Raw genomic sequence first — 144,179 nt, 5'->3', positions numbered from 1 at the left:
AGCTGAAGGAAGCTCTGCCTTCTTTAGCATATGGTTTTCAGTGTCACCTGGGTTATCTCCAACTTAATCAGACAGAAGGAGGAAGGCATAGAAGAGTGGATGTTGGGGGGTTTTAATAGGTAAAGCTTACAATTGGCATACCTTGCTTCTGCTTAAATTCCATTGGCTAAATCTCAATCACATGGCCACGTATAATTGCAAGAGATGCTGCGAAATGTAGTCTTCTTGTGTATTTAAGAAGAGGAAATAGATTCTGATGAACAGTCTCTGCCACACCACATACAGCAGGGGTCCCCAAACCCTGGGCCATGGACCGGTACCTGTCCGTGGCCTGTTAGGAACTGGGCTGCACAGCAGGAGGGGAGCAGCGGGCGAGCGGCGAGCAAGCGAAGCTTCATCTGCCGCTCCCCATCCATCCCCATAGCTCGCATTACCGCCTGGACCATATCCCCCCCCCAAAACCCTGCCGTCCGTGGAAAAATTGTCCTCCACAAAACCAGTCCCTGGTGCCAACCCCAAAAAGGTTGGGGACCATTGATGTACAGCACAGCAGATATAAGTTGAGCAGTCTAGATTCCTTCCAGACATTAATTTTAAGATATTGGAGTAAAAAGGTCTTTGCTAGTCTCTGAAGCCAAATTGGAAAAAAAAAAAAAAAGAATGAGAAACAAAAATGAAAACTCTATTTTTGTTGGAATGAAAACACCTATAATCATGAACCGCAAAAATAAGATGGGATGTCATGTGCTGTGAACATCGGATTGAAGTGACGTGGATGCCAATAGAGGATAAATGCCTTTCCAGATCTTGGGGAGATCTGGCAGAGCAGAAAACTCTCCAAAGTAGGTAGTCTACTCTGAGGGCAAATGCAACAGCCCTTTACTTGGAACAGTAAGATCTGGGTGCATGTTTGGCTGCAGGAGCCTCCTGAACCTTCTTGGCAGAGAAGGTAGGAATGAGTGAGAAAACCCACAGTCCATCTTTGTAAATGTGCAGTGTGTGGAGGAAAACGTGGCGGGTGTTAAGCAACTTACTGGCAGCCATTTTTTTTTTTGGTGAGCTGAAATCAAAGAAAAGTTAAACCACCACTTGGTCACTTGCTGTCTGTCACACACAAAACACATCCACAAAACCCAGCCCCCCCCCATCTTCTCCCACAAGACCATGAGTCATAAAGGACTTTACTGGGAATCAGGGGATTTTCTGCTAACCCAGACATTGCCCTGGCCCCTCCTCCACACTATTCCTTTCAAATATCTGGTCTAAGGAGAGTTCTGCTCACTCAAGGGTGACTAATAATGAAAAAGGAACCAGGAGATTGGTACAAAAATATCACAAAATGGGGGACAAAAAGGCAAACTAAGCCTACATAGTATGAGCATTTTGATGTGGAGCTGATGCAAGTCATGAATAAATATTTGTCTAAGAACTCAAATAACTTAATAAAAAGTCTTTTGTGAATTAAAAGGTCAATGCAGAGGTGTAAGGAATCAAGAAAGGCAGCAGAAGGAGATTAAAATTGAGCTGGCTGTGTCTAGGTCACAAAGTGGAAAAGAAAACTAAAATCAAAACAGAAATTATGGCTACCTTGCGAATAGTAGTAACTGATGACATAGTATCATCATACTGTTAGCTAACGTAGTAGTGAACACTGATGACAACAGGATGTGGATGGCAGCCTTGAGACAATTGAGCAAAATGAAATGGAAAATTTTAAAAGTGCTTAGAGAAAAATTGTAGATATGGAAGACAGGCAAAGGAAAAGCAACATAAGCATAAATGGTTTCTTCTTGAAGAAAAAAAGTAAAAAAATTAGAAAATTTTCAAAGATGTAATTTTTAAATCTTTCCTGATATTAAAGAAGATTTGCATCTAAAGAGTGACAGGAGGGACTTCCCTGGTGTCACAGTGGTTAAGAATCTGCCTGCCAATGCAGGGGACCCTGGTTCGATCCCTGGTCCAGGAGGATCCCACATGCCTTGGAGCAAATAAGCCCATGTACCACAACTCCTGAGCCTGTGCTCTAGAGCCTGTGAGCCACAACTACTGAGCCCACGTGCCACAACTGCTGAAGCCCATGTGCCTAGAGCCTGTGCTCCGCAACAAAGAGAAGCCCCCGCTCACCGCAACTAAAGAAAGCCCACGAGCAGCAACGAAGACCTAATGCAGCCAAGAATAAATAAATTAATTAATTAATTTAAAAAAAAGTGACAGGACACAGTGTGTCTTAAGGGGAAAAAAAAAAAGATTAGTACAGAACCATAGTCTAGTAAAATTGCCTGAATTAAAAGATAAAGGAAAAGAATCCTACGGGCACCCAGGTAAAAATGATTGAATTACCTATAATAATAAAATAAAAAAATATAAGTTGGCTTCAGACTTATCCCTATTGAACATTAGAAGACAGTGAAGGAATGCTTACAAATTTTTCAGCAAAAGACAATATGACCCAATAACTTTTACCTAGCTAAATTGCCTTTCAATTATACTGGCAACAGGCAAATATTTCCAAATATGCAAGAACTCAGGCGTATAGTTCTCATGAACACTTTTTTTGAAGAAACTACTAGAAGATGAACTTAAACCAAAAAAAATGATGGGGGAAGCCTGTGGCAAAAATAAATGTAAAACTGGATAAAGGTGAAAACAATTATGGAAATTACCATTAAAGACAAAACATAAATGTAGCCAAACATGATAATGGAGAAATACTAAAATAACCAACAAAAGTTAGGGAAGTGAGATTGTGTATATAAGTTAGCTTTCTTATTTTTCATAGTAGAGGTCAAAAAATATTTTTAAGGGTGGCAATTAAAGTTTAAAAGGTATAAATATATTTAAATGTATAAAGTTAACCACTAAAAGACCTAGAAGAACTAAGATGAACAGCATACCCTACAAAATTGAGATGGAGGGGAGGGGAAGTTAGAAGTAAGGGTATATTCATTTAGTTTATTACTGTTATTGAAGAGTAAATAGATACTAGCTAAATAAATAGAGAATTACATACAATATATAAAATTATCCTTACAAAGACTTTCATTAGAATTAAAAAGAGACTATACACCTTTGAAAGTAACAGAAGGAAACACCATACTAAACAAAGCAGAAATTCAAAGTTTTAAACGTTGTAACACTTATAGTAAACATATCTACCATAATAATACACAGGAAAAGTGATTCTCATATTGAATTGACAAAGCAAAACCCAATTAAATACTAACTATATGATACTTATCTAAATGGAATGACTCAGAAAAATCAAAAGCAAAAAATAGGCAAAGACATATAAGACAAATGAAAATAAAAGGAAAGCAGACATCTGAAAATTACTATTAGACAAGTATTAGACAAGGTTGAATTCAAGGAAAAATGAGACAAAGAAGGGCAGAGTACAATACATAATGAAAGTCTAAGAGCAGTGAATATCTATGCATGAAGTAACGTGTCATCAAAACTTATAAAAAACAAAATGTAGAGGAATGCGAAGAGAATCAGAAACACATGCAGGGTAGGAGTTTTAAATTTAGCTCCATTATTCCATGACAAATAAGTAATTGTAGAGGACTTAACCAAATTAATAAGGTATATCATTAAACTCAGGTTTTAAATCTTCCTTATTAATACCTAATCCATAAGGTAGATTGGTTCTATATTCTGAAATTAGAGAATATGTCTTCTTTACAAGGGCCCTTGGAATAATCACAAAAACTGATTGTATATTTAGAGTACGGAGGAAGCACTGATACCAAAAAAGATGCTAGATTGTCTCTTGCCAACTTGGCATCACCCTCATCCCTTGGAGAAAAAAGGGACTACATTTCTCAGAATCACCTGCCCTGGAAGTGTTCTGGGGTCGACTTGGCCAAGTGAGACTCTCATGAGATTTAGGAGACCGAAGGGAAGCAGAGATCATTTGTCTCTGGATATAGTGCAATCAGACATAGGGACAAATGAGAGATTCATCATGGCTACTTATTGATAGCTTGAGAACCACCACTTTGTTGCTGCAGGGTGGAAGCTTTCTCAGAGCTTCTTGAGAATTTCAACAGCTTCCAAGTAAGAATTCGAGGAGCCCTCACTTCCATGCTTCAGACTTGGATCTTCAGTGTCTGCTTCCTGGACCTTCCAACCGCAACTTTTACTGCTGACCTGCACTACTAGCTTTCCCCAAATTTAAATAAGCCCAGATTTCTATATTAATTCAAATAATTCAAATTAATCTTTAGTCAAATTTATCAATCTTTTGTATAATGGATAGTTGTTGGCCTACCCAAAGTTAGTTTTTGCTTCATCCAGTAATAGGCCCTAATTTTCATTTGGAGTCCACTCTTACCCCCTTGCAGTATTACTGCAATAATAATTCATGTAATCTAAATAATTCAAATAATGCCATATTAAAACAAGCCCAGATTTCTAAAGTAATACTTCTAGGATACTTAAGTGGCTCTGTTTTTCTGAGTGAACCCAGATTGATAAACAAAAAAGAAAATTAAAGCCAGTTTCTCATGTGAATATAGAAGTAAAAATTCTAAATAAAATACTAGCAAATAGAATTATTAATATTTGCACATGTTATACCTGGAAAACCTAAGAAGAACACTGCAAAACTATTAAAAAGTAAAAGCACTTAGTAACATAGCTGGGTATAAAATTAATATACAAATATTAATAGTTTTCCTTTATTCAAACAACAACCAGATTGAAAATATAGAGCAGAGGTCAGCAAACTTTCTTCTGTAAAAGGCCAGGTAGTAAATATTTTTGGCTTTGCAGGCCATATGGTCTCTGTTATGACTACTCAGTTCTGCCACTGTAGTGCAAAAGCAGCCGCAGACAACATGCAAGTGAATGGGTATGGCTATTTAAACTTTGTTATAAAACTTTATTTGCAGAATCAGCCAGTGGCTGGATCTAGCCTACAGGCCATAGTTTGCCTATCCCTGATATAGAACAAAGGGAAAAAAAGGCCACATTTAAAATCATCCAAAAAGGGCTATTAAAAAAACAAGAATAAACTTAATAAGAAATATGCAGTATTTATATGAGGAAAACTGAGGGACATAGCAGAAGATTGTAACATATGGAAAGACACATCTTGGTATTGGATAGAATGACTCAATAATACAAAGATGTCAAATCACCCTACATTAACATATAGGTTCAGTGCAACTTTTGATACATAAAATCAATTTAAATAAACAATACCTTTACTATTTAATGTTGTTTTAGGAAAAACTAGACACAGCAAAAAGTAATATGAAAAAAGAGGTCTCTGCCAAAAAGCAAAACCAAAAGTACAAAGACACTGGAAAAAGAAAATCAGATTGGCTGAGTGCCAACTGGCACCAGCAAGATAGAATTGAAAGGCAACATCTAGGTCCTTACAGACCCATAGAAATGGAATGCATTTTCACGCACTCGGAGGAAAAACAGTTCTGTTAGGTTTATCATCAAACACTGATCAGGTACTTAAAAGGTCATGTGAGACACTAAATCACTGCCCAAATTAAAACGACGGAATAGAACCAGAAACATCAGCCTAAGATGGATGGTCTTGGAAGAGGAGACACTGTAAGTTCAGCCTAGGAAGGTAAAAATAATAATAGCTCAATAGCACTTTTTAAGCACTTGTTGCAGGCCCTCGGTGGTTTAGATATAACTCAATACCTCATAATAACTCTATGCAGTAGCTACTGTTATTATACACTGGGTGGGAATATAGTGGGAGTGAGTAAAATAGTTAAAGGAAAGACATATATACATATACACATATATATGTCAAGTTCAACGTGAGGGCTTGAGAACTTCTTGGGTACTGCTGACTTGTTCCTTCTCCCTCTGATTTGGCTCTAGATAACGTAGGTATTAGATCATGAAGTTGCCTATCTCTACTGTTCATATATGAAGGAGGTATAGAGTAGAGAAAGGCAGGATCTCAGTCCCCCAGGCCCCCTGCAAGCAGCTGGGTGCAGGGTCATTTAGGCAGCCTGCTGTAGAGTTGGATCTCTGGTTCAGAGGAGGACATGCAACCAAAGGCAACAGCTGAACCCTGGCAGCAGCTGAGGTCTGATGCCTGTCTCAATCCAGTCTCTGTTGTGGGGAAAGCAGGTGCTAGGGAATGCCGTGATTGGCATGTCCAGGTCTGATTATTTCCAGCAAGCTTCAGGCTTCTAAGCCATGCATACTGCAAGAGTGGGGAGGGGTGGATCCCAAATGAAAATTGTGGCCTATTACTGGATGAAGCAAAAATTAATGTTGGGTAGGCTAGCAAAAACTATCCATTATGCAAAAGATTGACAAACTTGCCTAAGTAAATATTAGCAAGTTTTACATGGAAAAATGTAAGCAAAGCTGAAACATAAATGACAAATGGGAATACTAAATTCTAAAGTATATGGCTGATGAACAAGTAATTTCATTAATATATAAAGAGTGCCTGAAAATCAACAAGATAAACCTGTCCTCCTTCTGCTAAAACCCCCCAGTCACTCCCCAACTCACTCAGAGTCAGAGTCAAAGTCCTTACAGTAAACTGCAAGCCTACATGATCTGATAAAGCCTTCCATATCCACCGTATTTACAACAGAAACCCTCCCACCCCACACTGCCTACCTTTCTTACCCTGCTTTATTTCTCTCCATGGTTCTTATCATCATCAGACTGTGTGGCTAAGTCTTTGTCTGTTGTCTGCCTCCTCCCACTAGATGTCACTGCTGTGTCCTCAGTGCCTAGAACTGTGCTTGGCACACAATAGGAACTCAATGAATATTTATTGACTGAAAGGATGTGAACGAACAGTTCATAGAAACAGAAATGCAGATGAATTTTACTTTTAACTGTGTATATAGAGCTGTTTCATTGTTTCTGATGGTGCCATGGATTTCCACTGGATGGATGTGCTGGAGTTTATTTAACTGGTCCCCTACTGAGGAACATTTCCGTTGTTTCCAACAGTGTGCTATTACAGATACTGCTGCATTTGTTGAAACAAGTGGATATTCAAATGCAAAAAACCTGAACCTTTACCGCTACCTCACCATCATCAGAAATTAACTTGAAATGAATTACAGACCAAAATGTCAAACCTAAAACTGTGAAACTTCCAGAGGAAAACATAGGAGAAAATCGTTGTGACTTTGGCTTAGGCAAAAAAATTTATATATGACACCAAAAGCACAAGCCATAGAAGAGCCAAATGATAAGGTGGACTTGGTCAAAATTAAAAATTTCAGCTCTTCAAAAGACACTGTTAAAAGAATGAAAAGACAAGGCACAGAAAATATTTGCAGAGCACATATCTGACAAAGGCCTTCTATCCAGAATACGTAGAGGACTCTCAAAAGTGTGTAGTAAGAAAACAAACAGCCCTCTCCAGGCAGCCTAGTACCTTCAGGGACTGAAGCTTGTTTTCTCCCAGAGACCTGCTGCAAACAGTTATGTCGTTCATTCATGCAACAAGCATTTGTTGAGTATCTACTCTGGGCCAGACTTTATTCAAGCACAGGGGATACAGCAGTACACAAAACGATCATAGAGCACTCATTCTTGTGGGAAGAGATGGGCAAAAACAAAGGAACGGATTGGTACAGTATAATTGTAATGTACTTACACTTAAGTCTTCCAGATAATTACATCTTCAGTTAACATTTTCCATTGCCACTGAGAAGACAGGAGCCTCAGTAACGATATGCTACAATGATACCAGGCTGTAGACTTCCATAGGCATCTGACGTCAATCTTTCCTCTGTCCTCGTGTATTAGAGGTATTTGATAATACACACCCCTTGAGTCTAGTCCTCAGAACCACTGTCTGCCAAGCAAATTTCAAGCACCTCGAATTTAGGGTACAACACATGAATCTGCTTTAGTGTGTTTAAAAAAGTATGTGTAAAATGGCCCACGCACATCCGTATTTTGCCAGATTTCTTCCACACACCACAATCAAGGATGCATATCAGCTCACAGGATTTGGGGCTTAAATCCTTAATTTGGAACTCTCTAATATAGCCTTGCATGTTCTTGAGTTAGACAATGCCATCTTCTAGATCGCTCTCTAAAAGCTCAAGGTCCATTCAGTTGGAGCCTCTTTTACTCACCTTGAGCCCAACCGATGTGTCATTCGTGGAAGTTGAAGCATCTTATTATTTGTCCTACTGCTCGTCAGGAGCCAGGAGATCCCCAAGGGAAATCTGCTACCCCAGGGGAAAAATAGCTGGTAACGGCCTCTGTTTTTCTGTAGGCACTGGCACATGATACTTGAGTGCTTAAAGTCTGTAGTTCCAACAGCACCCAGCTAGCACTTTAGAAAGGTTAGAATTTATTCCAATCATTACTAACATTACACACACACATCCTGAGTCTGGGTATCCAAGAGCGGGCGTATCCCCCTTCCTGCTGACTTCCACTGCCCCCTCGGGAGCGTCCAGTCTAATGGACACGCAGCAATTACCTGAGAAGGCTCCACACTTCAATTAAGACACATGGGCCCAACCCATGGAGTCCCTGCAACGGGCAATATTTTGATCATCCCAGGTTGGGAGTGGGATGCAAAAAGAAGATTTTGATGATCTCTGGTAGTCAATGAATACCTACCCCGTCCATGGAGCCAGGGTAGGTCTATGATATATAGGACCACTTCATTGGACTTGTGCATCTGTCCGTGCAGGGAACCCTCACATTGAACTGGTATGTCTCTGCGATGCAGGGGAACTAGGGAACTACCTGATGCTAAAATAGCATCTGCTCTCATCACATCTGTCCCCTTATCCTCCTCTATATTTCTTTATAATGTGTCTTACCACCCACCAGGTTGTTTGATAGTTTGTTCATTTATTTACAAATATCTCCCCTCACTCGGAGCTCAGTTCCTTAGGAGCAGGGACTTTTATCTGCTCACTGATGTCCCTCCATTATTTAGCACAGTGCCTGGCACATAGTAAATGCTCAGTAAATATTCTTGAAGGAAGAAAGGATGGAAGGAAGGGAGAGAGAGAGAGAGAAGGAGGGAGGGATGGAGAGAAGGAGGAAGGAGGGGATCCTTTTCACTATGAGGGCACTCTCACCTTTTTACTTCTGACTGACCAGGCTTGGTGGACCAAAGGCCAGAATTTGTCCCACGGAGTTGCCAAATCCCTGCTGAAGCCCCCTGCCTCCCACTTCCTCTGAAGCTCCTCCCCTTTGGTGCTGGGCAGCTGCAAGGCATTGCTGCTTCCATTGTGCAGATGAGGAAAACATGTCACGTTGTAAAAGAGGACCTCACTCCCTGAGGTTTCTGCAGGTGACTACCCAGTGGCCGTGAAGGCAAGAATGCCCATCTTTCTAGAAAACTCTCTTTCCCATGCTGCATTTCTTCCCTTATTAACTCTCCAATGCTGTGAGTTGGTGCTGCCCCCACTGTGAGCTCTCAGAAGATGTTGACTGACTAGCTAAATTATGCTATTGATGTGGCTTAATTAATACTAATGGCCTATCATGAGAATTACAGATATGTACCCGTGTCTGGGAAGTGTCAGTGACAAGGGAATTAAGGTGTCAGTTCTCATAAAACACGAGCAAAAAACTCCTCAGGGTAATTGGAGACAGTTACCTTCTCTCCAAGCAAAAATGCCCTTGAATTACATTGGCACATGTTTGCAAATCTTGACTCTCTATATAGTCTTCTTAGGTTTGGAATGAGCATGGTAATATTAAAATTCCACATTCCACACCACCATGCAATTCTCCGTGAAAGGACAGCAAGAAGGATGTGGATCCAGGTGGCATAAGGGCCTGTGTTCAGGAGTGTGTTGAGTAGCACTGTGGAACGGTGGGCAGTGCAACCAAGCGTCCGTGGGTAATATATATCCAGGCGGATGAATGTATAGATTAGCATCCTGGGGTTAATTTCACTCTGCAGGTAATTAACATGTCCTTATTTTGGAAATAAATGCTTCTGCAGTTAAAATAAATGTATTTAATTAGTAGAGACATTTAGTTCTGAAGTGGGAAGTGAATGTACTAATGGAATAAATGGTTGTGTAAACATTTTATATTCCAAACCCAAGTTAAATGCACCTTCTTCAAGCCATGTATGTGAGAGGTGGATCTTACGTTATGAGAACTCATCCCCGTGAGGCTTCACGGCACATGCCTCGTGCCAAGTTGAAGGCCAAGATTGCCCAATCTGTCTGAGCCTCCGTTCCGAGTCAGTGACATCGTTCTGGTCTGGTTGAGGGTTGAGTCATCTCATGCAGTCAAGGTCATGGTGCTCTCTCCAGAACTGACCTCTCTTCCCAACTGCCTGCTGGGCATGTGCACTCAGCTGGCTGCTGAGACCTCCTGTTGCCCCCAAGCCCCTCCAACCACACAAACACCACCCTGCGGCTCTTCTTCCATTCACCATTTCTGTTCCTGGCTCTTTGTAAAGCTTGAGTCACCTCTGACTGGACTCTTGCCTCCCACAATCAAATCAAACCCATCTTCCACAATTCACCATCATCTCCTTGACATCCTGACCTGCTCTCCACCTCTCAGTATTGCCCCAGCTCTGCTAAGTCTGTCTCCTAAACATCTCCTCAACCATCATCTGTCCGCTTTTCCCCATGTCCTTAACCATCATGGTCTCCCTTCTTTGTCCCTCTGTGCCTAAATCTTGCCTTCATCTGGTCTGTTCTCCACATGGCCACCAGAGTGTCTGTTTACAGACCCAAAGCTGGTCATGCCACAGCCCTGCCTAAACTCGTAGACCACTCTCCCCCTCGCATCAGAATGAAGCCCCACCTTATAGTTGAGCCTAATTTCTCACACCTGCCCTGCATGTATCTCCAGATAAACTGAGCTCCCCATTGTAGCCTGTGGAAATTTCTTCAGCGTCAGTGCCTTTGCTCCTGCTATTGCTTTGTCCTAGGATGATGAGCTCCTTGGGCCTCTAACCTTGATTTACGAGAGGGGCTGTAGGTGAGCGTGGCCACGGATCCCACAAAGGATCACTCTTCCCTACCCTATTCATTCAACCACACGAGCAGCGTTCAGCCTCTGGGGACCCCTCCTGTGGATGGAGCTATGAGTCCGGGGAGGGGTGTGCTCTTCTCTTCCTGAAGCTCTCCTAGGGCTTGGCTTATAAGTCGTGCTGCTTTTCTTCTATACCTGCTCTCAGACTTCAGAGTTCCTAAGGGCACCCCAGGGTGAATATCCCTCCATTAGGTCTACTTCCCGAGTTTGCTTTGGGCTAAAGGTTTCCCCCCCAAGCCCAGATTCTGGCCTGGTGGTGACAGGAGAACGAGGCAGCTCTGCCCATCCCCGCCCCATCAGCACAGGAACATTGGTTTCCTCTGGTGCTCCCAGGAGAACCCATGAGCTCTGCCTCCTCGTTTTCTGTGTGATGGCAATACCTTGAGCCTCCCTGCTGGGGATCCCACGTCACATGCATACAAGCCATCTGCACGCATGCAGCTGCATGCGTGCACATGGCTTCATGCACACACAGCCACTCCTTGGCTCTGGACCTGGGCTGGAGACAGCTGGGACCCACTGAGGAGCAGACCACAGGAAGGTTCCGCGGAGGAATTATCATGCACCTTGCGATCACAGCTCAGGTGGGCAAGCAGAGGGCAGAAGTCTTTGAGATACAGCAGAGTCAGAGACTTGCGTTGCTGGAGAGCGCCTGCCTCCGGGTCAGGGACAAGGCCCAACAAGGATCCCTGGATCCAGTGGAATTCATTTATTTTATAAATATTTATGGAGCACCAACTACATAGCAGGCACTATTCAATCTAGGCAATGAGGGCGAAACTGTGAAGGAGACAGACACAATCTTCCATGTCACTGATGTTCTTGTGGAAATAAGAAACATTCAAGTCAATTGCCAAGTCCGGTCAGTCTACCTCATCATAGCTCTGAGGTCCACTCGCGCTGCCCCCTTCTGCTGCTGGTCCTTTGGTTCAGGCTCTCATCATCCTCATTCATTCATTCATTCATTCATTCATTCATCATGTCAACAAATACTTATTTGGGACCTCCAGGGTGCCAGCAGTGTGCAAAACAGACCAGTCATGTTTCCTGGAATTTAGAGTCTAGTCGGGGGAGACAGACATCAGCACATGACGTCATGAACAGTGTAGATGTTCTCAGCTAACAGTCTGTCCGGGGAACCTCGAAGACTGGAAGGAGAAGGAGAGCAAGGTTAGTACTTCCAGGTCTCTTGATGGCCAGGAAAGGCTTACCATGAGCTGAGTCTTGACAGATGAGGAGATATCCTCTAGGTGGACAGAAAAGTGGACCCTCTAGGCTCAGGGAGCAAGAGGGGCAAAGGCACAGGGACAGGACACAGTCTGGGGTATTCAGGGAACTGCCAGTACTTCAGTGTGTCTGAAAGATCAAGGTGGCTGATGGATACGACCGCAGCCACGAAACAGACTGAGCCAGAACTCCGCTGGTTGCCCTGGCGGGATTTCTGGAAGGGATTGCTGAATAAGGCCAGCAAGGTGCAGAAAAGCGTACACAATACGAGCTCGGTTTTGTACAACAATGACCAACCGGCCCAAATGTAGTTATCTGAGTGTGTGTGTGCAAGTGTGTCTGTGTGCACGTGCGTCTGTGTGCACATGCGCATATATCTGAATGTGATTATGTGAGCATGTAGAAAAATATGGAAAGATCAAGTGCAGGTTGACATGTGTTACAGAGGATGAGACAGAAGTGAGTGGAGGTGAAAGCAGAGGGAGGAGAGTAATGCAGAAAGGGAAAAAAATTATTCAGTGAGTGAATAATGCCGTGGATTTACCTATGGAGGAGTGAATGACTGAACCACAGATTGTAATGGCAGGATTGATATGAGTCTGGCTTCCTGAACATGAGTCCAGCCTGGGGTGGGAGTGGGCTGGTATCAGTAGTCTAGCCATGAACCTGAAGGTCCTCGCCAGAGTCCAGGGACCTGGGGTGTGGGATAAGCTCAGGCTCTTTCCAGAAGCCAGAGGAAAGCCAAGGCTCATGAACACTTATTGATAATCAACAGGAGTCAGTATTGTGTAACAGCTGACACATGTTTGCACTGGAATCATTTTGGGTGAGAGTTCTATCTTTGCCCCCTTACAAGCTGGGTGACCTTGGGGAAGGTACTCAACACCTCAGTGCGTACCTGCATTGATTCATTTATAGAATGGAGATAAAAATAGCACCTCCCTGGTGGGTTGTTGTGATGATTGAAGGAGTAAATGTATGTACATCGTTTGGGATGGCGCCTGGCATACAGTAACCACTCCATAAATGTTAGCTAATAACAATGGCAGTAATAACCATTTCAGAGTTGAGAGTGCCAATTCTGAAGAATAATTAGAACTTTACTTCATAATTAGACTCAGAAGAAGGGAAAGGAAAATCGTGTTTGCCCAATGCCTACCACATGCCAGGTAGTAATACTTTTCCTCATAGAACTTTCATGACAGTTCTCTCGGTATTATGTCCACTACACAGGTGTGGGCACTGAGGCTCAGCGAGGGGAAGTAACTGAGCTGAGGTCACACAGCCAGCAAGTGGCAGTGCTGCCATTGAATGCCAGGTTATCTGATTCCAAGGTCATCTATTGATTGACTTCATCCTTACATAAATGGTGCCCCACATTCTTGAGGCCAGCTCCTTTAAGTCAGGATAGACCTGCACAGCGATAAGGAAACTTGAGCTGGGGAATGAACGGCCAATGGGGAGAGGGTGCCTTCCTGAGGGATTGACTATGTCCTCTACTACCCTCTTTGGGGTCCTGGACTCAAATTAAAGCTAGAGCTGCTTTCTCCACAAAAATCCACCCAGGCATAGGCACACAGCATTGTGTGGACTGTTTCAGGGATCTGTAGGTCTCTTGAAGCCTGTCCACGAACCAAGTTAAAAAAATTGCTGCTCGGAGGGGAAAGGAAAACCTCGTGGCTTTAGCGGCCTTCCACCCCCTTGCCTTGCTGCTTTCTTCTTTCTATTCACCCGCCAGCACCCAGTATTTCAGAGAGCGAGACTATAGTGATCTAACCCCCTGTAGTTTATGGGTGTAGAAACCGAGGCCCAGAGTGGGGCAATTCCTCGGTGATGAGGAATTGAGAGGAGTGATGATCGCCAGCCTCCATGGACCCCTGCCTGGTGCCCAGCAAACTCTGTACCTGCACAGGCTCGCTTAATCTTCATTAGACTCTGGGTTCCAATCCAACTCTGCCAGTTTACTACCTCTGTGGGCAAATAATGAATCTCCACAAGCCTTGATCTTTTTCAACTGTAATCTGGGAATAAGTCCCAGGGCTGCTGTGAGGATTGAGAAACTATGCATGTTCCTGGGGCAGGTGGCGCCCTACAGATGTGATGTCCTGCTCTGTTCCCCTAGGACTGGTCCCTTGTCATGGGATGTTGTGTGGCCACCGACAGAGTGAACACATCCTGGCCCACAGTAGAGGGGGCTCCGAGCATCCGATCTGGGGGCAACAACACGGATGCACACGTTTCTGGACACCCGCAGTTTGCAGGAGCTTGGGCAAGGTGCATGCAGGACAGCAAGGCCCTGCCTTCCAGAGCTATATCCTGACAGAGGAACAGAGAGCGGTAGTAATGTAGGGGGCTTAGAGGGCACAGGCTGTAGAAAGACTCAGGGAAAGAGCTATGAGACCCCAAAGGATGGAGCTGGGCAGTGAAGGCCAGAGAGCTTTGAAAATCAGGTGTCAACCAATCTCCATGTGGAGCAGAATGCATCATGGGAAAATCCCAGCAGAGTCAACAGTTCTGTGCTCCAGCCAGTAAAGCCGATGGCAAGCCTGACTGTCCTGGAGATGCTGTCCTTCCACGGGCCCAGCCTTCACTGAGCCATACAGGCGACTTCCAGTGCCCCACCATCCACTTTCTACTCCCGAGTTGCGTAGTGGCTGATTAGCCCCCTGCCTCAGGGCCCAGCCAGGGGAATGAGCTCAGAGTAAGCAGAGTATGGGATTGTGGCCCAGCTGGGGTCTTTTCTGAGCAATCTAGAGGTCTAGCAATCACTAGAGGCCTCTGTGCGCCTAGTGGTGCCATGAGGAATGCGCTGGTGGGAGTAAGGGTGAGGGTAGCTCCATCTTTCCCACTGCTAGGCACTGTGGAGGCGAGAACACTAAGAGCTAAGGAGTTGAGATCAGCTCACAGTGGGGGCAGAGCCTCCCCCGGCCACCAGCCCTAACACTGGGGCCCCCCATGCAGGCCTCGGCCAGGGCTCGCCGTGTTACCCCAGCGGGGCTGCCAGATCAGTCCCCCTCGTCCTCCCCTCTCGCGTCCAGGGCTGTAGTGAAAACTCTCTGGGAAACTAAGCTCCCAGCTAGAGGAGGTCATTTTAAAATAACCTGCAGAAGTTCTTTGAAGACATCGCTGTCGTGGCAGATAAAGGAAACTCGGGGGCTACAGTGTGCTTAGATTTTTAAAAAGCATCTGACAGTGTTCGGCATCTGGGATGAATGGGCGACATGGAGGGTAATGGGAGAGGCCGGTAGATGGTGTGAGGGCTGAATTAAAAATAGCACTTGGCCCTTTTGTGTGTCTTTGAAGGGTCTCTCCTACGAAATGCCATTGGCTACACCCAGTTTCTCTCAAGCCAGACTCCTTCATGAGCCCATTTATTTCTTGCCAACAGACCTTCAGCCCCCTCAGCCCGGCTGCAGGGCTGGCTCCGTAACCCTGACCTTGGAAAGGGTATACCCGGGCACAATATTTTGGACTCCCAGCTAGGATTCCCCCCGCCACGCAGGGCTCATGTTTCTATGTTGCCCTTTGCCTTAGCTATTGAATACAGTAACCCCAACAGGGATGCAATATGATGTCAAGCCTGGTTTCCAATAAACTGTTTCTTCCCCAGTGCGCTCCCAGGATCTAAATAACACCTGCTAACCGATGCTCACTACGGCAGCAAGTCTCGAGGGCCAGGATGGAATGGGGGGGCATTGGAAAGACCCCCATGTCATTGCACTTTGTCCTCCAGCCTCCCCCATTTGAGCAGTGTTGCTGTAGAGTGGGCAGGAGAGCGGCGTTCGCGTTGTGGTCTATCACCTGTTAGCCGTGTGGCCTCCCTTCTGTAGGCCTGGTTTCCTGATCTGTGGAGCGATGACTTCTGCGGTTCCTTTCACTCCAATTCTCTGTGATTCCCTACTGGTGTTTCTTTCTGGATCTACCCGCCTAAGAATCACCTGAGGGGAGAAAGACACAGATCCCTGGGTCCCTTGTCAGGCTACTGACTCAGACTCTCAGGGGGCGGGGCTTGGGGCCCTACACGCCTAACAAACTGCCCAAGGATTCGTGAGCTTTGCAGAACCTGAGAGCCACTCGGCCCTCGTGTCAGTAATGTGGTGGCTTTCAACCTTTCTAACAAGGCAGTCTTTTCAACATGTTGTGAACCCTCGTCTCCCGGTGAGCTGCCCAGCACGCCCCTTGTGTAATGTAGGTGTGCACCCATAACAAGATTGCTAGCTACAGTGTGCCCTGTTGCTGTATTGCCTGTGGAAAGGGCCCTGGCCTCCCCGGATGGGTGCTGCGGGTTAACAGAGCGCCTACCCATTGGGCCATGCCTTTATTCCCCTCATGCTTCCATCTTTTTTTTTTTAATTGCAGTATAGTTGATTTACAATGTTGTGTTAATTTCTGCTGTACAGCAAAGTGATTCAGTTAGACATATATGTACATTCTTTTTCATATTCTTTTCCATTACGGTTTATCACAGGATATTGAATAGAGTTCCCTGTGCTATACAGTAGGACCTTTTTGTCCTGTGTCCATCTTTAAAGGCCAACTGTGACCTTTGGTTTCCATGTAGACTTCTACCCATCCTGCATGGAGAAGGGACTTTTGTGAAAGGCCTGGGCTGGCAATGAGGTTCTTAGAGAGCCATGGAGAGGGGAGCAGGCAGGAGAGAGAATCACCAATGAAGGCTGAGGGTTCCTTGGGGGTGAGGGCTCTTCTAATTCACTTCTTTTCTCTGGTGCCTTGCACAGTACTTGGCGCAAGGTAGGTGCTCGCAAAGCGTCCGTTGAATGAGTGACCGCAGACCCCTTGCAGCAAGCACTGGTCTACAACATATGGTATTAGGTACCTAAATGCTCCCATGCGTTACTGCCTGAAATGGAGTGTGTATTCGCTCCAACAAAGGAGTTAATGAAAAGAGCCAGCTACCAGTTTCAGATGGTGAAGGTCCAGTGTCCCCCCACTATCCCACAGTCCCAGACCAGTGTTGGCGTCTGGCTCAGTGGTGTGCTTCTCCGTGGACTGGTGTTGTCCAGAGACAACCTTGATTCTCGGACTTGCTGGAGGCAAGTTCTACCAGAAGCCATTTGAGCCTGAGATGGTCCTTTGGGCCACTACTCGGAATTGAGGCAATTGTAGGCCAGTGTCCTTGGAGGGGGGGCAACCAGGGCACACACCTCTCCTCAGAGCTTCCTCTGCACGCCCCCCATGTCCGGCAGGGGTCTATGCATACAACTCCCATTAGCTCAACGGGCTCCTCCGAGAATCTGCTGCTAATAATCAAAATCATAACAATATCTCTGTGACAAGTGACATTTATTGAATGAGTTCATTAAGAACCAGGCACTGAGCTGAGCATTTTCACAAAGATAGTGTTATACGTGATCTTTTAAAATCCTTATCACGGGACTTCCCTGGTGGCACGGTGGTTAAGAATCCGCCTGCCAATACAGGGGACACGGGTTCGAGCCCTGGTCCAGGAAGATCCCACATGCCGCGGAGCAACAAAGCCCATGTGCCACAACTACTGAGCCTGCGCTCTAGATCCCGCGAGCCACAACTACTGAGCCCATGCGCCACAACTACTGAAGCCCGCGTGCCTAGAGCCTGTGCTCCGCAACAAGAGAAGCCACCACAATGAGAAGCCCGCGCACCGCAACGAAGAGCAGCCCCCGCTTGCCGCAACTAGAGAAAAGCCCGTGCGCAGCAACGAACACCCAACGCAGCCAAAAATAAAGACCTCCTAAAAAAAATCCTTATCACAACACTATGAGGTAAGTATGATTATGACCCTCATTTTACAGATGAGGAAACAGAAGCCCAAGAAGGTCAAGTAACTTGCTTAAGGTCACAAAGCTATTAAGTAAAAGAGCCAGGAGTGAGACCCACGTTGATCTGACTTGAAGCTGCGGTCTGAAACTCCACACCATACAAGGCATGCCATGAAGAGACTGGACACACACCCACACAACACAAACACATGAGGGTGCATAAATGCCTCTCATACCTCCAACTCTCACACACAGAGGTACATCTACAACTCGCTCAAGTATATAGTCACATAGAGGTAAATACGCAACCCACACAAATATGTACTCACACACACACTAAATGTACATAAGCACCCTCTCACCCGTAGCCTCTCTCACACGTACATACAAATACAGTGCCCTGATTTAAAAACACACACTTAAATATACAGCCCATTCAACTATACTCTCACAAACACACATCTGTATACATCTCAGTTGTCAGTACACACACACATATACAGATCCATATACAGTCCACACAAACACACACTCACACGGACATGTACACCCCCTCACCCATATGCCCACACATAGATACATAAAAATCACACTTATACATACACCCTTCACCCCTGCACTCTCACACATGAAATTAAAACCCATCACATGTATATGCACAAATACACATACTCCACTTAGGCCATATACTTTTAAACACACATATACATAATCCCTCATCCATACATTCAAACACTTTCATTCATACAGATACAATTGTCCTACACATCCACACAGACACAGACACATACACAGTTCCAAAGAAATCCTCTCACCCTATCACCAAAGTATACACAGGCATATATACCCCTTCACATATGTACTCAAACATACACATACAGACGCTGTCTCCACTATAAACTCACTATTCACACACTTACTTCTACCCCTACCCATAAATACACACGCACACTTGTGTAGATATATGTATAAACATAGATGCATACATGCATACGTACATATATCCCACCCATACACTCGCAAACATTCACAGTTATGTACAGAACTCCCTCATCCATACATTTACACATAAGATATAATCATGTGCCCCTTAATCCACACACTCACATCCACAGACTTAAATATATATGGAATCTAAAAAAAAAGGTTCTGAAGAACTTAGGGGCAGGACAGGAATAAAGATGCAGATGTAGAGAATGGACTTGAGGATGTGGGGAGAGGGAAGGGTAAGCTGGGACAAAGTGAGAGAGTGGCATGGACATATATACACTACCAGATGTAAAATAGATAGCTAGTGGGAAGCAGCCGCATAGCACAGGGAGATCAGCTCGGTGCTTTGTGACCACCTAGAGGGGTGGGATAGGGAGGGTGGGAGGGAGGGAGATGCAAGAGGGAAGAGATATGGGGATATATGTATACGTATAGCTGATTCACTTTGTCATACAGCAGAAACTAACACAACAATGTAAAGCAATTATACTCCAATAAAGATGTTAAAAAAAACCAACCAAAACACAGACTTAAATATACGCACCTCACCCAGCTCTTCCGAAACACATACATAAATGCCCCTTGACATATACTCACACAGTGACACGTACACAAACACTCTCCACAGCCACACACTTTAACATACACACACACACACACACACACACACACACGTACATAAGTATGTCAGCTGGAACACACACACACACAAACACACAGACACACACGTACACACACCCCTTCCTCCATATACTAACACACAGATACATATAGATCCCACTTGCACATATACCTATACTCCTCCTCCATACATTTATGCACACACACATATATATACACACCTCTCACACATGTACATTTGCACTCACTCTCACACACGTACATATAACCCTATCTCTGCCATGTCTCCCTCAGGCATGTATGTATATACATCTCACACCTACAAGCTCACACCTGCACACACATATATTTCCATCCTGTCATGCTTCAGCTCACATACACAGACCCATAAATGTACAGCTTCAACTATAACCTCACAGCACACGCTGCACATACTCTTACTACACCGTCACCTGTACACTCACACATATACATGTGTAAATATAAACCTCCTACCCCATACCCTGAGACACAAAGACATATGTATATCCTGGCCTCATCCATGCCTTTCACACACACAAATACACACCTGCCTCTTGCAAAAACTCACATATATACACAGGTACCTATACTCACCCTTCACAAACACACTCAGGCACACTCGTTCATATGTACCCACGCCTCACCCACAAATTACACACAAACAGAAATACATATACAACCATTCACCCATTCCCTCCACACACACACACTCTCTGTACTCAGACACTCCCAGACGTGGACGTGTACATTCCACCCACCGCCCCGCCGTATACACATACATGTCGTCCACGCTCTCCCATACACTCTCATGCACAGATTTATGTGTGTGTATGTGTGTGTGTATAAATATATGTATATATATCTCTCCATCACAAGTATAAACATATCCATCACCTACACACTTACACACCTGCACACAACCACTATATATACATGTACACCACCCTCACCCAATCTCCCGCAGACATATTCAAATATAGCCCATTGCCCATACCTTCCCACACAGAGACCTATACATGCACACTCCTGTAATGCATACCTTTACAAATATACACTCCTTCTCCAGGTGTCCAGACACTCACACACGTGCGTACCACTCCCTCGTTCACACAGTGACATGTCCACACTCCTATACACTCTCAGCTGTGCATCTATGCATCCACACTTATCTACAATACAACCGCCCCACCCATGCACTCACACCCACATGCGCACGTGCACCTCCCAGACACATTCACACCTGCCAACTCAGTACAGACACCCCTCCCCCTCCCACATACTCACAGACAAGTCCAGATGTATTTCCTTCACCCGTACAGTGACACACGCGTCCATACAGCCCCTGAGGACTCCTTACACCACCACGTGTGTACTTACGAACCCCGTCACTCAGATACTCAAACACACATCCTGTGTATCGATCCTCCACATACACACTCATATACACACATACACGTGCTCTCCTTCACCCGTACGTCACCCTGCACATACACGTACACCTCCTAACCCACACACGTAGCCGCCCTGCATTTGTGTTGGCACCAACACTGCCCATATCCAGTTCCTCGCCTAATCTTCCATACACACACGTTCACACGTATACACGCCTCACTCACACAGGCATACATGTAGAGACCCCTCACTCATACACTTACACGCAGACACACGTAGGCACATATACACCTCTCACCCATTCTCTCTCTCTCTCCTTCCCTCTCTCTCTTTCACACACGTGTGCGCGTGCGCGCACACACACACTCTCAGATACATAGTTACATATACACTCCCTCACCCATTCTCTCACGCATACATGGGTTCCTACACACTGTTCACACATACAGGTACCCAATGGGTGCCCTCCTCACCCGTTCTGTCTCACACATACACGTGCACGTGTACACCATCATCACCCATACACTCACACGCAGCCAAGTTCATACACTCCGTCATCCATTTTCTCGCGTGCACGCGGGTACCTATACACAACACACACACACACCCTCACCCATTCTCTCTCCCACGCACACGCGTACCTATACACCATCATCACCCATACACTCGCACACATATGCCCTTTTTCATACATTCGAGTTCTTGCTGCGCGTCAGGTGTTTCCAGGCCCTTTGAAAGCCACCCATGTCGTCCTCGGTGTTTGTGGGCCTCAAGCGAAGCGCCCTCTGTCCCTTCCTCCTCCCGGGAGGCATGTGCGGCCTTTCGCCTGGCATCCTGAGCTGTGAGGGGCTGCAGGCATGGGGGCCCGCCTTCTGCTGTCACCGCCTCTTCCCTCCCTCCCTCTCCCTTCAACTCAGCCTCAAGATGCTGACAGAGAGCGAGTGACACTTCCTGTTCTGTTTCTACGTTTAATTACAACTAACTGGGGACCAGAGTGAAACATTTTAGCAATTTAATCTTAGTGTAAAATCGTGTACTTTCACTTCATTACCTAAAAGGGAAATCAAATGGCTTATCAAAGGTTGAGCTTGCCATTTGCATACGGGTCTGGGATTCATGAAGCAGGATTTCTAACAGTTATAAACTCCCCTCGACTGTCTCTGGGGACCACCGGCTCGATTATGCTGACTGCAGCGTTGTAAAATGACATTTGGATGTGGAGTCGGGTGGGTGCCCTGCCTGCTGGCCGGGATCCTGAAGCCGGCGGCATCACTTCTCTCTTGAGTCACAGAGAAGCATGCAGAGGCTCCAGCTGTGTATTACGTATCTGTGGTGGCAGAACAAAATCATCCCAAAACTTACTGGCTTAACACAATGAACAATCTTTATCTCATGGTTTGTGTGGGTCAGAAATCAGGGTGAAGCTTAGCTGGGGGCCTCTAGCTTGAAGCCTTGTAAGAAGTTGCAGTCGTGATGGCTACAGTCATCTCCAGGTGGGGGGACCCTCTTCCCAGTTCACTCACATGGCCCTCTCTGAATGGCTGTGTCCTGGCAGGGCAGCTGCCTCCCCCAGGATGAGCGAGCCAAGAGAGAGTGAGAGAGTATGAGTACATGAGAAAAAGAAACCAAGGTGGAAGCTGGAGTCTTTCAACGATCTAATCTTAGAAATGACACACCATCACTTCCGCCATATTCTGTTCTGCTAGAAGTGAGTCACTGAGTCCAGCCCAAATTTAGGATGAGGATATTATCCAAGGGCATGAATACCAGGAGGTGGGACCACTGGGAGACATCTAAGAGGCCACCTTCGATACCCCTTACTGCCATTTGCAAGGAGGCCTTGGAAGAGAAAGTATCATCAAAGATGGAGGAGTAGTTGACACCCTTTTCAGATCTTCCTTCAAACTCTCTCCTTCTTTTCTTCTTTCTAGGACTTCTCACCTCCTGAAGACCCTCACAGGGTATCTCATCAATTTATGGTGGGAACAAATGAATCACTTTTAAAATTTTGATCTCATGAGAAACTCAGTTGTGCAGGTAGTGTCTGGCCATTCAGCCATGGAAATTGAGAGAAGGACTCAGTGTCTCAATATGAGAAAGCGTGCAGCAGTCCTTAAAAATGAACCAAAGTCCCAGGAGAATGGAGGAATGAGGATGGGAGCACCATCAAGGCTGACCGAGAGCCACTGTTGGAGTTTAAGGAGAAAGGGGAGAGAGAAGCGGGGCGAGTAGTGACCACAAAGAGTGCGTTTGGGGTGGAAGGGTGGAAAGAGGACTTGGGATATTGTGTTGCATATGCTGTGGGATGAATTTTTCTCCTTGCTCCCCCCTACCCTTTCCAGTCTTCTCCAGGGTCATTTAGGAAAGTCCTGCCTTACCCCTCAAAGTGTTCCAGAGTTGAGTATGTGATCCCTTTGCAGAGACACTGGGCTGAGGTTGGCCTCAGAGTAACCCAGTTTCCTTCTAGTTACAGGTTGCTCTGCTTTCATGGTGTGCCTTGAGGACCAGATCTTGGTCATCACTCTACCCCCGTGGTTTGGCCCAGTCTTGGCAAATCTAGAGTAGGTATCATAGAGTGGAGAATGTCTGGGGGGTCAAGCCACTCACTTATATCCACATCTTTCTATGGAGCATATAGCAGGTGCCAGAAACTGTGCAAGGCCAGGTAGAGGGGAAGCAAATCACGCGAAATAACTCTTGTCCCCTAGGGATGTGTAAGACGGTGGGCAGAGGAGCTAAGACATGTGCCGAAATAACAAGGACACAACATAATATAGTGCATACAAGAAGGGTTAGGAAATGGTGTGAAGGTTGAGCCAGAGGCAGCTTCACTTGTGGCTGTTAGTGGAGACGGTGTGAGATTTCCTGGAGGCTGCACTTGGGGATGTCAAGGAAGTGGGATTCAAGGTCAGTGGAGAGAGACAGACCCAAGCATAAGTATTGTGAGAAGCTGGGGTCCTCCGTGTGGCTCAGGCTTGGGGTCCACACTCAACATGGTGGGGGGCCGGGAGCAGTGACAGCATCACGTTGAACCTCGATCCAGAAAGCTTTGGAAGCCGCACGGAGGCGCTTAGGGAGTCTTCAGAGGAATTCGAACAGGAGAGCGCACCGTGCTTTGGCCCAGAAGACGTCTGGCAATTGTCTGTCGAGTGGGATGGCTAGGGCTTTGGTCATGATCTGGGCGAGCGGGGCTAGGCTTCTGGATCAGGGCGGTGGTCAGGGGCGTGGAGAGGAAGGACCGGATGGGAGAACCAAAGCAGCTGCTGACTCTCTGGGGCCTGATGACGGGTTGGACAGGTGAATTCAGGAGGAAGGAGAAGGCATGTCTGGCAGGCTTCAAGCCCGGATCACTGGGGAAGGGTGACATTAGACAAGCATGGGGAGGACCGGAGCAGAGCTAATCAGAAGGCCAGGGGGCCGGCCAGCTTCGTGAGGATGGTGCCGAGGATGCTGCCGGCTGATCTAGCAAATGCAGAACCAGATGTCCAGTTAAATTTGCATTTCAGATAAACATTAAATAAATTTCTAGGATGCTCAAGTATAAACCGTACAATAGTTGACATAAACGTAACTGTGGGACATACGTATACTCAAAATGTATTCTTTGTTCATCTGAATTTCAAATTCAGCTGGGCCTCCTGCCTTTTTTCCTGCAACCCTAGCTGAGTAGCTCTGTCACCTGGGAGTCAGGCTTGGCTCCCTGACATGTCTCTTCCTGGGGAGGCGGCAGAATAGCAGTGGTTAACTGCGTGGGCCCTGGTGTTAGACCAGCTGAGTTCAAATCCGGCGTCTACCACTTATTAGTTGTGTGACCTTGGGAAAGTGACTCAACCTCCCTGAAAACTCATCTAGGAAGTGGGGAGAATGACTCCTGTGTTGACCACCTACCCGGGCGATTGTGTGGGCCAGATGAGGCAGCAGCATGAGGTAGCGCTTTGAAAACCACGGGGCACCTCGAGGCACCGTAATGATCCCTGTGTGGCTTGGCTATGGATTGGAGAAGTAGGCTGAAGAAGATGAATACATGGGCCTCATTAAGAAACCTGCTGGCTGGTCTGGGATTTGGGGCTCTAATTAATTCTAAATATCAAATACTGAGCTGCAGCTTTTTCTTTCTTCTTTCTGGACGCTGGGGGAGGGCAGGAGAGGGGAGCAGACCAGCACTGTCCACAAGCTCCCACCTCTGGGATTTCATAATGTCCGACGGAGAAATAGTCTCCAAATAGCTTGCACTTCATTTCCCTGAAGCCGTCACACAGCCGAGACCAGAGCTCCAGGTCCTCCCAGATACCTGTGTCATTGTCACGCTGCCATTCCCCAAACCCATTTCTGCTCCACAGCTGCTGAACGCTGGCTGGGGGAGGAGCATGGAGCCTGAGTTCTGCGTGCATCTCTCCAAAGGGGCAAGGCCTCTCATGCACGCAGGGCTGTCATAGAACACAGAGGCGAGACAGGCACCCAAATCGATCACAGCCTGGCATTTGAATAGAATTCTAGGGAAAGGCATATTTATCAGAAAAAAAAGAGGGGGTGGCAGGTATCGGCACAGAAAGTGTGTGTATAATCGTGATTTTCCTCAAAAGCTTGAGAAACAAGTCAGGGTGATGTGAAAGACAGAGTGAAGGCAAACAATGGCAATTCACATCCCTTTTATTGCTTGAGATATGCAGTGGCCATGGCAAAACCAACTACAAAGCAGTGCCACAAAGCACAGAACTCCACAGCCTGTGTAGGCAGATGCAAAGATTCCCTGAATCAAAATGCTAGGAACTTAAACGTGCCCAAACGTGGGTGGGTGGCTGTGTGTGTATGTGGAGGGAGGGGCCATTTGTTTCTTGCAATAAATTCAGGAGGGAATTTTTCTTCTTTTGGCAATGCAATGGCTGTTCCTGCTCTTTGGATTAACCTTGGGGTCTGGTATGGGCTGAACTGTGACCAACCCCCAAATTCCTGTGTTGAAGTCCTAATCCCCAGTAGCTCAAATCGTGACTATTTGGAAATAGGGCCTCTAAAGAGGTAATTAAGATAAAGCAAGGTCAAGGAGCGAGGCCTCAAAAGAAACCAAACCTGCCACCACCCTGATCCTGGACTTCCAGCCTCCAGAACTGAGAGAAGATAAATGTCTCTTGTTTAAGCCACCCAGTCTGTGGGACTTTGCTCCGGCAGCCCTAGCAGCAGGGAGTCAGGGCCATCTCTGCTGGGCTCTTTCTAGTAGGGTCAGTTTACCACATGGTTATTCAGGGCTTACAGGGATTTACTGCTCAATCCTTTGCAGCATCTTAAATCATTGGATAAATGCAGGGCATCTTCTTGGAACCATAATTGTATTTAGAAATTTCAAGGGAAATCGTTTAAATTTAAACATCCACGGGTGTATTTTGGAGCAGAATACCAAAATTTCACATGAATATTTAAGACGTGGCGAGTTACCTTAAACAAACTGGCTGCTTGCTCCTTGAAAGGCATTACGATTTAAATCATAGAAAGGCTTGTAAGCCAGTGTTAGGTGATGAAGACCTAATGAAAGGTTTTGATCAGGGACTCTGACCTCGGTGGTTAGTGTTCTGCAATATTCTGGGTAGATACTTGATTCTTAGACAAGATTTAATCAAGACACCAGCAATTTAAAACCCCCATCTGCTAGCTGAGATCAGGAATGCTAAGGTAGGGGATGAGGGTGGGAGAGGAAGTGGGCAGAATGTTTGGGGGTTTACTTGTTTGCTTGGATTTCTTGTTGGTAGCTTATGATGGTTAATTTTATATGTCAACTTGACTGGGCTAAGGGATTCTCAGTTAGCTAGTGAAACATGATTTCTGGGTGTGTCCATGAGGGTGTCTCTTCTGGAAGGCATTAGTATTTGAATCAGTAGACTTGAGAAAAGAAGCTCACCCTCAACAGTGCAGGAGGGCATCATCCAATCCCTTGAGGACCTGAATAGAACAAAAAGGTGGCAGAAGAGTGAATTCAGTCTCTTTGATTGAGCTAAGACATCCATCGTTTCCTGCCACTGGACGTAGGTGCTTCCGGTTCTCAGGCTTTTGGACTCAGAGCAGGACTTACTCCATCAGCTCCCTGATTCCCAAGCCCTTTGCACTCAGACTGAATGACACCACCAGCTTTCCTGGTTCTCCAGCTTGCAGACACAGATCGTGGGACTTTTTGGACTCTATAACAGTGTGACCCAACTCCTATTTATATATATGTGTGTGTGTGTATATATATATATATATACACACACACACATATATATGTGTGTATATATATATGTGCATGTGTGTATATATGTGTGTGTGTGTATATATATATATATATATATATATATATATATATATATATACACACACACATATATATATTCTATTGGTTCTGTTTCTCCAGAGAACTCTAATACAGTGCCCATGGTTGTAGAAGATGGTAAGTTACAGCAGAGATTGTGGCAAAGATGGACTGGATACTCACCAATCCTGCTTTCTCGCCTGGCCACACAGGAAGACTACATTTCCCAGCCACCTTTGTGGTTACATTGGGGCATGTGACCAGGTTCTGGCCAATAGAATGTGGGCAGAAGTGACAGTGTGCCATTTCTAAGCCTGGCCACAAAATCTTCTACACGCTGCCCGTGTTCTTTCTTCTCCTTCTTTAGAGACAGTGGAAGTTCTCTGTTGGAGACTGCAGCATCACTAGATGGAAGTAACCTGGATCCCTGGATCATCATGTGGAAAAGCACCACCAATGAGAACTGCCCAATCCACATTAGATCTTGATGTGAATGAGGAATACATCTTTATTGTGTTAAACAACTGAGATTCAGGGGTTGTATGTCACAGCAGCTAGTGCTACCTGCTTTGACCAATACAGGAACAGAGAGCTTTGATGATTCATTGAATAATTATTGAATGTCCATTATATTCCCCATACCGTGCTAAGTTCTAGGAATGAGCAAATCAGACATGGTCCCCGCACTCTGAACTTCCAGTTCCACAATTGCACAGATATAAATAAAGTTGCAACTGTGGTAAGTGATAAAGCAAAAAGGTACATGGCGTGGGGAGAATATATAATAAGGGGATTTGATCTATTCTGTGGGGGAGGGGATTAAGGATGGCAGTGGCAGCTCTGCTGTCTGAAGGATATGTAGGCGTTAGCTAGGTAAGGAAGGGGGAAGAGCTTTCCAGGCAGAAGGAGCAAACAGCATGCGTGTCAAACCGAAAGGAGGCCAGAGAGGTTGATTCCTTGGTAATTTTTAGCTAGAGTAACCTGCTCATTAGTCAGAAACTTGCTCATCTGCTTCCTTTAATAGCATCCCTTCCTCATCATTAGGACCAAGCTGCAGGAATGTCTTCACTCACGTTTCTTTTCTTTCTTTCTTTTTTTTTATTGGAGTATGGTTGCCTTACAATGCTGTGTTAGCTTCCACTGCACAAAAAATTAATCAGCCATACACATACAGATATCCCCTCCCTTTCACATTTCTTATATACCAGAGATTCTAAGACAGGGGGAAACACAAACATGGTGAGAGGGAACTTTCTGGAGGTATCCCTTGGCATAATTAGGGTTCCTTTCTAATGATAAACAGGAACTTCTCATTTGGAGCTATTGTAGTTTATCACATCAGAACCCAAGATTATTGACACTAAAAGCCTCAACAATGTGTCACAATCTGCTTGGGGACCCCTTAATCCATGGGATATTGACACCATTGACTATAATGACTTCTTCGGAGGGGAAGTAAAATAACTGCATGATATTGCTGCAACACAATAAAAATGGAAGTTGTAAACTTGACAGTGTGAAATAGTTTATTTTCTTTTTTATACAACAGATGTTGTTTGACCTAGAAGAAGGAATAATATAGAAATTGTGATCAGTCTGAAGGAAAAGAAGTCTAAAAATAAAATGCAAATAGCAGCTGTTCGAATTGTCTTCCTAATATATCAGAGTTGACAGCTCTTACTTTTTCATTTGAGTTGGGATTTGCAAGGAGGCATTTGGATGGGAAGATTGTTTCAGGAGGGCATCCACCGTGTGTGGCATGTGGCCCTTTCTGGCACCGAGAGGCCTCATAGTCTCAGGACATCTCTGAAGTTCCGGCATTAAACCCTGGAACCAAAAACAATCTCAGATCCATGAATCAGGGGCTCTCAAGAGCCCACATCCTTTGCCATGGCATGCGCTGGCTTTCTTTTGCCTCTTTTCCTTCCTGACCACCGATTTTGATGACACACTGACATGTAGATTTCCATTTTTGCACACGGCCCCTATTCTCTACCACAACCTTATTTCTTCTTCAGTAGAGAATCTCAGAAAAAACTGTGAAGAGGCAGAAAATGTAATTATAAAACCGTTCAAAGAATTGAGAGCAGAATATGGCACTGGAGTGACTGATATTAACTAGTGGAAAGCCACGATAATTTGCGAACTACGGAGAAACCTTCCAATTCATGGTTTTGTGCAATTGAACCTTGCCATCGTCTATTGACAAATAACAGCTATTTGTTTACTCACACAATGAAGAAGTCTTGCCTTGCCTTTGTCTCCTCTAGCTGAATCTACTTTAGGCACATCAACCTTGGGCTCTGGCTTGCTCTCATTCCTGAGATTATCTTGATTGGAACTATCAACATGGAACAGCATGGTATGATTCTGGGTCCTGTTGCTCAGGCTACAGGAGCTAGCTATTCCTTGAGGACACAGTTCATGACACTCTCAAGTTCCTGGCAGCTAGGTTCCACTCCACAATGGTTAGCCAGACCATGGCTTCCCTGGCTCCAACAATGGTCTGTTCCCTTGAGTCCTGCTGCTAGCCTTCACCTCCTTGGACCTCTTGGTAGTAGAAATCTCTTGACCAATATCTGAACTTGCTTTTCCTTCTAAACACTTCTCCCGTTGTCTCACTTCAGCCCTGTGGAATGGAGATACCCAGCCCTGTTTCTTTTCCTTCACCCTACATGTCTTGCTGAATATAGCTCCTAAAATCCCTCTTGAGTCTGTCTGCTTTTCCTCCATTCCCCACTATCTCTACTTCAGTTCAGGCCCCCATCATCTCTTACTTGGACTATTTCAACAATCTTCCCATGTGGGTAGAGTATTTCCTCCTTTAATCCATCCTCCACTCTTTCTGGAAACCAGAGGGATCTGTCTAGAATGAAAATCCAACCAGCTACTTCCTTGATTGAAACCTTTCAATAGCTTTCCATTACTGCAATGATAATTAAAACTTTTAACATGGTTTCACGATCAGGCTCCTGCCTGTTTCTCCAGCCTCGTCTCCTGTTTCTTCCCCATCAGTCAGACTAGACCTGGCTCTCTAACCAGACTAAGATTCGTTAGGTCCCCAAAACATGTCCTGTTCCTACTCATCTCCAGGCCTTTGACCATGTACTTCCCTTTGCCTGCAAAACCCTTTCCCCTTCATCTGGGATAGTGCTACTCCTTTCTCTGATCTCATCCTAGGTGCCACTTCACCCATCCTCTCTTGACACTAAATGCTTTCTCTAAGTGTTGGCATAGCACCTTGCCTGTCTCCACACTGATCATAATGAAATTTAATTGGGTTATATGTGTCTCTTCCTGCTACCTTGTGATCTCTTTGAAGTGCAAGGCCACATCTTCTTCCATGCTGTATTTGCGGTCCTTTACATGATCTCTGCCCACAAGGAGATCACAAAGTCACTTGCCACTTTGGGCACAGCAAATGTTTGTAACATAAATGGAGAAATGACAAATGAGGAAGAAGTTCCAGGTGTGAAAATTGGATGCCCCACTCCTCCCCTGTCCAGTGCCCTGGTGCTTCTTTTTCCTTTCTGTAGATGATAACGTGGGTCCACAGGCAAGCCCTGTGTTGCAGAAATTGGGAGGTCTGGTTGCCTTGCTGTTGGCTAAAGGTGTGGGGATCCTTTTAGAAGTTTATCCATTTAGGTTTATATTTCCACTAGGAAGTCATGACAAACAGCCTGTGCTCTGAAGTAGTTGACACTGAAGAAGACCAGCAAGCCATTTTTTAGATGCCAGGGCAGCTGAAATTCAGATTGCTGCAGAACAGATATCATCCATTTTTATTTTTATACAAATGTGCTGAACTCCATCCCTTTCCCTGAGCTGCCCTGTCACAGGGGGACTCATGATACTCACTGGCCATTTCTTTGTCTCTGGCCTTGCTGTTCCCAGAGGGAGGCACGTCCTTTGGATTGATGGCACAATTGCTGCAAAGGGTACTATATTCAAGTAATATCAGGAGGATTTTGTATTCTGTGGCTGTGTTAAACCAGAGGGATGCAGCTTTGGTCTGAGATGGAAGGAAACTTTGGTGATTGCTAAGCAAACCGCAAGTAATTCTGCAGCCTCCTGCTAGGATCGAGGGTCGGGATTAGAACAGAGCCAGAGGGCAGCTCCGTTTGTTAGGCCCTCACCACCTTGAGGCCACAAGTATTTCCTGAATATCTGTTATGTGTCATCATGTCCAGAGGTGATGTCTCTGGTCCACTTCCTGTTCTCAGGAAGCCCCTCAGTCTTTACAGTATGCCTTTTAAACCCATCTCTCTCTCTCTTTCTCTCTCTCTCTCTCCCCAAAAGGAAGGCTTATTTTCTCTTCTCTATGCCTGTAGAGAGCTGGCAACCAGAAGACTCTTCTGAGCACTCTACAATTTGGGACGATCACAATAGCTACCTAGGGTAGCTGGAACCCAGTAAAGTTGATGAGAAGGTGGCACTGCCAGGTGCCTGGGAACCTGTGAAGGAAATGGCAGCATACTGACCCTTTCCACGCCTGCTGGAGATCACATGCTCCCTCTCTGCGCCCATAGCCGGGGATCATGGCTGCAGGTGGGGTCCCCCTAAGGGCCCTGCATGGGCTTCTTAGCAGAAGCTTCCAACTGCTCTTGCCCAGGTGAAAGTGCTTGCTGGCTTGTGCCTGTGTCTGTGAGTGGGAGGGAATCCTAGCAATTCTGAATCCAGGGAGAATTCTTCTTCTTAAAGAGGTTCCCCTCAAATTGTATAAGGTTTATGCCAAACAAAACCTAGATCCACTCTTTTTTTTTTTAACATTTTTATTGGAGTATAATTGCTTTACAATGGTGTGTTAGTTTCTGCTTTATAACAAAGTGAATCAGTTATACATATACATATATCCCCATATCTCCTCCCCCTTTCGTCTCCCTCCCACCTTCCCTATCCCACTCTTCTAGCGGGTCACAAAGCACCGAGCTGATCTCCCTGTGCTATGCTACTGCTTCCCACTAGCTACCTATTTTACATTTGGTAGTGTACATATGTCCATGCCACTCTCTCACTTTGTCTCAGCTTACCCTTCCCCCTCCCCGTGTCCTCAAGTCCATTCTCTATGGAGAACAGTATGGATGTTCTTTAAAAAACTAAAAATAGAACTACCATACGACCCAGCAATCCCACTACTGGCATATACCCTGAGAAAACCATAATTCAAAAAGAGTCAGGTACCACAATGTTCACTGCAGCTCTATTTACAATAGCCAGGACATGGAAGCGACCTAAGTGTCCATTGGCAGATGAATGGATAAAGAAGATGTGGCACATATATACAATGGAATATTACTCAGCCATAAAAAGAAACGAAATTGAGTTATCTGTAGTGAGGTGGATGGACCTAGAGTCTGTCCTGCAGAGTGAAGTAAGTCAGAAAGAGAAAAACAAATACCGTATGCTAACACATATATATGGAATCTTAAAAAAAAAAATGGTCATGAAGAACCTAGGGGCAAGATGGGAATGAAGACGTAGATCCACTCTTGGCAGGATGATTTGACTGTCTTCTTCTGCTTCCATTTGTACTATATTTCATCTGATTTATTCTTACCAATGCTCTGTATTTTTAACGTTTTAGCCTCTTAAGTGGAGATACAAGACCAGCCTGTATCAAAAAAGGAAGCTGAGTTTCCTGTTCATTCATTCCTGCACTCATTCATTCACAAATATTTGGTAAGCCCCTTCTGTGTATCAGGCACTGGCATAGAGGTGAAACGAGAGTCAAGGTCCCTACCCTCAAGGGTCTTGCATTTTTGTGGGGGAAATAGATAATCAATAGTCATACTAATAAATGTAAAATTGCAGTGATGACAAATGCTCCAAGTGAAAGTTCCAGACCCTCAACAAAAAAGTGAAAGTTCCAGACCCTATAAGTAAGGGGTTTGTTCTGACCCAAGGATCAGGAAAGACTCTCTGAGGAAGTACTCTCTAGGCAGCCAGAGATACTAGGCCTGCCCTCGAGGACAATTGCAGGGAGTCAGAGGTCAGTTTTACACACAACACCACTGCCCTTGGCAAACCAGGGGAATGGCTACATAACAATTGCGTGGGGCAGCTTACAGCTGGCGTCAGCTTTGTCTTATGTATACTTTCCCCATTTGACGTTACTTCTGATAACAGCTTGAGCCAAACATTTGGGAGTATTTATTCCCTGTGATAAAGTGAGCATCTATGCTGCCTACTTTCATCCTCAACTAGTAACAACCCTCCTAAATTTCCTTGATTCTAATTTAGCAAGCTTTCAACTTGACCTCTCCATGGAGGCCACAAGACATAGTGGAAAGAAAATATTCTTTTAAATTAGACAGGTCTGGCTTCAGACTGTGGTTCTGCGACTTCTAAGTGTGATCTTGAGCAAGTTTCTTAACTTCTCTGATCCTCAGTTTCCTCATATGTTTTTTAAGTGTACAATTCAATGACTTTTAGTAAATTTACTGTGTTGTACAACCATCTCTATAACTCAGTTTTAGAACATTTTCATCATACTTTCCTCATCTATTAAAGAAGAATAATACCCATATTAAAAGGTTTTTATAAGGATGAAATGAGATCTTTATAAAAATAGATATTTCTGTGCTTGTAACATAGAAAATGTTCAAAAATGGTATGAAAGGTGACTTCAGCAAAATGCCAGAATAAGGAAACCTAAAATTATGCCCCTCCCTCCAGAAAAAGAATGAAAAAAATGGCAAAGACTATCAGAATCAACTTTGGAAATCTGGAAGTTAAATAATGTTTTCATCAACCCAGGAGGACACTTATTTTAAAAATGCACAACTGAATCTCAGTAAGAACAGCAAGCTTTATGGTGTTTTCATTTACCCTAGTCCCATCCACCACTACCCACTGCAGAGGTAACCTTGATATTCACAGCCCATGTTCCTGATTCTGGAGGGAGCAGAAGACATTTCAAGCAAAGAATTGTTATTTCATCTGTCTGGTGGTTCCCTGGAAGACCTAGTCAAAAGCTTTCTCTTTATTTCACCTGACTCAGAAGTCACCCAGTGCTAAAGTTGCTACCCTGGGGCATATGTCAAAAATATTTACAGGCAAATGTTTTAGACTCTGCTGCTTGAGGCAATGGATAACAATTGGGGCAAACACTAGACTAACCAAAAAGGTTTGGAGGAAAGGCTGGGGGATGAGATGTCTATAAGGGCTGTATAAAGCTCCAAAAATTTAGATCATCCAGTTTTAGGAAAAGGAAGAAAAATGAATGAAGAAAAATGAACAGGGCCTCAGAGACCTGTGGGGCACCATCAAGTCTACCAACATCTGCATAATGGGAGTCCCAGAAGGAGAGGAGAGAGACAGAGGAGCAAAAAGAACATCTAAAGAACTAATGACTGAAAAATTGTCCAATTTTTGGAAAAACATTAATCTGTACATCCAAGAAGCTCAGTGAATTCTGAGTAGGATAAACTAAAAGAGATACACACCTGGACACTTCATAATCAAATTGTTGAAAGACAAAGACAAAGATAAAATCTTGAAAGCAGCAAGAGGGAAGTGACTCATCACATACAAGGGAGCCTCGATAAAATTCATAGCTGATTTCTCATCAGAAACTATATATGGTGGCCAGAAGGTAGTGGGATGAAATATTCAAGGTGCAGAAAGAAGAAAATCTTTCAACCAAGAATTCTATATCCAAGAAAACATTGTTGAAAGAAATTTAAGAAGACCTAAATAAATGGAAAGACCGCTCATGATGATGGATTAGAAGACTTAATATGGTTAAAATGGCAATACTCCCCATATTGATGTACAGATTCAATGCAATCCCTATTAAACTTGCATCTATTGCAGAAGTGGACACGCTGATCCTAAAATTAGTATGGAAATGTAAGGGAACTTCAATAGCCAAAACAATATGTAAAAGAAGAACAAAGTTGGAAGACTCACAGTTACTGATTTCAAAACTTACTACAAAGTGTCAGTAATCAAGACAGTGTGGTAGTAGCATGAAGATAGACATAAAAATCAATGGAAGAGAATTGGGAGTCCAGAAATAAACTTGTGCATTTATGGTCAATTGATATTTGAGAAGGGTGGCAAGAAAATACAATGGTGGAAAATAGTCTTTTAAACAAATGGGACAATTGGATATCCAGCTGGGAAAAGAATGAATGTGTACCTGTACTTCACACCATATGCCAATGTTAACTCAAAATTGATCAAAGACGTAAGTGTAAAAGCTAAGTTTATATAACTGCAAGAAGAAGATATAGACATAAGTGTGACCTTGCCTAGGCAATGATTTCTTAGATATGACACCAAAAGCAGAAGCAACCAAATAAAAAATAGTTAAGCTTCATCAAAAACAAAACTTTTGTATATCAAAGTACACTATGAAGAAAATGAAAAGATAACCCACAGAATGGAAGAAAATATTTGCCAACCATATTTTTATAAGTGATTTGTATCCAAAGTAGAATTCAGTAATAAAAAGACAAATAAAATTAATAAATGGGCATATGAGTCTTCTTCAAAGAAGATATACAAATGACCAAGAAATACATGAAAAGATGCTCAACATCATTAGGGAAATACAAATCAAACCCACAATGAGATACCACTTAACACTTACTAGGAAAGCTATAATTTTTTTTAAAAAAGGAAAATGCAAGCATTGGCAAGGATGTGTAGAAACTGGAACCCTCATACGCCACTGATGGCAATGTAAAATGGTGCAGCTGCTGTGGAAATCAGTTTGGCAGTCCCTCAAAAAGTTAAACATAGGGTTACCATATGACCCAGCAATTCCACACGTAGGTATATATCCAAGAGAAATGCAAACATATGTCTACACAAAACTTGTATGCAAATATTCATATTAGCATTATTCATAAGAGCCTGACTACTCAAATGTTCACAGTGGAATATTATTCAGCCATAAAAAGCGTTAAGTACTGACACAGCTACAACATGGATGAACCTAGAAAATATTATACTAAGTGATAGGAGCCAGTCACAAAAGTCCATATATTGTATCATTTCCATTTCCATTAAATATCCACAATAAGCAAATCCATAGAGACAGAAGGTAGATTAGTGGTTGCCAGGGGATGGAGGTGTAGGGAGGGGGGTAAGAAATGACTGGGAACAGGTAAGGGGTTTTTTGAAGAGGGGTAATGGAAATGCCCTGGAATTAGATTGTGGTGATGGTTGTACAACATTGTGAACATACAAAAAAACTGAACTGTGCATTTTTAAATGGTGAATGTTTATGAATTTTATAGACTATATTTTTAATTTAAATTTTAGGTTCATGGCAAAATTGAGCAAGTGAGGTACAGAGATTTCCCATATACTCCCTACCCCCCACCTCCCAACACACACAACCTCCTCCAGTATCAGCATCCTGCACCAGAGTGGTATATTTGTTACAACTGATGAACCTACACTGACACATCATAATCACTCAGAGTCTATAGTTTACAGCAGGGTTCACTCCTGGTGTTGTACATTCTATGGGTTTCAACAAATGTGTAATGACATGTACCCACCATTGACGTATCATACAGAATGGTTTTACCACCCTAAAAATCTGTGCTCTGCCCATTCATCCCTCCCTCTCCTCCAATCCTGACAATAACTGATCCTTTTACTGTCTCCGTTGTTTTGCCTTTTCCAGAATGTTATATAGTTGAAACCATACAGTATGTAGCCTTTTCAGATTGGCTTCTTTCACTTAGTAAGTCAAGGGAATTTTGTCTCAATAAGAAGTTGCCCAAAAAGGGGTGGAAAAAATCATAGTAAAGTCATGGTGTTGGTGGTAGTTATTATTAATAAAACTACTAGAAGTAATTTTTTCACTCAACATGTATTGACTAACTACAATATGCATGGAATAATTTATGCAAATATAAATAAGGCAAGATAGCTCAAGGCACTTAGAGTTTAGTAGGGGAGAGAGACACATACACAGAAAATTAAAACATCAGTTAGTCATTCAGCAAATATTTCTTAGATGGCTCCTAAGGGCCAAGCCATGTACAATGTGGCAAGTGTGATGGGGATGTCATAGTGGTCTTGTGAGCCCAGTGTAGGGGGAGAAGCACAGCACCCTGGTCACACTCACCCAGTGGTGGGGTCAGTGAACATGACACTCTGGGAGGGTTAGGGACATACTGGATGGAGCATGTCTGAAACAGGGGATCCAGGATGGAGAGGGTGCATGAGGTCATGAGCTAACAAAGAAGATGGAAGTATCTGAGGATATTTAACCCAGAAAAGAGGAGGCTTGGTGAGAACTAGTTGCTTTTCACTAAGTATCCGATCCTCAGTGGGGAGGGTGAGCTGGGAGCAGTCCCAAGGGGTCAGGCCCACAGGGCCAAGGTGAGGCACTGGGAACGGGTGTGACGTGCGGTCCTGGTGGATGGAGCTCAAGGGTAACGATCGGATGGGCTGTACTATAAGGAGAGGGTCAACGTCAAAGCAGAAAACGAGTCTAAAACAGGGCAACAACAGCTTCAGGGCTAAGACGGGAACAGAAGTTGAAGAACAAAGCCAAACAGGGATCAAACACAGGGGAGATGAGAACAAGGGTTTCTGAGTGGGGACAGCAAAGTGACTAAGCCTGTATGGTCTGAGGACAAATTGCCTGCATTTGAATTTTGGCTTGGCCACTTGCTAGTTTAATGACTTTGAGCAAGTTACTTAACTCCTCTGTACCTCAGTTTCTCCATCTGGGGATAGCAATAGTACCTACTATTGTATTGTAAAGATTAAATAAATTAATATACATAGAGCATTTAATACCTGGCAATATGTGTTAGCTGTTATTATAGCTAATGTTTTACATACTTCTAAGTTCTGTTTGTGTTAGTAAGCTGAGGTCATTTGAAGAGACTAAGACAAAATATCAGCTCCCTTTTCAGCCTGGAGGGCTACTGGACTTGTTTTGTGACAATCCCCAAGGATGCCATTTTGAGTATGTAGCTTGAAGGAGAGCTTCCATCCCCTTGCCACTCTTACCAGCAGGCATTGTGAGCCTATGCCATCGTCGAGAACTCCCCAGACACCTGGAGTGAAAGAGCTGTGCATAAGAGGGACACACAGCTTGGAGAACTGAACTCAAGGAGAGCCTGGGGGCTGCCATTTAACCACAAATTTCTTCCCTCCTCTCCTATAGCAGTTCTACCAATAGAGATTCCTTTGGAAGTCCAAGCCCCTCCCTGAATGTAAATCCATTTCACCAAGTCCTTCTGGAATCTGAAGATTACCAATGAAATTGGAGTTGCAACGGGGGCCACAATGACTGGGCAGGAGGGTCTGTAACCGTGGTTGACCCAGAGGAATACTTCTCAACCATGGCTGCACACTAGAAACACCTGGAGAGTTTGTACCATATGAATGGCTGGGTCTCACCTCCACAGATTCAGAATTAACTGTTGGTGAGGATTCTGGCCATAGGTATGTTTAAAAAGCTCCCCGGTCGATTCAACTGTGTAGCCAGGGTTGAGAACCACTGAGCTAAAGATGATGGCAAAGCAAGAGCAAGTGATCTAGACTAAGTAGACAACCTGGGAACTTCCGTAGTCTCCATTTCTTTCAATTCACCACTCATCATATGGCACACATAACACTCTCCAGAGCAGTGACCCAACCAGCCTGGATGCATGGGCAGACAGACACCACCAAGCTTTAGACACACGTGAGCCTCTGACAATAGACTGGCTGTGGAAGTATGGGTTTTCCATGGGCAATATCTGCAACAGAGAGCAGGAGCCCTGCTGGGTGCTTCCATGGAGATAGTGGTTTGCAGGATTAGCTATTTGAGTGCGTAAATAATAAATTTGTAATGTTAATTTGCAAAACGCTTTGTTTTGGTGAATTCATTTATTTTGGGTGATCTGCCTTAAGAATGTCTGAATGTGTTTACAACAGAGAAGACTAGAACCAGAGCCTATTTTCATTTATTAGGCATATGATTGTTTTGGATGGTCAAACGAAGTTTGATTACCTGATATAGCATAATGTGGCCATAATCTGACTGCCACAATCTCCACAAATGGTGATGTGATATATATGTGTAACCATCAGCTACCAATCTTGTAAACATGAGCAAACGGACAACAGCAGAATTCTGGCCTTGGATCTACAAAAACATAAAGCAGACCAACTTTCTAAGCCAAGAAAAAAACAACACATGACTTGCCAAGATTCACAAAATTGACACTCTGTGCCGTCTATAAAACTATGCTAAAGATTTGGCCTGCAGGCAACAAAATCTGAGATGATAGAAGGTCCATCTGAAAATTGCCACTGGCAGCTCTTGAAAAAAAATGTTTGCAATATGGCTGAGGGTGCCTTGCCAATTTACCACAAATTTCCCAGTCTAAGGAGGCAGATGAACCAATGAAAGTCCCCTCAACCATCTCAGTAAGAGCTCAGCTTGTCAAGATTCAGAATTGCTCAGGGCCAGGCCACTTCTGTGATGGAATTATCCTTGAGCTTGGCTGTTGTGCACAGCAATTTATAATGTGAGGAGCTGAGATAGTGCTTAATCTTGGAGAAGATGTGTAGTGTGGGTATATAGGGCCATGACCTGGCTTCTGTTTCTGGATCTGCCCACCTGTGTCTCCATATGTGAATTTGGAAGTCAGCCTTCTTCCATCCAGCAACCTTTAAGAAGTGCCTACTAAGTGCAAGGTGTTGGAGGTTCAAAGGTGAGTGTAATATGGTTGTCGCCTTTGAGGGGCTCATAGTCTAGCAGTAAGTATAGGCATATAGATCAACGTAACAGAATAGAGTCTAGAACTTGACACCACCCCCATATACTGTTCTCCACCATTAATGTTTTACCTTGTGGAGAATGTCATATAAATGGATGATACCTTTAAGATTCATCCACAATGCCTTTAAGATTCATCCAAGTTGGCAATTATATCAGCAGTTGATTCCTTTCTGTTGCTGAGTAGTATTCCACTGTATGGATGTACCACAATTTATTTGGTTTTTCACCTGCTGCGGGACATTTGGATTGGTTCCAATTTGTGACTATTATAAATAAAGCTGCTTTAAGGATTGATATACAGGGTTTTGTATGGACTTAAGTTTTAATTTCTCTTGGAAAAATGCCCAAGAGTGCTATAGGTGGGTCATATGGTTAGTACATATTTGACTTTAGTTTAAAAAGCTGCCAAACGGTTTTTCAGAGTGACTGTACCATTTTGAATTCCCTCCAACAATGTGGAAGAGTTCCAGTTGCTCAGCATGCTTGCCATACTTCATTTGTCAGTATTTTTTATTTTAGATATCCTGATAGGTGTGTAGTGATATCTCGTTGTGGTTTTAATATGCATTTCTCTGGTGACTAGTGATGCTGAACATCTTTCCATGTGCATATTTGTCATCTATACATCCTCTTTGGTAAAATGCCTGTTCAGGTCTTTTACCCATTTTCTAATTGAACTGCTTGTTTTCTTATTGTTGAGTTTCTTCCTATGTTCTCAGTATAAGTCCTTTATCAGGTACGTGGTTTGAAAATTATTTTCTCCAGTCTTTAGATTGTCTTTTCATTTTCCTACAGTGTCTTTTGCATAGCAAAAGCTTTCATTTTTGATGAAGTCCAATTCATCAATTTTTCCTTTATGGTGTCATGCCCAAGAACTCATTGCCTAACTGCAGGTTACAGAATTTTTTTCCTATGTTTTCTTCTAAACGTCTTATAGTATTATGTTTTACACTTAGATTGATGCCCCATTTAATTTTTTATAAAGTGTGGGTTAGGGAGAAAGAGATTTTTAGACTTTGGGTGGGGTGGGGGAAGGTTGTTTGTTTTCTTTCGCTTGCCTATACATGTCCAAATTTTCCAATACCATTTGTTGAAAAGACTATCTTTCCTCTGTCAAAAATCAATTGAACACATTTGTGAGGGTCATTTTCTGGACTCTCTTCAGGTCCATTGATCTATGTGTCTATCCCTCTGCCAGTACCACACTGTCTTGATTATTACTGTAGCTGTGTAGTAAGTTGTAAAAGGGTTAGTTGAGTCCTCCAACTTTATCCTTTCAAAATTGTTCTGGCTATTCTAGTTCTGTTTCCTTTTCATGTAAATTCTAGAATCAGCTTGTCTATATCTACAAAAAGTCCTGCTGAGATATTTATTGGAATTGCATTAAATCTGTAAAATAATTTTGGGAGAATTGACATTGTTAGTGTGCAAAGTCTTCCAATCCATGAATACAGTTTGTCTCTCCATCTATTTTGTCTTTTATTTTTGCTATCAGTGTTTTATAATTTTCAGCATATTATCCTGTACATGTTTTGTCAGATTTATACCTAAGTACTTCATTTTTTAAGCTATTATAAATGGTATATTTTAAAAATTTGGGTTCCTAAAATGTTCACTGCTGGTATGTAGAAATGTGGCAGATTTTTGTGTGTTGACCTTGTATCCTGTACCTTTGACAAACTCACTTACTAGTTCTAGGAGTTTTTTTGGTAGATCCCTTGGAATTTTCTACATTAAGCAATCATGTCATCTGCAAATAGGGACAATTTTAAACCTTCTTTTTCAATCTGCACACCTTATAGTTCCTTTTTTCTTTATTGCACTAAGGCTTTCAGTATGATGTTGGATCGGAGTGGTGAAAGCAGACATTCTTGCCTTATTCCCAATCTTAAGAGGAAAGCGTTCAGTCTTCCACCACTGTGTGATGTTAACTGTAAGTGTTTTTGTAGGTGCCCTTTATCAGTTGAGGAAGTTTTTATCACAAATGTATATTGGATTTTGTCAAGTGGTTCTTTTGCCCCTACTGAAAGAATCATGTGGTTTTTTTCTTTCGGTTGTTAATATTGTGGATTTTATCCAGTGATTATTGAATATTGAACCAACCTTGCAATTCCAGGATAAATCCCACTTTGTTGCAACATTATTATTTTTACATATTGCTGAATTTGATTTGCTAATACTTTGTTGAGAAATTTTGCATTCATGAATAATATTGGTCTGTACTTTTCTTATAATTACTTTTAGCCTCATACAATGAGTTGGGAAGTATTCCCTTCTCTTCTAATTTTGGGAAGAGATTATATAAAATGGGTTTTATATCTTCTATAAGTATTTGGTACAATTCACCAATGAATCCTTCTAGGAGTACTGATTTCTCTGGGGGAAATTTTTAAAATACAGATTCAATTTCTTTCATAGATATAGGGCTATTTTGATTATGTATTTCACATTTGATGAGTTTTGGTAGATTGTGATTTTCAAGGAGTCAGTCCATTTCATCTAAGTTGTTGAATATATGTAAATAGAGTTGTTCATACGATTCTTTAATTTTACTTTTATTGTTTACAGGTCTGTAGGGATAGCCATAATTTTATTCCTGATACTGATAATATGTCTTCTCTCTTTTTCTTTGTACATCTTATTGGGTGTTATCAATTTTATTGATCTTTTCAGTAAACTTTGGGTTTTGTTCATTTTCTCTGTTAGTTTTCAATTTCAGTGATTTCTGTTCTTGACTTTACTATGTCCTTTCTTTCGTTTGATTTTTTTTTTTTTTTTTTTGGTATCTTAAAGTGGAAGCTTAGATTATTGATCTGAGAACTTTCTTCTTTTCTATAATAAGTGGTTAGTGCTATAAATTTTTCTCTGTGCATTCTTTTAGCAGCATCCCACAGATTTTGATATGTTACATTTTCATTCAGTTAAATATATATTTCTACTTAACTGAGACTTCCTCTTTGACTGGATTATTTAAAACCCTATTATTTTATTTCCAAGAGTTTGAGGGTTTTCCAGACATCTTTGTTATTGATCTCTCACTTAGTTCCCCATCCCTTGGAACCAAAGAAGTTTCACCTCTGAGAGTTTTAGGTGCCTGTGGGCCCTGCTCCAGTGACTGTAATTTGCCACCTAGATGCAAACACAGCAGATAAGTTGTGGAGCTGGGATTTAAAACCAGTCATTTCTGACTCCAAAACTTGAAATCATCCTTGACTCCTTTTCTTTCAATATACCTCATAGCCAGTCAGCAAACCCTATGAGCTCTACTTTCAAAATATATCCAGAATCTGAACACTTCTCACCACCTTCATTGATACCACTCTGTTCCAAGCTGCTATCACCTCTGGCTTGCCTTATTGCAAATAGCCTCCTGACTGGACCCCCTGCTTCTGTTCTTACCCCAGTCCCCTTCCAAATGGTCTCAGTAGAGCAGGCAGAAAGAAACTTTGAAAATATATCCTGTTTCTTCTATCACTGAAACTTTCCACTAGCTCCCCATCTCACTCAGAGTCAGTTAAAATCCTTACGGGGATCTATAAGGCCTTCCATGCTCTGGTCCCTTGCTGTCTTTCTGACTTCATCTGCTACCACTCTTCCCCTCACTCTCTCCACTTCTGCTGACCCTCAAATAAGCTGGCCCTGTCCCTGCCTCAGGGCCTTAGCAAGTGCTTTTTCCTCTGCCTAGAATCCTCCTTCTTCAGGTTTCTCTTCCGCTCCTTCATGGTTTTACTCAAATGTTACCTTCTTAGGGAGGACGTCCCTGCCCATCCTGTTTAAAATTATACTCCTCCCCTGTCCCTTTATTTTCCCTCTCTGCATTATTCTTCCCAGTAGCACTTTTCACCAACTAACATACTGTGTCATGACTTATTTACCACATTTACTGTCTGCCCAAACCCTCACTGGAAAATAAACTCCCATGCGGGCAAGGATCTTCATTTTGATCATCACTCTATTTGAAGCACCTATCAAAATGCCTGGCATTTAGTAGATGCTTGAAAAATATTTGTTGAATAATGGATGAATAAGTGAATGAATGAATTCTTTTTACTACTCCTTGATGCTTCAGCAAAAATAATAATTGTCCCTAATAAAAGCTACTATTGGGACTTCCCTGGTGGTCCAGTGGTTAGACTCCGTGCTTCCACTGCAGGGGGTGCAGGTTCAATCCTTGGTTGGGGAACTAAGATCCCGCATGCCGCGTGGGGTGTGGCCAAAAAAAAAAAAGCTAGTATTTATTGAGGGTCTGCCACTCAGGTGCTGTGTGTGCTTCATCTTATTTAATCATCCAAATAATCCTGTAAGATAGGCTGTATTATCTACATTTTACAGAGGAATAAGACTGCTATTAGAGAGAATACAAGGCAAGACAGAGGTTAATAACAGCGACCATTTGTTGAACATGTTACTAAGTACCAGCTATTATCCCAAGAGCTTGCCATGCTCTATCTCATTTAATCCTCCTAAAACTCTGTAAAATGGGTGTTATTATTTTTCTCATTTTGGCAATGAGAAAACGGAACCATAGTGATTTTAAATGAGATGCCCAAGGTTACACCACTGCCTAAAAGTGGCCTTGGAGTTCAAACCCAGGCATTGGACTTCAGGGCCCAGGCTCTGCTCTTCTATGCCCTAGTGTGATCTCAGGAAATGGGAATCAAAGGTAATGACTCCCAGGTTTCTGGCTGGAGCAGTTGGGGAGATGTTGACGCCATTTAGTGAGGTGGACAAGGCTGGGATAGGAATACATTTGGAGAAAGAAAGAAAATCAAGTTTAGCTTGGCCCATACAAAGATGTTTATGAGATGTTCGTGATGATGTTTATGAGACATCCAAGGGGAGATATAAAGAGAGCAGTTGACTATGCAAGTTTGCAGCTCAGGGAAGAGGTCTAGACTGGAGACATCAATTTGGAAACCATGTGCATGGAGTTGGTATTTAAAGCCATAGGAATGGATGTGATCCTGGCCCCTTCTGTGTCTGTGGTATGCACGCATATATTGGAGCCAAAGGCTGCCTGGGGAAAGAGAGAATCCATGCCAAATGTATGAATGAACCTGCCCTTTGAGATGAGCACAAGCCCAGCTTGCATGTGACCCACTGGCTACCACCATGCTGAGTTGGAGATGGATCCTCTTTCTGTCAACATTGAAAAGCACCTCCCCTTCTTTCCAGCCATCTCTCAGGACCTGTAGTCTGAATTATCCGCATTACAGTTCCTGTCAAAAACCCAGAGGAAGCCATTGATATTCAAGAGTGCTAGTTTTAGGGAATTCCTCCAAAATTTCAAAGCTGTATCCCTATATCATACCAGAGCTCCAGGAAGCTACAGACCTGGTCTCTATCACTCTGTCCCCCAGTGGAATTGCCTTTACAGAACTATAGCTTAACATTATACATTTGGATTTTCCTGAGGGTCCACATAATAGATACCATATGTGGAATATCAGTACATTTCTTGGGTAAAAGTCCTGTTAAATATACCATCCATTATGTGGTGCAAGTTTCCTTAAGCAAAGACCTAGGGAACAATTTTTCTTAAAGTTCTGAAATGAGAAACAGGTTGTCTTTCTTGACAGACTAGTGTACTTGCTTTTGTGAGCTGCTGAAGGTCCTCTAGGCCATCACCCCTCCGTCTTTGCCTTATCTTCCAGGAACCTCAGAGTCAATTTGTTGCTCATTTTCAACAGTTTCTCTTCATCTAGGTCAGGAGTCACAAACTGGGGCCCAAATGTTGCCTATAGATGAATAACATTCAGCTAGCTTTGTATTTAAAAATAACCACATGGCTTTTGGGATGAATATATCTAGATGTAGAATATATATACATTTAAGATATCTCTCAATTGTCTTAAATCTGTCCTGACTTGCACATTTATGCTACTTGCCTGGTCCCTGTGGAGTTTGCAACCTCTGACCCAGATCTTCCCATGTAATCATTTTTCCTCCCCTCAATTCCTTATTAATATTTGGACCTTCTATTTTTTACTCTTGTTTAAAGAATTTTGGTTTCATTGTATTGCCACTCAAATATTGTATTTAGGCTGCCTAAAATCCTTCTAGAGAAGTAGGTTACCAAAGGGGAAAGGTCAGGGGAGGGATAAATTGGGATTTGGGGATTAACAAATATACACTACTATATATAAAATAGATAACTAATAAGGACCTACTGTATAGCACAGGGAACTCTACTCAATACTCTGTAATAACCTATATGGGAAAAGAATCTGAAAAAGAATAGATATATGTATATGTAAAACTGAATCACTTTGCTGTACAGCAGAAACTAACACTACACTGTAAATCAACTATACTCCAATATAAAATAAAAGTTTTATAAATTACATGGAAGGAGAGGTGTCAAAAGAGACAGAAAATATGAAAGAATGGTTAAGAAACGTTTAAGATAGAGTAAAAATTCCAATATACATCTAATGAGAGTTACAGAAGAAGAGGACAAAGAGAACTGGTTAGAAGCAGGATTTTAAAGCAAATGAGACTGTACCTTACTAATGTAAAATGTTAATAATAGGGGAAATTGGGTGTGGGGTATATGTACTACCTTCTATCTTTACACTATCTTTGTGCTTCTGTAAACCTAAAATTGTTTTAAAATAAAAAGTTGATTAACATAAAAAAATAAAATAAAATAAAAATTTTAAAAGACCCCAAAACACTGCTTATACCTCCACATGCATTTGTATTTCCAAGGCTAATTATTTAAGAGTGGTTTCTTTCATCACACTACCCCATGAAATTGTGTCGGAATTCACATTAAAGCTCAGCCAACAAGCACTTTCAGAGCTCACAGAGTTCAAGTTGGCCAGAGATCAGATGGAAATGTTGGGGCCCGATTCCTTGGAAGGATGACAGGAAGGTGAGGTGGAGGTGATTTAGAGGAAAGGGCATTATTCTTAATACCCTTCATAACCCTATTATGAAGCTGGAGGGTGAAGATTAAGACTTATTAGCTATAGTAAGACCCTGTGCCTTCTGGAAAATGGTCAATTGGTGAAAATACTGATAGGTCCCATGTCACGGTGGGCCATCTCACTTTTGTCCCCTGGACTTTTTGCAGCTGTTTTCAGTGCTAAGCTGGGTATCCAGGTTGGACCATCTGACCCTCTTTTCCTCTATGGACATTTTTCTACCTTGTCTTAAAGGGCAAGAACACAGAAGGCTGCCGTCAAAATTAGTGAACTTTGTGAAGTGGGAAGTAAATAGCCTGTGGATTAGGAGGCTAAAAGAAGGATTTAGAATGATTTGTGAGTCATTGATCTGTCCTCTTTCCAGTTAGCGAGGATCAATCAGTGATTTCTTTACAACACGTGTCCCACCCACTTCATACGTGCTTTCGAGGTGGTCGGGTCCGAACAGCTCAGTGTTGGTAGGGACGTTGGAGGCTATGGGGTCTAACTTGCACCTAATGTCTGAATACCTGGCAGTTTTCATCCAGCTTCTGTTTGCATGCCTCAAATGATAGAGAATTCACTACCTCGTGAAGCGTGGATTCCATTGTTGAACTTCTCTAAATGTTGAGTGTCTCTTCTGTGAAATTAAGATCTGTGTGATATAATGGAAAGAGCACTGGCTATGGTAGAGGACAGAACTGAAGTCAAGATTCTGTCTCCCCTCACTTGACTCTTGGCAAGTCCCTTTATCTCCCCAAGTCTCAGTTCTACTGATTTTAAAAGGAGGATAATGGTACTGACTTCATGGGATTGTCCTGAGGATTAAAGGAGACCATGTAAGTGTATGTCCGTTGTGTGGCATGGGAAAGGAGTTCAATGATGCTTGGTTCAAAATGCTTTACGTGTAGTTTGAGCTCTTTCTCTGGGAGCCTAGTGACGACATATAATCCCTTCTCCTTGTGATGTCCCCACTAAAATGAATGAACACACTGACGGTGCCCATCTGGAACCATCGCCTCACTAGCTGAAACCCTTTCCATCCTGAAAGGCTTTCCCATGCTGTGAGTTCAGACCCTTCCTTTCTCTGATTGACCTTCTCTGGACTTGATCTGCTTTGACGGAGCAACCCTAAGAGTGGGGGGCCTAGCCAGGGTCCCCACATGTCATCCAGAAAAGCCTACCCACTAGCCAGTGTCTGTCAGCTCTAGCCCCAGAGGTAGCTTATGAGACAACGCCTCTACAGAGCCCTTCTTTCCTTGCTGAAAAGCTCTTCACTTGTATTATGGCCTGATGGCAAAGAAGATGGCCTGCATCCTCAAGGGATAGACCACTTGCCAGCCTATCTTTAATTTTAGTACTTCAGTTATCCCCTAGTGCCTCTTTATGGTCACCATCGCTTTCTGCTAATTTCTTGATTATTCTGCCGAGGCAGTAGTAGAGACAATCTTCTTCTGAGTTCCCAATTTTCATATCTTTAACTGTAATTAGCCTTTATCAGACTCCAGATACTTCTCATCAGAATCCAGTCTTTAAATCGCAGACTGATTGGAAAATGAGGGGCAGAGTTCTAAGCAGCCCTGATCTGGAGGCCCTGTGGAAATGAACGGTTTGCCAGTGATAAACCTGGCTGATTTTGTGCCAGTCTCTCCTTACAAAGGGAACGAGTTTGGTGGAAATATCTGAGACTAGGTGTTGGGCCACTTTCCTCTGTCCTTGGCTGGGTGGGTAACCTTAGGTAGAAAAGTCTTCCCTGCGCAAAATGCCTTACCTGTTTTTTGGTTTTCTTTAACATGTTGATAAAAGGCAGAGTTTTATTTATTTATTTTTAACATCTTTATTGGAGTATAATTGCTTCACAATACTGTATTAGTTTCTGTTGTACAACAAAGTGAATCAGCTATATGTATACATATATCCCCATATCTCCTCCCTCTTGCGCCTCCCTCCCACCCTCCCTAACCCACCCCTCTAGTTGGTCACAAAGCACCGAGCTGATCTCCCTGTGCTATGCGGCTGCTTCCCACTAGCTATCTATTTTACATTTGGTAGTGTATATATGTCAAGGCTACTCTCTCACTCCGTCCCTGCTTACCCTTCCCCCTCCCTGTGTCCGCAAGTCCATTGTCTACGTCTGCGTTTTTATTCCTGTCCTGCCCCTAGGTTCTTCAGAACCATTTATTTTTCTTTTAGATTCCATATATATGTGTTAGCATACGGTATTTGTTTTTTCTCTTTCTGACTTACTTCACTCTGTATGACAGACTCTAGGTCCATCCACCTCATTACAAATAACTCAATTTCGTTTCTTTTTATGGCTGAGTAATATTCCATTGTATATATGTGCCACATCTTCTTTATCCATTCATCTGTCGATGGACACTTAGGTTGCTTCCATGTCCTGGCTGTTGTAAATAGAGCTGCAGTGAACATTGTGGTACATGACTCTTTTTGAATTATGGTTTTCTCAGGGTATATGCCCAGTAGTGGGATTGCTGGGTCGTATGGTAGTTCTACTTTTAGTTTTTTAAGGAACCTCCATACTGTTCTCCATAGAGGCTGTATCAATTTACATTCCCACCAACAGTGCAAGAGGGTTCCCTTTTCTCCACACCCTCTCCAGCATTTATTGTTTGTAGATTTTTGATGATGGCCATTCTGACTGGTGTGAGGTGATACCTCATTTATAGTTTTGACTTGCATTTCTCTAATGATTAGTGATGTTGAGCATCCTTTCATGTGTTTGTTGGCAATCTGTATATCTTCTTTGGAGAAATGTCTATTTAGGTCTTCTGCCCATTTTTGGATTGGGTTGTTTGTTTTTTTGATATGGAGCTGCATGAGCTGCTTGTATATTTTGGAGATCAATCCTTTGTCTGGTGCTTCATTTGCAAATATTTTCTCCCATTGTGAGGGTTGTCTTTTCGTCTTGTTTATGGTTTCCTTTGCTGTGCAAAAGCTTTTACGTTTCATTAGGTCCCATTTGTTTAGTTTTGTTTTTACTTCCATTTCTCTAGGAGGTGGGTCAGAAAGGACCTTGCTGTGATTTATGTTAAAGAGTGTTCTGCCTATGTTTCCCTCTAAGAGTTTTTATAATGTCTGGCCTTACATTTAGGTCTTTAATCCATTTTGAGTTTATTTTTGTGTGTGGTGTTAGGAAGGGTTCTAATTTCATTCTTTTACATGTAGCTGTCCAGTTTTCCCAGGACCACTTATTGAAGAGACTGTCTTTTCTCCACTGTATATTCTTGCCTCCTTTATCAAAGATAAGGTGACCATGTGTGTGTGGGTTTATCTCTGGGCTTTCTATCCTGTTCCATTGATCTATATTTCTGTTTTTGTGCCAGTACCATACTGTCTTGATTACTGTAGCTTTGTAGTATAGTCTGAAGTCCGGGAGCCTGATTCCTCCAGCTCCATTTTTCTTTCTCAAGATTGCTTTGGCTATTCGGGGTCTTTTGTGTTTCCATACAAATTGTGAAATTTTTTGTTCTAGTTCTGTGAAAAATGTCATTGGTAGTTTGATAGGGATTGCATGGAATCTGTAGATTGCTTTGGGGAGTATAGTCATTCTCATATTGTTGATTCTTCCAATCCAAGAACATGGTATATCTCTCCATCTGTTTGTATCATCTTTAATTTCTTTTATCAGTGTCTTATAGTTTTCTGCATACAGGTCTTTTGTCTCCTTAGGTAGGTTTATTCCTAGGTATTTTATTCTTTTTGTTGCAGTGGTAAATGGGAGTGTGTCCTTAATTTCTCTTTCAGATTTTTCATCATTAGTGTATAGGCATGCAAGAGATTTCTGTGCATTGATTTTGTATCCTGCTACTTTACCAAATTCATTGATTAGCTCTAGTAGTTTTCTGGTAGCATCCTTAGGATTCTCTATGTATAGTATCATGTCATCTGCAAACAGTGACAGTTTTACTTCTTCTTTTCTGATTTGGATTCCTCTTATTTCTTTTTCTTCTCTGATTGCTGTAGCTAAAACTATGTTGAATAATAGTGGTGAGAGTGGGCAACCTTGTCTTGTTCCTGATCTTAGAGGAAATGGTTTCAGTTTTTCACCACTGAGAATGATGTTGGCTGTGGATTTGTCGTATATGGCCTTTATTATGTTGAGGTAGGTTCCCTTGATGCCCACTTTCTGGAGAGTTTTTATCATAAATGGGTGTTGAATTTTGTCAAAAGCTTTTTCTGCATCTATTGAGATGATCATATGGTTTTTATCCTTCAGTTTGCTAATATGGTGTATCACATTGATTGATTTGCATATATTGAAGAATCCTTGCATTCCTGGGATCAGGTGTGTGATCCTTTTAATGTGCTGTTGGATTCTGTTTGCTAGTATTCTGTTGAGGATTTTTGCATCTATGTTCATCAGTGATATTGGCCTGTAGTTTTCTTTTTTTGTGACATCTTTGTCTGGTTTTGTATCTTGAAGATCTCCTCTCTTACCTGTTTTAAGATTTTCTGTGAAGAGAAAAATAAATTCATTGATGGAGAAATGCTTTGTAAAGCACAAGTTCTGAATTTGTGCCAGCCTTGCATTACCATTAGTAATTATCTTCTAGCATCTGATGGGCTGGCTGTGAGTGTAACTAGAATCTTTGTGCATATATATGGGCCACCAGCCATGACACTGAGGCCTCAGCTTGTCTGGATCTACCAGTGCTGCTGTGGGTCTAGGGTTCCAGGCATGGACTCCTTGGTGAGGGCTTACCCATTCAGCCTTCACCTTACCAAGCCTGCCTCACCAGTGTGTTTGAGATCTAATTTTTCCTATCCATACCGTTGTTAACTTGCCACTGGCCCTACACAGGGTACAGCCCCTCCTACTGTATCCAGAGCCTGAGCTCCAGGTGTCCCCCTCCCACTGTTGGGACCCCATTTCTCTGACTGCTCCATCGATGGTCAGCACCTTCTCTCTGATTTCTTCATGTCCTGGCCCATCCTGCATCTAACACGCGTCTCCAAGTTTGTGATACATCTGGACACACCCAGAAATAACGTTTAACCAGATATCTGGGCCCCCCCGTGGCCCAGTCAAGTTGACACTTAAAATTAGCCATCCCAAGTCCACCCCTTGTTAACTTGGCATCCATCCACATCTTTGTAAACCATACTTAATCTCCAAATGAACAAAATAACAAGGTGGTAATTCTGCCTTCCATGACGCGACTATCCTGCACACAACTGAACATGCATTAAGTCCTTCCCCAGAAGAGGAGGTAAAGTCCTTGAGTGATGTTTACTCTTCTTCACATACTGTAACTGAAATACTATGATGGATAATTACAACAGGGGTAACCTGTGCAATGTCAGAGCTTCCACATGACATCCATATATCATGCAGTGCCTTATGCTCTACCAAGGGTTTTCACTCAAGTGTGAAAAAACATCTAGACCCCTTCAGAACTAGCCAGAATGCCAACTTCTAGAGAAGGCTTTTAGAAATGCAAATGTCAAGTTCTCCTTGCCTTTTGATAAGCTGGACAGATCCTATTAGAAGGTTCCCATGGGAACCAACAGATGCCGTGCTGAAGATTTTGCAAATCAGAAGCACAATGCCCCCAGGGATGTTTGTTATGCCTACCTCAAATCAGACCAATAACAAATGGAATGTATTTCAATGACCAACTCAGGGTGTCTGGGTTTCGGGAGGGCTGGTGGGGGATGGGTGTGCCAACAAATGGACTACAATGTGCAAGTCTGTGATACCTTTTTATTTTCTAACTTTTTGTTTCAATATTATCTGCGACAGGTCTTGCTGTTGTCATGTTTTGTTTTGCCTCAATCCTAGCTATTGTAAAATTCTTGGAGGTCAAAAAAGTGCAGGATAATAAAACCTTAGGGAAAAAATGAGCCACTGGCTTAGAGAGTGAGTATATGAAGGGCATTCTAGGGTCTTAGGTACTTGAATTCACACAAATTGGCCTTTAACACAGGTTTTATGGTGGTGGAGGCATCATCTTCCACATAGGTTCCCACTGGAAATGTGGTTTGTTTCCTAGTCCAGAGTCTGGTTTGAGGCAGATTATGGGTCTGGGATGTCCATGCCTCAGTTGACAAGATTGAGGCTTGTGTCAAGCTGTCAAGCTGCCATGGCAGAGCCTTGAGCTTGCAGAGCTGGTAAATCAGTTATATAATAGCGATCCCTTTGCCTCTACCCAGAGATTTGTAAACCCCAGTGGCATCTTCAGATCTCCAGGTAATTTTCAGCATTCTTGGATCCTGGAAAGTAATGTGTGTTACATATTCTTCCCCAGAACCCATTATTTATGCAAAGCGCAATTCTTGGTACATCAGAGAGAACATTATCACACAATGAGATTTATCTGTGGCCCTTTCATGGTTGGTAACACATAAAATTTCTCCTTGGACTTCCCTGGTGGTGCAGTGGTTGAGAATCTGCCTGCCAATGCAGGAGACATGGGTTTGAGTCCTGGTCCGGGAAGATCCCACATGCCGCGGAGCAACTAAGCCCGTGAGCCACAACTACTGAGCCTGCGCGTCTGGAGCCTGTGCTCCGCAACAAGAGAGGCCGTGATAGTGAGAGGCCCGCGCACCGCGATGAAGAGTGGCCCCCACTTGCCGCAACTAGAGAAAGCCCTCGCACAGAAACGAAGACCCAACACAGCCAAAACGAAATAAGTAAATAAATAAATAAATAAAATTAAAAAAAAAGAAAGATATCCACAACTACTGAGCCTGCATGCCACAGCTACTGAAGGCCCTGTACCTAGAACCCGTGCTCTGCAACAAGAGAAGCCACCGCAATGAAGAGCCCGCGCACCGCAACGCAGAGCAGCCCCCACTCGCTGCAACTAGAGAAAGCCCGAGTGCAGCAACGAAGACCCAACGAAGCCAAAAATAAATAAATAAATAAATAAATAAATAAATAAAACTTTTTTAAAGAAAAAAATAAATAAATAAAATAAAATTTCTCCTTTAGCCCAGATTTAAACTCTACCTTAATTTAAACATTATTGAAAACATTACAAAAATAAATCAGTTCAATTTTTAAAGTTCCTGTATGGTATTTTGAGAACAGCCAAATTCTCCTGCTTGTCTGGACTCTTTCCCGCCACCTGCCCCAGCTCATGGCAGGCTAAATAACTGTGGAGAAAAAGCAGATTTTCAGCTGCGGCTCAGATTACTCTGTCACTCTTCCTGCGTGGCAGACAGATCACTGCTGACATGGAGAATGAAGACAAGAAAATTACTTCATTATAGTGTGTCCTGATCAATTACAAACATCTAGGAGTTGGGTCTGTCCATCTGCTGCTCTGATCTGGCCCTGGACGTAGCTCTGGGTTATGAAAACAAGGATCGTGTTGCCTTAGCCCCCAGGAATTAGCAAGTGAGATGTTTTCAAATCCATGATCAGAGTTGCTCTTCTGCGGTGTGTTCCTTTCTTTTCAAAGGTCCAGAGGAGGGAAGGCAAGGGGCTTTCTCAAGGTCAAAGCATAAAGTGATAGCAGAGTCAAGTCTAGATCCAAAAGAACGTGTCAGGTCTCAAACATTGTAACCTCAAGCGATGGCAGTTGCTGCTTAGTTTTACCAGTGAACACTTCCCTTTGCTCCCTTCCAGAATCCAGGGTCCCCAGACCCTGTAGCGCTCACCTCTTTTATAATGGCTGAGAGCTCTTAGGATGTAGGAGCCTGGCTTCCTGGTTTATGTCACTTGCCCCCAGGTCATTCTTCATAGCATCAAGCACCTTCTAGCACTGGATGTTTGTTTGCTCATTTAATTTTCACAACAATCCAATGAAGTAGGTGCCATTATTTTCGTCAGTGCCTAGACAGGTAACGTAACTTACCCTACGTCACACAGCTATTAGGTGGTATAGCTTGGATTAGAAACTGGAAGTCTGGCTTCAGAGCCCACCTTTTGAACCGCTATGCTACACACGTCCACCATCCCTTACCTAGGAGCCATGTGTGGTTGTTCAGAGAGTTGAATATTTCAAATTTTAGAAAGATAACACACTGCACTATATTGTATATTACCTGATACTAGGGCAGGAGCCTGTAGTCAAACAAGTGATGTTTCTGCAGTGAAATGTATGAATATTCACATTATGTAGGATAAGTGAAGATTATAAATCCCCGCTGCCTCAAGTTCAATTTGGGTTTTGTCATAGTTAAGGAGAAATATTCCATGCTCTGATCTATTGGAAATTGGACAATGCAAACAGGCAACCGAGGACTTGTTCTCAACATAGCTCTCACATTGCTCCTCTCCCATCTGTCCCTACAGCTGGCTGCTCGAGTCAGGGCCACCGTCGCCTCTCACCTGAATGTTGCAATAGCCCGTCCTCTGACCATGAAGCTGACAATGAGGAGACTTCTTGAAGGTAGGAGACTTGCTGGCATTACAAGGGGCATTCCAGTCTTTGACTGTGTTGAATCAGTCCTTCATATCCAGGTTTTCCCAGGCCCTAGGCTTTTCCCTTAGAGAATCATTCCTCCTGTATTCCAGAGTGTCAGTTGCCAAGCATGTGTTTCATCACTGGACAAAAAGAGACCATCAACTTAGCCACTGTCTGATTCAGTTTGCTCTTGAGCCATTCAATTGCATTCACCTGCTTCATGTGAGGTGGGTCTGTACCACAAGGGGCTTCAGGGCAAAGGGGGCTGGGTCATATTCATCTGGCTTGGTGAGTCATGAAACACATCAAAAGGCCCTGGCCCTACATATTTAAAGTGATGAAAGGGAAAAACCTACAACCAAGATTACTCTACCCAGCAAGGATCTCATTCAGATTCGACGGAGAAATAAAAACCTTTACAGACAAGCAAAAGCTAAGAGAATTCAGCACCACCAAACGAGCTTTACAACAAATGCTAAAGGAACTTCTCTAGGCAGGAAACACAAGAGGAGGAAAAGACCTACAATGACAAACCCAAAACAATTAAGAAAATGGGAATAAGAACACACATATTGATAATTACCTTAATGCTGGAAAGGGTGTGGAGAAAAGGGAACCCTCTTGCACTGTTGGTGGGAATGTAAGTTGATACAGCCGCTATGGAGAACAGTATGGAGGTTCCTTAAAAAACTAAAAATAGAACTACCATACGACCCAGCAATCCCACGACGGGGCATATACCCTGAGAAAACCATAATTCAAAAAGAGTCATGTACCAAAATGTTCATTGCAGCTCTATTTACAATAGCCAGGACATGGAAGCAAGCTAAGTGTCCATCGACAGATGAATGGATAAAGAAGATGTGGCACATATATAGAATGGAATATTACTCAGCCGTAAAAAGAAACGAAATTGAGTTATTTGTAGTGAGGTGGATGGACCTAGAGTCTGTCATACAGAGTGAAGTAAGTCAGAAAGAAAAGCAAATACCGTATGCTAACACATATATATGGAAGCTAAAAAAGAAAAAAATTGTTCTGATGAACGTAGGGGCAAGACAGGAATAAAGACGCAGATGTAGAGCATGGACTTGAGTACACCGGGAGGGGGAAGAGTAAACTGGGATGAAGTGAGAGAGTAGCATTGACACATATACACTACCAAATGTAAAATAGATAGCTAGTGGGAAGCAGCCGCATAGCACAGGGAGATCAGCTCGGTGCTTTGTGACCACCTAGACGGGTGGGATAGGGAGGGTGGGAGGGAGACACAAGAGGGAGGAGATATGGGGATATATGTATATGTATAGCTGATTCACTTTGTTATACAGCAGAAACTAACACACCATTGTAAAGCAATTATACTCCAATAAAGGTGTTAAAAAAAGAAAAAAGGGGCCCTGGCCCTGTACAAGAGAAACCTTTGCAGAACTCAGCACCTGTGATCTGAGAGGGGTGTACACCACTCTGAATTTAACAGCATGGTGATGTCTTCCTGGATGCTGTCATCTTTGGCCTTCTGAAAGTCTGATTCCTCTGGCTGACAGTATGAGTGGCTTACATCAAAAGTGATTCCTCACACGTGGACAGCACTGTCCAGAATTACGTGTCACGGCTGCACGTAACTCTCACATCAGCCCTGAGATGGACATAGGCCTTGGCAACCTCCCTGCAGACATCTCTGGGGTCCACTCAGAAATACTGAGTTATTCATAGAACAAAAATATTAAACTGCCATAGCTAAATTCTCATGTTCTTCAGTGAGTACACTAGTGGTTTATTACTTAAATTATTTCCCGAAGAAGACCTACTAAATTGGGGAAATTCAATGTGTGGCTGAACATATTTTGATGGTAGATGAAATGATGTGGATATTAAATGATTACAAAGAGCTCACAAATATTATTACAGAGATGACAAAAGTAAACATCTGTAAACTGATAAAGTAAAACTGTGTGCAAAAATGCTTCTATTTTACCCAAAGCGAAAACTAATGAAAAGCTAAATACAAAGTCGACAGCCGCCAAGAACAAAGTCTTCCGTGCAGGCTACATAAGAAGAAATGTAAATCTATGATGAAGAAATGTACATAGAAAGGTGACTTAACAGGTGAAGCAGATAAAATATAAAAGTATTGCAACGTTTAAAGCATTTTTATATATTCAAAAATAAGAGTAGAGTTTAAATAAATGCAGTTTATTATATATCAGTTATACCCCAATTACAACACATGAAAAGGAAATTATAGCAATGGTCATCCAAAGAGGCTCTCTGTGGACACCTCGGTAGGAGGGGACCATTCTAGGAGGACCAGTTAACACATGACACTCCAGCCTTCAAGGCAGCCCAATGGATCCTGGGACATGAGCCACCCACTACTTACAAATGACATCTTCTGCAAACCATGGCATTTTAGTTCTCTGGAAATTTTTTCTGAAGACATAGTAGTTCAAGGCTGAAATCGTTATTTTTACCAAGCCCATATCACGTCTTATGTGTCTGCAACTGAATAGTAGCCAAACTAGGCCCTTCTGTTCTCCCCCCACCTAGGAAGTCCTGGAAGCAATGAAGTGACTTTTCTAAGGTCATGAGGCCAGCCCGCCCAGGACTGAGACATACTTCTCCAGTACCAGTCTGTGACTACACCACCAGACAGCCGTATTATGCTTTTACTTTTGTCAACACTCTTTCACTTCTGTTAATTCTACTTTTAATGGTAATGGCCCTGTGAGATATCAGACAGGCATGAGTATTCCCGTGCTATAGATTAGGAAATTGAGGTCTGGAGGAGCTAAGGCACTTGCTCAAGACCTGACCAATCCCCCTCTAATATGAATACTAGACTAAAGCCCTTTGCGCTCAACCATATTGCTTTGATTTGTGGTTTAGGACATGTGTCAGGACAGGACTACGACAGTCTCTTAGGGCATAAGCCTACCACAGTGTCTTCCTTGCATACTGTAAGTACTCAATCACCATTTTTTTTTTTTCTCTCTTTTTCTTTTTGCTTGGGAGGAGAGTTGAAATGTTTCAATGCTTGCTCATTAAAGCCATTCATCTTTTACTTCATAAAATAACAAACCAACCTAACAAGGTTACATCTCTCTTACCTTTAGGGTTAATCATGTCACCAGAACATTTTTCAAAATAATTTTTTTCCCTGATGGCTTCACAGGAGTGTCAGCCCTTCCAAATGTCTTCACTGTCTCCTCAGGCTGACACCTCAAAATTTACCATTTATACCATCAAGCTGTCATTTGCTTTTGATGAAATGACTTGACTACAAAAAAAAAAAAAAGATTGTTATACTTTTGGACTGAAAGCAAAGAAATGGATTCCTTTGGTGAGCAGAAATCTATTATTGATGCGTTCATTCATTTGTACTCTCTACCCCAGGAGGGTCACTGGGGACCCTGGATTCTGTGCAGACTTCCCCTACCTGTTAGTGACTTGTTCCAGAAGTTTAAGCAGCTGAACCATAACAGAAAATACCACAATCCAACCAGGGAGAGGAATAGCTATTTCCTCTTCCCTCGGGAGTCTATTGCCATGGCCCCCTCCTTGCTTTCTCCCTGAACTTCAGTGTGGAAAGGGGTAAGGAGCAGACTTTAGTGTAAAACAGATTTGGGTTGCAATCCCTGGTCCTCCACTTAATTGTTATGTCATCTGAAGTGAGTTCTTCTGAATCTCTTCAAGTGTCAGTTTCCACCTGTGTATAATGGGGTTCATACTGGCGTTGACTTTGTGGGCTTACATGAAATAAACTTACATGGAGAACTTGGCCCCATGCTTGGTGCTAACGGTGGGTGCTCTTGTTCGCGGGATGAAGAAGGTCATGTTGAATATGTCTAGTCAGGTCTATGGCCAATGGATAGGGCTGGACCGTGTAAGCCTCTGCGTGGGCAAGTTAATTTCCTGTAGTGTGAAATTGCCGGGCCAGAGGGTATGTGAGTTTTAAATTGACACAGACAGTGCCAAATTGATCCCTAGAAAGAGGGCATCTATTTACACTTTCACTAACTCTGTATGAGAGGGCTGTTTCCTCTCAGCTGCACCAGCACCGGGCATAACATAGCCTTGTGTTTTGCTCATCCACTAAGCAGAAAATGGTATTGCATTGCTTTGATGTATGTTTCTGTATTTGTTCATGAGACTGAACGTATTTTCTTGGGCCCACTTTATTTTTTTTGTTTAACATCTTTATTGGAGTATAATTGCTTCACAATGGTGTGTTAGTTTCTGCTTTATGACAAAGTGAATCAGCTGTACATATAAAAGAACCATCTATTTGGGTACTCTGGTTGTTGGGCTGGGTTGCATCCAGAAGACGCCCTACCGGGTGAAGTGTGCAGGGTGCCACACCAAGGTCGTCTTTGGATCATGGCAGCCGCCTGTGCATGAGGACCTCAGAGACACGAGAGAACTATTTCCCACTTAGGTGGGCTGAGCATGTCACAGCCTGTGCCAGCTCTCCTGCCTCTGGTCCCGGGTGGAGGTGGGGAAGCAAGGGAGAATATCAAATTACTCAGCTGAGAAGTCACAGAAATGACCTGAATTCCCAACTCTGCCATTTACTCACCGTGGGACTGTGGGCAAATCACCCATGCTTTCTTAACAAAGCCGTGGGAGCAAGAAGAGGTTGGGACTTCTCCTTTAGGCAGCCCACTCCACTTAGTGTTGTCACATGAAATGCACGATATCCAGTTAAATTTGAATTTCAAATAAACGATGAATAATTTTTTAGTATAAGTATGTCCCATGTAATATGCTTTTTGCTTTTTGCTTTTTTTTTTTTTTTTTTTTTGCTAAATTTGGAGACCTGAGCTACAGCACCATTTCCACTTCCGTGTATACTTTTTGCATCCTCATGTCAGTCTCTCTGAGCTTCAGTCTTCTCCGCTGGAAAATGGAACTAATAACATCAGCCCTGAAGCCCTCACAGGGCTATTGTGGGGATCAGATGGGGTGATGCATATGATACTGTTTGGCAAATTATAAAACGCTCTTCAAATATTAGATGGTTGTACCAGTACTTATATATATATATATATATATATATATATATATATATATATATATATATATATACTATAGTATATAGTATATATAGTATATAGTAAAACTGGCATTATACAGGGGCTCCTGCAGTGAGAACACCCCTTCCTCGCTTTGCCCTCACCAAACAATATATAGGGAGGTGTCTGGGAAAGTGTGGATTGCATCTCGTGGACTACGGTATGTATCTCCAATCCAAACATAACAACGTTTCATATTTTGCACTAAATAAGCACTTGGGTTTAAATATAACTCTGTTAAATCGACATTTTAAAAAATTGTCTGCATGGGGTAATTATTTTCCCTAAAGAGCACCAGGAATACATTGCAGCCTCCTTCCCGCTTAACAGTGTATATTAATAAAAGGTCTATCACCCTCAGAATGCTTATTACAGTGACAAATCACTAGGAGAAGGGGGAAATGATTTAGTACCTGCTCAATTCCGCTTATTCAGATCCTGCACGTTCCAAATCTGAGGCATGCAGCCCTGGTTGGAGGGCAAGTGGGAAGCAATGATTTGGGGGGAAAGGGACTGGGTCAGTTTTCCACCTGGATATCGTTTTCAAATTGTAGCCGAGCAATTAAATTTTTTATTACTGACGTTCGATCGCCTCCCTCCCGCCACCAACTCTCCCCAAATAGCAATTCTCTTGTCTTCTCATCGAAGTGAGCTGTGCTGTAACTTTAAGAGCATGAAAGCAAACGTAGGGGGGAGGTCAGTGTGCAGGGCACCCAGCAGGTTTGATGTGTCAGTGGATAAATGATGGGATCACATCTGGAACAGTTTGGTGAATAAATAAAATGTGAAACCTCATATATCACTGCCCACCTTCCAATCTGTAAGGGGAAGAGCAAGTAAATTCTCTAATGACCTTGTAAACACATAAAAAATATTGAATAAACTCTAGAAATTTTGTGGCTAAAGTGTCCGTATTAAATAACGAATTGAAGAGTGGGGAAATGCTTGAAATACAGAATGAGCCTTCTCATAAAGCGCTGTTTTATTTTATGTGTTATTTATTAGTCCACACTTGTAGAGCTCCAGATAATGTAATTTAGATTTTAACTCAGTGTCATAGAAACACTCTTCCTGCAGAGATGTTCCCAGAGGAGTTTTTATATCTACACCTAGGGACTCGTTCTAGATTTTTATGGCTTTGCCTGCCACGAGATTCTGCCATCTATACTCATCATTAATTTATGCATATCTCCAGTGCCATTAACTCTAGGAAATCTTTGGGACAACACAGGTACAGGAAATTCCATCTGCCAAATATTAATCGTAATTGAGGTGCAGCTGAGGGCTCCTCAGGACAGGTTTGGAAAGGGGAGGAGGCCGGAAATGACATGTCTTGGCTCTGTCAAGGATACATCACACATATCCGTCTAATATTAGACAGCAATCGGTGAGCAGGTGGTGTCCCAGCTCCTGCCCCAGGAGACCTGGATTCTAGTCTCAGTGCTGCCCCTAACTTTCTGTGTGACCTCAAACAAGTCTCTTCTCTCCCTACCTCTACTTTCTCATCTGCAAAATAAATGAGGGTGGCCCTACGTGCTCACCAAGGGTCCTCCCAGCTCTGGCATTTCTCGATGCTCTGATTTGTCAGGTGGGACAATCAGCAGCTGTCTGACCAACAGGTAAGTATGATCATGGTACTGAGAGACACGCGGGCAGGTGAAGCCCTTCTGCAATTCCGTCAGTGATCATAAAAGATAGTCTGAGCCAACTCTTGGGCTTTGCCACCATTTTTAGGTATCATGTGCTCCCAGGCAGTTCTGTGGGTAGATCTAGCAATTCAGAGCCACAGCCATGTTTCAATCAGTGTGATGCATTGTTAATGAACACGGGGTTGCTCTGGAGGATCTGACCGAAGTTTACACATGTTGGACCGGTATTATTGTCTCATGCCAGGTCTGAGGACATGGGGAGCCAGCTACCTTCCCTTCTCCTTCCCCAGCCGATGCCTTTGGGCCACTTCTCTTGCAGAAAGTGTGCCTGGTTGAGGCTGGCCACCCCAGAAGCCTGGTTCAGGCCCTTGAAGGAGAAGCTGGCTTGCCCTCCTTCTCTCTCTCATCCTGTTCCTCCCTGTCCCACTAGGATGGCTGATCTGGGGGAAAGCTGCTGACTTTCAGGTCTCCTCTTGGTTGTCAAAGAAAGATCTGTTAATGTGATAATGAAGCCCTTGGTCATGACTCTGAGTGGCCTTCTCTTTTGCATGTATTGAACACATCTGCAAATACTCAGTTAAGGATGCAATTAGGCAGTTGTTTCCCCAAATGACAGATGGTCAGCTCACTCCTATAATTGCCCCAGCAGTTGAGTATTTGCAGGTGTATTCTGGACATTTCCCATCAGACTGCCGTGGGAACCACAGTTACATCCAGAGAGAATGTTTGGCAGGGACCTTTAAATGATCTGTCCCCTGATTCCTCTGTTGCTAATTTTCTGTGCTTCCAAGTGGGAAATTCCTATCCAGTTGACTTCGCCCCTCTGAGGTCCCAGTGACGGTGTGTCTCAGAAATCTTGGAATGGGAACACACACTCTGTTGCTGGTTGGCGGAGTTGTGTCCGAGGAGGAAAAGTCAGCTCTCTGACTTCCAAAAGGATTTGTAGCTGGGGCAATATCTCTCCTCATCCCTCAGTCTTCATTGGCTCATTGAGATCCTTCATCTGTGTTCAATTTGGGAGAGGGGAAAGGGGTAAAGCTGAAATCCAATCGCGGGAAGGACTGACTTCCAGGTCTCTCTCTGGGCATGTCACTAGACACGCATCTGAGGATTTGGAAGAGAATGTCATCCATTGGTGAGACAGGCCTAGTGTGGCTGTCCTCTCACCAGTACCGTCTTAGGGGTGCAAATAAACTGGGGCTGTTGGGCAGTGTGGAGCGCCTTGGTAAGAGACCCAAGTCCAAGTGCTAGTTCGGCTTCTGGCTGCCCGTGTGACCTTGGGCAAGGCATGTGACCTTATCTCCTTGTCTATCTAAAGTGGAGATAGTACCACCTGCCAGACAGTCGTGCAGATTAATTGGGGTGATGTTTGTGAAGTGCTGTGTAAACTGTGAAGTACGGTTCCAGTACTTTACACATGGCCACTCCTTTACAGGGACAGTTGCTACATCCTCACTCTGTGGGAATTTCTCTCATGAAAATTAGAGTGTTTTCTGTCCAGATGAGGAAATAATGTATATAAATACAAATCCTGGTACAATAGGAATTCACGTGTTAATTGACTGCACAAACAAAGCATTAGTTCTTGGATTAAAAATAAACATTGGAAGATGAGGGGAGATTTTTCACAGTTTTAAGTTCTCCCCAGGGCAATGCCCCCCATTCCCTCACAGTTTCAGTATGCACAGACTCAGGAAACGGGAAGGGAGGTGGCAGTAACGGACACAGTGATGGTGCAAGTGAGAAACATCCTTCAAGTATCCAGAGTTAGGTGTGTTCCTCCCACCCACGCCCAATGTCCAGCCTTGGTGGGAAGGTGTTATAGGGCATAGACTAATGTGTATTTGACAAGTTATTTTTTAATATATATTTTATTGAAGTATAGTTGATTTACAATGTTGTGTTGATTTCTGCTGTACAGCAAAGTGATTCAGTTATATATAAATAAATATAAATATATCCATATTCTTTTTTATATTCTTTTCCACTATGGTTTATCACAGGATATTGAATATAGTTCCCTGTGCTATACAGTAGGACCTTGTTGTTTATCCTTCCTATATATAATAGTTTGCCTCTGTATCCCTCCCCCACCCACCCCTACCCCTTGGCAACCACCAGTCTGTTCTCTATGTCTGGGAGTCTGTTTTTGTTTCATAGATAAGTTCTTTTGTGTCATATTTTATCCACACATAAGTGATATCATATGATATTCGTCATTCTTTTGCTGACTTACTTCACCTTGTATGATAATCTCTAGGTCCATCCATGTTGCTGCAAATGGCATTATTTCATTCTTTTTTACGGCTGAGTAGTATTCCATCGTATATGTGCACCACATCTTCTTTATCCATTCCTCTGTTGATGGACATTTAGGTTGTTTCCAATGACAAGTTATTTTGCGGTCATGCTCTTTGCACAAGTCTAGGGACAATCATTTCTTGCTGGAATGAAGAATCAGGTCTTACCCACTGAAGGGGAGAATTCAGTCTATACAGACCAGTGACACCGCAGCCCAGGAGATCATGTAGCAAACCTCCTGTGGGGTTACTAAGAAGGGACTGAACTTGCGGCTGAGTTTTGGTGTTGACTGATGGCACAATTCCAGTTCCTCCAGCATGGCTACTGCTCTTCCTTGAGCCGAGCCCATGCGTGGCCTGCTGTTGCAGAATAGCTCTGAGTTGTGCTACTATGGTGACGAGTTTGTGCTGAACTGTTCACCCTTGGAGGTTAGCCTTGCCAGGACTAAGAGTGCCATTTATTGTGGGGCAGGAGGTCTTAACCTGGTTGTGCCCTGGCCCCCTCGGTGGTCTGTTGAAGCCTATAGGCCCGTTTCAGAAAGGTCTTTAAATGTATAAAACACATGAGATTAGAAAGGGAACCAATAATACTGAAACATAGTTATAAAGTGTTTTAGCAAACAAATGTGTGATACAGTAGCATATGCACTTCTTCATCAAGGATTTTTGAACAACGACTGTAATTTTAGAGTCGTGAGTATAAGTGACATTTGGAGATATCTTCAACAACTCTAAAGTGATTTGCAAAGATCTGTAATTGCTCTTGGTAACATGTGACAAGTACTGACTGCTGATTCTACTGTGGCTTATTACCTACATTCATTAATTGGGGGAAATTCTAAATTCTACTTAGAAGCTGCTGAAACTAACAGTGTAACTTTGGTCCAATCCAGGTTTCTAGTTCACAGGTCAAGCACCCCTGCTAGAGGAGGACCAGCCCTGGGCCAGGGGGCAGGAACCTAGGTCACACTCTTCTGAGCAGTGTGGCTTGGAGGGGGTGTGGTTTCCTAGGGAGGGCCCCTCCTGGGCTTGCATACTCTGATTCTTGTTCCCAATCATCTTCTGTGTGACCTAGGTCAAACCACTTACCCAATTTAGAACGTCAATGTTCTCATTTGTGAAAATAGGTGGATGGATTAGATCATGTCTTGAGATCCCTTCCAGTTGTGATACCTCTATGATTCAATGACGCCACTGAAAAATCTCAGTCATACAAATTCTGGGGAAAGTGGATTATAGGAAAGAACATGGAGTCTGACATCCACAGTCCTGGGTTAGAAGCACAAATTTTTCTAGTTACTGTGTGATCTTGGGCAAATTAGTTGACCTGCCTCAACCTTAGTTTCCTTATTTATAAAATGGGAGCAGTCATAGCATCTCCTTCATAGAGTTAATGTGAAGCATTAACCACAGAATGTTTTTGTTTATTTCTCAGCTGGTTCCATAAAGGACTTGAGAGGGCTTGATAATGGGTACCCAGTTCAGCATGTAGTGCATGGCAGGCCCACAGAAAATGGCTAGACAATGATGTCCCATTTGTCGCCTCAAATAGCTCCTTCAGAGCAAGTGGCACGGATCAGGCTGCCTCTGGGTGCGGCACCGTACATCAGCTTTAATCACACCACTACCTACCCAGGTTAACATCCTCATTTTACCACAGAAACAACTGAGGCTCTGAGGCCCAAGGACTCACCTCTCTGCCTCTGTCTCTGCCTCTGTCTCTCTCTCTCTCTCCTTTGGGCTCCAGCTAGAATGGGCACTCTGACATTTTCCTTCAATTTCTTAACTTCGTGATAAAATGCTAAGGCTAATTTTATTCTCTTCATTTCCATTAAGAACATCACGAAGAATTAATCTTTTTTGAAAAAAGTACAAAATGTGGAATAACAGTCTCACTTTTTAATTTCTTGCAACCCTGGAAGCAAATAGTGAAATTTCAAGCTTCCTTATGGCTTCCTTGTTGGGGTAAAGAGGGAAAATAGCTATCAAATGACATGAGTGGTGATTTGATTTGTGAAATTTTTATTGAAGGCATAACAAAAGATTTAGTGATTTGTTTTTAAATATTTAGAAGAATGCCCTCTAAGATCATAACAGTTAATGAGCTGCCTCGTTCCCAGATCCTGGCAACGGGGGTACTCATTTGTTAAGGAAAAAAAAAAACAAAAAACCCAAAACATACAACTAGAAGAAAATACAAATACCTCATAAGGAAACTGCGATTCAGCTATTGCAATGCCGACCTAAGAAGAGGAACCAAGGAAGGCCAAGGACCTCTTGCTTTCATGTCTTGTTGGCTTTTAAAAGTCTCAGGGGGTACCTGTGATTTCCAGGGCTCTCTTCCATTGCCGAGCAAGCTAGTTACAAGAGGTCTTGAACTCCTGGCTTTCGGAGCCCCAGACCAGATTGCACATTGCCTATATTTCCAGATGGATCGCTAAAGCTCACAGTTTATAGGTCCTCCCCCACCCTCTCAGCCCAGGAGAAAGGTCCCTCTGGCCTTAGCATGGCCATCGCTACCACCCTCACCATCCCCAACACCGTCACCATCACCATCCCCACCTCCGTCACCATCCCCACCTCCGTCACCATCCCCACCTCCGTCACCACCCCCACCTCCGTCACCATCCCCACCTCCGTCACCATCCCCACCTCCGTCACCATCCCCACCTCCGTCACCATCACCATCACTATCACTGAACCATTGCTGGAACACAAGCTGTGGCTGTGCTCATCCTCAGGGCCAGACCACGCTAAGTCTTTCTTTCTCCTAGCAGCTCCTGGGTTTACTATTTGGCAGAAAAAATGGCATCTTCTGGGGCTCCTGGATTGCCAACACCAGAAGAGAGTGTTTCGTGCACACTCACATTTCTCACAGCAGCCGGGGAATGGACAGAAATATGAACATTCAAATCAGGTCTCTTTTGCTCTCTTCAAAAGTGTGGCTGGGGAAGGAGAAGGATTATGCTCCTGAGAATCATCCCTGTTATGCTCTATTACAGTAGAAACATTGTCCTGGTCAGGGGCCTGTTTCTAAAACATTCCCAGGACTTTAAATTTTGAAACCCCAAAAAGCGAAAGAAAGTTTCCTGTTATAGTTGGCCAAGGCAAACACATGGCCAGTACCCCAGAAACTAGAAATCACACGATCACACAGATGGTCTCAAGGGGATCATCACAGGCCCTAAATGGAAAACGCTTGCTCAGGCAGAATGTGAGAATATGGAAAGCAAATGTGGTACCTTCCCCCAATGCCTCCCGACCTCCTTGATTGGGATGATTTATTAAAGCATCAGGCAGGGAAGGACAAAGTTGCCTTTAGGGACCAGCTAATTTCAACTTTTAGTTGCTGGTAAATAAGTCAGTCCTAGATAAATGTACCCGTCATGTGCTGTGGAGGTTTCATTCGTAGAGGAAGAAACACCAGTTCTTTAAAATATTCAGGAGACTTCCGGGCCAAGTCCACCGTTTCTCGCTATGTCTGGGCATCTGAGGTGTCTAGGGCGTCTTTGAAATGAACTTGAGAAAGTCTTGCCTGAGAGGACCTGGTCAAGTATTTGTTGTCATCCACAAAGGGCCAATGACAGAAATGTATCCCTTTTCTATCACGTACAGCAATTGGGCCATTTAACTAATCCACATTCCTCCGTCCCCCAGCCCGATCCCATATCCAACTGTAGCCTCTGGCTGTGTCATTTTGGAGGGCTTTGCTTGGCCCATGAAGAAGAGACAGCTGTGGGACTGCCACCATCACTCTGTTGATGGGACTTCTTCGGGTTCTTGCTTAATGGCAGGCTCTTCTAATCTACTTTGCGTATCCTAAAAGCCACGTTCTTCCTCATTGGTCCTGGACCAGTAAGATATACCTCACTGGGCCAGACTGATGGCCTTCCCAGCCCCTGATTTCTTTTCTTTTTCTTTTTTAAACCAAATTCTTTTTTTTTAAATTGAAGTACAGTTGATTTACAATGTTGTGTTAGCTTCAGGTGTACAGCAAAGTGATTCAGTTATATATAATATATATATATGTGTGTGCATATATGTATATTCTTTGTTGACTCTTTTCCCTTGTAGGTTATTACAATATATTGAGTAGAGTTCCCTGTGCTATACAGTAGGTCCTTTTTGGTTATTTGTTTTACATACAGTAGTGTGTATCTGTTAATCCCAAACTCCTAATTTTTCCCTCCCTCCCTTTCCCTTTAGTGACCACAGGTTTTGTTTTCTATATCTGTGGGTCTATTTCTGTTTTGTATTAAAGGTCATTTGTATCTTTTTTTTTTTTAGATTCCACATATAAGTGATATCATATAATATTTGTCATTCTTTTTCTGACTTCACTTAGTATGAGAATCTCTGGGTCCATCCATGTTGCTGCAAATGGCATTATTTTGTTTTTTTATGGCTGAGTAATATTCCATTGTATATATATACCACATCTTCTTTATCCATTCATCTGTCGATGGACATTTAGGTTGCTTCCATGTCCTGGCTATTGTAAATAGTGCTGCTATGAACATTAGGGGGCATGTATCTTTTCAAATTATGGTTTTCTACGGATATATGCCCAGGAGTGGGATTGCTGGATCATATGGTAGGGCTATTTTTAGTTTTTTAAGGAACCTCCATACTGTTCTCCATAGCCAGCCCCTGATTTCTGACATGAGCACCATGTGGATCCAGGGTTGCTGAACATTTGTGTAGATTTTATACTACACCACCGTAGAGGATGCCCTTCCTTTAGTAGGTAGCAAGGATTATATATTTCTTAGAGTAGTTTTCCAACTTATGTAAGTAAAATGTCTAGTGAAAGGGATGACTTTTTTCATATTTGCACAAAGGCTAGCAGCTACCTTGCAGTGGGTCATCCCCCATAACTCAACTGTGTATCCAAGCTGCCCATCAAACCATATGACATTAGAATGAAAAGGACTTAGCAGGGAAAACAGAAGCCTAGAGGGGAGAAGGGAGTTGCCCGCTGCTGCACAGCAGAGCTGGAGTTGGAACCCTAACCTGTCTTCCTGCCCTCTGCCCTTTCCACTGCACCCATTCAGTACCTCTCACCCGTGCCAGTACTCTAGCCCTTCTGTGTGGTTGGCCTGTACCAGGGAAATGTGGATCATAGACTTGACCCCAAACCAGCCCCTCTCATGTGAGTATTCCAGGACGCAGCCAACATCCTTTCTACATCCTCTGTAGTTTCATAAACAGTTACACAAGTTTAGACTACAAACCATAAGGTTTTCCTAAGAACATTTTCTCCCATCCTTGGTGCCTACAGACCAAAGATTCCCAACCATGCAGGCTATTGTCCCAAGGCAATCTGTCCATCAACCAAAGTATAGCTCTTCTTATATCTCCCCATTGACTGGGAGATGAAGTCCATTTTCTTTAGCTTGGAAAAGATGGTCCTCTGTGATCTGACTGCTGCCTACTTTCTATCCTCACCTGAAAGCAAAATGGGTATCTCTGACAGTGGTCACCCAGCCTGCTTGCTCTCCCCTGAACATCTTCCATTACTTGCGGTTCCATGACTTTGCTCTAGCTGCTCGGTCTGCCAGAAACATCCTTCCTCCCCCTTTTTGTCTGCTAAAGGATTATTGGACTTCCAAGGCTAAGTTGCAATCCTTTCCTTTCCATGGAACCTTCTCCTGTCTTTCTCTTCAACTTGCACCCTCGCTTCCCCAAGAGCACTCTGCATCACTTCTGGAGCACTTATACCAGAATTCTTATTGATTTGTTTTGTTTTTGTTTTTGGCCTCCCCTCGCAGCTTGCAGGATCTTAGTTCCCCGACCAGGGATTGAACCCGGGCCCTTGGCAGTGAAAGCGCCACGTCCAAACCACTGGATCACCAGGGAAGTCCCTATAACAGAATTCTCTGTTTCCCCGCTAGATAGGTAATGGGCTCACATATGGGGACAGGGACCGTGCCCGTCTTGCTCACCACTCTTAGAACAAAACTTGCTACAGACCACGAACTCAGTAAGTGGTAACTAGACTAAAAGGAATCGATCAATTTGCTTTCATCTATTTATTATTTTTTTCAAAACATTTATCAAGTACCTATTCTGTTCCAGCAGTCAGTGGTGAGCAAGACAGATGTAGTGCCTGCCCCATTTGAGCTCACGGATTATGGGAGAGACAGGAAGGTACCAATTACCAAAGAGTTTGACAAGTGTCACTGTGGAATATGCCCAGGATGCCGAGGAGTGCCTAAGTCTACACTGCCGGGAGAAAGTGACGTTTCAGTTTGAGCTGAATGATGAGTAGGAATCAGCCAGGTGAGGAAGGTGGGAAGAGAGAGTGTTGGAAGCTGAAGGAGCAGCATGTAAGAAAGCTGGAAAGTGAGAGAGGACATGACTTGTTCAAAGACTCTGAACTGGCACACTGGGTCGGGGGAAGACAGGAGGGGCCAGAACGTTCTGCGCATTTTAAGCCACGGGGTGGAGTCAGACTTTATCTATAGTAAGAGCAAAGGGGATGCTTTGAAGAGTTTTATGCAGGGAGATAACACCATCAGGTTGGCCTGTGATTGCTTCTGCCCCTGTTATCTGTTCCAGGTGGCAGAGTGGAGGGAGCCAGGCTGAGCATGGACCCTCCCTGGGCTTATTCAGTTGCCGGAAACTTTGTCCTCTGGGCCCACTTTCTGTTCCTGAAACCACTCGCCATCTGAGTTTCTTGCCGTTCCCAGGAGTGGCCACTTCCCTCCACTCCCCCTGGTCTTTCCTAACGAGGCAGCTTAGAAAAGGCCTTACGCTCTGTGAATGGATTTGGATTCCTCTTACTGCACTGCCCCGCCTCTGCTCTCTGAGCCTTTCCTGCCCTTGAATGGTGCTTGGCTCTGGCCTCCTTTCCTTCCGACTGCTCCTCCGAGTCTGGCCTGTCTCAGACCGGCCTCCTGGCCAAGCCTCTGACAGCACCAACCCCATCTTTAGATGCCTGGTGACTTGTCAGCCTGGGCCATTTTGCTGTTTGTTCCCACATCCAATTAGACTGTTTTGAATTGTAACCTCTGTGGACCAAGACTTTTTGGCTTTTGGTCCTTGCAAGTTGTGTTTACATCTATTCCAATCTCTAAATGAGTGCTCCAAGCCACATGCACAGCAATTCCCACAGCTACATTGAAAAATCACTGCCCGGGCCCCTCACTGTCTTTGTCTCCTGACTTTGCGGGGGCACAAAGCACCTTTGATGGGTCCTGAGGCTCTGGCTCATGAAAGCCTCACTGGCAGCAAGCCTGACTTTGGCCAATTATGTTCTCAGAAGAAGAACTTCGTTCGCCCTTACAGACCTCTAAACTAGAGTTTAACGTTTCCTGTTGATGTTCAAAAAATACAAACCATTAAAAGATGCTCATTGTTATCTATATAGCAAAGCTTCAGAAATAGATACGCCACCCAAGAGTGGAGAAATGGCTTGATGCATTTTGGCATATCCACTTAGGATAGCACACTACTTTCAAAAATGATGATAGTGATGGTATAGAAACAGGCATGCAAGTCCACGATAAGATCAAGGGGCAAGCAATGAACTTGTGGGTATAAGTATCATAGCTGGGAAAGGTTCTGTGCCTGTGGACAAGATCTGGAAGATAATATAAAAGGCAAAAATAATTATAACCAAAGTACCCACTAAAGTACAGTTATGAGGTACTTTTACGCACATTATTTTATTTAATGCTCACAACAACCCTGGGAGGTTGATCCTGTTCTGCTCATTCTGCAGCTCTGTCTAGGGAGCGGCAGGTTCAAGACTCAAAGTCTGGTTGTCCGTTGGCTATGGCATCCTGTTTGACTCCTTTCTCTGTATTTGTCTATGTATTTACTTTTACCAGAGAGCTTTATGTTTTTGTATGCTTTTGTGTTACTGTCTAGCTAGCATCCTTTGTTTCAACTTGGAGGACTCCCTTTAGTGTTTCTTGTAAGGCCATGTGACTTGCTCTAGGTTATATGGGGGGGGGGGTAGTGATGGAACTAGGCCAGAAAGCACCTTTCGAATAAATGATTTGAAAAAGAACCTTAAAGACCACCCTTTTTCAAACTTTAAAAAAGACTATTTTATATATAAAATATATGTTACTGTAAACCATTCAAAAACGATCTCTATCATGGGGATGTAGTGTACAGCATGGTGACTAGAGTTAATAATACTGCATTACATATTTGAAAGTTGCTAAGAGAGTAGATCTTCAAAGTTCTCATCACAAGAAAAAAATTGTAACTATGCATGGTGACAGATGCTAACTATATTTATCATGTTGATCATTTTGCTATATATACAAATTTTTTTGTTGTTCTGTATTTTTTATTTTGTTTTTTTAATCAGTCATCAATTTTATACACATCACTGTATATATATACAAATATTGAATCATTATGTTTTATGCCTGAAACTAATATAATCTTATGTCAATTATAGCTCAATGAAAAAAAAAGTTCATGAGTCAACAATTTATAAATCCTCTTAGCAGCCTGATACCTAATAACATGTAATAAAATTGAATACACTTTAATGAAAAGAAGACTTTCTAGATTCACAATTGGAGACCTGTTTAATTCCGTTAAAGAAAAACAAAAACCCTCCTTATTAGTTTGCCTATGTAAACAAAACGCCCAGTAGGAAAGGAGACCTTTTCCTATTTGACTCAGCGTCATAGCCCTTTTTTGCCCCTGCACGGAATGGCCTCAGTCTGCATGATTCTTCTTCTTTTCCTTGACTGCCAGCTGCACAACGGGGTACAGATGCTAAGCACACAGACTGGTGCTCAGACTATCCCTCTTTCAGAATCCAGTTCTGCAACTTTCCCACCGTGTATTTTTGGGCAATTCATTTAATCTCTCTCTTAGCCTCAAATTTATCGTTCCTTAAAAGACATGACGATAGAGGAAGATGATGGAATAGAAAGCCCCAGACCTTGTTCCCATACAGAGATGCCAACCTAACAACAATATCTGATCCAAAAAGCCTTTATGGGTATGCCAGAAATCAGTTAAGAAATTGCAGGACCCTCAGGCAAGCACAAAGCCAAGAACGGCCACACTAAAATGGGTGAGAAAATCCACTGCATTTTACCCATGATAGTCCTTTCCCAAGCTGACACAGCTCATTCTGATCAAGTAAACACCTGTAATAGTATAATAATGGTGCCTAAATCACTTTTAATCCCTTTGATCCTTGTATAGACTTTAAATTATAAAAGCATAAAAATAATTATAAGGATAAACACATGTTAATGGCTACAAAATACAAAAAGATGTAATTTGCGACATCAATAACAAAGTGAGGAGATGTAAAAAAGTAGAGGTTTTGTATGCAATTGAAGTTAAATTGTTATGTTTAGAATAGATTGTTATAAATATAAGGTGTCTTATGTAATCTCCATGGTAACCACAAAGAAAAATACCTATAGGAGATACATGAAAGAAATGAGAGAGGTACAAACTAGTATGTAGAAAAAAAACTAGGGCTTCCCTGGTGCCTCAGTGGTTAAGAATCCACCTGACAATGCAGGGCACATGGGTTCAAGCCCTGGTCTGGGAAGATCCCACATGCTGTGGAGCAACTAAGCCCGTGCGCCACAACTACTGAGCTTGCGCTCTAGAGCCCGCGAGCCACAACTACTGAAGCCCGTGTGCCTAGAGCCCGTGCTCTGCAACAAGAGAAGCCACTGTAATGAGAAGTCCGCGCACCTCAACAAAGAGTAGCCCCCGCTCGCTGCCTCTAGAGAAAGCCCGCGCACAGCAACGAAGACCCAACACAGCCAAAAATAAATAAATAAAATAAATAAATTTAAAAATAATAATAAAATAAACTACAGGGATATATTGTACAACACAGGGAATATAGCCAATATTTTATAATAACTGTAAATGGAATATAACCTTTAAAAGTTGTGAATCTCTATGTTGTACACCTGAAACTTATATAGTATTGTACGTCAACTACACCTCAACTAAAAGAAAAAAACAAAAAAAAGTATGAGTAGAACCAAAAGTAAATTAAACATTTTTTTAAAAGGAATCAAACCATGTCACTATAAAAAATCAACAAAACACAAAGAAAGGCAGCAAGAGAGGAAAAGAGGGTCAAAATAACTGCAAGACATAACAAAAGAATTAGCAAAATGGCAAAAATAAGTCCTTCACTATCAGTAATTATTTTAAATGGAAATGGACTGAACTCCCTGTTATGGATTAAATTGTGCCCCTGACCACATTCATATGCTGATATCCTAACCCCAGTTGTGACTGTACGTGGAGATAGGGCCTTTAGGGAAGTAATTAAGATTAAATGAGGTCATAAGAGTGGGACCTTAATCCAATAGGATTGATGTCCTCATAAGAAGAGGAAGAGACACCAGAAATCTTTCTCTCTCTTGACATATAAACAAAGAGGAAAGGCTTTATGAAGACACAGAGAAAAGATAGCCATCTACAAGCCAGGAAAGAGAGTCCTCACCAGAAACTAGATTTGCTGGCACCTTGACCATAGACTTCTAGCTCCAGAACTGGAGAAAATATTTTCTCCTTTGAGAAAATAAATGTCTGTTTTTTAAGCTACACACTTTGTGATACTTTGTTATGACAGCTTGAGCAGACTAATGTACTCCTCAATCAAAAGACATAGAGTGGCAGAATGGATAAAAATGGAAAAAGAAGATCCAACTATGTGTTGTCTACAAGAGACTCACTTTAGATTTGAGGACACATGTAGGCTGAAAGTGAAAGGATGGAAAAAGATATTCCATGCAAATGGTAACCAAAAGAGAGCAGGGCTGGCCACACTTAGACAAAATAGACTTTATGTTAAAAACTGTCACAAGAGACAAAAAAAGACATCATACACAGATAAAAGTGTAACCAAGAAGATATAACAATTATAAATAAATGTGCATCTAACAGCAGAGCACCCAAATATATTAAACAAACATTAACAGAGTTGAGGAGAAAAATAGACAGCAACACCATAATAGTAGGAGACTTCAATACCATAATGGAATGAGGCTAGAAATCAATAGCAAAAGGAAAGCTGGGAATTTTACAAATATATAGAAATTAAACACAATCTTGAACAACAAATGGGTCAAAAAAGAAATCACAAAGGAAATTAGAAAATATTTTTAGACAAATGAAAACAAAAATAAAACATGCCAAAAGTTATGGGACGCAGCAAAAGCAGTACTAAGAAGGATGTTTATAACAATGAATTCCTACATTAAAAGAGTAGAAAGATCTCAAATCAACAACTTAACTTTATACCTCAAGGAACTAGAAAAAGAACAAACAAAACCCAAAGTTAGCAGAAGGAAAGGAAGAATAAAAATTAGAATAGAAATAAATAAAATAGAGAAGAGAAAAACAATAGAAAAAATCAACAAAACTGAGTTGCTTTTTTGAAAATATTAAGAAAATTTACAAACCCTTAGCTAGATTAAGAAGAAAACAGAGAAGACTCAAATAACTAAAATTAGAAGTGAAAGAGACATTACAACCACTGCCACAGAAATAAAAAAAAAAAAGCATGAGACTATGTTGAACAATTATACCCCAACAAGTTGGATAACCTAGATGAAAAAAATTCCTAGAAACATGTAACCTATCAAGACTGAATCATGAAGAAATAAAAAATCTGAATAGACCTATAACTTGTAAGAAGATTGAATCAATAATCAAAAACCTCCCAACAAAGAAAAGCCCAGGGCCAGATGGCTTCACTGGTGAATTCTAACAAACATTTAAAGAAGAATTAATGCAAAACCTCCTCAAAGTTTTCTGAAAAATTGATGTGGAGGGAACAGTACTAAATTCATTTTATGAGGTCAGCATTACCCTGATACAAAAATCAAACAAAAATACTGCAAGAAAAGAAAACCATAGACCAGTATCCCTGACCAATATTGATGCAAAAATTCTCAGCAAAATACTAGTAAATTGAATTCAACAACACATTAAAAGGATTATACATCATGACCAAATGGCAATTATTCCTGGAATGCAAGAATGTTTCAACATATGAAAATCAATTAATGTAATACACCACATTAACAGAATGAAGGGCAAAAATTGCATGATAATCTCATTGATGTAGAAAAATCATTTGAAAAAAATTCAATATTTTTTCATGATAAAATTTTAATTCAACAAACTAGGAATAGAAAAAAATTACTTCAACATAGTAATGAGCATATATGAAATGCCCACAGCTAACATCATACTCAATGGTGAAAAACTGAAAGCTTTTCCTCTGAGATCAAGATAAAGGCAAGGTTGCCCACTCTCACCATCTCTGTTCAACACCATACTGGAAGTCCTAGCCAGAACGGTTAGGCAAGAAAAAATAAATAAAAGGCATCCAGGTCAGAAAGGAAAAAGTTAAAAACATCTCTGTCTTCAGATGACATGATTTTATATGTAGAAAAGCCTTAAGATTCCACACACACAATATTAGAACTAGTAAAGGAATTCAGTAATTTTGCACTATACAAAATTAACACAAAAAATCAGTTATGTTTTTATACACTAACAATGAGCAATAAAAAAGGAAATTAAGAAAACAATCCCATTTATAATAGCATCAAAAATAATAAAATATTTAAGGGAATTCCCTGGTGGTCCAGTGGTCAGGACCCTGCACTTTTAATGCTGGGGCCCAGGTTCAATATATGGTCAGGGAACTAAGATCCCACAAGCTGTGCAGTGTGGCAAAAAAAAAATTTTTTAATAAATTAAAAATAAAATAAAATATTTAGGAATGAGCTTAACAAAGGAGGGGAAAGGCTTGTACACCAAAAGCTACAAAACACTGATAAAAGATATTAAAGAAGCCAGAAATAAATGGAAAGATTTCCATGTTCGTGGATTGGAAGATTTAATACTGTTAATGTTGATATTACCCAAAGCTATCTACACATTTAATGCAATCCCTATCGAAATTCCAATGTCATTATTTATAGAAATGGAAAAAAATCCTAAAATTCATATGGAATCTCAAAGGACCCTGAGTAACCAAAACAATCTTAAGAAATAAAGACAAAGGTGCAGACCTCAAATTTCCCAATTTCAAAACATATTACAAACCCATAGTAATCAAGAACAGTGTAGTACTGTTTTAAAGCAGACATATAGACAAATGGAACAGAATAGAGAGCCCAGAAGTAAATCCCCATGTATAAGGTCAAATGATCTTCTACAAGAGTGCCAAGTCTACATGATAGAGAAAGGATAGTCTCTTTAGCAAATGATGTTGAGAAAACTGGATATCCACATGCAAAAGAATAAAGTTGGACCCTTATCTTATACCATAAACAAAAATAAACTCAAAATGAATCAAAGACCTAAACATAAGACCTGAAGCTATGAAACTAGTAGAAGAAAATAATAGGGGACAAACAGGCAACAAAAGAAGAAAATTGAGAAAACAGGTAACAAAAGCAAAATTAAACAAATGGGGCTATATAAAACTTAGAAACTCTGCACAGCAATGGAATCAATAAACAGAGCAAAAACGCAGCCTATAAAATGGGAGAAGATACTTGCAAACCATATGTCTGATAAGGGATTAGTATCTAGAATATATAAAGAACTACAAACAACAACAAAAAAAACCCAGATTATCTGATTAAAAATGGGCAAAGGACTTAAATAAACATTTCTTCAAAGAAGATATACAAATGGACAACAGGTTTATGAAAAAATGCTCAACATCACTAATCACCAGGGAAACGCAAATCCAAACCACAATGAGGTATCCCTTTACACCCATTAGGATGGCTTTTTATCAAGAATAAAACAACAACAAGAGATAATAAGTGTTGAGGAGGATGTGGAGAAATTGGAATTCTTGTACACTGTTGGTTGGAATGTAAAATGGTGCAGCTGCTATGGAAAAACAGCATGGACATCACTCAAAAAATGAAAAATAGAACTACCATATGATCCAGCAATCCTACTTTTGGGTGTTTGTCCAAAATATTTGAAATCAGGATCTCAAAGAGATATTTGTACACCCATGTTCATTGTGACATTATTCACAATATCCAAGAGGTGGAATCAACCCAAGTATTCATTGCTGGATCAATGGATAAAGAAAATGTCGTATATACATGCAGTGGAATATTATTCAGCCTTAAAAAAGGAAATCCTGTCACATGCTGCAACATGGATGAACCTTGAAGATATTATGCTAAGTGAATAAGCCTGTCACAGAATGACAAATACTGCATGATTCCAATTATATGAGATATCTAAGGTACTCAAAACGCTTAAGAGCAAAAAGTCAAACTTTAAAAAGCAAAAAATATAATGGTGGTTGCCAGGGGCTGGGGGGAAGGGAAAAAGAGATTCAACAGGTATGGTTTCAGTTTTGCAAGAGGAGAAAGTTAAAAATGGTTAAGATGGTATATTTTATGTTATGTACTTTTTACCACAACAATATTTTAAAGTATGGAGAAGATATTTGACACTATATCACTTGATTGTGTAAGGATTAAATAAATTACTGCATGCAAAATCCTTATGATGGTACCTGGTATTCTACAAATGGTAGGCATCCTTCTTGTATGTATTGTCTCATTAAGTGCATCTGTTTGCCTTTAAGTACCCCAAACCCTCAGACCCAACTAGTCTGAGCAGAAGTAAGTGTTGAGAAAGAGAAAAGCAGCCCCTGACAGCCAGAAGCTTAGCCTGGCACGCTCATCTAGACCTTGGTGTTGAACAGAAATAATTTCACAGAGCATCAACATCATACAAGACCATTCTGTGACTCTGATGGGTCAAGACAAGATCAAGACTACTTGTAATCAAATCTGAGCACAGGCAGAAGCAAGAACATTGTCCAAACCACTAAACTGACTGAACATCTCACTATCCTGGTGAACATGAGTAACCGCTGCTTTTTTTTTTTTTAACATCTTTATTGGAGTATAATTGCTTTACAATGGTGTGTTAGTTTCTGCTTTATAACAAAGTGAATCAGTTATACATATACATATGTTCCCATATCTCTTCCCTCTTGCATCTCCCTCCCTCCCACCCTCCCCATCCCACCCCTCTGGGTGGTCACAAAGCACCGAGCTGATCTCCCTGTGCTATGCGGCTGCTTCCCACTAGCTAGCTATTTTACATTTGGTCGTGTATATATGTCCATGCCACTCTCTCACTTCATCCCAGCTTACCCTTCCCACTCCCCCTGTCCTCAAGTCCATTCTCTACGTCTGCATCTTTGTTCCTGTCCTGACCCTAGGTTCTTCAAAACAAAGCAAAACAAAACAAAACAAAATTACAGCCTTAGCCTCATTCTGTTTTTCCCACCTTCTAGATAAATATTATTATTCCTAGTCATAAAATTATCCCAGTTTCCTGACAGCATCCAATCCATAGCAGAGCCCATTTCCTGAACACTTCCCCAAATCACCTAATGCAATCTGAAATCTTGCAATGAGTGCTGTCTGTCCCCCTTTTACTGTGACACCACACAGATCCCTATGGTGTGTGATCACCTCATTGCAAAGAGTCAATAACCCTGATTTCTTTAACTATAGATGTGCTCCTGATGGTCTCTGCTAGAGGAAATTAACAGGGTTGACCCTGCCAGGTGCAGCAGTCCAGATGTGTCTAACGACAGTATATTTCATTGAAACCCACCTCCTCCTCAAAGTCTTCCTGGATTTACCCAGTTGGAAACAGTCTCTCCCTGCCCTCCCATGGCACTGCTGCAGTATACCCCATTATCACTCTAGTCTCATTCGCCCTGGAGTATATTCTGTGAGACACCAGAGGCTAATGGGTGTCAGAGTCCCAGTGCTCTGGGTTTGAATTCCAGAACTTTCCTTCATGCGCTGTGTGACCTTGGGCAAGGCGCTGCATCTGTCAAACTTCAGTTCCTTCTGTTATTAAGTGAAGAAAATGATAGTGCCTGACTTGTGAGATAATGTTCACAAAGCATTTCATCTAGTGCCTGCACACAGTAAGTATTAAATGCATTGAAGCTGCCATTATGATGTTTACTTACACAAAACTCTTCATTCCTGAAGAATTTTAGACCTCATGGGGAAAAAACCGGTTAAGGGGACTGAGGTCATGAATCATGTTCAGGGCCTCTCCAGGCTGATCTAAGGCTGTAGAGACTCCCATCAGTGGGTCCTTTCCCCCATTAGACAACTTCTATTTGCCCTAATCTCCACAGTGATAGAGGTGTTGCCCATGCCTCCATAATATAGAGCCTTGACTGGCTTGGCCTTGTTTAACCCTTCCTTAGCTTCTTTTCTTTCTCCCAAGCTTCATTGTGAGACTCTCAATTCTTTTGACTTTCTCTTTACCTCCCTTTTCCTGTCCCTTTCTCTGCTTTCCTCTTTTCTTTCTTTCTTTCTTTTCATTTTTTTTTTTGACTATTGTCAATAAGAATGACCCTTGATTCAGATGCACTGGAACTAAAATTAACACTGATGCTAAAAAGCCACAAGTGCATTTGCATTACCTAGAATGGTATATGAAGTGTCAGATTTAGGAGAGATAGCTATGTACAGAGCTGGGTGAAATAAGTCCTCAAAAGTGGTTCAAGCATAGTGCCACGGGAACTCAAAGGAAGGAGCGTGGTGTGCAGGAATTCTTGGAGGCTACATAGAGAAGGCAGTCATTGTACAAGCTCGTGGATGAACAGAATAGGCGAGAAAGAGGGTACAGGAGGCTTTCAGAAGGCTCTTGCAATAGTCAAGTCAAAAAGTACTGAGAGACTTAGGGAAGTGAGTGCAGGTAGGAATGGAAAGGAGATGATAGGTAAGAGAGGTTTGAGCTACAGAATCCACAGGACATATTAAGTACCATGCTGGAGGGGCTTGAGCCTAGGATTTAGCTCTGGGATCCAATGCTACAAGATCTATACCTCTCGTCAGCTGGGTGCCCTTGGGCATGTCACTTCCCCTCTGGCGCCTCAGTTTTCTTATCTGCAAAATGGGGACAATAGGTATCTGCTTCATAAGATTGCTGTGAAAGTTAGATTTGATGAAACAGCATTCTGTTTTCTTATCTTTTGATGTGATAATTTTGTAAAAAGTGTATTGATATTATTACCAGGACAATGAAGCTAGTGGCAGTCAATGACTGCAGCAGTTGCAGGTCTTAGACCGCTTGAAACTACATCTTCCATCTTCACAGGATCACTCTGGAAAGTTCTCACTCAATGGTGGGGGTTATTCCTATCCCTGTGGGATCTTCACTCCAGGGCTGTGGAGGATGTTAATGGTCTTGGGAGGGGAGTCCAGCATCTGGCCATACCCAGAGTGAGGGCCATTGGTTAAGGAGGGCTTCAGCCTGCAGACAACTCTGTCTGTGGAAATGAAGGGAGGGGTCATTTCTGCCAGTGATTTCTTATGAGAGAGCTCCCTAACTAACCCACTTCCTCAAATTCTCTAGCTCTGAAAGGGAAACATTTACACATGATACTTTAAAAAATACCTTTATAGCTATTTAATAATAGCAAAGCATGTGCCTGCTTTATTTTGAGTTCCTTTTGCTGCATGACTAACTGGGACTTGAGGGAAGTATCAGGCAGCACACCTGTTTCATCTGTTGTGGTGATCTCTGCTCCCCAGAGAATGTGTTCACTGTGTGTGAAGAGGAGAAATGTGGAAACTGGCATGAGTGACTGCTTATGGTTTCCTTTCCCCAAATCAGGTCTAGCCCATCAACCTAGGAAAGGATGTGCTGACAGTCATTAGTGTTGGTTTTTAAAAGGGACTAGAAAATAGGTTGTTTTAAATTGTTATGACCTGGGGCTTCCAATGCCTTCAAAATATTGTGAAATGTGCACACAAAATAATAATAAGTAATACCTAGAACCCACCACCCGCCTTATGCAATGGAACATTACCTGTAACTTAGAAGCCCCCTGTAGGCCCTGTCCCTCCATCCCCACCCCAGGGGTAACCTTTCTCCTAAATTTTGTATCTATCATTCCTTTGCTTTTTGCGCTTATACATACATCTCTAACCAGTGTATTTTTTAATTTTAGATGTATTTTTAATTGAGGTAACATTAGTTTATAACATTATACAAGTTTCATGTGTGCAACATTATATTTCTACTTCTATATACCTTACAGTGTGCTCATCAGCCAAAATTTAGTTTCCATCCATTGCCCTACAGTTGATCCCCTTTACCCATTTCACCTTCCCCCCTACCTCTTCCCCTCTGGTAACCACTTCTCTGTTCTCTGTGTCTATGTATCTACGTGTTTGTTTTCGTTTGCTTTGTTCATTTATTTTTGTTTGTTTGTTCTTTATATGTCACATATGAGTGAGATCATATGGTATTTGTCTTCCTCCATCTGACTTACTTCACTCAGCATAATACCTTCGAAGTCCATCCATTTTGTCGCAAATCCTGACCAGCGTATTGTTCAGTTTTCCCTGTTTTTGAACTTTAAATGAAATCCTACTCTAGGGAATTTTCTGTTACTTGCTTCTTTTACTCACTGTCATTTTCGAGATTTTCCATATCAGTGCATCTAACCGTAGTTTGTTCTTAGTCTGTGTGACTGCCCCCTTCTCCAGAGTTCTGCTATACGCAGCCTATGAATCAATATACAGCAGCTCAAGCTGGAATGGAACCGTTGTATGAATAAACCACAATTCATTTACCCATTCTACCACTGACCAATAATTGGACAGTTATCCAGTTTGGGGCTATTTAGTACCATGCTGTTGTGAACATTTTTGTACGTGTATCATGGTATGAGTTTTTCTAGGGCACACCATTGAAAGTAAAATTGTGGGATCATAGAATAAGCCATGTTCAACTTTACCACGTAATCTCAAGATATTTTCCAGAGTGGTTGTGTCAGCTTAGGTCCATGAAGAAGCAGAATTACCAAGATGGAACTAAGTGTGTGAAGGATCTACTGAGGGAATGCCCATGAAGGGTAAACGGGAAAGAGCAGAGAGATGTAGGCAGAGAGAGCCTTCAGACCTCAGTGTTGGTCTGGACTCTGTGAAAGGAGAGAAAGAAGGAAGCAGAATTGACTAAGAAGGATCTCAGACAGGCTGATGAAGTGTTTCTGTGCCAAACTCCACTGTTAGAGGAGTCCTGCATCCCACAGGAATGGTCCACCGCTAGTACCCCTGCAGTGCTCAGTCATCGGCTGGGAGCAACCCGGGGGAAGTGTGGCTTTGGGGCAAACATGGTGGTAGATCCAGAAGGTTGGCAGCTGGGGCTGTCAGTCAGCCATGCTCTCTGCAGCAGGCTCTCCTGCAGGGAAGTTGAGTGGCACACGTCTATGGCTACCACAGTCATTGGTTGTACCAATTTACACTCCCACCAGTGGACGAGAATTCCTGTTTCTCTACATCCTTGCTGAGACTTAGTATTGTCAGACTTTCTAATATTTACCAGTGTTTTGTGTGTGAAATGATATGTCCTTGTGCTCTCAATTTGCATTTCTCTGATTGCTAATGAGAATAAGCATCTCTCCATAAGTGTATGGGCCATTTATATTTCATCTTCTGGGAACTGCTTATTCGGTTCTTTTGCCCATTTTTAACCTATTGGGTTATGTATATTTTCTCTGATTGGTTTGTAAGAGTCTTTTATATATTTTGGATACGAATTACTTGTAGGTAATAGGTGTTACAAATATCTTTAGATATTTGTGGCTTGTTTTTCTACCCTCTTTATTGTATCTTTTGATGAACCAAAGATCTTAATTTTCATGTATTTATTAGTTACTTTCTTTATTATTTATGCTTTTGGTAACTTGTTTTAAAATTTCTCTACTCTGAGGTTATAAAGATATCTACCAATATTGTTTTCTAAAAGTTTACAGTTTTACAGTTTACAGTCAAGTCTTTATTTATTCCACTTGGAATTGATTTTTTAGTATGCTGAGATAGGGATCCAATTTTACATTTTTCTTTATTTGAATAGCTAATTGTCTCAGTAATATATATTTAATGCTATTTCTTTTTTTAAAAAATTTTATTGGAGTATAGTTGATTTGCAATGTTGTGTTAGTTTCAGGTGTACGGTGAAGTGAATCAGTTATACATATACATATATCTATTCTTTTTTAGATTCTTTTCCCATATAGGTCATTAGAGTATTGAGTTCCTTGTGCTATACAGTAGGTCCTTATTAGTTATCTATTTTATATATAGTAGTGTGTATATGTCAATCCCAATCACCCAATTTATCCTTCGCCCCTTTCCCCGCTGCTATTTCTTCCAATGGTCTGCAATGTCAATTCTGTCATATATCATTTCAACATGTGTGTGGATTGGTTTCCGGGATATCTACTTTGTTCCACTAGTATATTTGCTTATCCTGGTGCCAATCCTACACTATCTTATATAGTGCAGCTTAAAATTAGGTCTTGATATCAAGTAGGGTAAGTCTCCCTACCTTGTTCTTTTTTAGGAGTATATTGACTATTTTAAGGTATTTGCTCTTTTCATATAAAATGTAGAATCAGTTTAACTTCCCCTGGGAAAAAATAGGAATTTTTATTGGAATCACTTTGAATCTGTACACATTTAGTCAGAACTGCATTAAGTTCTTTGCAGATCTCTTTAATGTCTGGTTTAATAACAGATAGTGGGTTTGTCATAACCACTTTTGTATTCAATGTGTTGCATTATATTGTTTTGGCTGAAGTATATAAAAGGAATCTGGCCTCACACAGATACATGGTTGGAAAACTGAGGTATATCCTAATAGCCTTTTTATATAGTTGTGGATATTCTTTTATATTTTACCAAACTCAACAAGTGGTAGTTTCTTAAAATTTGAAATGTGTATTCTGAAACCATATTAATGAATCTTTCATACTCGATTATGTTAAAATCCATTGATCTCACCAACAGTGCACAAGGGTTCCCTTTTCTCCACTTCCTCGCTTATACCTGTTATTTGTTGTCTTTTTGACAATAGCCATTTAGACAGGTGTGCGGTGATATCTCATTGTGGTTTTGATTTGAATTTCCCTGATGATTAGTGATGTTGAACATCTTTTCACGTGTCTGTTGGCCATCTGTATGTCTTCTTTGGAAAAATGTCTATTCAGGTCCTCTGCCCATTTTTTAATCAAATTGTTTGTTTTGTTGACATTGAGTTGTATGAGTTCTTTATGTATTTTGAATATTAACCACTTATCAGACATATCAGTTGCAAATATCTTCTCCCATTCAGTAGGCTGACTCTTTGTTTTGTTGATGGTTTCCTTCACTGTGCACTGTTGATTGGAATGTAAATTGGCACAGCCATTATGGAAACATATGGAGTTTCCTTAAAACATTGAAAATAGAACTACCATATGATCCAGCAAATCCAACTTCTGGATATTTACCTGAAGAAAATGAAAACACTAATTAAAAAAGATATATGCACCCCTATGTTCTTTGCAGCGCTATTTTCCATAGCTCAGATATGGGAGCAACTTAAGTGTCCATCGATAGATGAATGGATAAAGAAAATGTGGTATCTGTCACAAGGAATACATGTGGAGTATGTACATGGAATACAATATAGAATATTACTCAGATATATAAAAGAATGAAATCTTGCCTTTTGCAACAACATGGATGGACCTAGAGAGTATTATGACAAGTGAAAGAAGTCAGACAGAGAAAGACAAATACCGTATGATTTTACTTATATGTGGAATCTAAACAAACAAACATAACAAAATAGAAACAGACTCATAAATACAGAGAAAAAACTGGTGGTTGCTAGAGGGGCAGGGGTGGGGGGGATGGGCAAAATTAGGAAAGGACTTCAAGAGGTACAAACTTCCAGTTATAAAATAAATCGCAGTGGTACAATGTACGGTATAGGGAGTATAGTTGATAATATTGTACTAACTCTGTATGGTGACAGATGGTAACTAGACTTCATGGTGATCATTTTGTAATGTATAAAAATATCAAATCATTGTGTTGTATACCTAAAACTAATATAATATTATAAGTCAATTATACTTCAATTTAAAAATAAATTAAATTAAATTAAAATACATTGATCTTAGGTACACTTTGAGTGGACCTTTTACCCATGCCTAAGTTTGTAACATTATACATTAGGGATATTTTTCTAAAATACTGGTTCACTGGATTATGCAGATCTTCCAAATGTTGATGCATTCCATTATATCATATCAGAAATTCACATTCATTAATATCACTGCCCAACTTATTAGAAAAATCCATAAGCACCTGGAAGCTATTAAATTCAAGGTGGCAGATTCAAGTTTTCCAAAATTCTAATTTCCATTTTGAAGTTGGAATTTTATCACGGGCAAAAAATACTGTCAGTTGCTTTTCTTGAAGTGATAGACTCACTTTGTTCACTTTCAAGGAAATGTCTCCTAAGTATCCAAATTTGAATGACCACAGTTTATCTCTGATTCGTTCTTTCAAGTAAAATAGTTATCCCATAAGAAAAGCAGTTAGTTCAGTTCACAACTCATTAGACTTTGGTATGCAGAAGAAGAGCTTAAAAAAATTTTTTTTAAACTATGCAACACAATTTTAAAAAATTGAAGTATAGTTATTTTACAATGTTATGTTAATGAACTTATTTATAAAACAGAAGAAACCCTTTTATATGTACTTATTTCGTCACACAGAATCTTTTAGGAAGGCAAAGATCAAGATTTAATATAATTAATTTTTTAATGATTCATCAAGGACATTCTTACGTGAAATTGGCTTTTTCAATTTTATTACAAGTATGTGACGGTGAAGAATACAATGGCTACTAGTACAGTTTTTTGCCACTGTCTTAATTCACTATAATCTCACTAAATAAATTGCTATAAAAAGTGATATTTCAAAATTACAATTTCAGACAAAGACATCCTCATGAATATAGTCAACACAACAGTTTTTAGTCAGAAAATATGATAAGGAACAAAGTTGAACTGTGCATTAAGTTTAAATGAACCCCAGACATTTTACTTGGTGTACATATATCAAGTCCGAGGGATAAAGAGGTAGCTTCTTCTACTACCCTTCATTCTGTTGTGTACGTGAGCTATTCCACATATTTCAACACGGTCTAGTATTTTGCCTTTATTTTCTTCTAAAGGTTCAGCATCAGTACAAGATGACCTTGAGAACCTCCCCTGCCCCAAATATTGAAAAATAGATCAAGAAAATGATGTACAAAGCAAAAAAGAATGAGTATAATAGACCTTTAACACTTTATGTTCAAACTACATTTATCTTCACATTGTTATTTATTACTTTTATACACTTGTTTTCATTGTCGAATTATTCAATTCACTGTTCAATATAGGTGATAATTGTTTGGGTATCTTAGGTTGGGATGAATGCATAGTAATTTTTCCCATTAAAATTAATGGAAAAATTTTTCATGTAACAGCTTTTCACTTAGCAGTAGGGTTTTCAGGAACAAATTAAAGTCATTAAGGGAGAGATGTGTGTTATCCAGTATTTTAGTTATATTTGTCAGGAGTGTTGTCCAGAATATCTAATGTACAGTACTGTTGGAAACTGAAGTTCTCTAACTCTTCTTTAAACAAAAGTAGTCAGCTGGTACAATATTGAGTATATCAATATTGAGTATTCTTATTTCTCACCATAAAATTTCATTCTCATTTAATAATCAATTCACACTGCCATGTACGTGAATCTTTTTTTTTTAAATTGGAGTATAGTTGCTTTACAATGTTGTGCCAGCTCCTGCTGCACAGCGAAGTGAACTGGCCATATGTATACACATATCCTCTCCCTTTTGGATTTCCCTCCCATCCAGGTCACCACAGAGCACCGAGTAGAGTTCCCTGTGCTATACAGCAGGTCCTCACTAGTTATCTATTTCATACCCAGCAGTGTATATATGTTAGTCCCAATCTCCCAGTTCTTCCCATCCCCCCCTCTCCCTCCCCAGTGTCCACACATTTGTTCTCTACATCTGTGTCTCTATTTCTGCTTTGCAAATAGGTTCATCTGTACCATTTTTCTAGATTCCACATATATGCATTAATATACCATATTTTTTTTCTCTTTCTGGCTTACTTCACTCTGTATGACAGTCTCTAGGTCCATCCACATCTCTACAAATGACCCAATTTCGTTCCTTTTTATGGCTGAGTAATATTCCGTTGTATAAATGTACCACATCTTTATTGATTCATATCCCTATACTTTCCAGAAAGGTTTGCAGCAGCTTACAATGAGATAATCTATTCAAAGCTCATAGAACATTATCTGGAAAATAGTAAGAAGTCAATAAATGTTTGTTGTTATTATAGTTATAAAAATACACACTGAAATCATTAGGATAAAACTGGAAAGTCAAATATATGCAAAGGAGAAGCGAAAATAAGATAACATTGAGGGCTCTGAGTTACAGTGATTGGGCATTAAACTTTACTGAGTTTCTAGGCAACCTGAGAAAACTTGCTTTAGAGTTATTTTCTGACAGAAGGAAGCCTATCAATTCCTCAAGGAAATTAAACTTTCTTTTTTATAAAAAAAAAAAAGTGTGGTGTGGTTTTTACACTGAGGACACTGAAAAACATAATCGACAATATCTTACATGATAGTTTTGCAGTAAGAGCAGCAGCTAATCAATCCATCCATCTTTCTAGCCATTCTTTTAAGAAATATTTTGGCATTTAGTTTGTGCAGTAATCTCGATAAAGGCCAAGGACAAAATAATAAAGCATGACTCAATGAAAGTGTTTCTACAGCAAGATAAATGAGACCAAGCATAGAGCTTTCCAGAAATCTAAATTAATAAAGGTAAGAGTTTACGATACTTAGAGGTGTAGAGGTGTCTATGAATAGCATGTTTCATATGTTTCCTTGTTTAACTTTCCTACTTTCTTTGCTAGAGTTTTACTAGATACAGTTCAAGATTGTGGCTCTGTAATATCTTCTGTATTCTGTTTAGTTGATTAAAGTAAGACTGATATAATTTAGCTTATAGACAAATTAGTAATGCTATTAAAGCTGACTTTACAGACCAGTATTTTTACCCAGATAAAACTTCACCTTTTAGGGTGAGGGAGAGATAAATTAGGAGTTTGGGATTAGCAGATACAAACTACTATATATAAAGTAGATAACAAGGACCTACTGTATAGCACAGGGAACTATATTCAATATCCTGTAATAAACCATAATGGAAAGGAATATGGAAAAGAATATATATATATATATATATATATATATATATATATATATAGTTTATATAGTTATAAGAATATATATAGTATATATAGTTTATATAGTTTCTGTACACCAGAAACTAACACAACATTGTAAATCAACTATACTTCAATAATAATAAAAAGAAGTTCACCTTTTAGACAGAATTTCGCTCACAATGTTGCTCACACTATGAGATAAGTACTATAATCCCCTCCATTTTACAGATTAAGGCACAGATTCCTTAAATAACTTACCTAAAGTAACACAGCTAGTAAGTAGCAGAGCCAAAACTTGAAGTCAGACAATCTGGCTTTGGAGTCCATGCTTTAACCATGATGCCTCTGGACAGCTGCTTCATCTACTTCCACAACCTAAGCCACAGCAGAAGTTAGATTGGCCCAGAAGAGTTTCAAAGTGCCATCAGCCATACAAAACACTCATTCATGTTCCTTGAATAAGTTCTGGGGATCTAGTGTGTAGCATGGTGACTATAGTTCACAGTACCGTATTGTGTACTTGAGAGTAGCTCTTAAACGTTCTCACCAAAAACCAAACAAACCCAAAACATGGTAATTATATGAGGTGATGGAGGTGTTAACGAACCTTATTGTGGTATCATTTTGCAATATACACATGTATCAGATCATCACATTGTACACCTTGCATTTGCACATTATATGTCAATTATATTTTGATAAAGCTGGGGAGAAAGTAGAATGGGAGCAACTTATGGAGAGTAACGATTAGAGTTTGAATTGTTTTCTCGAAGTTGCTCAGAGCCATGGCAAAATTTTAATAGAGAAATGGCATAAGAAGAGCTGGCCTTCTTTTCCTGGGACTGAAGATATTTTCATCCAGGGCTTTTAGGAGATTTTCCAGGTCCCCTTCGTTTTTGAACTAGTTGTTTTCATCGTTGATGCTTCCATGCAAGCTCTGCGAGGGCAGGGATTGTGCCAACTTCATGGCTGCAGCCCCTGGAACCTGCCACCCACACCCCAAGGCCTAACCCCACGGGGGCTGCCAGTGGATGTTTACTGCATGGAATGGGAACTGACTTTTGCTCTAACAGTTTCTTTGGTGCCTCTGACATAGGTCAATGGCTTTCCCTAGGCCCATGAATTCAGGAAGAAGGCAGACTCTCCTAGAGTTACAAGTTACTTCCTAACTAAGGAAACTGAAGGAAGGCTCACAGAATTGCCTATAAAGCACAGCCTCATGAGTTGCAATTATAATAAAGAGTGATGACTCAGCAGAGCACAACCCACACCCATAGGCATAGGCCTCCATCCGGTAGGGCTTCTCAGAGTGCAGGCCTGGCTCTGGGACACACGGGGAAGATGCAAGTCTGCCTTCGGATATTCTTTTGGTAGATTCTGGCTTGAACCCACTCCCCGTGACACCCCTGGTTCCGTGTTATACACAACATCAGGGTACCGAAGACAGAGCAGACAAGCCCTATTCTTTCAAGTGCGCCCGTTTCAGAATGCCATGACAACTAGCCCAGGACAATGTTTACCCTTTCTCACCCTGATTCTCAAAGTTTGCATGTGATTTATCACTGACAATACTCCTATTGGAGTCTATCCTTTTTCTGGCCAACACGTTTAAAAGCTGCATTGAGTCACGGCCCTGGATCTGGTTCCCTGCAAACACTCTCTGGGATGAATTAAACATTGGTGGACTCTAAGCCATGGACATTTTGCTCCACGGTGATATTTCACAGATTATGAGGTCAAATCCATTTATAAGCTGATGTCTAATTAGTTTGGCAGACACTTGTACTACTAAGCATAAGAAAACTCTATGTGTGATGATGTAGTCAGGGGAGAAATTAGTGTTCCAAAAAAGTGAACTTCATACTTAGGCAAACTAAGGATTTTCAGGCAGATTTTACTCCTTTTGTGTTTGCTATTAGCGATGTATTGACAATAATTGTTTTGAATACATAGTAGAAGGACTATACCATGAGACCTGTTCTTTGATAAGTTTTCAAGAATCAGAAGGCTAGGGTTGTGATATGACGGTAGCTTCTTCCCAAGTGCCAGCATGTTCCTCTGGCAAGGGATTCAGAGCCTCTCTGGGAGCAGACTGGGGATTGGGGCTTGAGTGTCAGTGGTTTCCACCTTTGTGGAAGTGGTTCAAAAGAAAGAAACTCCCAGTTACTGAACTCCTATTACATACCAGACACAAGGCTAGGTCCTTTACATGTATTATTCACTTTAGGCCTTACATTACCACTGCAAGGTAGATATTATTTTTCTTGTTTATTTACCGCTTTTAAAGCAAATGATAATCCATCACAACAACAGGCTAAATTTATTATTTTTTTGCTTTTAGTTAATATTTTAATTGAAATATAGTTGATTTACAATGTTGTGTTAGTTGCTGGTGTACAGCAAAGTGATTCAGTTTTATGTGTGTGTGTGTGTGTATATAAATATATATTCTTTTTCATATTCTTTTCCATTATAGTTTATGACAAGATATTGAATATCTTGTTCCTGTGTTATATACTAGGACTTTACTGTTTATCTATTTTACAAATAGTAGTTTGTATCTGCTAATCCCAAACTCCTAATTTATCACTCCCTACTCTCTTTCCCCTTTGGTAACCATAAGTTTGTTTTCTATGTCTATGAGTCTGTTTCTGTTTTGTACATAAGTTCATTTGTATCATATTTTAGATTCCACAGATAAGTGATATCATATGATATTTGTCTTTCTCTGCCTGACTTACTTCACTTAGTATGATAATCTCTAGGTCCATCCATGTTTCTGTAAATGGTATTATTTAATTCTTTTTATGGTTGAGTAGTATTCCATTGTATATATATATATATCACATCTTCTTTATCCATTCATCTGTCAATAGACATTTAGGTTGTTTCCACGTCTTGGCTATTGTAAATAGTGCTGCTATGAATATTGGAGTGCATGTATCTTTTCAAATTATAGCTTTGTCCGGATATATCCCCAGGAGTGGGATTGCTGGATCATATGGCAACTCTATTTTTAGTTTTTTAAGGAACTTCCATACTGTTTTCCATAATGGCTGCACCAATTTACATTCCCACCAACAGTGTAGGAGAGTTCCCTTTTCTCCACACCCTCTCCAGCATTTATTTGTAGACTTTTTGATGCTGGCCATTCTGACTGGTGTGAGGTGATATCTCATTGTGGTTTTGATTTACATTTCTCTAATAGTTAGTGATGTTCAGCATCTTTTCATGTGCCTGTTGGCCATCCATATGTCTTCTTTGGAGAAATGTCTGTTTAGGTCTCCTGCCCATTTTTTTATTGGGTTGTTTGTTTTTTTGTTATTGACTTGTATGAGCTGTTTGTATATTTTGGAAATTAAACCCTTGTCAGTCACATCGTTTGCAAATATTTTCTCCCATTCCATTTGTTGTCTTTTCATTTTGTTTATGGTTTCCTTTGCTGTACAAAGGCTTATAAGTTTGATTAGGTTACATTTGTTTATTTTTGCTTTGATTTCTATTGCCTTGGGAGACTGACCGAAGAAAAACACTGCTTCAATTTATGTCAGAGAATGTTTTGCCTATGTTCTCTTCTCAGAGTTTTAAGGTGTCAAGTCTTATATTTAAGTTTTTAAGCTATTTTGAGTTTATTTTTGTGTATGGTGTTAGGGAGTGTTCTAACTTCATTGATTTACATGTGGCTGTCCAGCTTTCCCAACACCACTTGCTGAAGAGACTGTCTTTTCTCCATTGTATATTCTTGCCTCCTTTGTTGAAGATTAATTGGCCATAGGTGTGTGGGTTTATTTCTGGGCTCTCTATTCTGTTCCATTGACCCATATGTCTGTTTTAGTGCCAGTATCATGCTGTTTTGATTATTGTAGCTTTGTAGCATTGTCTGAAGTCTGGGAGGGTTATGCCTCCACCTTTGTTCTTTTTCCTCAGTATTGCTTTGGCAATTCTGGGTCTTTTATAGTTCCATATAAATTTTAGGATTATTTGTTCTAGTTCTGTGAAAAATGTCATGGGTAATTTGGGTGATTAAATCTGTAGGTTGCTTTGGGGAGTATGGAACAACAGGCTAAATTTTAAAAAATGATATTGGTGTATCATTGATAATCATATCAGAAGATATAGAAAAATATTTGACAGAATCCAACACCCATTCATGATAAAAAAAAAACTCACTGCAAACTAAGACTAAAGGAGAACTCCTTCAACTTGAAAAAGAACATCTACAGAAACCTTACAACTACCATCATACATAATCGTGGGAAACTTGAAGCTTTCCTTCAAAGATCAGGAAAAAAGAAAGGATGTTTCTCTCTCAGCACTTCTTTTCAACACTGTAATAGAAATCCTAGCTAATTCAATAAGGTAAGAAAGGGAAATAAAAGGTATACAGGTTGGGAAGAGAGAATAAAACTGTATTTGTTTACAGATGACATGATCGTCTACGTAGAAAATCCAAAAGAATTGACAAAAAAATCCTGGAAATAATAAACAATTATAGCAAGTTTATAGGATACAAGTTTAATTTACAAAAGTCATTCACTTTCCTATATACCAGTAATTAACAAGTGGAATTTGAATTAAAAATGCAGGGCTTCCCTGGTGGCGCAGTGTTTGAGAATCTGCCTGCTAATGCAGGGGACACGGGTTCGAGCCCTGGTCTGGGAAGATCCCACATGCCGCGGAGCAACTAGGCCCGTGAGCCACAACTACTGAGCCTGTGCGTCTGGAGCCTGTACTCCGCAACAAGAGAGGCCACGATAGTGAAGAGGCCCACGCACCGCTATGAAGAGTGGCCCCCGCTTGCTGCAACTAGAGAAAGCCCTCGCGCAGAAACGAAGACCCAACACAGCCAAAAATAAAGATAAAAATAAATAAATAAATAAAAGATTACTATTAAAAAAATGCATTACTGGGCTTCCCTGGTGGCACAGTGGTTAAGAATCTGCCTGCCAATGCAGGGGACCGGGTTCGAGCCCTGGTCCAGGAAGTTCCCACATGCCACGGAGCAATGAAGCCCGGGCCACAGCTACTGAGCCTGCGCTCTAGAGCCCGTGAGCCACAACTACTGAAGCCCACGTGACTAGAGCCCATGCTCTGCAACAAGAGAAGCCACCGCAATGAGAAGCCTGCACATGGCAATGAAGAGTAGCCCCCGCTCGCCACAACTAGAGAGAGCACGTGCACAGCAAGGAAGACCCAACACAGCCAAAAAATAAATAAATAAAATAGATAAATAAATTTTTAAAAATGCATTACCATTTACATTAGCACCTCCAGAAATAAAATACTTAAGGTATTTCATTTGTGAATGGGGAGATATTCCATGTTCATGGATAGAAAGACTCAATATTGTCAAGGTGTCAGTTTTTCCCAACTTGATCTACAGATTCAACACAATACCAATCAAAATTCCAAGTTATTTTGTGGATATTGACACACTGATTTTAAAGTTTATATGAAAATGCAAAAGACCCAGAATAACCAACTCAGTACTGAAGGAGAAGAACAAAGTTGAGGACTGACACTACCCAAATTCAAGTCTTATTATAAAGCTACAGTTATCAAGACAGTGTGGTATCAGTGAAAGAATAGACAAATGCATCAGTGGGATAGAATAGAGAGCCCATAAATAGACTTCCCCTCCATAAGTATAGTCAACTGATCCTTAACAAAGGATCAAAGGCAACACAATAGAGAAAATACAGTCTTTCAACAAATGGTACTGGAACAACTAGACATCCAAATGCAAAAAAAAAAAAAAAAAGAATCTAGACATAGACCTTATACCCTTCACAAAAATTAACTCAAAATGGATCATAGACCTAGATGTAAAACACAAAATATAAAATTCCCAGAAGGTAACATAAAATGAAGATGACCTTGGGTATGGTGGTGACTTTTTAGATACCACCAAAGGCATAATCTATGAAAGAAATAATTGATAAGCTGGACTTCATTAAAATTTAAAACCTGTGCTCTGTGAAAGACAATGTCAACAGAATGAGAAGACAAACCACAGATTGGGAGAAAATATTTGCAAAGGACACACTTGATAAAGGACTGTTCTCTAAAATACACAAAAAACTCTTAAAGCTCAAAATAAGAGGATGAGCAATCTGATTGAAAAACGGTCCAAAGACCTTAATCAACATCTCACCAAAGAAGATATACAGATGGCAAATAAGCATATGATAAGATGTTCAACAGCATATGTCATTAGGGAATTGCAAATTAAAACAATGAGATACCACTATACACCTATTAGAATGGCTAAAATCTAAAACATTTGACAATACCAAATGCTGGTGAGGATGTGGAGCAATAGGAACTCTTGTTCATTGCTGGTAGGAATGTAATATGCAACTTTGGAAGACAGTTTGGCAGTTTCTTACAAAACTAAACATGATCTTACCATACAATCCAGCAGTCATGCTTCTTGGGTATTTACCCAAATAAGTTGGAAACTTACGTCCACATGAAAATCTGCACAGGGATGTTTATAGCAGCTTTATTCATAATTGCCAAAACTTGGAAGCAAACGAGATGTCCTTCAGTAAGTGAATGGATAAACTGTGGTACATCCAGACAATGGAATACTATTCAGTGCTAAAAAGAAATGAGCTATCAAGCCATGAAAAGACATGGAGGAAACTTAAATGCATATAGCTAAGTGAAATAAGCCGGTCTGAAGGGGCTACATACCGTGTGATTCTGACTATATGACATCTGGAAAAGATAAAACTATGAGATAAGTGGTGTCAAGACAGGAGGGAGAGAGGGATGAGTAGGAAGAGCACAGAAGATTTATAGGGTAGTGAAACTCTTCTGTATGATACATATGATAGTGGATATATGTCATTATACATTTGTCAAAATGCATAGAATGTACAACACCAAGAGTGAACCCTAATGTAAAATATGGGCTTTGGGTAATAGTGATGTGTCAGTGTAGGTTCACTGACTGTAACAAATGTGCCACATGGTGTGGGAGTGTGATAGTGTAGGGAGTTGTGAGCGTATGGGGGCAGGGAGTACATGAGAACTCTGTGCTTTCCATTCGATTTTGCTGTGAACCTAAAACTGCTCTAAGCAATAAAGTAAATTCAAAAAAGATTATAATGAAACAGTAAATGAGAGAGCAGGGAAGGGAATTTAAGAAACCTCCTTTAAGAAATCAATACTGTGATTACACAGTATTGTTTAGAAGTCATTCTAATGGTAAAGAGAATGGAATGGTCTTAATTCATGTAGGCTCTTAGCTTGCTGGTCTGTGTTCTGGCTTCAACATGGGGAGAGGGGTATGTAAACTAATCAAGGTTTTTTGAAAAGTCGTGTAAAGATATATGCTCATTTTTCTGGAGAGAATCCACCTAGCTTTCGTAAAAAGTCCCAAAAGGTTAAGAATCACATTGAACTCATGATATTGGAAATAGCTCCATGGATATAGGCAGGAAGCCAACTTTGGAAACTATTTAGTATAATCAGTTTGAGAGTAATGGTTACAATATGTTCCAACCTGTCTAGGTTAGGACTGGTTAGAAAAGTAGAAGCAGCATATCATTCCTATTTGTGGCTGGGTCAGTACACTATAACATGGGAACTTCCTAAGGTTGATTTTTTTGAGGGCAAATTTTATTCTCTGAATACATAAGAGCCTCTTATGTGATCATTGGAGACGTTACTTTGAGAAATCCAAGTTAGAGAAGAAAAGGACCTTAAAATTCCACATCTCTTAATGTACACAAGAGATATTGATTCTGAGAGAGGAAGAAGAGTTTGCCCATGGTCATTCAGAAAGTTAGGAGAGGAGTCAGAAATGAACCAAGGTCTCTCGCCTCCCAGGCTAGTATTCTTTTCAGAGAGGTGACTTCTCTTACCTGTTATATATTACTTCTCTGACCTATTTATCCAAATGCTTATCAGACATCTCTACTCGGATACTCCTCTCAGGCAGTTCGAACACAGCACACCTAAAACCAAACTTATTATCACCAGCCTGTGCCTCCCTAAACACCCTCTGTTATCTTCCATCTCCACTCTCCCTTTTCCTCACAATCCCTCAAGCTGCTGTCAAATTTCTCTGCTACCCTTCTGTTCCAGTTATCTATTGCGCGTAACAAATATCTCAAGATAGTGGCTTAACGTAACAACATTTATTTTGCTCATGAATATGCAATTTGAGTAGGGTTCTGCTCTACTCAGCCTCAGCCAATTGTCTCAAAAGCCGGAGGCTGGAGTTGTCTGAGGGCTCATTCACTCACTCACAATGTCTTGTAGTTGCCTACAGGTAGCCTTTCCATGTGACCACATGGCTTTCTCGCATCATGGTGGCTGGGTTCCAAGGTCAGGCACCCCAAGAAATGGATGGATTGGGCAGGTAGAAGTCATATTGCCTTTTAGGACCTGGCCTCACAGTGTTACTTCTCCTACATTGTGAAGGCAGTAACAAAAGCCTGACCAGGTTCAAAAGGAGGGAAAATACACTCCACCTTTTGATAGGGAAATAACAATGTCCTGCAAGAGCATAGAGTCCAGAAATATTGCTAAATTATCTTGAGATCATTCATCATGGCACCAGTCTCTGAGAGCTACTTCCTATTTTGGGATTTGGAGCCTACTTACTTACTTTTCCAGAACTCTAAAAAAAAAAAAGGTGTGTGATGTTAGTATTACAGAATGGCAGTGCTAATCTGATTTCCTCATTTTCCTCCATAAGATCGAACAATATACCCATTAGAGCATCAAAGAGAGGGAACTTGACTACTGTTTCTTCATAAGCAGAGTTACATTCTTTAATGAGCTGCATCAAAATCTACTGTCAATGCCCATAGATTTTATACCATTATGGCATATTCTGTAGACTCATAAGGTAAAGTGCAAAGTAGTGTTCACAAATGTTTTAAATAAGTTTATGACCTCCTGCTATAAATGAGAACTTTTTCATTTGGGGAATTCACACACATGCACACAAACACATATGAACACTCACATATATTCTGATTGATTCATTAAAAATCATGCTACTTCCATAGATCCTACAAAATATTCTATGAGATATGTTCTTCCTAAATGGAGCATTGAGCGACTGCAACGTGAAAATGGAAGTAGAAACTTTATAATTGAGGTGGTTAATTGAAGAGTATTGTGGCTAATAACTTGTTAGCAATGTATTACTACCAAAAGCTTAATGAAATCTCATGTTACATACAGTAGAATTTTCAGAAGTAGAGAGATGGTAAGTCTGGTCTACTGGGTATAGTTCAGGAATACAGAGACCCAGGACTAATAGACACCAAAATAAATATAAAAAGATGATCCCTGGTATGTATCTGCTGATTATCAACCCTACCTGGAATGTGATATAACCATGGGCCCAGTGCATCAACAAGAGAATAAGGAGAAACATGACCATGCTCAGAGGTGAGTTATCAGAATGAGGAGGGGTCTCAGAACTATGTTATATGAAGAACAGTTGAAGGAACTAAATTGTTGCTCCCAATTCTCCACTCCTCTACAATGTTGTAATACATCCACATCCTTGCCATAGTCTTGTGATGAGCAGAGTATACTTTCCTGCTCCTTGACTTTGGTCTTGGCCAATATGATAGTATGTGACGCAAACAGAGCTTAAAGTTTGGTTACCCTCTTGTACTCCTACATTTCACCATGGGAACGTGCTCATGTAGCTCCTGACCCAAGGAGAATGAGAGACCCATAGAGCAAACCTGTATCCAGCCCAGAGCCAAGCCCAGCTGAGCCTAACCTAGATGAACTGAACCCCAATCCATGGATACATGAATGCAAACCAAATGCCTATTATTGCATTGTGCTGAATTTGGGGAGAAGGATTTTTTATGCAGCATTATTGTGATAATAGCTAACTAATACAGACGGTGATCACTTACATGTAACATAGTACCAGTACCATATTATAATCATTAGTACCAGATGGAGTGGAGTAGAAGAAAAGTTTGATTATACATCCATCTAAGGTCTCTTATGGACCTGAGATTCTCCAATTTCTGAACTGAGCAAATGGCTTTTGGCCCATCAATTTTCACAATTCTAGTTCAATCAGAAAAACACTCCATTGAGTCCAATGAATTAAAGTAGATGTCAATATCACTCCAGCTCTTCAAAATCTTTCAGATTTCTTACAGGTTGGAAAGTGTCTAATGCTGCTGCTCTAGATCAACTTCATCACCTCCAAAAACACTGGAGCTATGATTCAGTGACGGTCAAGGGAAGGAAGCTGAGCAAAGTGACCCAGTCAGCTCTCCAGGTCCCAGAGGGAAGCCATCCACTAGCCATGCCTTCCTCAACTTTAACACACGCCAGGGACATGTTCTTCCTTTAGCAGATTATATTCTACCCATGTAAATTCCCAACCCTATGAAATCCACAAGGGAGCAATGGTAGGTCGACATTTATTTTGATCTCTATTTTTCATAAGGACTTTGGTCTTGGGATGTCAGTCTATTAGTAATGCTGCCATAGGTTTAAAAAACTCAAGGATCACTGAAATCTAGGTTGCATATATATCTAAAGCATCTCTCCAAAACTTCGTAAAGATGGAAAAGAACAACTGGGTAACAAGGGTGACTTTGTAATCCACTATACCACTGACTGGCTAAAGCTAATTTTCAGAGATATTAAAAGCTCTGTTAATAGGATTTTTATTTATATAGGAGTTAAATATTATTGATTGTCTCCATCCCTTGTTCCCAACCTCCCCTCACACCCCACCTCCACCCCAAACAGGGACACACACCCTTCTGCCTCAAGCAGACTGAAACTGATTAGTTGAGCCCTGCAAATGAATTTGCAAACCACACTAGGGCCAACTTAAGGAAATAGTGTTTCTCAAAGTGCAGGCCTCCGACCACTAATGGATCCCTGATGGTCTCCTTCAAGTGATTCCAAGAGAGTTCCATAGTTTTAGTGGAAAAGGCAATGAAATTAATTCATTCACATATGCTCCTGATATTCAAAATGTAAGATCAATTATGACGGTCTCAGAAATTCCTTAATGTTCCTAATAATCATTACAGTCTTAAAGGACAGAATTTATCAGCTTGTTTTATCTAATAATTCAGTTACAAGATGGCTGTTCACTGTCACATTTTCATGTGATTTGTATGTTATTTTTTGTGGATGTTATTTTTTTGTAGTTCCTATTGTTTATTGGGCTCATATATATCCTCACTTCAAAAAAATAGATCAATGACTCTAAATGGTCCAATGAGGTATAAAAGAACTCAAGAAAATGGTAACATAAATACAACTCAAAATAGTGTAAACTTAGTGAGTAGAACTCAATTACAAATATAGACTGTGTATCTGTGTGTTCTATAACAAGTGAATGTGTGATTTTGATTTCACATAAGCAGCCAAAAAAAAGAAAAAAAGAAGCAAAGTGTGACTAAGAAATATGCTGATGACTAACTATGTTTAAAAATAAAACTTTGTTAAAAGTTTGCATAAAGGTATCACAGCTTTCGTGTCCTTCTCTAAAAAAGCACACAACATTGATTATTTCCGATGCAAGTACGTGATAATGCTTTCCAGTAATAAATTAATAATTTTTTCACTAAAAGCAAAGAATAGGCCAAACTAGAGGTGCATTATTCAAGAACTTGCTCCTTGTAGCAAAATCAGGGTGTGACACAGAGGCTCCTAGAGTTCATTCAGATCCATGTTCCCCACTTTTTTGCAGAAAGAGAAACTGATGTGTTAGTTGGGTACATGGACATTCAGCCTAAATAGAGAGTTGCTCAGCTTCTTTGCAGCCATGTGTCATGTGACTGAACTTCACCCAGTGGGATTGTAGGGATAGTGATGTGTGCAACTCTTGGAGTGTGTCTTTAAAGGGACACCCTCCATCTCCTGCCTGGGATGTGGATGTGGTGGTGAGCCATCTTGGACCATACAGGTGAGACTTGAGAGAAGGCAGGGTAATAAGCTAGAAGGAGCCTGATCTCTGGATGACTTGCAGAGCCTCCAAGGCAATCTTGAACCTTCTAACTCCAGACTGTTACATGAGATGGAAATCAACTTCTACTCTGTTGAAGCCTCTGTTAATTTTGTTCTCGATTTCACGCAGTTAAACACATACTCAGACTTAATACCCAGGTATAAGCTACTGGATTGCTGAGAAGGTTGTGATCACAGCTGTACATTTAACGATAAATATTCTATTTAGAGAGAAAGAATAAAAAGGTGTTAAATGACACTGTTGGATGTTACAAAACATCAATGACAAACAAAAGGAAGAGCAATTACTATCATGTGTGCGTGAAAGCAGCTATTTCACACTATAGTTAAATGAAACCACTGATGTGTAGAGTATAAATCGGGGCTCTTGGCATATGAGTGGGGCATATATGACTGTTGCATTCAATGACTTTTATTATTGTTCTGTTTATCACTGACAACCCAGAGTACAGAAGGAGAGGGGGTTTTTTTCTTCATTTAGTTAATGATTATTTTGTGAGTGATGATTTTAACTGGGGAAAACAGTGCATCTGGCTGAGTACTGACAGAGAATCTGTGATGTGTACAGCAGGGAAGGGTGTTGTAAAAGAAGAAAAAATAGACGTTGTGCTTGAATGCCCAAGCAGATTTATTCATGGAAAACTATTGACGGTCAACAACCCACCTCCTGATCGTGTCTCAGTTTTTAAAGGAAGGGTGACAATCAGGAAGATGATCAAACATGGCCTCTGATTTCACTTCTTTCCTGGCTATTGTGAGAAGAATCAAGCAGTGAATTCAAGACTTTGCTTTTCTATGGTGAAGTATGGTGGCTGTCAAGGGACAAGATGCTTCATGTGTCAAAGAATGTATATATGTGTATAAATGAGTCACTTTGCTGTACAGCAGAAATTAACACAACATTGTAAATCAACTATGCTTCAATTTAAAAAAAATTAATTAAAGAAGATGCGACATGTGTTTCTGCAACAAAGAATGAGATCTCAAGACACCAAAACAAAGCCAGTAAAGACCATTCTGACTTTGAGAGACCTGTTCAAGTGGGGCATTTCAGTGATAGGTTCTTTAACTAGAAGAGTCTGAATTGACCCCTTCAGGGTGAAGCTGGCATGATGTTTTGTGTGAAGGCCAAGATCCAGGGAGTCCTTAAAAACAAACTGGTTCAAGTAGCTTGATCTCCAAGAGTTGGATTCTTTCTCACCACTTATTTGTTATCTTCACTTGTGGAAGAAGGCATTTATGACAGATCATTGGATGTGGTGGGATGATATGTGAAATAATGACATTTTACATATTTTCTGTCCCTGCAATCCCTTTATTTGTCACATCGCACTTCCCTGCTCAAACTAGACTTTGGCCTCCGCAGACTCAGGGAAAGCATGTCACAATTGAATTAGAAAAACAAAATAAGTTAATTTTTTCCCCTTAAAAAACCCCACTTTATTGAGGTACGATTGACATACAAAAAGCCTTACATATTTAATGTATACGACTTGATGAGTTTAGAGATAAGTATATACCCTTGAAACCATCACCACAATCTCTGCCATAAATCCTAACTTCCGAGCTTCTAGCTAGTTTTACACTTATATGGAAGGAAAGGAGGCATAAGCTTTCTGGGCAGAAAGATCTGGGAGAGAGTTTGGAGAGGAAGCAGTAGAGTATATTTTGTACAGGAGCCCCACGTGTATCCCATGACCTCCTCCACCAAGCCAAGGCCCAGGATAGGCATGACATAACCCCCTTCAAGTTTAGAGATCAGACCCTTGAATGCAAATGGAAGAGCACTCTGTCTAAGAGTGAGAAGGCCAAGTTTAGTCTCTATGACTCAGAATTGCAGGAGAGGGAATTCATAAGTTCTTGTACTCATACCCACACCCCCGGAGAAGGCCCAAAGTGTAGATGAGAAAGAGATGCATCAGTAATTTTCTGCTTTCAATCGGATCAGTTGCATCAACAAATATACCTGCTATGTTCAGTATGTGAACACATCCCATCTTAAAGCAATGCCTTTGCTATGGACTGAATATTCGTGACCCTCCCCACCCTCAATTCATATGTTGAAATCCTAACCCCCAAAGGTAATGGTATTAGTAGGTAGGGCCATTGGGAGGGAATTAGGTCAAGAGGGTGGAGGTCTCATGAATGGAATTAGTGCCCTTATAAAAGAGATCCCACAGAGCTCCCTCGTCCTTTCTACCATGTGAGGACAAAGCAAGAGGTTGACAGCCTGCAACCCAGAAGAGGGCCCTCATCTGACCATGCTGATCTTAGACTTCTAGCCTCCAAAACTGTGAGAAATAGATGTCTGTTTTTTATAAGCTACCTGGTCTGTGGTATTTTGTTACAGCAGCCCAAAAGAACTAAGACCTTGGCTTCCTTGACCTCACATTTCTGTAAAACTTCTGTCCCATTTCTCCATTTCCCTTTATGCAAAACTCCTACAAAGAGCTGTCTTCTTTCACTGTCTCCACTGTTCCCCTCCTATTCTCTCTTGCACCCACTTCAGGCAGGCTTTGACCCCACTACTCCACTGAAATTGTTCTTTTCACAGTCACACATGACCTCCATATTATCATATGCAATAGTCAATCTCAGTCCTTATAATACTTGCAATCTTCCTTATCTCAATAGATGTCAATTTCAATCTTCCAGTTGCTCTGCCCAAAAAATCTTGGAGTCCCTCCTGACTCCTCTCTCTTTCCTATATCTAGTCCATCAACAAATCCTATGGGCTCTACTTGCAAAATATATCCATCAACTTACCATTCATCTTCACCTCCACTACTGTACCCCAGTATAAGCTACTGTCATCTTTCACATGGATTATTTTTTTTAACATCTTTATTGGAGTATAATTGCTTTACAATGTTGTGTTAGTTTCTGCTGTTTAACAAAATGAATCAGCTATGCATATACATATGTTCCCATATCCCCTCCCTCTTGCGTCTCCCTCCCACCCACCCTATCCCACCCCTCTAGGTGGTCACAGAGCACTGAGCTGATCTCCCTGTGCTATGCAGCTGCTTCCCACTAGCTATCTATTTTGCATTTGGTAGTGTATATATGTCCATGCCACTCTTTCATTTCATCCCAGCTTAACCTTCCCCCTCCCTGTGTCCTCAAGTCCATTCTCTACGTCTGCATCTTTATTCCTGTCCTGCCCCTAGGTTCTTCAGAACCTTGGTGTTTTTTTTTAGATTCCATATATATGTGTTAGCATACGGTATTTGTTTTTCTCTTTCTGACTTACTTCACTCTGTATGACAGTCTCTAGGTCCATCCACCTCACTACAAATAACTCAATTTCGTTTCCTTTTATGGCTGAGTAATATTCCATTGTATGTATGTGCCACATCTTCTTTATCCATTCATCTGTCGATGGACACTTAGGTTGCTTCCATGTCCTGGCTGTTGTAAATAGTGCTGCAATGAACACTGTGGTACATGACTCTTTTTGAATTATGGTTTTTTCTGGGTATATGTCCAGTAGTGGGATTGCTGGGTTAATACATTTCTTAATGTTAAACTAATATTTCATTCTTTAGATAAATCCTATGTATTAATTAGGAACTACTTGTGGCTGCTCAGGATAAATATAAGAGTGGCTTAAATAAATTAGGAGTTAATTCTCTCACATAAAGGTAGTCCAGAGCTAATCTGGAGCTATAGGAAGTTATCAAGGACCCAGACTCCCGTCTTCTTCCTCTCCATCCTTAGCTTGCTGTTCCATTCTCCAGTTTGCCTCAGTATCTGAGAGGGCTGCAGGTACTCCAGCTAACACATCTGTATTCCAGACAAGAGACAGGATGAGTGTATCAGTCTGGGTCCTGGCAAGAAACAGATGGAGTAACTGGTTGATTTTAATGGATGGATTCTTCACAAAGGTGTGGGTAAGGTGAAGGGAAATGAACAAGGAATTATAAGGAACCCAGGGGTTAGCAACAGCAGGGAGCCATTACCACTCCTAAGTGTGAAGGGGTAAGGGCGGGGAATAGTTGCAGGAATCCAGAGTGAGCTGCAGCTGTAGTGGTCAGAGATGTGTGCCTGACCAGAGCTGTGCCCTTTGACAGAGGGAAGCAGCCACTGTCAACGTGTGGCCTGACAGAGAGGGAGCCCAGAGAAAAAATATTTTGATTTCTCTGCCCTTCCAGGCTCCATCTCTTGCTGAAATTCAGAGGGCAAGGATACTTGCTGATGGGTTCCATACAGGTCAGCCTCCTGAACCCAGAGCAGAGGGACAGAGGGAGAAAGGTGGAGAGCAGCTCTGGAGGAACAGATGCAGAATAGACAGCATGAGGGAGGGGGAGGATGGAGCCAGCTGCCTGGCCCCACTTGAAGGGCTTTTGTGGAATCCCCACCCAGAAATTCCACATACACCTCCTTCTCCTTCACAGTACTGAGTTACATGATCCCATCCATCTGTAGGTGAGACTGGGCAGTGTAGTTGTTTTTCTGTTTCAGTTTCTGGTTTTTGGTTTTTTTAAAAAATTTTCAGCTGAGCACATTCCCCACCAAATAAAATCAAGATTCTATTACAAAGGAAGAAGAGGAGATGGATAATTTTAGATCTATTTCCAAGGTGAAATTGGCCATAGTTTGTCCTTTCATGCTAAACTTGTCTTTTATGGATATTAAGGTAATGCAGGCTTGTAGAACACGAAAGTAAACTGTCCATCTTATGTGGCTTGGAAACCACAACACGGGTGAACTTTTTGATGTTCAAACTTATTGGAATAAGCCTGTCTATTCTCTTGCAGTGTACAAAGTCTCCTCAATAACTGTACTTATATGTGCTTCCTCATTCCTAATTTGTTTAGATGTGTCTTCTTTCTTCTTTCCTTGACACAGTTGCAAAGATTTGTCTCTTTTATGTATGTTTTCAAAGAACCAGCTTTTAGTTTTATTGATCAAGCCTAACTTTTATATTTTATTAATGTGTGCTTAGTCTTAATTACTTGTATCACTTTCTTTGACATTATGTTTGCTGTGCTTTTTCTATGATCTTGTGAAAAACTTAGGCTATTTATTTTGATTATTTCATGTTTTCTAATAAGTGATAGAAGACATTTATTTCCCTCTGAATTCTACATCGGATGCATCCCACAGGTTTTGGTATATAGTGTTCTCATTATTGTTTATTTCTAAACAGTTTATAAATTTTAGTCATGTTTTGCTTTAACCCAACAATTATTTAGAAAAGCATTAAAGTATTTTTGTCCACCCTTTGGTGATCGATTTCTAATTTTATTGAAATAAGTTAAAGAATATGACCTATGCAGTCTCTATTTTGAGAATTTGTTGAGATCTTTTTTGTGTGTGTGGTTTAATAGATGTTTAATTATATTTTTGTTGACTCAGTCTGTTGATTTCTTAGACAGCTAAGTTAAAGTCTCCCACTGTGATTGTGGACGATGAATTTTCAGTTTCTCTTCCCATTTATAATAATTTTTATACTATATATTTCAAAGGTATGTTGTGAAGTGTGTGGGAAATTCATCTTTGTGTCTTTATTGAGTATCACTCCTTTTGTCAGTACAAAATATGCGTTTTCTCACTTTTATTGTTTTTCATGTTGAATTCTATCTTGTCCGATATTAATACCACTGCATACGTTTTGTTTTTGTGAACATTCGCATGGAATATCTTTTCTGTTTTTTCATTTTCTACCTTGGCGTGTCATTTTGTTTTGTGCATCTCTTACAAACGGGATGTAATTAGATTTTTTACACCCAATCTGGGCATTTCTCTTTTATTTTTTAAAATTTTTTTATTTTTGGCCCTGCTGCACGGCTTGCAGGATCTTAGTTCTCCGACCAGGGATTGAACCCAGACCCCTGCAGCTGAAGCGTGGAGTCTTAACCACTGGACCGCCAGGGAATTCCTGAAGGCATTTCTGTCTTTACTAAAGGGATTTATTCACAATTATTATGGCTCCTGGTTCATGCTATCTTAATTTGTTTTGTTATTGTTGTTCTTGTTTCTCTCTTTGGCCTTTTCTTGTCTGGCTCACGTTTTCCTACTTCTATGTTTTTTGGGGTTTTTTTCCTGTAGTGGTTTGGAAGTTATGCAGCCCTACTTCTATTCATGTTGTGCTAACCCTTAAATTCTTTCCACATATTTCATCTTATAGTTCTAAAGTCAACGTCTCAAGTTAATACTAACAGTGATTATAATAATAGCTGATGTTTATTGGGTGCCAGACACTTTTCCGAGTGCTCTACAAATATTAACTAAATTCAGCTTCACAGCACTTCAGTGAGGTAGTTTGAATTATTAGCTCCATTTTACGGATAAAAAAATCTGAGGCAAAAAGAAAGAAGTAAATTTCCCAAAGTCATACGGTGAGCAAATAGCAGAGGTTAAGGATTTGACTCAGTCAGTCTGATTCTGCACCCCAGGTTCTACACCGCCACCATGCTCCTGCTTCTCTGTAGTGATTGACTTTGTATTGATGGCCTTTGGACCATAACAAGAATTTTAACGTGTATTCACTGACTGCCCTTCCCTTCTTCCATTTTTAAGTCATTTGATATTTAATTTCTTACTGTTATTCTTCTTTTTCTTTCTAAAAATATTATCCATTAACTATTTCTTGGACTCAGATCTAACTTTCACAGATTCCTTTGTTCACTTCTCTTTCTTGCATCCCATATCATCTTTTGTTCTAGTATTTATCATTATTTTTTATTTATTATTTATTTTATTATTTATTATTATAGTCATATTTATTTATTTATATTTTAAATCAAAGTATAGTTGACATACAATATTATGTTAGTTGGAGGTGTACAATAGTGATTCGCCATTTAGATATGCTATGAAATGATCACCAGGATAAATCTAGAAACCATCTGTCACCACACAAAATTATTACAGTATTATTGACTATATTCCTTATGCTGTATTATTTATTTTGCTGAACTACAGCATCAAGAATTTCAAAAGTGACTGTGGATTGTAATCTTTTTGAGTCCAAATATGCCTGAAAATTACTTTATTTTACCTTTCTGCATCAAAGCTTATTTAGCTAGGGGTAGGATTCAAGATTCAAAATCATTTTCTTTTTCAGTATCTCATTATCCTTTAATATCCAGCATTATTGATGAGAAGTCTGATGTGAATCTGATTCTTGTTCTTTTGTATGTACTTTCTGACAGCTTTTAGGGTTTTTCCTTTATCTTTGGGGTTCTGAAATTTCACCAGGACACATCTGAGTGTCTTTTTCATTCGTTCTCTTTGACACTTGGTAGTCCCTTGCATCGCTGGAGTCTCATGTCTTTCTTTAGCTCTGCGAACATTTCTTCTATTATTTCTCTATTCTTTTCCCTCTGTCATCTCTGTCATCTCTTTTTCTAGAACTCTTATTGGAAACAGTTGCCCAGTTAGTTATCCCTAGAGTTATCCTGGAGCCTCTCCAGCTACTTCTGTCTATTGTCTGTGAGCCTGGAGTGATGTCTTGTGTGTATATTGGCTTTAGTTTCAGTCCAATCTGTTTTCTATCTTCCAGAGATTCCTGAACATTTCTTGTCTCCTGATGGGAATCTTTCTTGTTTATCAGCATTGCTTTTCACTTATTGCTTTCCTATAAAACATATTCTTATGTATTTTCTAATGATGTTAGGCAGAAAGGGTTGAAGATGTATGTTCTTAATCTGCTATCTTGAGCCAAGCCTCCACTTTATTTTTGTCTTATTGTAGAGGATATAATTTATGTTGGCTCACGACCTTTGGAGAACTAAGCAGGTTAAAAATAACAAATACACAAACATGACTAAACAACGTAGAAATTATCAAGATATTACCTGTTCATTTTCATACCAGTATTTACCACAAACCCCTGAAATTCTGAAAGTGGCTGGTCATGTGTTATACCACAGACAGTTTGGGGGCTTGTGTCCTAAACCACAGGGGCTCCAAGGAGGAATGTGGTGATCTCTGCATGGCAGAAGATTAGTTCAGATTCCTCAGGCCTACAAGTGGGAGGAAGAGGTAGACTATAAGACTCACCCATCAAGGGACGACATCTATTTGTTTCATTGGTCTATTACTTGTCCTTGAGCCATGTCTGTTGCTCAATAAATGAATGGAAAAAAGCAGTTGTTCCTTCGAGAGTGGCATGGACTAATATATACTACCAAATGTATAATAGATAGGTAGTGGGAAGCAGCCGCATAGCACAGGGAGATCAGCTCGGTGCTTTGTGACCACCTAGAGGGGTGGGATAGGGAGGATGGGAGGGAGGCTCAAGAGGGAGGAGATATGGGGATATATGTATATATATTTAAAAAAAAAGCAGTTGTTGCTCAGCAAGAAGGCATCAGTTACGCTTCTCCTTCTTCACGCTTCTCCTTTCCTGCTCCTTTTTAAAAAATATGGTCAATTGATTTCTTTTTTCTTTTTTTTTAACATCTTTATTGGAGTATAATTGCTTTACAACGTTGTGTTAGTTTCTGCTTTATAACAAAGGGAATCAGCTATACATATACATATATCCCCATATCTCCTCCCTCTTGCGTCTCCCTCCCACCCTCCCTATCCCACCCCTCTAGGTGGTCACAAAGCACCGAGCTGATCTCCCTGTGCTATGCAGCTGCTTCCCACTAGCTATCTCTTTTACATTTGGTAGTGTATATATGTCCATGCCACTCTCTTACTTCGTCCCAGCTTACCCTCCCCCCTGCCCGTGTCCTCAAGTCCATTCTCTACGTCTGCATCTTTATTCCTGTCCTGCCCCTAGGTTCATCAGAACCACTTTTTTTTTTAGATTCCATATATATGTGTTAGCATACGGTATTTGTGTTTCTTTCTGACTTACTTCACTCTGTATAACAGACTCTAGGTCCATCCACCTCACTACAAATAACTCAATTTCGTTTCTTTTAATGGCTGAGTAATATTCCATTGTATATATGTGCCACATCTTCTTTATCCATTCATCTGTCGATAGACACTTAGGTTGCTTCCTCACACTAGTCAGAATGGCCATCATCAAAAAATCTACAAACAATAAATGCTGGAGAGGGTGTGGAGAAAAAGGAACCCTCTTGCACTGTTGGTGGGAATGTAAACTGATACAGCCACTATGGAGAACAGTATGGAGGTTCCTTAAAAAACTACAAATAGAACTACCATACGACCCAGCAATCCCACTACTGGGCATATACCCTGAGAAAACCATAATTCAAAAAGAGTCATGCACCCCAATGTTCATTGCAGCACTGTTTACAATAGCCAGGACATGGAAGTAATCTTTTTTCTTTTTTTAATTTATTTTATTGAAGTATAGTTGATTTACATCCTTTCCTGCTCTTATATGGATGCCAGAAGGAGATTTTCACCAGTGTACCCTGTGGATACAATCTTGGAGGCAGCCATGTGTGAAGTCTTCTTCCAGCAGTGGTCCTATGTGGTACTTCCCTTATCCATTGGCAAAAATCAAGAGCTAACATTCACTTAGTGCTTACTCTGTATCACATTCTAAGTGCTTTATATGTATAACCTCATTTTATCTTTACAACAACCCTCTGAGGCAGGCTCTGTGGTGCTCTCCAGTTTACAGATGAGAGCACTGGAGCTCAGGGGCATTAAGTTGTCCATGTTCACATGGCTAGTGGTAATAGAGCCAGGATTTGAACCCAGGCAGTTGGATTCCAAGGTCCGCATGTGGACCACTATATCACCCTACCTCCACGTCAGATAACTTTTGGTGCCCTCTCTCCACTTGATCTTTTAAAATGTCTTGAAGCCTGCATGTGGATCACTGACCTTGATGCCAGAGTCTCTTGGGGCATGGCTTGGAGGTGCTCAGCCTGGTGTTCTGTTAGCTGATTCCAAGAAGTCAAGGCACCGAGTCGGATCTGAGACAACGCACTCTGGCCCAATGCAATGTTCCCTCCAGCGAAGATGTCTTGCATGAAGTATTATGTAGATCTGGTTGTAAATCCTCCTCATAAAAATCTGGAATGGATGGAAACAATTTCTGAAGTTAATATTATTAGTAAGGAAAATTCATTGAATCTGTGTTGCACTGTCCTTTAGACATGATATGATACCTCTGTCTGTTGATTTATGGACCACACATTTGTGCGTAGACGATTTTTTAACTCTGTCATACACCTCACAAAATGAGCAGGACCAATTTACAGATGATGTAACAGTCTCTCCCCTCCCAGAGGAGCTTTCTCCTTCCTGCCTGACAGACTCAGTGCCTTAAACCCAGCAGCCCATTTCTTAGGCATTCATTGTTGGCTGTGATCATTTTTTCAGGGTTGTACTCATCACTTTTAACCATATTTATAAGGAGTGAGGTATTATATTAAACCAATGGATTGATGCAGTATTTAGATTAAAAACATTCCATTTTTTGGCTCCATTTTGCCATGTTTCAGCCAAGTATACATATATCTGTGGAATGCAATTTAGATTTACCTTCGCTGCTTGCTGATTTTCTGCTAATTCATTTTCCCTTTGCTTTGTGAAAGGTTCCCTTCGGTCTGGGCACTTAATTCTTGAGAATTCGAGTAATATATGCTCTAAGGAGCGGCAAATAATCCCACAGACGAGGCAGGTGGTTACGTTCAAGGACAACAATCCATTAGGAGTTAGCACGGTGTGTGTGTGTGTGTGTGTGTGTGTGTGTGTGTGTGTGTGTGTGTGCGCGCGTGTGGTGAGGATGCCATCTTGGTCAACACGTGATAGAGGAACAACTAACTTTATGCTTTAACGATCTGGAAGGGCTGTTCCCGTGCACCCCTTAGGTTTACAGATTGGAAACTGGGAAGGGAAATATGTCGTGCCTGGAAAAGGTTAAAATAGATTTGTAACCAAAGAGATGTGTCTAAGGGGGATTTTTTTCCTTTGAGAGTTAAATAAACTAAAAAACCTGCCCTTCACTTAGATGGATTGAGTCCAGGTTTTCCCTTTTCAAAAATAATTGAAATTGGAGACCCCTACCTCGAAGAGCAAAGGCCTGTTGTGTGGAGCCCTGTATACGTGGGGTCAGGTTGCCCTTGCAAACAGGACTGAATTGGAAACCAGCCTGCGATCCCCCACCTCCACCTCACCCCACCCCCAACCTGGAAATGAACCCAGGGAATCATTTCAAAGTCTCAGATCCTAAGTGTAACTAAAGTACCATAACCCTTCCCCCACCAAAAAAAGTGGGATATTTCTAATACTCTTAAAAACTGAGCTAGCTCAAACTGGCTCGGAGCTACATTTGCTAGACCTAAATATACAGAGAATAACATCAGTTACAACTCAAAGGAAAGTTTACATGTGGGCTTCTTCGGTGTATGGCTTTCATCTGTATTGATCTGACTAAGGACAATCCACCTTGTAAAAGTAGCAAATTTTACTCAGCAGGATGGAGGAAGGGCAGACCTACTCTAAATGGAAACCGCAAATCCTTTGTGTGTGTGTGTGTGTGTGTGTGTTGGGGGGTGAGGTGTGAGGGGATGTCAGGGGGGATAGTGTGATTTGCGTTAAATCTCTTGCAATTGTGTTCAAGTTGACAACAAGATAACATATCACGGAAGAGCCTTTAATTTCACCAGAAACTAATTACACAGTGGATGGGCTGGGGCCACTCTGTCTTATCGTCTTCTCTCTGCAGACTCTGCGTTTTAAAAGCCTTCCAACCAACACAAAGAGGACATCACTGCCACACAAAAGCCACTCCAGTGAGGAATTGCCTGAGGGACACCCTCTGCTACCTCCCACACTCTAGAAGGCACATGAACATCTTCCAAGATGAAACAAGCCTTGGGGTTTTGGTGCGATAAGTGAATCGTTAAGTGAGTTTGCCTCTTCGATCCAAGTGACTGAGATGTAGATGCAATAAATACATTTGGCTGCCAAGTCAGACTCCAGTCTCTGATACTCACTGCTCCCAGTGACTTCAGTATAGCTGTGTGTGTTCTTGAGAGCAGAAATCTGTTCTTGTTTCTAATTTTTATTAATCTGCATTCAAAAGCTTGAATTTCTTAGTCAGGGCCTAGAAGTCTTAACAAGAGAAGTACAAAAGGCAGTGGAAATAGGAATACATGTTTCTGCTGCACAGAACAAAAGGATTCAGGTTGAAAATGAGCAAAAATTGAATCCATTTGAAAGTAGAATTTGCAACACTAGGTACCAGCTGCCTTTGAGTGTCTGTGGGGAATTTATTTTTTTCCGAGTTGCAAATTAAAAGGGGGTTCTTTGGATAAGAAAAAGATTTGAGGGAAAACAAACCGAAACTGCTATAAATCTGAGACAAAAATATTCGGAGTGGTAATGAGAGACATTTGGAAGAAATAGCATTGTAGGCCTCCTGAGTGATTGCTTGATTTTAAGGAAGCAATCTTTTCTTCTTTCTTTTTTCTTTTTTTTTTTCCTCAAAGAAAACCTTTTGAACTTTCAGAACTCCATTCATTTGTGTTGATCCAATTTTTCAAGGCTAAAAAGGCTGTCTGGGTGAAATTGACACTCGTTTCTAGGCATACATTACATGTCAGAACCAGATTCCTGTTTCCCTGATCCCTCTCCACTGTTTCTTCCTCACTGATGAGTCATTACATTGCGGGTTGCCACCTCAGGTCACCCGAGAAGGTCTCCATACATCATCACGGTCGGAGTCTGTCACTTTTGACTGGCCCTTGTTTTGAAGCTTGCGATCTGGTGTTAGGGATGTTGGCATCCGTTGATCTTTCTGCTGGAACTCCTGGCACGGACTGCTTGTCTAGCTTTTAGAGCCTTTAGGTTGATTAGACAGAGTGATTAAATCTCCCGGATATGTTCACTTACATTTAATGTTCTTGGACATTAATTTTAATGCTCTCTAAATGCCTTGGCTTGATAAGGTGTTAAGTGACCTAAATGGATAGAAAACGGCTCAGGAACCTCAAACAGGCTTTCCCCTCGACTTGGGCGGGGGAGTTTCTGAACCAGAGGCCTTGTCGGGAGAAGTCATCAGTACATTCTCCATCTCTTCTTACTGGCAGGAGGCTCCTGGTTACAGTATTTGGTTTATGGGAAAGTTGTGAGTGAGCGTGGCGTGCTGTGAAAGGGCAAACTGATTGCCGAAGGGGCAAGTTTCAATCACAGTGCATCCATCAGACATTATCCAGAGAAACATTTCATTTCTGAAGATAAATCCGGTTTACCTACTAAAAAACAAAGCAATTCCTCCAAAGCAAAGTCATTCCATATGTGGCTATGTCTTTTCATGGCCGACCCCAAATAAAGCAACAATTTTTAATCTCCAAAACACGGCACGGTTTCTGTGACTTGCATTTCAGAATCAAGTATTTCACATTCAGCTGGCATCTCTGGGCCAGTTGTACCTGAAAATCACAAGATGAAAATGTCAGTTGACCCTTAATAATTGGCATTAGGGAAAAAATGATTTCTAATCTGTGGTAACTCTGCGGCCTAAGTCCTTATTAGAGCACCATCAATACATATTAAAATGCACGTTAAAATCAAGGTCATCAGAGAAATATTTTAATTCTTACTTAATGACAGTTGAATCATCGTCACATATGATCAAGTAATGAGGGCTGTGTGATTCAGCTAGTGACAGCTTTACTAATTTGAAAAAATCTTACAAAAGAATTCCCAGCTAATGATGATGGGCTTGCTTTCTCTTGATAAGTAAAACTGTTGTCAGAAAAAGTTAATAGAGAAATCCTTTCAAAATTACACTCTGTTGATTTTATCTAAGCGCATCTTAAGTTTCCTAAAATCTACGTTAAATAAAATGACATTTGGAGGACAAATTATGGGTCTTTTTGGTTTCACAAGCATTTACTGGGTACCCACTCGGGACAGGTACTAGAGATGGTGACATGGAGATGACAGAATTATGGAGAGTAGCGCAGGCAGCAGGCGGGCACACGAATAGCAATGTTGTAAGATACAAAGGGTACATGCAATCCAGGAAGTGTGTACAAAGTGTTAGGGGCGCATAGAGAAGGAGGCAGCTCATTTGACAGTGGAGGTAACATTAGAGGTTGGTATGAACCTGGATAAGATGGCAGGGTGCCAAAAGGACAGGGAAGGAAGTTACAGGAGTGACCAGTTTGAACAAAAGTATGAAGGCATGAAAACTGATGGTATATGTAATAAAAGAGGGTGCTGTGCTGTGAGGCTGGATAAGTAGTTTGGGGGCCAGTTGTAGGACAATGTTGAATGCCCAGCTAACGTGAGAGTTGAACGTTACTGTTCCAGCCCCACAAGCACACAGTCAAATAGTCAAACCCAAAGTCAAGGAGTGTGATGGGCCTAGAAGACTAGGCCCTAGATTTTCCATTGGGGGAGCTGGAAGGGAAGAGGGAAGTAAGGCCTCCAAGAGAGAAGGGAGGCTGGCAGGGGGGCTACTGGAAATGTAACTTGGTTTGGGTTTTTTTGTTTGTTTGTTTATTGAAGTAGAGTTAATTTACAATGTTGCATTAGTTTCAGGTGTATAGCAAAGTGATTATATATATATTCTTTTTCAGATTCTTTTCCCTTATAGGTTATTACAAACTACTGAGTATAGTTCCCTGTGCTATACAGTAGGTCCTTACTGGTTACCTATTTTATATATAGTGGTGTGTATATGTTAATCCCAACCTCCTAATTTATCCTACCCCCCTTTCCCCTTTGGTAGCTATAAGTTTGTTTTCTATGTCTGTGAGTCTATTTCTGTTTTGTAAATAAGTCCATTTGTGTCATATTTTAGATTCCACATATAAGTGATATCATATGATATTTGTCTTTCTCTGTCTGACTGACTTCACTTAGTATGATAATCTCTAGGTCCACCCATGTTGCTGCAAATGGCATTATTTTGGTTTTTTTATGGCTGAGTAATATTTCATTGTATATATATACCACATCTTTATCCATCCCTCTGTTGATGGACATTTAGGTTGTTTCCATATGTTGCCTATTGTAAACAGCACTGCTATGAACATTGGGGTACATGTATCTTTTCCAATTACTGTTTTACTCAGATATATGCTCAGTAGAGAAAAATTTAGACAAAAGAAGCAGGTAACTGACATTTTTTATGGTGAATGGTCAGCACAGAAACTTATCCATCCATCCGTCTAGGGGATGGCCACGTGCCTGGCATGTGCCAGGCACTGAGCTCAAAGCCAAGCAAGTAGAGGACAATAATAAAATGGTGCCCCTAGCCTTCAGAGGGTCACAGAGTGTGAGACCAAAACATGAACAATCCATTCCCATGCAAACGGGTCAGTGCTGGGCTCCACGTCCTGTAAAGGCAGCAGCAAGGAGGGCAGAGATCAAGTTTTCTCACGTAGGTCTGGGAAAGCTTCCCAAGGGGGCAGAAGCATGAGCTGGATCTTGTCTCTGTGAAAAGCAAAGGTTTGCCAGGGATCCCAGCGTTTACAAAGAGAAGACTTCAAGCAGCCCTGACTGAAAAGCGCAGCGTGTCCGGCCCTGCAGAGTCAGGACCGTAGGTAGTAGGGGGAGGACGGGGGCTGCCACCTGTAGGAGCCTCGAGGTGGGAGGAGCCCAAAGACGAGATGGAATTGGGTGGGGAGGAGAGGATGGGCATTGTAAAAAGGAAGCCAGAGAGCAAAGAATATATCTTTTCTTTCTTCTGAGGACAAGAAGCATCTGACCAGATATTACCAAGTGCTTTCTGAAGGCTTAGAGCGAGGGATCACGGAAGCCATGGTTATTTAAAAATTTTTTTTCCACTGTGGTAAAATACACATAACATAAATTTGCCATCTTAACTATTTTAAATGTACAGTTTGGTGGTATTAAATTCATTCACATTGTTGTGCAACCATCACCACCATCTATCCCTGTAACTCTTTTCATCTTGTAAACTTGAAACTCTATACCCATTAAACAATAATTCCCAGTTCTCTCCTACCCCGAGCCCCTGGCAACCACCATTCTGCTTTCTGTCTTTAGGATTTTGACTACCCTAAGTAGCTCATACAAGTGGGATCATACAGTATTTGTCTTTTGTGATTGGCTTATTTCACCTAGCATGATGTCCTCAAGGTTTGTCCGTCTTGTAGCATGTAGCAGAATTTCCTTCCTTTTTAAGGCTGAATAATATTCCATTGTATGGATAGACCGCATTTTGCTTATCCATTCATCGGTCAATGGACACAGGTTACTTCCACGTTTTAGCTATTGTGAATAATGCTGCTATGAACCTGGTTGTACAAACATCTTTTCAAGACTATTTTTGATTCTTTTGGGTATATACCCCAAAGTAGAATAGCTGGATCATATGGTAATTCTATTTTTAATATTTTGAGGAACCGCTATACTGTTTTCCATAGCAGTTGCACCATTTTACATTCCCACCAACAGTGCACAGGGGTTCTAATTTCTCCACATAGTCACCAACATGTTGTTTTATGCTCTTTTGATAGTAGCTGTCCTAATGGGTATGAGGTGGTATCTCACTGTAGTTTTGATTTTCATTTCCCTGATGATTAGTGATGTTGAGCAGCTTTTCACGTTATTGGCTATTTGGATATCTTCTTAGGAGAAATGTCTATTCCAGTCCTTTGCCCATTTTTGAATCAGGTTGTTTGGTTTTTTGTTGTTGAGTTTTAGGAGATCTCTACATAGTCTTGATACTAGTCTCTTATAATATATATGATTTGAAAATATTCTCTCCTATTCTGTGGGTGGCCTTTTTCCTCTGTGGATAGTGTTTTTTGATGCACAAAATTTTTAAATTTTCATGAAGTCCAATTTGTCTATTTTGTTGTTTTTGTGGTTGTTACCTGTGCTTTTGGTATCATATCCAAAAAACCATTGCCAAATCCAATGTTGTGAAGCTTTTGTCCAGTTTTCTTCTAAGAGTTTTATTGTTTTAGGTCTTACATTTAGGTCTTTGTCCATTTTGAGTTAATTTTTGTATATGTTTTAGGTAAGGGTCCAATCTCATTCTTCTGCATGTGGATAGTCAGTTTTCCCAGCACCATTTGTTGAAAAATGAGGCCATGAAACTTGTCATTAATTGTTAAGAAGAAGTTGAACCAATCACTACCCCCACCTGCTTCTGTGTCCTTTTGAAGAACAGAATAGGGAACATGTTTCTCAACCCACCACAATACATGTGACTAAAAAGAGTGGCCATAACAAGATTTGAACAACTCACAGAAATGGTTTGAGGAAGACATTCTAAACATGACACCCTACTTTTTTCAGTTTACCCATCACAGCTCTTGGACCCTCTGTGTTCTCCTCTTTTCCCGACACTCCCGCAGGGCTCCTGCAGCCCTCCCCATGGGGAACAGCCATCCATCTCTGCTCAATGTTTGTCAGCAGTCCTAACTAATTGCTAGTGGCAGAGCTGAGATTGGGCCTTGATTGCCCAGAAACAATTCGGTTATTTGATGAAGCAGGTTGAATTAACTCTTGGGCATCTGTAGCCTAGTCCTCAGGGATGTTTGTAGGAATCAGCCTTGTATCTGTCGGTGAGCACAGACATAGGGCTTCACCTCTTGCCGTCCCTGCTAATAACATAGATTAAAGCTGGGGTGGCAATTAAAGCTCTAGTGAAGGGGACTCTCAGGGGTTGGGGCTGAGGCCTGTTGAAATAAAGGGAGGTAGTCTCCAAGATGTCAAACAAGCCCAAGTGTGTAGAAGGGTCACTGTGTTGTTTTTACAGGTGTCACCCCGAAGACACGGTCCTCAAATAACAATGTTTGTGAAACGGAATGAAAACTTTTCTTCCTGACAATTAATAAGGACAATTGCTTGCTAAATAAAATATACAAACCAGTTGGTAGAGTGCAGCATCAACTTCCGAATTGAACTTGGCACTCTCCACTCAAGACACTTGATAGGGTTTAACTAAACTGTAACAAAACAATAGGTTGCTCAAGTAACATGCTCTTTGTAGTAGATGAAGGGAACCAGAGGCGATCCCTCCAGCAGGTCTTGGGTTTCGGGTGATGCTGCATAATGTAACTCACCAATAATAATGATGGCAAAACAGCAGTTCCTAGTCACTGAGCGCCTACTAAGTTAATATTGTGAAGTATAAATGCATGATTTTACTTAACTGTCTCAGCAGCCTTCAAGGTAGACATTCTATTTTTCCTTTTTCACAATGGGGGGAAATGAGAAAAGGGAAGTAACTTGTCTGCAGTCCCACTGCCAGCGGGTCCAGGTCTCACTGCACTATCCCAGGCTGCCATTGAACTTGTGCTCTTGTCACCGTGTGTGACTAGAGGGAGACTGGCCTAACAGTTAAGAACCGTATGCTCACATCCTACTCGCTGCTTTGCGTCTTGCCTTCTATACTGATGGCCTTCAGGACGTCTCACCCCTTCCTGATCTGGCTTTTTGCAAAATTAATCCTCCCTAGAGGAGAGAGTAGTGGTTAAAAGGGGACATGAGGAAGGCTTTGGGAGTCCAGGTGGTGTTCTGTTTCTTGACCTGGATGGAGTTCTGTGGGTGTGTTTGCTTTGAAAATTCATTGTTTTTTATATTTTTGTATGTATACTGCACTTAAAAAAATTCTACCTTATTTTCCCCTGATCTCTGTCTCTATCATTTATTCCCACTTTGAATCAATCATTCAGTGTCCTGCTAACTGGCCAAGAGAAAGGTCCTATGACAAAGTAGCAGGAGACTGGATAGGATTAAGAGGATAGCATGTTACATGGCCAAGCAGCCCACACATAGATCAATCTGGAACCCTGGTTCTGTTCAGCACTGTGCTCTTTAGATGACTGAGATAAATTAGCCAGTCCCCACAGCGTGGCCCTATCACAAATTGGTCTTTTGCAGCAAATCCCAATGATTGGCTCCCAACCCTGGGTGTGCTCTGGTCAGACCTATGAGCAAAGCCTTATCATTTGCATGAAGTTGCTTCTAAAAAAGAAAATTGGCTCTTCATGATACTTCTGAGCACATCTCATTTAGAAAAGGTCAGAAAACAATCTGTTTCATTGACTTACCCCAGGCCAGAAGTCAGGTAAAAGTTGGTGGCAGGGGGAAGGGTGTTTCTCTCCTCACTCCCCATTTCCCAAAGGGGCTGGAGCGCTGCAGTGAATTCCTCTGGCCCCAGGGCACATAAGCAAAAGTGTGGTCGTGACTGATGTTTGTGAATACCGCATATGTGCATAGCAAATATATTCTCCTCTTGGTCCTGGCTAAGTTAGCACAGTTATGTCCATTTCACAGATCAGGAAAGTGAAGACCAGAGCAAGAAAGTAGTTTGCCAAGAACATATAAGTTGAAAGTGGCAGAACATAGTTTAAAACTTACCCTATGGTATTACACACCCAAATCACTTAGAGGGAGGAGATAGGTAGATGAATTGAGTCAAATAAGAAATTACCATCCAAATTAAAATTTGTCTCTCAATGCAAATCAAGATGACAATGAGGTACCACCTCACACCAGTCAGAATGGCCATCACTAAAAAGTCTACAAATAACAAATACTGGATAGGGTGTGGAGAAAAGGGAACCCTCCTACATTGTTGGTGGGAACATAAGTTAGTGCAGCCACTATGGAAAACAGTATGAAGATTCCTCAAAAATCTAAAAATAGAGCTACAATATGACCCAGCAATCCTGCTCCTGGGCGTATATCCAGACAAAACTACAATTCAAAAATATACATGCAAGGGGAGGAGTCAAGATGGCGGTGTGGGAAGACACAGAGTTCACATCTCCCCACAACTAGGGCACCTGCCAGATGCTGATGGGGGACCCCGACGCCCAGGGAGATGGGAAGAACCCCCAAGCGAACTGGTAGGACATGGAGGAACTGAGGAGGGAGGAGAAGTGGAGGCCAGACAGGACTGGCGCCCCTGAGGGGTGGCTGAGAGGGAGAAGGGGTTCCCAAGCCTGGAGGGACCCTCAGGGGCTCAGATCAGGGGGGAGTAGGCCCAGTGTTTCCCCTGCCCAGTAGGCCAGGGAAGTCTGCCCAGCTCTTGGGCCGGGGCCTATGCCCTCAGGGGTCCCCTCTGGGTTGGGTTGGTGCTGGGGGCGTAGAAGGGAGGCCGGGGAGATCAGGAGAGGCAGGCAGGAGGGCTCCTCCAGGATGGGAGGAGCAAGAGAGGAGTGGAGGGCGTTTGCCCCACCCACTCAAGCCCAGGAAGCCTGCTGGGCCCCCAGGTGGGGCCCTCCAACCTCTGAGACCAGAGCAGGAGGAACGCCAGGGCCACTTCTGTTCTGTTGAGCCTAAGCCCCCTGCCACGCCCCCATTCCAGCTCTGTGGGTACTAAGCATAGGCCCCGCCCACTACCCAAACCTTACCCCTGCTTAGGCCCCGCCCTCCACAGCCAAGACCTTTTCCATCTTTTTTTTTTTCTCCTCTTTTTTACTATTGTGGTTCTGTTTTACCCTCTGGTTGTTGTTTCACCTATATTTTTATTTTTTTCTAACATAGCTGTTAGTTTCCTAGTCTAATTTTATTTTTTACTTTGTTATTCTCCTTTTTTTTTTTTTTTTTTTTGCTGCCTCAGGCGGCTTGCTGGATCTTGGTTCACAAGCCAGGGGTCGGGCCGAAGTTCCTGCAGTGGGAGTTCCAAGTCCGAACCACTGGACTAACAGAGAACCGCAGAGCCCAGGGAATATTATTCGGAGTGAGGTCTCCCGGAGGTCCTCATCTCAGCACCAAGACCCAGCTCTACCCAACACCCTACAAACTGCAGTGTTGGAAGCCTCAGGCCAAACAACCAGTAACACAGAAACACAATCCCACTCATTAAAAAAAAGGAAAAAAGAATGAGATGGCAAAAAAATGTCACCAATGAAGGAGCAAGGTAAAAACTTACAAGACCAAATAAATGAAGAGGAAATAGGCAATCCTCCTAAAAAAGAATTCAGAGTAATGATAGTAAAGATGATCCAGAATCTCATAAATAGAATGGAGGCACGGATTGAGAAAATACAAGAAATGTTTAACAAAGATGATCTAGAAGAACTAAAGAACAAACAAACAGAGATGAACAATACAATAACTGAAATGAAAAATACACTAGAAGGAATCAATAACAGAATAACTGAGGCAGAAGAACGCATAAGTGAGCTGGAAGACAAAATGGTGGAAATAACTGCCGAGGAGCAGAATAAAGAAGAAAGAATGAAAAGAATTGAAGACATCTCAGAGACCTCTGGGACAACACTAAACACACCAGCATTCGAATTATAGGGATCCCAGAAGAAGAAGAGAAAAAGAAAGGGTTTGAGAAAATATTTGAAGAGATTCTAGTGGAAAACTTCCCTAACATGGGAAAGGAAATAGTCACCCAAGTCCAGAAACACAGAGAGTCCCATACAGGATAAATCCTAGGAAAAACACACCAAGACACATATTAATCAAACTAACAAAAATTAAATTCAAAGAAAAAATATTAAAAGCAGCAAAGGAAAAACAAAAAATAGCATACAAAGGAATCCCCATAAGCTTATCAGCTGATTTCGGCAGAAACTCTGCAGGCCAGAAGGGAGTGGCAAATTCATTCTACGAAGCCAAATGAACTCCCAAATTCATTCTACAAAGCCACCATCACCCTGATACCAAAACTAGAAAATGATATCACAGAAAAAGAAAATTATAGACCAATATCACTGATGAACATAGATGCAAAAATCCTCAACAAAATACTAGCAAACAGAATCCAACAACACATTAAATGGATCATACACCACGATCAAGTGGGATTTACCCCAGGGATGCAAGGATTCTGCAAGATACGCAAATCAATCAATGTGATACACCATATTAACAAATTGAAGAATGAAAACCATATGATCATCTCAATAGATGCAGAAAAAGCTTTTGACAAAATTCAATACCCATTTATGATAAAAACTCTCCAGAAAGCAGGCATAGAGGGAACCTACCTCAACATAATAAAGGCCATATATGACAAACCCACAGCAAACATCATACTCAATGGTGAAAAACTGAAAGCATTTCCACTAAGATCAGGAACAAGGATGTCCACTCTCGCCACTCTTATTCAACATAGTTTTGGACGTCCTAGCCACGGCAATCAGAGAAGAAAAAGAAATAAAAGGAATCCAAATTGGAAAAGAAGAAATAAAACTGTAACTGTTTGCAGATCACATGATACTATACGTAGAGAATCCTAAAGATGCCACCAGAAAACTACTAGAACTAATCAATGAATTTGGTACAGTTGCAGGGTACAAAATTAATGCACAGAAATCTCTGGCATTCCTATACACTAACAACGAAAAACCAGGAAAACAAATTAAGGAAACAATCCCATTTACCATCGCAACAAAAAGAATAAAATACCTAGGAATAAATCTACCTAAGGAGGCGAAAGACTTGTACTCAGAAAACTACAAAACACTGAAGAAAGAAATCAAAGATGACATAAACAGATGGAGAAATATACCATGTTCTTGGATTGGAAGAATCAATATTGTGAAAATGCCTATACTACCCAGAGCAATCTACAGATTCAATGCAATCCCTATCAAACTACCAATGACATTCTTCACAGAATTAGAACAAAAGGTTTTACAATTTGTATGGAAGCACAAAAGACCCCGAATAGCCAAAGCAATCTTGAGAAAGAAAAACGGAGCTGGAGGAATCAGGCTCCCTGACTTCAAACTATACTACAAAGCTACAGTAATCAAGACAGTATGGTACTGGCACAAAAACAGAAATATAGATCAATGGTACGGGATACAAAGCCCAGAGATAAACCCACGCACGTATGGTCACCTTATCTTTGATAAAGGAGACAAGAATATACAATGGAGAAAAGACAGCCTCTTCAATAAGTGCTGCTGGGAAAACTAGACAGCTACCTGTAAAAGAATGAAATTAGAACACTACGTAACACCATGCACAAAAATAAATTCCAAATGGATTAAAGACCTAAATGTAAGATGAAACACTATAAAACTCTTAGAGGAAAACATAGGAAAAACACTCTTTGACATAAACCACAGCAAGATCTTTTTTGACCCACCTCCTAGAGTAATGGAAATAAAAACAAAAATAAACAAATGGGACCTAATTAAACCTCAAGGCTCTTGCACAGCAAAGGAAGCCATAAACAAGATGAAAAGACAACCCTCAGAACGGGAGAAAATATTTGCAAATGAAACAACAGACAAAGGATTAATCTCCAAAATATACAAACAGCTCATGGAGCGCAGTATCAAAAAAAAAACCAATTCAATTTAAAAAATGGGTGGAAGACCTAAATAGACATTTCACCAAAGAAGACAAAACCGATGACCAAGAGGCACAGGAAAAGATGCTCATCATCACTAATCATTAGAGAAATGCCAATCAAAACTGCAGTGAGGTATCACTTCACAATGGTCAGAATGGCCATCATCAAAAAATCTAGAAACAGTAAATGCTGGAAAGGGTGTGGTGAAAAAGGAGCCCTCCTGCACTGTTGGTGGGAATGTAAATTGATACAACCACTATGGAGAGCAGTATGGAGGTTCCTTAAAAAACTAAAAATAGAACTACCATATGACCCAGAAATCCCACTACTGGGCATATACCCTGAGAAAACCGTAATTCAAAAAAGACATGTACCCCAATGTTCACTGCAGCACTATTTACAATAGCCAGGACTTGGAAGCAACCTAAATGTCCATCGACAGATGAATGGATAAAGAAGATGTGACACATATATACAATGGACTATCACTCAGCCATAAAAAGAAACAAAATTGAGTTATTTGAAGTGAGATGGATGGACCTAGAGTCTGCCATACAGAGTGAAGTAAGTCAGAAAGAGAAAAGCAAATACCATATGCTAACACATATGTATGGAATCTAAAAAGAAAAAAAAATGGTACTGATGAACCTAGTGGCAGGGCAGGAATAAAGACGTAGACATAGAGAATGGACTTGAGGACATGGGGAGGGAGGGAGGAGCTGGGGCAAAGTAAGAGTAGCATCGACATATATACACTACCAAATGTAAAATAGTTAGCTAGTCGGAAGCAACCGCATAGCACAGGGAGATCAGCTCGCTGCTTTGTGATGACCTAGAGGGGTGGGATGGGGAGGGTGGGAGGGAAGCTCAAGAGGGAGGGGATATGGGGACATGTGTATGCATATGGCTGATTCGCTTTGTTGTACAACAGAAACTAACACAGTATTGTGAAGCAATTATACTCCAATAAAGATTTATTAAAAAAAAAGATACACGCACCCCTATGTTCATTGCAGCAGTATTCACAATAGCCAAGACATGGAAACAACCTAAATGTCCATCAGCAGATGAATGGATAAAGAAGACGTGGTATATATCTATAATGGAATACTACTCAGCCATTAGAAAGGATGAAATAATGCCATTTGCAGTAACATGATGGACCTAGAGATTATCATACTGAGTGAAGTAAGTCAGAAAGAGAAAGACAAATACTGTACGATATCATCTATATGTGGAATCTAAAAAGACAATGCAGATGAATCTATGTACAAAACAGAAGCAGACTCACAGACAGAGAAAACAAACTTATGGTTACCAAAGAGGATGGGGGGTGGGATAAATTAGGAGTTTGGGGTTAACATATACACATTACTATATATAAAATAGATAACCAACAAGGACCTACTGTATAGCACAGGGAACTATATTCAATATCCTGTGATAAACCATAATGGAAAAGAATATATATATATGTATAACAGAATCACTTTGTTGTACAGCAGGAATTAACACAACATTGTCAATCAACTGTACCTCAATTTAAAAAAAAAGAAAAAGAAAAAAAATCTGTCTCTCTTGTCAAAAAGAAACTTCAACCCCATTGTGTTTTTCATATTGACAAGCAGGAGTTATAAAGACTTGGAAATGGAAGAGCAAAGCTGGATTCAGCTCCTGGCTTTGCCACAAACTGTGGAACCTTGGATAAGTCCTGTTTTATCATTTTAAGCCTCAGTTTCTTTATCTGTAAAATAGGGATAGTAAAGCCTACCTATGTCACAGGGTTGTTAAGAAGATCATATGAACTGAGACGTAAGACAGTTTTTGAAAATTAAAAAAAATGCTGTTGCATGTGTAAGGAGGAATCATCCGATTATAGGCTAAGCAGTGACAGCACGACAGGGGCAAAGAACAAATATTTGGGGGGGCTCAGAAGAGGGAACAATCAATCACCTCTGGCTGTAGGACACAGAAGACTTCATGGGGAAATCGACCTTTGAACTGAGTCTTGAAGGATGAGAGAGATGTGAATATGCAGGCGTGGGGTGAGGCAGGATGTGAAAGAGGGAAGGACTACCTTAAGAAGCCAGCCAAGGCTTGGAAACCCCGTTATGTGTATGGGGAACAGCAAGTAGCTTAGTTTGGATGGAAGAGATGGTACATGAGGGGGTGGGTAGTAGCAAAGTATTAATGCAGAAAGGTGGTATTCGTGAGTCATCTGGACTCCCACGGAAGATGATTTGGGGTTTTTTGTTTTTTGGGGTTTTTTTTAAGATTTTTTTGATGTGGATCATTTTTAAAGTCTGTATTGAATTTGTTACAATATTCCTTCTGTTTCATGTTTTGCTTTTTGGGCCGCGAGGCATGTGGGATCTTGGTTCCCCAACCACGGATCGAACCCGCACGCCCTGCATTGGAAGGCGAAGTCCTAACCACCGGACCACCACGGAAGTCCCTGGAGGATGATTTTGAATGCCAGGACAAGACAGTAGGGTTTTTTTAGTTGCAAACTAATTGAAACCTTTCAAGGTTTTGCCATGGAAGTGGTGAGTAAGGAGGCCTGTGATTAGAACTGTGTTTCAGGATAGGCACTCAGCCACAGTGTGGTGGGTGACGGCACAGATGCATTCATTGTGTAGAATGGCGGGGGTGCGGAGACCCTCAGGGAGAAGTTGACAGTATCCCAACAAGAGGTGATGCTGAGTGTTGTAGCCACAGAGGATGGAGCAGCCAGAAGGGTCTATAGGACATAGAAACAATAAGCCATAGCAATTGATGAGAAGCAGAGAACAAAGAATAGGAAGGAGCCAAAGATGGCTCAATGCCTAGGGCCAGAGGAACAGACAGTGTGGTGGTGGGATGGTCTTTAGTACACAGGAGACTTTAGACCCCCTGCTAGTGTCTGGAGCACTGAGCCTCCCACTCTGGGCACCCGGGTGAAACTGCTTCTGCTACTGCAATAGGAACATAGAGGCAAAAGGTCACTCAAGTTGGGGTGGAATAAAACCTCTGTAAGCATAGCTTCTCCATTTTATTGTTGCTAATAACACAGTCACAACTCCATCTATGGAGACAGTTCCCAACAATATATTTACCACTCTGCAAATCCCAAGCTCCAGCACCAGGAATACTGTAGCATGCACACAGCCCGCCGCTCTCTGGGGGTTAATATGCTGTGACGACGCTTCTGCATCTTTAAACGAACTTAACGCTTTTCCTCAGACCTCTGGCCTTGTCTCAGTCCCACTGTTAGTATGATAGACCCAGCCAAATGCTATCAGAGAAGTATGATTTATACATGAAGGATATTGTCAGAAAAGGTTGGGGAAAAATGCATGAAGGAAAGGGGCATTTCATTTGTCTTCATGTAACTCTTTAAAACCAGCGAGAGTAGCAAGATGACTGTATTCTTCAATAAACCTTTGATAAGGCATTAGGAAACTGACGTGGGATCTCCTGATGGACCATTACTACCTGCTTTGGATGCCAAGTACTTTCATCCACTCCAGAGGTATATTAATGAGGCAGGAAAGGCGGATCTGGGAAATGAAATCATCATCTAAGCATGGCTTTTCTTCTTTGTTAATCATGCCCTGTTTCTCTTCTCTCCTTTCCATTTCAAAAGTTGGTCTGGGCAGAGTGAAGCCTGCTGGAGTTTCAGGAATAAGAAACCCACGCTATTGGCTCCCCCTGGGCTTCCCTGATTTTTTTTCAACCCAGGCAGGGTGCTGACAGTTTGATGTTTGCTGTTGGGCGGCTTTTCCCAGGTGCTTTCCTCCCTCCAACGTCCCCTTTTTGCTGAGCTTCAAAGGGGTAAATGAGGAGCCAGTGGGCATATTGAGCTGTTGAAATAGAAACAATGGTTTTTCAAAGGGGTGCCACCGAGGCGGAGGTTTGGAAGGTGGCTCGAGGGGCATTTCTGGGACCAAGGAGAGTTCAGCAGTGCGTGGCAAGTTGCTCCATTCAACAGAGCTTGGGCAGCATTCGGGAGACTTTCAACTCCCAGCTTCGGCATTTATTTCATGTTAAAGGGGGCAATAAAAGAAATCGGGAGCATTCTTCAGACGCGAGTCACCAGGAGCCCTGCCTGTCTTCTGCGCGGAAGCCTATGTTAATCCGTAAAAAATTGATTTATGTCACTGCCGGTGATGTGCTCGTGTGGAAACCAGAGCGGACCCCATAGAGATGAAGGGCTGCTCTTCACGCCGCATTCGGATGAAGAACTCAGCATCAGAATCGCCCTGGTCTTCTCTCCCGCTCCTTCTGCGAAAGACGGATTTCGGGTGTGTTAAAGAATAGTGTTTGCTTAATGATGCCCTTAATGAAAATCCTTGATCAATGATCATTTGTGGGCTTCTCATAGGGGAGGCTTGAAAAGCACAGTCATTTAGCTACTATTTTCTCAGGCAAAAAGGGGGAAAATCGATGCTTCAGGTCTGGCGAATATGACAGAAAGCTGTGGATGGATGAATGCTAGATAGACAAAAGCTGCGGATGAGGCTGGGCGACTGGGTGTAAACCAAAGTGATCATTGGCCAAGCGGAGATGAAAAACGGTGAGGGTGAGTGGATTAAATGAAATGAGAGATGAAATAAAGAGTGGATTGGGCAGCGAGGGCATGCGCGCTGAAATCAACAAGTTGGGAGAACCAAAAGGAAAAAGCACAATATGGAGATCAAAACCGAAATTAAATTGTCTATAAAGGAAGACAGCAAAACAAGGTAAATGGTCGTTAAGTCATCAGGCTCTAGGCATGCAGAAGGCAGGAATTCAATCAGGAATTCAATGGGGAGGGAAGGCTGAGGCAGGGAGACAGCTACGGGAGAAATCCCTCCCCCTCTCCCCACGTGACAGGCAGGGACCTCGAGGAAGGAGGAGGGGGTCACCCCCAGCACACTCCCCACCAGGGGCTCCGGGAGGTAAAGGGATGGTCAAGGGGTCTGCAGCCAAGCAGAGCATCTTTTGCTTTTTAAAACCCAGGATGCTTTAGGTCAACAGATAGTCTGCTGTCCCTCCCACCCCCATATCAGCTCTAAAGTTGCATATATGTTCTCATCAGTCCAGGATGCTCCGTTAACTCTGCATTCTGCAGTTCGCAATATAAAACCCATAGGTTCCCCCTTCCCCCTGCTTTTTAAAGATATTCAGTTATAATATTTAGAGTGTCTTTTCAAATTCCACAGCTCCCAGATTCTGACACACCCTCACCTTGGGGGATGTAGCCCCTACTCCCCACTGAGAGCCACTGACCTAGTGTATCTTTGAATAGATCATAAGAGCCAATTAACATGAATCTTTAAAGACAGATTCTTAGAGTTATCAGTACCCTTAGTCTAATATTTCTCTTTAAAGATGGAGAAACTGAGGCCCAGAGAGGGCAATGGTATTGTCTAAGGTCAGACTGATGAACCTAGTTGCAGGGCAGGAAAGAGGTAGACATAGAGAATGGACTTGAGGACATGGGGTGGGAGGGCGAAGCTGGGGCAAAGTGAGAGTAGCATCGACATATATATACTACCGAACGTAAAATAGTTGGCTGGTGGGAAGCAGCAGCATAGAACAGGGAGATCAGCTCGGTGCTTTGTGATGACCTAGAGGGGTGGGATAAGGAGGGTGGGAGGGAGGCTCAAGAGGGAGGGGATATGGGGACATGTGTATGCATATGGCTGATTTGCTTTGTTGTGCAACACAGTATTGTGAAGCAATTATACTCCAGTAAAGATCTATTAAAAAAAAAAAGTCAAAGGCTGAGTCAGATTTAGTGCATAATAGCTCTTGAGCCCCAATTTGCTATTTCTGCCTCCTTTCATTAATTTCCAGTTCAACTTGGGCTGGGCTTGATCTGGAAAGAAAAAGTCAGTTAAGCCACAGAGTCTTGTTGCCCAAATTATAAAGGGAGGTGTCTCATCTGTCTGCTTCAGGAGTCTGGGAGCGACACAGGAGCTGGGCCTCCCACCTAGCTCAGAAACTAGCACATTCTCAGAGTGTAGAAAATATCTGGCGAATAAATAAATGTATGAATAAATTCAAAAGCAATCATGAGCAAGCTGCCTGGTTTAGCACACAGCTCGTGGAGCCCTCTTTCTTGGGTGAGCCTCAGTTTCCTAATTTCTTCAAGAAGAGCAATGATGCTTCCTGTCTCAGTCTTCGTGAGGATCAAATGCATATTGAAGTGATTTTTAAACAGGGGAATGAGAATATTATACAGAAGAGCCCTGTGAATTTGTTTGATAAGAAGCCCAGAGAGGAGCTCTGACCGCCACAGCAAGTCAGCTCTACCCACCACCAGAGCCTCCCATCAAGCCTCTTAGATAGCCTCAACCACCAGAGGGCAGACAGCAGAAGCAAGAAAAACTACAATCCTGCAGCCTGTGGACCAAAAACCACAGTTACAGAAAGATAGACAAGATGAAAAGGCAGAGGGCTATGTACCAGATGAAGGAACAAGAAAAAACCCCAGAAAAACAACTAAATGAAGTGGAGATAGGCAACCTTCCAGAAAAAGAATTCAGAATAATGATAGTGAAGATGATCCAGGACCTCGGAAAAAGAATGGAGGCAAAGGTCGAGAAGATGCAAGAAATGTTTAACAAAGACCTAGAAGAATTAAAGAACAAACAAACAGAGATGACCAATACAATACCTGAAATGAAAACTACACTAGAAGGAATCCATAGCAGAATAACTGAGGCAGAAGAACGGATAAGTGACCTGGAAGACAGAATGGTGGAATTCACTGCTGCGGAACAGACTAAAGAAAAAAGAATGAAAAGAAATGAAGACAGCCTAAGAGACCTCTGGGACAACATTAAACGCAACAACATTCGCATTATAGGGGTCCCAGAAGGAGAAGAGAGAGAGAAAGGACCAGAGGAAATATTTGAAGAGATTATAGTCGAAAACTTCCCTAACATGGGAAAGGAAATAGCCACCCAAGTCCAGGAAGCGCAGAGAGTCCCATATAGGATAAACCCAAGGAGAAACACGCCGAGACACATAGTAATCAAAGTGGCAAAAACTAAAGACAAAGGAAAATTATTGAAAGCAGCAAGGGAAAAACGACAAATAACATACAAGGGAACTCCCGTAAGGTTAACAGCTGATTTCTCAGCAGAAACTCTGCAAGCCAGAAGGGAGTGGCATGAGATACTTAAAGTGATGAAAGGGAGGAACCTACAGCCAAGATTACTCTACCCGGCAAGGATCTCATTTAGATTTGATGGAGAAATCAAAAGCTTTACAGACAAGCAAAAGCTAAGAGAATTCAGCACCACCAAACCAGCTCTACAACAAATGCTAAAGGAACTTCTCTAAGTGGGAAACACAAGAGAAGTAAAGGACCTACAAAAACAAACCCAAAGCAATTAAGAAAATGGTCATAGGAACATACATATCGATAATTACCTTAAACGTGAATGGATTAAATGCCCCAACCAAAAGACATAGACTGGCTGAATGGATACAAAAACAAGACCCATATATATGCTGTCTACAAGAGACCCACTTTAGACCTAGGGACACATACAGACTGAAAGTGAGGGGATGGAAAAAGATATTCCATGCAAATGGAAATCAAAAGAAAGCTGGAGTAGCTATACTCATATCAGATAAAATAGACTTTAAAATAAAGAATGTTACAAGAGACAAGGAAGGACACTACATAATGATCAAGGGATCAATCCAAGAAGAAGATATAACAATTATAAATATATATGCACCCAACATAGGAGCACCTCAATACATAAGGCAACTGCTAACAGCTATAAAAGAGGAAATTGACAGTAACACAATCATAGTGGGGGACTTTAACACCTCACTTACACCAATGGACAGATCATCCAAAATGAAAATAAATGAGGAAACAGAAGCTTTAAATGACACAATAGACCAGATAGATTTAATTGATATATATAGGACATTCCATCCGAAAACAGCAGACTACACGTTCTTCTCCAGTGCGCACGGAACATTCTCCAGGATAGATCACATCTTGGGTCACAAATCAAGCCTCAGTAAATTTAAGAAAATTGAAATCATATCAAGCATCTTTTCTGACCACAACGCTATGAGATTAGAAATGAATCACAGGGAAAAAAACGTAAAAAAGACAAACACATGGAGGCTAAACAATACGTTACTAAATAACCAAGAGATCACTGAAGAAATCAAAGAGGAGATCAAAAAATACCTAGAGACAAATGACAATGAAAACACGACGACCCAAAACCTATGGGATGCAGCGAAAGCAGTTCTAAGAGGGAAGTTTATAGCTATACAAGCCTACCTAAAGAAACAAGAAAAATCTCAAATAAACAATCTAACCTTACACCTAAAGAAACTGGAGAAAGAAGAACAAACAAAACCCAAAGTTAGCAGAAGGAAAGAAATCATAAAGATCAGAGCGGAAATAAATGAAATAGAAACAAAGAAAACAATAGCAAAGATCAATAAAACTAAAAGTTGGTTCTTTGAGAAGATAAACAAAATTGATAAGCCATTAGCCAGACTCATCAAGAAAAAGAGGGAGAGGACTCAAATCAATAAAATCAGAAATGAAAAAGGAGAACTTACAACAGACACCGCAGAAATACAAAGCATCCTAAGAGACTACGACAAGCAACTTTATGCCAATAAAATGGACAACCTGGAAGAAATGGACAAATTTTTAGAAAGGTATAACCTTCCAAGACTGAACCAGGAAGAAACAGAAAATATGAACAGACCAATCACAAGTAATGAAATTGAAACTGTGATTAAAAATCTTCCAACAAACAAAAGTCCAGGACCAGATGGCTTCACAGGTGAATTCTATCAAACATTTAGAGAGGAGCTAACACCTATCCTTCTCAAACTCTTCCAAAAAATTGCAGAGGGAGGAACACTCCCAAACTCATTCTATGAGGCCACCATCACCCTGATACCAAAACCAGACAAAGACACTACAAAAAAAGAAAATTACAGACCAATATCACTGATGAATATAGATGCAAAAATCCTCAACAAAATACTAGCGAACAGAATCCAACAACACATTAAAAGGATCATACACCACGATCAAGTGGGATTTATCCCAGGGAGGCAAGGATTCTTCAATATACGCAAATCAATCAATGTGATACACCATATTAACAAATTGAAGAATAAAAACCATATGATCATCTCAATAGATGCAGAAAAAGCTTTCGACAAAATTCAACACCCATTTCTGATAAAAACTCTCCAGAAAGTGGGCGTAGAGGGAACCTACCTCAACATAATAAAGGCCATATATGACAAACCCACAGCAAACATCATTCTCAATGGTGAAAAACTGAAAGCATTTCCTCTAAGATCAGGAACGAGACAAGGATGTCCACTCTCACCACTATTATTCAACATAGTTCTGGAAGTCCTAGCCACGGCAATCAGAGAAGAAAAAGAAATAAAAGGAGTACAAATTGGAAAAGAAGAAGTAAAACTGTCACTGTTTGCGGATGACATGATACTATACATAGAGAATCCTAAAACTGCCACCAGAAAACTGCTAGAGCTAATTAATGAATATGGTAAAGTTGCAGGATACAAAATTAATGCACAGAAATCTCTTGCATTCCTATACACTAATGATGAAAAATCTGAAAGAGAAATTATGGAAACACTCCCATTTACCATTGCAACAAAAAGAATAAAATACCTAGGAATAAACCTACCTAGGGAGACAAAAGACCTGTATGCAGAAAACTATAAGACACTGATGAAAGAAATTAAAGATGATACCAACAGATGGAGAGATATACCATGTTCTTGGCTTGGAAGAATCAACATTGTGAAAATGAGTATACTACCCAAAGCAATCTACAGATTCAATGCAATCCCTATCAAATTACCAATGGCATTTTTTACGGAGCTAGAACAAATCATCTTAAAATTTGTATGGAGACACAAAAGACCCCGAATAGCCAAAGCAGTCTTGAGGCAAAAAAAATGGAGCTGGAGGAATCAGACTCCCTGACTTCAGACTCTACTACAAAGCTACAGTAATCAAGACAATATGGTACTGGCACAAAAACAGAAACATAGATCAATGGAACAAGATAGAAAGCCCAGAGATTAACCCACGCACCTATGGTCAGCTAATCTATGACAAAGGAGGCAAAGGTATACAATGGAGAAAAGACAGTCTCTTCAGTAAGTGGTGCTGGGAAAACTGGATAGCTACATGTAAAGGAATGAAATTAGAATACTCCCTAACACCATACACAAAAATAAACTCAAAATGGATTAGAGACCTAAATATAAGACTGGACACTATAAAACTCTTAGAGGAAAACATAGGAAGAACACTCTTTGACATAAATCACAGCAAGATCTTTTTTGATCCACCTCCTAGAGTAATGGAAATAAAAACAAAAATAAACAAATGGGACCTAATGAAACTTCAAAGCTTTTGCACAGCAAAGGAAACCATAAACAAGACGAAAAGACAACCCTCAGAATGGGAGAAAATATTTGCAAACGAATCAACGGACAAAGGATTAATCTCCAAAATATATAAACAGCTCATTCAGCTCAATATTAAAGGAACAAACACCCCAATCCAAAAATGGGCAGAAGACCTAAATAGACATTTCTCCAAAGAAGACATACAGACGGCCACGAAGCACATGAAAAGATGCTCGACATCACTAATCATTAGAGAAATGCAAATCAAAACTACAATGAGGTATCACCTCACTCCTGTTAGAATGGGCATCATCAGAAAATCTACAAACAACAAATGCTGGAGAGGGTGTGGAGAAAAGGGAACCCTCTTGCACTGTTGGTGGGAATGTAAATTGATACAGCCACTATGGAGAACAATATGGAGGTTCCTTAAAAAACTAAAAATAGAATTACCATATGACCCAGCAATCCCACTACTGGGCATATACCCAGAGAAAACCGTAATTCAAGAAGACACATGCACCCGAATGTTCATTGCAGCTCTATTTACAATAGCCAGGTCATGGAAGCAACCTAAATGCCCATCGACAGACGAATGGATAAAGAAGATGTGGTACATATATACAATGGAATATTACTCAGCCATAAAAAGGCACGAAATTGAGTCATTTGTTGAGAAGTGGATGGATCTAGAGACTGTCATACAGAGTGAAGTAAGTCAGAAAGGGAAAAACAAATATCGTATATTAATGCATGTATGTGGAACCTAGAAAAATGGTACAGATGAGCCAGTTTGCAGGGCAGAAGTTGAGACACAGATGTAGAGAATGGACATATGGACACCAAGGGGGGAAAACTGCGGTGGGGTGGGGATGGTGGTGTGCAAAAAAAGAAAAAAAAAAAAAAAAAGAAGCCCAGAGAACAAAGTCCCCTCCCCCACCCCCAAAAAATGGAATTATACAAATCCTTTCCCCACTGTGAGTTCCCTTCAAGCAAAATTCTACTGTACCCAGCTTTATCCCTGTATACTTACCCAGAAACAAATCTCCGTGTGAGTAGATGTGAGTCATTCCTGATAGAGGTGGGGAATGAGAGGGGAGTAGAGCAGGAGTGGAGCCTTTGGGGTAGGGAAATGAAACTGGAGAGTGGAAGGGAACCCTGCAACAGGACAGTTAAAACTAGGGCAAACATCTCTAAAATGTGAAGCAAAATTTTAAAGGCAAAGATTTCAAAGTCACAACACCTCACATCTTGATGACACCATGCCTACTATGATATTTACATGATAATTTTCTAAAGTGTTAGTCCTCTTTAAAATAAAAAGCAAAAAGGCAAGAAAAGAACCTCTGAGGAATTAGGCAAAATAAGCAGAACAGACAAGCACAGTTGCCTGTAAATAAACTGGAGTAAGGTTTGAATGGGTTATTTTCCTTCCTTTAGCTTAGACATATTTATTTAATTACACACATGCCTATGTTAAAACACTAGTGTGTGGCATTTACAATGCAAGCATAAAATAATTATGGCTTGGTTCGCTACAAAACAGGTGATGGGTTTGCACACATAAAAACAAGGAACATTGGTTTGATGAGGAAGGGAACAGAAGTTAACATGTGCTTTGAGGTGGGTGTCTGGGAGCTTGGGAGAGACCCAAGAGGTGAAAGTAAACCACATGACTTTAATATAGGAAAGTTCTTGAATGGAGAACCAGACATATAAAAAATAAAATTGTCTTCTCCATATCACGTGTAACAAAGCAAAACAAATGTAGAAAACTCTCATTGGCAATGCTGGGAGAGTGAGATCCAGGGAACTTTCTAGTTAGTAAAGGTTGGTATGTGTAAATGAATTGGGCGGTTTTCACGTCTCTCATTTGTGATGTGTAAACTCTTGTTGAGATATTTATATTTAGTGATCTGTCTTAACTGCTTTATTTTCATGAAAGTAGAAAGTATTGTTAAGGGTTTTTCATTGCTACCTCGGTTTCTTGAGACTATTTTTGGGTAACGTCTGTCAACCACCAACCTCAAAAACACACAAAAAATTAAAAACCCACCACCATAATAATCTGTTGATCAAGCAAAGTCTGATTTAAGGTAGATAACTCAGTGTTGGGGCATGATGAAGATTGGACATAGTTTGTGATATATTAATAGTTTGGAATTGGTGGACACAGTGAGGTGAGGGGTTTTTTTTGTGTTTTTTTTTTTTTTTTTTTGAGGTGAGGGTTTTGAAGCCAGCCTTGAAGTGTAACAATCATATCAAAAGCCCATTGAATGATCTGTCATTTTGAGAAGGGAATTATTACTCCGTTGAGGATTACTTGAGTATTCGTTTGTTCAAATAAATGAATTTTCAGTCCCTGAAACAATCAAAAAGTTATGTTTAATTTCATTTTCCCGGATAAGAATTTCATGGAAAGTACTATCATGTCCTTAATCCAGTTAAGCTGCGTACCTCTAGGTAGTTTCAGTTCTCCAGTGACAGAATTGAGGCTGAGAGTTCTGGTTTCAGGTAAGATGGGGTCACCACACTCCACCCTGTCTCTCCTATTGACTGTAGCTATAAAATTTAGACAGAATACATGCAGCAGCTATTTGAGGGCTTTAAAGTAAATAGTAGAGGATAGATTGAGGAGGAAGACCAGAATTTTAAGTACTACCAAACTGGTGGTAAGTCTCCCATTTTTTCCTCCTGGATCTCCAGTCCTGGGCCCCAGGTAGCCTGGAACCCAAAGAGGGCTCCAGGAGAAAACTTCAAGTTCAGGCTCGAGAAGCAGGAAAGTGGATAACTGACACTTCAAAGAGAGCGGGAGAAATCTCCAATTTTACCTTTTTTCTTTCCAACATTCTTTTTCATCTCAGCCCCAGACCATACCACAGGGGCAGTGGTGGTGACAACAGCAATGATGGCAGCAGGGCTCCTAGAGCCTAAAACTCTGAGAAAGGGGGACCTTCTTCTTCGATCAGAGGGGCTGGGGTCATAGGAGTCCCACAGATTGTGGAGAAAGAATTAAGTGCAGGTAAAATTTGAAGAGACAATGACTGAACTATCCCCAAATTTGGCAAAAGACATAAGCCTCTAGATCTGAGAAGCTTAGTGAAATCCAAACAGGTTAAACCCAAAGAAATCCATGCCCAGACACATCATAATAAAACTACTAGAACGAAAGTCTTGAATGCAGCCAGAAAAATGACAACACATTACTTGTAATCAATGACTTGAATGATGATTTTTTCATGGTAGTAGAACAGCTCCATCATGGCAATCTGGCCACCTTGCTTGTATGCACATAGACCACATAGGCAAAGCTAAACCATAATTTGACATAAGCCTGGGGAGACCATCCTGTGATTCTCCCAAAACATGGTGAAATGGGCAAACTTGTAAGGAGGTATCCCTTGCCTCCCTATCTTGTAAGAGGCTGCCACAAGCCAGGTCCTCATCTACCCTCCTGGACTGTCCACCTTGCCTCCCCCGCTTAAGAAAAAACTGCAGTCAGTAAAGCTATTTAGCTACAGTCCAGAACTGGCTCTTCCATGAGTGACATCTGCTCATGCCATTAATCATTTGGTTCATCAAGTTCAGTGTCATTCTGTAGGACTAGGGATACAGAGAGCTGACACTATGCTGATCTTGCTTACGCTGTCTAAGTAATCAACTGTCTTACTCCATCTGGATTTGCTGTCTCCTTACCAGCCAAATCTATGGAAGTGTGATGTGCCAACCTAGCAGCTGTACCATGCTGCTGTTCAGTGAATGCTTGACACTCATCAGAGATTATCGAGGCCAGAAAGAAAATGCAAAACATTTTTAAAGTGCTGAAAGAAAAGAACTGTCAACCAAGAATTCTGGCTAGAAATATCCTTCAGGAAGGAAGGTAAAATAAAGACATTCTCAGGTGAAGGAAAACTAAGAGAATTCATTGCCAATATAATTTCTCTAAAGATTTGCTAAAGGTAGTTCTCCACTCAGTGGGGGAGATGATGCCAGAAGGAAGCTTGGAACACCAGGAAATGAAAGAAGAGCAACATAAATGGGTAAGTATAATAGACTATTCTTCCCGTCTTGAGTTCTTAAAATATATTTGAGACTTGCAATCAAAAGTTATTACATTGTCTGATTCGGTTTTGATGTACCAAAATATAATACATAACACAATTACAACCTAAATGTCCATCAACAGATGAATGGATAAAGAAGGTGTGGTATATATATATATACAATGGAATATTATTCAGCCATAAAAAGAATGAAATAATGCCATTTGCAGCAACATGGATGGACCTAGAGATTATCATACTAAATGAAGTAAGCCAGAGAAAGGCAAATATCAGATGATATCACTTACATGTGGAATCTAAAAAAAAACAAAACAAAACAAAACAAATGAACTTATTTCCAAAACAGAAAAAGACTCACAAACAGAGAAAACAAACTTATGGTTACCAAAGAAGAAAGGGAATGGAGGGAAAAATTAGGAGTTTGGGATTAACAGATACACACTACTATATATAAAATAGATAAACAACAAGTACCTACTGTGTAGCACGGGGAACTACGTTCAATATCCTATAATAACCTATAAGGGAAAAGAATCTGAAAAAGAATATATGTATATGTATATACACACACACACACACATATGTATAACTGAATCACTTTGTTGTACACTTGAAATGAATACAACATTGTAAATTAACTATACTTCAATTAAAAACATCAAATAAAATGTGCATGCACCAACAGCAGGTATTTATAATATATGAGGCAGAACCTGACAGAACAGAAAAGTAGACAAATCCACAGTATACTTGGAGATTTCGACACCTCTCTCTCAGTAATGGATAGAATTAATAGACAAAAACAACGTAGGATATAGAAAAACTGAATAACCCCATCAACCAAGAGGAATTCATTGACATTTATGGAATACTCCAGTCAACAATGGCAGCATAAATATTCTTTCCAAGTGCATGTGGAACATTCACAGAGATAGACTAAATTCTGGTTTCTTTGGCTGGAGTTCAGAGAGGGAAGAATAATAATAGGAGATTAGGCTGGAAGAAAGGCAGGGGCTAGATCGCGTTGTGTTGTATTAAGCCATGTTAAAGATTCTGGTCTCTTTTAAGACCAATAAGAAGTCACTGCAGTGTTTTAATTTGGGCTGTGGAGGGAAGGTGGGTGAAAAAATAGGTTTGTTTAGAAAGACCCACTCCAGGTGCAGTGTGAAAAATAAATTGGAGGAGAGTCAATGTAGATACAGGAGGTCAGTTAGGAGGCCGTTGTGCTAGGCGGGTGCCTTTGGGGTCCCCACTGGCGTGCAAGATGAGTCTAGTCTGTTAGCTATTATGCACCAGCCTTCAGGGTAAATTTCACAAAACCACATAGTGTAAATTAGGGAATGGGCTTTACTGAAGGTCATTGAAATTTACAGGGCCACGAGAGCCAGAACAAAACAAAAAAGGCACAGACCCTCCATTCTCCTGTCATCGCATGGAGAAGTGAGCTAAAGGCCAGAGCACTACTGGGTCTCAGCAAGGAGAACATACCCCCTGACAGTCCCCCTTTTTATAGGGCAGACGTGAAGGAACAGTCTTGTCAATGGGAGACTACACAAGCCTCTGTGCAACAGGCAGACTAGATTTGGGGTGCCAGTGGTTTACAGGAGTTGTCTGGGACTGCCTGCTGCCTGAGGAATGTTACGATCTCCACTGCTGGAGTGAAGAAGACGCCAGTCTCGTGGGAACCTAGTTCAGGTACAGCCCCTTCCCTGCTAGGAGAAGGGGGAGCCCTCAGCCCCAGCTAGCTCATTCTCCTGGCAACCCAGAACGAACTATTAAGGTCATAGTTTGACAGTCCTACTCATTGCACTGCAGGGGCTACCACAGTGGCCTAGACCAGGGGTTGGCAAATTTTTTCTTTAAAGGGCAAAGTAGAAAAGAGTTTTGGCTTTGTAAGCCATATGGCCTCTGTCACGACTATATAATTCTGCTCTTGTAGCATGAAAGTAGCCATCAACAATATGTAAACAATACAGTACATAAACAAATGACTGTCTGTGTTCCAATAAAACTGTATATACAGAAATAGGTGGTGGGCCAGATTTGGTCCGTAGGCCATAGTTTGTTGATCTCCAGTCTAGGCAAGAGACGATGTTGCCAATTTATTTTTGACAAAGGTGCAAAACAATTAAATGGAGGAAGGACAGCCTTTTTGACAAATGGTGCTGGAGCAATTGCACATACATGGGTAAAACAATAAACTTTGACCTAAACTTTCTACTTTATACAAAAATTAACTGAAATGTATCATAGATCTAAATGTAAAACCTAAAACAGCAAAACCTTTGAAGAAAAAGAAAAATGGAACTGAGTTTAGGCAAAGAATTCTTAGACACAACACCAAAAACATGATCCGTAAAAGAAAAAAAAAGATAAATCAGACTTCATTAAAATTAAACCTTGCTGCTCTGCCAAAGCCACTGTCAAGATAATAAAAAGGCAATCACAGACTGGGAGAAAATATTTTTAAACCACATATCTGACTAAGGATTTGTATGCAGAATACATATTGAATTCTCAAAACTCAACATGAAGGAAACAACCCAATTGAAAACAAAAAGTGGGCAAAATCCTTCAACAGACACATCACCAGTGAAGATATACAGATAGAAAACAAGAACATGAAAATATGATCAACATCATCAGACATTAGTCAAATGTAAACAATGATGAAATACCGTTACAAACCTATTAAATGGCTAAAATAAAAGATATTGACAATATGAAATGCTGACAAGAATGCAGAGCCACTGGAACTCTTATGCATTGCTGGTGGGAATGCAAAAGTGTAGCGTCAACTCTGAAAAACAGGCAATTTCTTATGAAGTTAAACATATACTTTCCATACGGTTCAGCAATCACCCTTCCCTAGAGAAATGAAAAGTTATGTTCTGGCAAAAACCTGCACATGAACGTTTGAGTCTATTTATAATCACCTGTGTAGTCAACTGGAAACATAAACTGGAAACAACCCAAATGTCCTTCAGTGGGTACTTGATGAAACTGTGGTACATTTATACAGTGGAATATCACAAAGCCATAAAAAGGGAAGAGCCATTGATATACACAACTTGGATGAATGGCAAGGGCATGCTGAGTGAGAGAAGCCAATCTCAAAAGGTTATATACTGTGTGATTCCACTTATATGACAGTCTTGAAAAGACAAAACTGTAGTAGTAGAGAACAGATTAGTGTTTGCCAGGGGCTAGGGTTGGGGGGGAGTGTCATTATAAAGGGATAGCAGGGATGGGGGAAATTTTATGGAGTGATAGAATTGTTCTGTATGGTGATTGTGGTGGTAGTTACATGAATTTATACGTGTGTTAAGGTTCACAGAACTATACACCCCCAGAGTCAATTTTACTTTACATTGACTTAAAAAATGAAATAATAATCAAATTTGTGATTCAACCTATAAAACAATTTAGTGTTTATATGATCATTATTGCTATAATATTTTATCTCAATTGCTTTCATTTGTTAGTAAGCGGTTTCCAAATTCATAATTTTTAAAATAACGATAACCAAGACCTTTGGGACATTTCAATAAAGTTTGGAGAGATTCTGCAAAAAGAAAAACCAAAGTAATTGAGTCTGAGGGGGGTTAAGTAACTTACTGAGGCCCCACTTTCTTTCCCAGGCATTTGTTGCTATCACTGAAACTGAGCAGGACCCTGTGGGACTCCTGGGCAAGAAAGCCTTTGTGTCCCCATTTCCTGTTTGTAGGGAATAGCCTTCAGCCTCCATGAGCCTCACTGTGTTCCAAAGGGCAGGTTCAAACAGTTGCTAATCAGGGAAGGGAGGGGATGCAGAGACAGGGGAGGAGCCGTCCGGAAACAATAGTATAGCCTTGGGGCAGCGTCCTGGTTCCTCCTCAAGGGATACCCGTAACAATATCTTTGAGCTCTTTACAGAACTAAACCCCCCAAACAAATGGAAGATGTTAGCATTCTTCATTCCAGATAACCCCTAGAGGCTCATCAAGAGACCACCTGAGGCCAGATTAAAGGAGCGCAGGCCCTGCACACATCCTTATCAGCGACCCCACCCTTGAACCATTGCTACAAAACTCCTCATCAAATCCCCCCCCCCCACCCCCCGGGTTGGGACACACATTTTTGAGAGGCACGAGCCCGCTGTGTCCCCCTTTGCCTGGAAAAGCAATAAAACTATTCTTTTCTACTTCATCCAAAACTCCGTCTCCAAGATTCGATTTGGCACTGGTGTACAGAGGCTGAGTTTTCGGCATCACCAGGCACGGCGTCTCCCCAGTAGCCATGAGGATCACACACCAGTTACCTGGGCAGGAGCTCAGCCAATTGGTCTCAGGGATCAAGCTTTCCTGCACAGATGGAGCCCTAGCTCACCCTCCCCCTTGAGAAACTCAGTACCTTCCTTTCCCCTGCTGACAGCCCTCACCGAATGTATCCCTCTGAACTACCCAGTAAACACACTTTTATGGCAGTGATTGCTTGCTACTTGGAGGAGAAAAAAGAATCTCTTACAGCTCACTTTAGAGCAAATTAATAATATCAACAATAATAATTACTAATAGGCATTGCTATTCTTTTAAGTCAAATTATATGTTGCTATAAACCAGACCTAAAATATGACTTTCTCTACTAGTGAAAGTCTTAATTAAAACGATGCATTTTAATATACTTTGCTGTGTGATATAAATTATGTCTCCTCCATTTTTTAATTCTTCCCTTTAATGATCTTTGCTGTGCAGCGTTAAGGAAGAAGAAAACTGGTGATTAATAAAGGCGTGAACAGGTGGCCACACTGCTTCTAAAAGATCAGTAGTGTCATAATCTCTTAATTATTATTATACTCTGTAAAGGGTTTTAAATACATGATGATATATTTCAGTCTTCTACTTCTGGCACCCTAGCTCCTGGCATTACATTTCATTTGGAATAATACATACATTTTATTCCTCCGGTTTTAGTCTCTGAAGTAGCCTTCCTGTCACATTTGCTATGCAAATGCACCGGCCCTGCCTGTAATTTCAGCAATATGGGAGGCCGCCTCTCAGAATGCCTTG

Source organism: Eschrichtius robustus, chromosome X (genome assembly GCF_028021215.1).
Source record: "Eschrichtius robustus isolate mEscRob2 chromosome X, mEscRob2.pri, whole genome shotgun sequence".
Classification (NCBI taxonomy): domain Eukaryota; kingdom Metazoa; phylum Chordata; class Mammalia; order Artiodactyla; family Eschrichtiidae; genus Eschrichtius; species Eschrichtius robustus.
This window is presented reverse-complemented; position numbering follows the sequence as displayed.